The sequence below is a fragment of the Helianthus annuus genome, chromosome 5 (genome assembly GCF_002127325.2).
Source record: "Helianthus annuus cultivar XRQ/B chromosome 5, HanXRQr2.0-SUNRISE, whole genome shotgun sequence".
In the NCBI taxonomy this organism is placed as follows: domain Eukaryota; kingdom Viridiplantae; phylum Streptophyta; class Magnoliopsida; order Asterales; family Asteraceae; genus Helianthus; species Helianthus annuus.
In genome coordinates this window covers 133,316,967-133,461,145 of record NC_035437.2, presented here as the reverse complement: position 1 = coordinate 133,461,145, position 144,179 = coordinate 133,316,967, and the positions used below count along the sequence as shown (strand labels likewise).

Sequence of the window (144,179 nt, the reverse complement as noted above, 5' to 3'; positions counted from 1 at the left end):
CCATCCACTCCCCCTGTTTTCTTTTCCATTCCATTCCCTCTCTCAGCCTACGTCACAAACACCGCCCATCACCTCCACCGTCTACCACCACCACCTGCCGTCGTCACAACCCGCCACCAACCAACGCCGACCACCACCACCGTCCTCCGCCGCCACCGCTGCCCAGCGCCACCGCCATCGACTACCATCGCTGCCACCCACCATCGCAAACCACTACCACCCCGACCATTACCGCCACTCTCCTCCGACCACCACCACCATTCTCCGCTGCCACCATCCGCTACCGTCCACCACCACTACCCATCGTCGTCGCCGCCGCCACCACCAGTCGCCACCATCGTCGACCACCATCGCCGCCACCTGCCACCACCTACCACTACGGCCACCCTCCTCCAGCAACCACTACCATCCTCCGCGGCACCTCCCGCTACCGTCGACCACCACCACCCACCGTCGTCGTCGCCACCACCATCGACCACCATCCCCGCCACCCGCAACCACCGACAACCGCAACCCCGACCACTACCGCCACCCTCCGCCGACCATCACCACCATCCTCCACGGCCTCCACCCGCTACCGTCGAGTGTCCACCACCACCACCCACCGTCGTCGCCACCACCATCGTCGCCAGCTGCCACCGCAGACCACCGCCAACCCCGACCATCGTCGCTACCACCACTAACAACCGTCACCCACCTACCATCGCCACCGACCACCGCTACCACCGACCACCGCCACCCATCGTTGCCACCACCACTAGCCGTCACCAATCACTGCCACCACCTATCGCCGATTTAATTCATTCCTCTTTTCTTACCTACCAAACAAAACAAGGTAATGATTTATTCCTTTCCTGCACTGTAACCAAACAAGACTATGGAATGTAATGATCCATTTCATTCCTTTGTTCATTCCATTACCTCACCCATTCTATTCCCTCATGTATTCTATTACACCATACCAAACAGACCCTAATAGCCCGTATATACCTACATGGCTTTTAGAAACATACATTGCTAGAACTTTTATTTTTGACTCATTTCATATGTTTTTCATTAGGTGCACCATTCTTTTAAAATGCTAACTACATTATTTTCATTAAGATTCATTGTTGTTTTTGATATACTAACCATAAGCTCATAGTTGTGTGCTGAAAAATCTATTATTAATATTAGGTATATTTTTAGGTGATCATTAAAGATATATCACATAGAGAATACAAGGAAATATGAATGAAGACAACCAATTTACACATAGTACACAATAAAGTTATGGGTTGTCAACATCTAGGGATGATTTAATGTGAGATTTTGGAGGATCTGAAAAATCAACGTTGCCTAGGTTTTCTTTAACTATGAAGTTGTGTGTAATGCATTCACGTCTACCACCACATTAGCCCAAAAGGCAGAGTGAAACACTGCTCCTAGGGCGTGATGGGCGGGTAGGTGTCACGAGTCATTGTCATGGGGCGGATTATGACCATTGGAAAAGAGCCGATGCCTCCCTCACCTTTACTAAAAAAGTAACTATAAATTTAAACCTATAAATAACTCCAAACCTTTCTACTTCCAATAAAAATTGACACCCACATTTTACTATAAGATCTCTTAAAGCTCTCTTTAATTTTTTTTTTTTTTTTTACAAAAATGGATATTTCATCAACATTTCTCGGGATGCTTGGTAACATTGATTTTCAAACAACAGTCATAGAAACAAATTAAGCTGACTATGTGTATCTGCCTTTTGAACGTACATAGAATTGTTATTTAGTATATATTTTTATGATTCGTACTATATCACAACATGTGTGAATTATGTACTTCCCCTTAACTGGCGGATCCAGAAAATCTTTTAGTAGGTCCGTTTTATATATTCTCACTATTTTTTTTTTCAAATCATACAAGGTTTTCACTATTTTTTTTTTCATTTTTTTCAAACCGAGTGGGTTCATATGAGCCCACAAACTAGGGTTGGATCCGCCATTGCCTTAACATTGCTATCATCGGTGAAATAATTAATTCCCAAAGATTGAGTTGTTTATTTAACAAATACTTAAACCCTTAATTTACCAAAAGTGTGAAACTCATGTTTTGCGTTTATTGACTCTTATCTAAATTCACTTTTTTGAACCGCGGAACTTCTATATATAAAATAAGAAATCAACCCCCGACATTTACAATATTACATCATGGATATTAAACTCACACCACTTGTCCTAATTAATGTCGTCATACTTAAATCTACTTTTAATCCAAAAACAAATTCTCTTTGATTAGATTGTCGGTCATGTGAAGTAAATGTGATGATTATTGAAGATCTTCTCGTTCCTGACTTTCAAATCTCCCAGGCCGCAACCAAAAGAACCGCTCCAATAATCTTCTTCTAATCCTTAGAAGCGTTCATCTCCAATGCCAAACCAAGAATATGTTGAATCAGGAGCTCCCGATCTAGATATGGAATTTTAAGCCAAACAATAATCGACCACCAAATGGATTTAGCTACCCAACAATCCCATAAAATATGATAAGTGGTCTCCTCCCTCAAACCAGGTGGTGGGCGGTTTTGAACGCCCACATCCACGCCCTGACAAACTGGGTTCAACTTGGATGGTATGTGGTTAATGGAGGCTTGATCGGATTTAGCGGCATCATGAAGCTTGAATCTCAAGCCAGCAACCAACAAGATCGACACCACTCCACCTCCAATTGTCTTGCCTCCATTAAAATTGTAGTCGTTTAAGGATTGTTTTAACAAAGCCAACGGTTGGTTGACCTTCAGTTCCAAGTCCATTGAACAGAAGTCGACAACACCATACAATCATTAACTATGGCTAATTCTTTATTTAAGGCTATCTTGAATATGTGCTTTCTCCTTTACCAACAACTCCCTTAAAATTCTTACACGGTGACATATTTTATCTATATATATTAATAAATGAGATGATGTGGGCTATATGTCCTTGAATGGTGAAGCCAATTTGATGATGTGGCATCTATTTGTTTAGTGGTCTTTGATTTTGGGAGGGAAATGATGGAATCTCTCAATAAACAAAAAACTTTCATAAAACACAAACCAAAAACCTAAAGAGACGCGGGATCCGGAATTGTCTGGGCCGGTTTTTGGATCCATATAAAAGCATCTTTTTCCATTCATAATTCCTAACCCTAATTCATTCTTTCACTTTCTCTCTCTGGCTTCACTTTACATCGTCTTCAAACTTGGATCTATCATTGCCTTTTTCATTCTTCTGATCATCTTCGTTTCAACATCATTTAGGGTATTTTTTCATCTTTCTATCTACAACGAGCAGGTATGTGAACAACATCAATGTTTCAAAGAAGCAATTTAGGGTTTTAACTAATTTCTCAATCGCAATCACTATTTCAAATCTCAAAGACCATCTGGAATCTAAAGAAAATATTCATTTATTTCTCTTTGTTTCAGCCTTTCGTGATGGCTATTTAGGGTTTAGTGATTCAGGGTTTAGTGGTAGCTATGGTTCATATTGTCTAAGAATTATTATGATCTAAGAACGAGTGGCGGTAGGGTTCTGTAACGTTTTTAGGTTTACTCAGATGCAAGCAAAGTACTATAATCATGTATAAGTGTGTGAGTGATTTTAAATCTCTTGTGAAGTCCATATTTTCTGTGTAATGGTTGTCATTTTTTTCCGTATGATCAATTGAAACGAATATGGTATGTTTTGATCTTTTTTGCAGTAATTTTCGATGTGTGGCATACCAGGTGTTCGATGAAATGTCTATAAGAGTTTTGATAGGATTTGTGTAATAGAGATACAATTTTGTTTAGGGAATTTGAATTTTTTATGTGCTTTTGATTGTGTAATTGATGTTTTGCTTCAGTATTGCATTTTTTAACAAATTAATATAGTATGATACAATAAACGTATAACAAATCCTTAAGAGTTAAAAAAAAGTTGTCATTTTTTATGTTTTGGTTTACCTTAGTGTGGTGTAGGCTCAAGAAACCTATACCATAATTGCATTATTGTTTGGGTCCAAGATATTGACCTTTGCTTACTTGACCAATGCAAACTTGAAATGGTACCAGGTGTAATTACAAATTATTCGACTTCAACTTTTGCTGAGATATTATGTGATAAAGATAAATAGATGTCAAGCTTTTTCTTTAATCGGTGGGAGCCATGCCTCATATTACAGTGCTTGCATAAGCCTGTGATGGTTGTTACTTGCTACAAGTGGCAGTTTGAATGGGTTTGGTATAGGTCAAAACGGGTTTGGGTCAACACGGCTCCATTTTAGTATATACTTTGAATTGTCAGTGGGTTGTTAAGGGATCAATTTTGTTGCTTCGGATTACAAGCTATATGAATTTTAATAAACATTATTTTTTCAGATTTATTGTAGATTCAGGAGGCGTTTGGGTGTAAATTCTTATGTGGTGAATTGTGGATACATATCGTCACTACGAAATGTTTTGTTTCTTCTAATACTCACAATTTTATTTACTTTTGTAGGTTATTGAAAGCACTTATTCGTAAGTTTTAATTACATGAAGGCATTCTTTGGTTTCGAGTGGAGATATAGCAAGAAGAAATGCTCCAGTTTTACAAAAAGAATATGTGAAGAATTCTTGACCTCCATCAGCATTTACTAAAACTTAAAACCAATTGACAAGGTAAAGCATCTGGTACTTCACAGTTTGGTCATTTTAGGTCCTGTTTGCTCAAAAAAAACAATGGATTTGGTTTTAAAACCATAGCCGAACATACAGATATGAGATAATAAGCTTTTTTTTGTAATTAGTATCATTATTTAGATGGCGTTTCTTTATCGTTTGGTTGGAATAAACATGGCACTCTGGTACAGACTATGTGAAAAATGGTGAGTTCACGCAAGAATAATTCAATTCATCCATGTTTTTTTTATTTAAATTTCATCGGATACTAATTTTTAACCTGTTATAGACTTTGTATAATCTTGAGGTGATGTGGATTGATTTGGTTTTATATCTATTTCTATGCTCCAACACATTTCTCCCCTTTGATTCATCTTGACAACATCCTGGTTTCTCTCAATTGATTCATCTCCATTCATTTCATTTGTCTTTTTAATCTTAATTGGAAACCCTAAATCAACTATCATTCTTTGTTCCATTCAAACTATTCGGATTCAACCATCGAATCGGTATGTATTTTAATCTCACAATGAAGCTTAAAGTGATGATTCTCAGTCTAACACACGTGAAATCTTTTGGTCCGACGCAATGATTGAAAACATTCCGATAAGTTTTTTTCGATCTATAATCTAATCCACATATGTTTTTTCGTTAGATCAGGGTACAATACATGAGGCTATTGAGATGTTGGTTGCATGTGGATGTGAGACGAACGACAGTGATGGTGTTGAAATACTCACCGGTCTTCCACATGACTTCTACAAGTAGGTACACAAGTTTTTTGTGGTAACGAATTTGAATTTTTAATCAATTAATTAACTGAATGTGATTGAAAAAAATGGTAAAAAAACATTATCCTGACTGATTATTCTTGAACTATACTGGGATCTGTTTTATTTTATTTAATTTCTTGAATGAGCTGTATGTTTAATATCTGAAGTTTACGGTAATGACGTTTAATTTTTAATCAATTACCAGGGGTTGATTGAAAAAATGTTAAAAACTTCTTCAGTTAACAATTGATTGTTGCTGAACCATACTAATTTTTTTATTTGTAGCTTTTTATTTATGGAATGAATAGTGTGTTTAATTTCTGAATAATATGGTAATGAAGTTTATTTTTTCATCAATCAACAGTGTTCTTGAATGAACTGAATCTGTAGTTTGTTTATCATTAATTTGGCAGCGGAAATTTCATCAGGACCGTAGTTAGGAAAAATATTTTATCAGAGTAAAACACCACATTTTTATAATAGTAAATACATTGGGATAAACCCAAGTTTTCATTACAAACATGTTTGTAGGGATAAACCCTAATTTATTGAAATAAAACTTCTTCTTTATTTAGGTAACTTTTATAGCCACCTTTCCAAGCCTTCAGTGCTCTCCAGCTGGCTTCTATTTGGCTTTCATATTTTGCTACCCGAAACGCGTTTGAAAACATTTTATCAGCAAGAAATATTGGCGAGTGAATTCTAGTTTAATCAAAACAGGTTTTATCATTTTACAGCATTGAAGGCGATCTCGCAATTACATTTGTTTATCTCTACTTTAATTACCACCCATGGTACTGTCAATCCTAACTTGTGGTAATGTTACTACTCACAGTGTACTAACAAATTTTGTATACAAAACCCCAACATACCGTCGATAATTGTAGAATACAAATACTCAATCACTGCTAAATATAATTTAAAACAATTGAGGTTTTGTAAAAATAACTTACAAAAAGGAGGATTAACTCACATTGCTAATTTAGGTATTTCCCTTGTGACTTCCTGGTTATAATCTAATTAATAAACAATGCACACGTGTTAGTATAATAACCCAAATTTACATTAGTTATACCCTCCCCCAGACAGAACTCCATTGACTGAGTCAGGCAGAGCCTCGACATGCGTTACGGAGCACTAGATCAATCGGGCAGTGAATCTAATACGTAACAGGGGTTATAATACTTACAACGAGGCAGAGCTTCGCTAATTAGGGGGTATAATACCCGGGAATTACTTTTACTACTTCAGAAATTGAGAGAGAGTTGTGAGAATTGAGTGATGAAAACTGAATCTCGAATTCACTATTTATAGGGCCTGATCTGGGGTCTCTCGCGCCCCGTGACGGAGACAAGGGAGGCTTTCGCAGCCCGCGAGCTAGGCTAGGGTAGGCCCAAGCTTGGCTGATTCGACCCTAGCTTCGACACGCGTGACGACACGTGGCAGCACTGGGTTAAGCTTCGTGGCCAGGCTGTCGCGCCTCGCGACGGACCAGGGGTAGTCTGCCGCGCCACGCGACAGACTTAATATATTGATTTTATTTGATTTTTGTTAAGTTAAAGGTATTTCGGGCCCACTTCTCGTATACGGGGTGTATTTTAGGATGGACAGGGATTATCTAATAAATTTTAGGAGGGTTGTTATAGTCAACATTAATGGTAATTAGGGTTTTTGTTAGAGGTTGTGCTTCACTATACAACTCGCCTGAGGGCAACCTATATATCATAAATGGGTGCAACGTTGGATACCAAGCGATTAGGGTTGCTGTTAGAGGTTGCACCTCACTGTACAACGTTCCAGACCTAGGTTATAGAACGACTTTTAATTGATCATAGTATTTCAAAAAGGAATTATGTGAACGTATGCACACAATGCTAATAATATTCTGAATATCTATTATTCTTTAGCTGCCAAATGATGCATTTCCTTAAATTCCAAGCACAATTTGTGTATCTATAAGGTAGTGTTTGGTATGCAGAAATGAGAGGTGGAATGGAATGAACTATTGCAAGGGAATGAAAAAAATTTTGTTTGGTTGGTCAATATAATGGAATCATCCATTACAAAAGTCATTCCATTCCCTCAAATTCATTCCATCCACTCCCCCTGTTTTCTTTTCCATTCCATTCCCTCTCTCAGCCTACGTCACAAACACCGCCCATCACCTCCACCGTCTACCACCACCACCTGCCGTCGTCACAACCCGCCACCAACCAACGCCGACCACCACCACCGTCCTCCGCCGCCACCGCTGCCCACCGCCACCGCCATCGACTACCATCGCTGCCACCCACCATCGCAAACCACTACCACCCCGACCACTACCGCCACTCTCCTCCGACCACCACCACCATTCTCCGCTGCCACCATCCGCTACCGTCCACCACCACCACCCATCGTCGTCGCCGCCGCCACCACCAGTCGCCACCATCGTCGACCACCATCGCCGCCACCTGCCACCACCTACCACTACGGCCACCCTCCTCCAGCAACCACTACCATCCTCCGCGGCCACCTCCCGCTACCGTCGACCACCACCACCCACCGTCGTCGTCGCCACCACCATCGACCACCATCCCCGCCACCCGCAACCACCAACAACCGCAACCCCGACCACTACCGCCACCCTCCGCCGACCCCCACCACCATCCTCCACGGCCTCCACCCGCTACCGTCGAGTGTCCACCACCACCACCCACCGTCGTCGCCACCACCATCGTCGCCAGCTGCCACCGCAGACCACCGCCAACCCCGACCATCGTCGCTACCACCGCTAACAACCGTCACCCACCTACCATCGCCACCGACCACCGCTACCACCGACCACCGCCACCCATCGTTGCCACCACCACTAGCCGTCACCAATCACTGCCACCACCTATCGCCGATTTAATTCATTCCTCTTTTCTTACCTACCAAAAAAAACAAGGTAATGATTTATTCCTTTCCTGCATTGTAACCAAACAAGACTATGGAATGTAATGATCCATTTCATTCCTTTGTTCATTCCATTACCTCACCCATTCTATTCCCTCATGTATTCTATTACACCATACCAAACAGACCCTAATAGCCCGTATATACCCACATGGCTTTTAGAAACATACATTGCTAGAACTTTTATTTTTGACTCATTTCATATGTTTTTCATTAGGTGCACCATTCTTTTAAAATGCTAACTACATTATTTTCATTAAGATTCATTGTTGTTTTTGATATACTAACCATAAGCTCATAGTTGTGTGCTGAAAAATCTATTATTAATATTAGGTATATTTTTAGGTGATCATTAAAGATATATCACATAGAGAATACAAGGAAATATGAATGAAGACAACCAATTTACACATAGTACACAATAAAGTTATGGGTTGTCAACATCTAGGGGTGATTTAATGTGAGATTTTGGAGGATCTGAAAAATCAACGTTGCCTAGGTTTTCTTTAACTATGAAGTTGTGTGTAATGCATTCACGTCTACCACCACATTAGCCCAAAAGGCAGAGTGAAACACTGCTCCTAGGGCGTGATGGGCGGGTAGGTGTCACGAGTCATTGTCATGGGGCGGATTATGACCATTGGAAAAGAGCCGATGCCTCCCTCACCTTTACTAAAAAAAGTAACTATAAATTTAAACCTATAAATAACTCCAAACCTTTCTACTTCCAATAAAAATTGACACCCACATTTTACTATAAGATCTCTTAAAGCTCTCTTTAATTTTTTTTTTTTACAAAAATGGATATTTCATCAACATTTCTCGGGATGCTTGGTAACATTGATTTTCAAACAACAGTCATAGAAACAAATTAAGCTAACTATGTGTATCTGCCTTTTGAACGTACATAGAATTGTTATTTAGTATATATTTTTATGATTCGTACTATATCACAACATGTGTGAATTATGTACTTCCCCTTAACTGGCGGATCCAGAAAATCTTTTAGTAGGTCCGTTTTATATATTCTCACTATTTTTTTTTCAAATCATACAAGGTTTTCACTAATTTTTTTTTTCATTTTTTTCAAACCGAGTGGGTTCATATGAGCCCACAAACTAGGGTTGGATCCGCCATTGCCTTAACATTGCTATCATCGGTGAAATAATTAATTCCCAAAGATTGAGTTGTTTATTTAACAAATACTTAAACCCTTAATTTACCAAAAGTGTGAAACTCATGTTTTGCGTTTATTGACTCTTATCTAAATTCACTTTTTTGAACCGCGGAACTTCTATATATAAAATAAGAAATCAACCCCCGACATTTACAATATTACATCATGGATATTAAACTCACACCACTTGTCCTAATTAATGTCGTCATACTTAAATCTACTTTTAATCCAAAAACAAATTCTCTTTGATTAGATTGTCGGTCATGTGAAGTAAATGTGATGATTATTGAAGATCTTCTCGTTCCTGACTTTCAAATCTCCCAGGCCGCAACCAAAAGAACCGCTCCAATAATCTTCTTCTAATCCTTAGAAGCGTTCATCTCCAATGCCAAACCAAGAATATGTTGAATCAGGAGCTCCCGATCTAGATATGGAATTTTAAGCCAAACAATAATCGACCACCAAATGGATTTAGCTACCCAACAATCCCATAAAATATGATAAGTGGTCTCCTCCCTCAAACCAGGTGGTGGGCGGTTTTGAACGCCCACATCCACGCCCTGACAAACTGGGTTCAACTTGGATGGTATGTGGTTAATGGAGGCTTGATCAGATTTAGCGGCATCATGAAGCTTGAATCTCAAGCCAGCAACCAACAAGATCGACACCACTCCACCTCCAATTGTCTTGCCTCCATTAAAATTGTAGTCGTTTAAGGATTGTTTTAACAAAGCCAACGGTTGGTTGACCTTCAGTTCCAAGTCCATTGAACAGAAGTCGACAACACCATACAATCATTAACTATGGCTAATTCTTTATTTAAAGCTATCTTGAATATGTGCTTTCTCCTTTACCAACAACTCCCTAAAAATTCTTACACAGTGACATATTTTATCTATATATATTAATAAATGAGATGATGTGGGCTATATGTCCTTGAATGGTGAAGCCAATTTGATGATGTGGCATCTATTTGTTTAGTGGTCTTTGATTTTGGGAGGGAAATGATGGAATCTCTCAATAAACAAAAGAACTTTCATAAAACACAAACCAAAAACCTAAAGAGACGCGGGATCCGGAATTGTCTGGGCCGGTTTTTGGATCCATATAAAAGCATCTTTTTCCATTCATAATTCCTAACCCTAATTCATTCTTTCACTTTCTCTCTATGGCTTCACTTTACATCGTCTTCAAACTTGGATCTATCATTGCCTTTTTCATTCTTCTGATCATCTTTGTTTCAACATCATTTAGGGTATTTTTTCATCTTTCTATCTACAACGAGCAGGTATGTGAACAACATCAATGTTTCAAAGAAGCAATTTAGGGTTTTAACTAATTTCTCAATCGCAATCACTATTTCAAATCTCAAAGACCATCTGGAATCTAAAGAAAATATTCATTTATTTCTCTTTGTTTCAGCCTTTCGTGATGGCTATTTAGGGTTTAGTGGTGGCTATGGTTCATATTGTCTAAGAATTATTATGATCTAAGAACGAGTGGCGGTAGGGTTCTGTAACGTTTTTAGGTTTACTCAGATGCAAGCAAAGTACTATAATCATGTATAAGTGTGTGAGTGATTTTAAATCTCTTGTGAAGTCCATATTTTCTGTGTAATGGTTGTCATTTTTTTCCGTATGATCAATTGAAACGAATATGGTATGTTTTGATCTTTTTTGCAGTAATTTTCGATGTGTGGCATACCAGGTGTTCGATGAAATGTCTATAAGAGTTTTGATAGGATTTGTGTAATAGAGATACAATTTTGTTTAGGGAATTTGAATTTTTTATGTGCTTTTGATTGTGTAATTGATGTTTTGCTTCAGTATTGCATTTTTTAACAAATTAATATAGTATGATACAATAAACGTATAACAAATCCTTAAGAGTTAAAAAAAAAGTTGTCATTTTTTATGTTTTGGTTTGCCTTAATGTGGTGTAGGCTCAAGAAACCTATACCATAATTGCATTATGGTTTGGGTCCAAGATATTGACCTTTGCTTACTTGACCAATGCAAACTTGAAATGGTACCAGGTGTAATTACAAATTATTCGACTTCAACTTTTGCTGAGATATTATGTGATAAAGATAAATAGATGTCAAGCTTTTTCTTTAATCGATGGGAGCCATGCCTCATATTACAGTGCTTGCATAAGCCTGTGATGGTTGTTACTTGCTACAAGTGGCAGTTTGAATGGGTTTGGTATAGGTCAAAACGGGTTTGGGTCAACACGGCTCCATTTTAGTATATACTTTGAATTGTCAGTGGGTTGTTAAGGGATCAATTTTGTTGCTTCGGATTACAAGCTATATGAATTTTAATAAACATTTTTTTTTTCAGATTTATTGTAGATTCAGGAGGCGTTTGGGTGTAAATTCTTATGTGGTGAATTGTGGATACATATCGTCACCACGAAATGTTTTGTTTCTTCTAATACTCACAATTTTATTTACTTTTGTAGGTTATTGAAAGCACTTATTCGTAAGTTTTAATTACATGAAGGCATTCTTTGGTTTCGAGTGGAGATATAGCAAGAAGAAATGCTCCAGTTTTACAAAAAGAATATGTGAAGAATTCTTGACCTCCATCAGCATTTACTAAAACTTAAAACCAATTGACAAGGTAAAGCATCTGGTACTTCACAGTTTGGTCATTTTAGGTCCAGTTTGCTCAAAAAAAAAAAAAAAACAATGGATTTGGTTTTAAAACCATAGCCAAACATACAGATATGAGATAATAAGCTTTTTTTGTAATTAGTATCATTATTTAGATGGCGTTTCTTTATCGTTTGGTTGGAATAAACATGGCACTCTGGTACAGACTATGTGAAAAATGGTGAGTTCACGCAAGAATAATTCAATTCATCCATGTTTTTTTTATTTAAATTTCATCGGATACTAATTTTTTAACCTGTTATAGACTTTGTATAATCTTGAGGTGGTGATGTGGATTGATTTGGTTTTATATCTATTTCTATGCTCCAACACATTTCTCCCATTTGATTCATCTTGACAACATCCTGGTTTCTCTCAATTGATTCATCTCCATTCATTTCATTTGTCTTTTTAATCTTAATTGGAAACCCTAAATCAACTATCATTCTTTGTTCCATTCAAACTATTCGGATTCAACCATCGAATCGGTATGTATTTTAATCTCACAATGAAGCTTAAAGTGATGATTCTCAGTCTAACACACGTGAAATCTTTTGGTCCGACGCAATGATTGAAAACATTCCGATAAGTTTTTTTCGATCTCTAATCTAATCCACATATGTTTTTTCGTTAGATCAGGGTACAATACATGAGGTTATTGAGATGTTGGTTGCATGTGGATGTGAGACGAACGTCAGTGATGGTGTTGAAATACTCACCGGTCTTCCACATGACTTCTACAAGTAGGTACACAAGTTTTTTGTGGTAACGAATTTGAATTTTTAATCAATTTAACTGAATGTGATTGAAAAAAATGGTAAAAAAACATTATCCTGACTGATTATTCTTGAACTATACTGGGATCTGTTTTATTTTATTTAATTTCTTGAATGAGCTGTATGTTTAATATCTGAAGTTTACGGTAATGACGTTTAATTTTTAATCAATTACCAGAGGTTGATTGAAAAAATGTTAAAAACTTCTTCAGTTAACAATTGATTGTTGCTGAACCATACTAATTTTTTTATTTGTAGCTTTTTATTTATGGAATGAATAGTGTGTTTAATTTCTGAATAATATGGTAATGAAGTTTATTTTTTCATCAATCAACAGTGTTCTTGAATGAACTGAATCTGTAGTTTGTTTAGTTGATTATAGTGTTGAGCGAACCAATTTCGGCGGCGCGCTATTACTAAGGTTTGCCTTTTGCAAAACCATTCATGTGTTAAGTAGATTATCAGCGTTTCCACCACACTGCTGGCAATCAAGGTGATTTTACTCATTTAAATAAGCAAATACTGCATATAGATTTCTGTATACGATATGGACTGAAGTTTAGAACTCATGGTTTTCTAAAGCATTTTTTGAGAATCATTAGATTATAACTTAGTTTAGATGGTTTTTGGGTACTTGACGTTTATCACTACTTTATTTATTTATATGTAACACTACTTTATTTGTTTATATCTACATTTATCTATCGGGATTTTGTACTTATTGATTGTTACTATTGTTGCAGTATAAGTTCAAGTTTTGCATTTAACTTCTTTTTAACTTTTGAATAGGCTAATTGTCATTTTGTGTGCCGGTAACTAAGTGTAGGGAAATTGATTGATCATGAAATTCCTTAATAGGATTTGGACAAGCTTTACCACCTTCGTAACTTTGCTTTGATTTTGTTAACAGTTGCTTCCTAATTTGTTTCCCTTTTTAGTGCCAGTCGTTCAAGATCTCCTGAAAAAAAAGAACATAGTGTGGACCATGAAGGGATGCCAAATGAGTCCCCTTGACTGCAGCAGCCGAAGCCACACTCACAGTCCCGAGACGCATGGTTTTCCATCTTCTTCAGAAGGAAAGAATCAGTGCCCAACTTGTAATGAAGACAGGGCTTGTCACACCCCCAAAATCCACCTGCGGAGTATCACCGCTTGGGAGCGTGACCGACCAGGATCAAACCACCAATTATATCAAACATAGCATTTCATAACAATCAAAGACATAATTGATGTTCAAAAACCAAATACTGTTTAAATAGCGGAAGCAATATAAAGTAAACCCAAGTAAGTTATAAGTTTAATAACGTTCATGATCCATCTGTCCACAACGACCTGCTCCTTCCTTGTGCAAGCCCCATAAAGTACCTAAGGTCCTGCAAGGCATGCAGCAAATAATCAACAAACTAGTTGAGCGAGTTCACAGAAAGTAAGTTCATAATCATAGGGCGTGAGTTAACTAGTGGGGGCTTCCCATGTATATCCTGGCTAATGAGGGTTTCTCATTAACGGTACTTACTAGACTAACTTCCGACCATGTGTTCTTCTTTACCGAGAACAGGAAAACGTACGGGGTCACGTAGGCTTTACGTGACGTGCCCTTCTCCGAGGACAGTGGTACGTGTGAGGGCTACGTAGGCTTTACGCAGCGTGGCCTTCCGATCTGGAAGCCAGTGGATGGTATTGGGTTACGTAGGCTTTACGTAACGTGTCCTCCCGACCCGGGAGACATATGGCAAATAATCTGGGTTGCGTAGGCTTTACGCAACGTGTCCTGACTAACCCGAGGACGATGGTCTATAGTCTGGTATATGCGTAAGTACAAGTAACACCTTTTTCAATAACATATCCAACCCAATTCCCAACCCGGGAATCCCATGCCTTGGCTGTGTGAACTCACCTTGGTTTGCTCGGCAGATACACAAGAAATACAAGTAGCAAGTAAATGGTCACTCACGTCCTATCATGGTTATTATACGAGTCAGGTTCGTATATAGCACGTATGTAGTAATCACGTATAGTCATGGCATACATGTACGCACGTAAACAGATAAGACATAGCATAAGTGATTCAGTCAAACAATATGTGCACATGAATTAGTGAGTTCAAATAATAAATTCACAAAAGCTGCCATTGACTTTCATGAGCACATGAATTCATGAAATCAATTTAATAATTAAACATGGCCATAACACTTTGACACGAGTGGACCGATTACACAACAGGTATATCAATTCCCTAGTATATCATGTGATCTCTATCAAACTCAGCAGACAAACTTTATTAACAAATTATAACATAAACCGACATCACATATTGACAAAGTAGTGAGCTGTCATTAATAATTGAGATGACATTCCCTTTTTAATACATGCAGCCGCCCCCATCTATCTTTATTATTCTCAACATTTATTATGCAAATAAGTCACATGGACACACACTTCCAAATAACCTACATAATGCGCCCCTCCCATTGGACCCTCATTCGGTCCAGTAGCCGATCAAACTAAGAGCACATGAGCCGCCATTTTTCTCAATTGTGCAGCCTTTAATAACATATAGTCATACACTACCTTTAATAACATGTGCAGCCTAGACTATTAATTAATTAATTTACATAAAGACCACCCCCCCATTGGACCTTTGATCGGTTCAATCAACAATCAACACCCAAAAAGAAATCACAACATATAACTAATTACCCTATCAAGCAACTATAATACATATCAATATATCATCACATATAACGAATTCGGATCATACTGTACATATACACATCAATACAGTCAACGGTTTATTAAATCAAGATCATGCAGGAACGGAATAATTATTATAAATACGAGTTGACTAACCGGTAGTCTCGATCGAACAGGACGGGGTATCAAAGGGGTTTTGCCTACTGCCGTATGATATTCAGAGAGAAAGATGGGTGGAGTTTGTTGTGGATTTAAACTAAATCAATCCTATTTAGAGTATGATACGTATAGGGAATTAATCATGTTAGCAAAAACTGTTGGGCCAAAACCCATATACTAGTGGGCCGATTTGTATTATGTTTACAAGTTAGCAAACATACCATGTATTATACTTGTGGGTTCGGCCGGTTATCAATACATACGACATACATACACACATAATACATATAATATAACATATATTATGAAATCAACTAATCATTCGGGTTTTATAAAATCACATATCATGCACGAACATTACATCAAAACAAGTCAAAAGTTCGAGTTGTCACAATATCCCCAACTAATTGGAAATTTCGTCCCGAAATTTGGTATGCACTCACTGAGGAAGCTAGGCGAACTGCACCGTTCACTGGTTTTCCTGGGGTGTCACATCCTCCCCCCGTTGATCTGGAATTTCGTCCCGAAATTCCGAAGTAGTAGCTTCAGCCTCAGCAGTGGTTGTATTGCTTGCGAACAATTGGGGGTACTTTTCTGTCATCCTGTCTTCGCGTTCCCAGGTGTACTCTGGGCCACGTTTGGAGTTCCAACGAACTCGAACAAGAGGGATTCTCTTGTGTTTGAGGACCTTCACATCTCGGTCCGTGATTTCTACTGGTTCCTCGACGAACTGCAACCGCTCGTCGATAGTGAGTTCCTTAAAAGGAATGATGAGGTTTTCATCAGATAGGCACTTCTTTAGGTTTGACACGTGAAAGACATTGTGAACTGCCCCGAGTTCAGCTGGTAGGTTCAACTTGTAGGCAACTTTACCAACCTTTTCTATGATTTCGAATGGTCCGACGTATCGCGGATTCAGTTTGCCCCGTTTGCCAAAACGTACCACACCCTTCCAGGGTGAGACTTTCAATAGCACCCGGTCCCCGACCTCAAATTCCAATGGCTTTCTACGCTTGTCCGCGTAGGCTTTCTGACGGTCGCGTGCTGCCGCCATGCGTTGTCGTATCTGTGCAATCTTTTCTGTGGCGTCCACTACAATCTCTGGACCCGTGATCTGACTATCTCCGACCTCTGCCCAACAGAGAGGTGACCGGCATTTACGCCCGTACAATGCCTCGAATGGAGCGGCTTGGATGCTGGTGTGATAACTATTATTGTAAGAGAACTCCACCAAAGGGAGATGCTTCTCCCAGCCGTTGCCGAAATCAATGACGCATGCCCTAAGCATGTCTTCGAGAGTTTGGATTGTTCGCTCAGACTGCCCGTCCGTCTGAGGGTGATAAGCTGTGCTCATGTCTAACTGTGAGCCGAATGATTTGTGCATCGCTCTCCATAATTCCGATGTGAATCGTGCATCGCGATCCGAAATGATAGAGATGGGCACTCCGTGCCTCGAAACAACTTCTTTAAGATAGACGTCTGCAAGTGTGGAGAACTTGTCCGTTTCCTTAATCGGCAGGAAGTGTGCAGACTTGGTGAGTCGATCCACGATCACCCATATCGTATCGTTCCCATGCTGAGACCTTGGTAAGCCCGTAACGAAATCCATGGAAATTTCTTCCCATTTCCACTGTGGTATCCTGGGCTGCTGTAGTAGACCAGCTGGTTTCTGATATTCGACCTTGACCCTCGCACAGGTCAAACATTTGCCGACATAGGTCGCGATATGAGCCTTCATACTTGGCCACCAGTATGTTGTCTTGATGTCGTGGTACATTTTATCCGACCCTGGATGTACCGAATAGCGAGACTTGTGAGCTTCGTCCATCACAAGTTCGCGTAGACCGCCATAAAGTGGGACCCAAATACGCCCCGTTACATAGTAGGCGCCGTCTTCCTTTTGCTCCATTTGTTGCCTTGAACCGCGTAAGGCTTCAGCTGTGACGTTTTCGGGTTTCAGAGCTTCCATCTGAGCAGCTCGTATCTGTGAAGGAAGACTAGACTGAATAGTAAGCTGGAGCGCTCGCACGCGCTTCGGTAAAGTGTCCTTTCGACTGAGGGCGTCAGCCACAACATTGGCTTTGCCTGGATGGTACTTGATAGCGCATTCATAATCATTAAGTAGCTCGACCCATCGTCGTTGACGCATATTCAATTCCTTCTGCTTGAAAATATGCTCGAGACTCCTGTGATCGGTGTAGATCGTACACTTGGTACCGTACAGGTAGTGTCGCCATATCTTAAGCGCAAAAACAACAGCTCCCAGCTCTAAATCATGCGTCGTGTAGTTCCGCTCATGAACCTTTAGCTGACGAGAGGCGTAGGCAATCACTTTATCTCGCTGCATCAATACGCATCCCAGGCCCTGTATTGATGCGTCACAATATACCACGAAGTCATCCGTGCCCTCTGGCAATGAGAGAATAGGCGCGCTGCAAAGCCTATCCTTTAGGTACTGAAAAGCAGTCTCCTGGGGCTCTCCCCAGCGATAAACGACACCCTTCTGTGTCAGTAGCGTAAGCGGCTGAGCAATCTTGGAGAAGTCTTTAATGAACCGCCGATAATAACCTGCCAAACCCAAGAACTGGCGTATTTCTGTCGGTGTACGCGGTGCAGGCCAGTTCCTGATCGAATCTACCTTGGATGGATCGACGTGGATCCCATCCCTGTTCACCACATGGCCTAGAAAGTGGACTTCACGAAGCCAGAAGTCGCATTTAGAAAGCTTGGCGTACAGCTGTTCCTTCCGAAGGAGTTCCAAAATAAGGCGGAGATGCTGCTCGTGCTCCTCCTGACTCTTGGAGTAAATCAGGATGTCGTCGATGAATACTATAACGAACTTGTCGAGATAGGGTTTGCATACCCTGTTCATAAGATCCATAAATACAGCAGGCGCGTTCGTTAACCCAAATGGCATGACGAGAAACTCGTAGTGGCCATAACGAGTTCTGAATGCAGTCTTAGAGACGTCCTCATCCCGGACTCTCAGCTGATGGTACCCTGACCTCAAATCTATCTTCGAGTAGTAACACGACCCTTGCAGCTGGTCGAATAAGTCGTCGATGCGCGGAAGAGGATAACGGTTCTTCACCGTCACCTTGTTGAGTTCACGGTAGTCGATGCACATTCTGAACGTACCGTCTTTCTTTCTCACGAAAAGTACTGGAGCTCCCCAAGGCGAAGAGCTTGGACGTATGAAACCCTTCTCCAAGAGCTCTTGTAGCTGCTTTGACAGTTCCTCCAATTCTGATGGGGCTAAACGATATGGTGCGCGAGCTATGGGCGCTGCTCCTGGAGTGAGCTCGATCTGAAATTCGACTTGACGATGAGGCGGCAAGCCAGGTAAGTCTTCAGGGAACACCTGAGGGTAATCACGTACAACTGGTATATCCTCCAGCTTCTTTTCCTTCGCCGATGCATCTGAAACGAGAGCCAAGATGGCTGTGTGACCCTTACGTAAGCATTTCTGAGCTTTCAAGAAAGAGATGATGCCTACCACTGCACCACTCTTGTCGCCTTGAACATCGAGAGGTTCTTGACCCGAACGAGGAATGCGAATAACCTTCTCACTGCATAAGATTTCCGCCTGGTGTTGGGATAACCAATCCATCCCAATCACGACGTCGAAGCTACCCAAAACTATGGGAATGAGGTCGATAGAGAAAGCTTGACCAGCTAAAATAAGATTACAACCCTGAACTACGTGCGTGGCTTCTAGACTTTTACCGTTAGCTAACTCTACTACATGCTTGGTGGGTAAAAGTGTTGGTGCACGTTTTAGCAGCTGACACATTTTCACAGACATATAGCTTGTATCCGCACCCGAATCAAATAAAGCAGTAACATAAATATTGTCGAGGAGAAACTTACCCATAACAACGTTGGGATCGTTCACCGCGTCCCCTCTTCCCAAGACGAAAGCTCGACCTCTTGCCTCGTTGCCATTATTGTTGTTGTTCCCGCCGTTGTTGTTGCCGTTGCCCTGATTGTTGTTGTTGCGATTCTGGTTCTGGTTCAATTGAGGGCAATCACGTTTGAAATGACCTTCAGCCCCACAATGGAAACATCCCCGGTTTCCACGCTGTGGCTGCTGCTGCTGCTGCTGATTCTGGTTCTGTGGAGCTGGTTGCTGAGGCTGCTGATTCTGATTCGCAGGACGAGGGCTCCTACAATCCTTAGCCTCGTGCCCCATCTTGAGACATCTTTGACAACGACCCTTGTTACATGGGCCGTGGTGATGCCTGTTGCAGTTGTAACACTTAGGCTGACTTCCCTGATATCTCTTCTGTCTGTGACCACCAGAGGATTGCTGACTGGGACTCTGATAGTGGTCGACCTTCTGCTGCTGAGCTTGTGGCTGAACAATCGCTGAACCTTTGCTGGAATCTCCATCCCATTTCCTTTTACTGTCACCAGACGTAGCAGGAGTAACTGAGGTGGTGACATTTGCAGTAGCATTAACACGCTTGGGCAGTCTATTCTGATCCACTGCCTGATCGGTGATGCGATGAGCGAGACGCTGGATCTCCTGGATGTTTTCAAGATTGGCCGACGTCACGTGGCTCTGAATTTCTGGCGCCAATCCCTTGAGATACAACTCAATGCGCTTGTACGGAGGGTCCACCATAGTAGGGCACAGAACGGCCAGCTCATTCGACCGTTTAGTATACGCTTCGATTTCCGATCCCACCATCTTCAGATTATAGAGCTCATCCTCCAACTTATGAATATCCTCGCGAGTGCAATACTCACGCTTGATGAGTTCCTTGAAGTCGTTCCATGGGGTGGCGTTAGCAGCTGCCAACCCTAAGACTTGGACTTGGGCGTTCCACCAAGTCAGTGCTATTCCCTCCAGGGTGCCAGTAGCAAACTTGACCTTGCGAGCCTCAGGGCACTCGCACATTTCGAATACCGATTCTAGCTTTTCAAACCAATGGAGGAGTCCAACTGCTCCCTCCGTGCCGCTGAAGGAATTTGGACGACAGTCCATGAAATTCTTGAAGGTACACACAGGTTGTTGCTGAGCGGGTTGACCTATTGTGTACGAATAGGACAAGGTTAATTACGAGAATTAATGTAGGATCTAAAGACCCTAGTATGAGTCTATACTGCAGGATATACTACCTGCTTGAGCGGCTGCAACTGCCGTAGCAATGAGAGCCTCTAGCTGGGCTTGTGTCATGGTAACTCGTCCAGACATGATCTTCATTGTAAAAAGGTAGCGTAAGTAAGAATGGTTCGCGAATAGGGCGATGACAGAAAAGTATAGGCACATAGGTGTTCTCATATAACAAAGGCATGTGTATCTAAGCGTAATGCGAGCAAAGTTCTAAGCAGTTCTAGCAAACAGGCAATAAACATAACATAAACCTTATTACCTAGGATGCCGAGTCTTGCACGTGGAGCGAAGCGTCGTTGTGGATCGTTGAGAGCACTTATCTGGTTATAGTCCGGTTTTAATAAAAACGTTTTCCCATATTAAAACCAAGTTCTCTATAACCAATGGCTCTGATACCAATCTGTCACACCCCCAAAATCCACCTGCGGAGTATCACCGCTTGGGAGCGTGACCGACCAGGATCAAACCACCAATTATATCAAACATAGCATTTCATAACAATCAAAGACATAATTGATGTTCAAAAACCAAATACTGTTTAAATAGCGGAAGCAATATAAAGTAAACCCAAGTAAGTTATAAGTTTAATAACGTTCATGATCCATCTGTCCACAACGACCTGCTCCTTCCTTGTGCAAGCCCCATAAAGTACCTAAGGTCCTGCAAGGCATGCAGCAAATAATCAACAAACTAGTTGAGCGAGTTCACAGAAAGTAAGTTCATAATCATAGGGCGTGAGTTAACTAGTGGGGGCTTCCCATGTATATCCTGGCTAATGAGGGTTTCTCATTAACGGTACTTACTAGACTAACTTCCGACCATGTGTTCTTCTTTACCGAGAACAGGAAAACGTACGGGGTCACGTAGGCTTTACGTGACGTGCCCTTCTCCGAGGACAGTGGTACGTGTGAGGGCTACGTAGGCTTTACGCAGCGTGGCCTTCCGATCTGGAAGCCAGTGGATGGTATTGGGTTACGTAGGCTTTACGTAACGTGTCCTCCCGACCCGGGAGACATATGGCAAATAATCTGGGTTGCGTAGGCTTTACGCAACGTGTCCTGACTAACCCGAGGACGATGGTCTATAGTCTGGTATATGCGTAAGTACAAGTAACACCTTTTTCAATAACATATCCAACCCAATTCCCAACCCGGGAATCCCATGCCTTGGCTGTGTGAACTCACCTTGGTTTGCTCGGCAGATACACAAGAAATACAAGTAGCAAGTAAATGGTCACTCACGTCCTATCATGGTTATTATACGAGTCAGGTTCGTATATAGCACGTATGTAGTAATCACGTATAGTCATGGCATACATGTACGCACGTAAACAGATAAGACATAGCATAAGTGATTCAGTCAAACAATATGTGCACATGAATTAGTGAGTTCAAATAATAAATTCACAAAAGCTGCCATTGACTTTCATGAGCACATGAATTCATGAAATCAATTTAATAATTAAACATGGCCATAACACTTTGACACGAGTGGACCGATTACACAACAGGTATATCAATTCCCTAGTATATCATGTGATCTCTATCAAACTCAGCAGACAAACTTTATTAACAAATTATAACATAAACCGACATCACATATTGACAAAGTAGTGAGCTGTCATTAATAATTGAGATGACATTCCCTTTTTAATACATGCAGCCGCCCCCATCTATCTTTATTATTCTCAACATTTATTATGCAAATAAGTCACATGGACACACACTTCCAAATAACCTACATAATGCGCCCCTCCCATTGGACCCTCATTCGGTCCAGTAGCCGATCAAACTAAGAGCACATGAGCCGCCATTTTTCTCAATTGTGCAGCCTTTAATAACATATAGTCATACACTACCTTTAATAACATGTGCAGCCTAGACTATTAATTAATTAATTTACATAAAGACCACCCCCCCATTGGACCTTTGATCGGTTCAATCAACAATCAACACCCAAAAAGAAATCACAACATATAACTAATTACCCTATCAAGCAACTATAATACATATCAATATATCATCACATATAACGAATTCGGATCATACTGTACATATACACATCAATACAGTCAACGGTTTATTAAATCAAGATCATGCAGGAACGGAATAATTATTATAAATACGAGTTGACTAACCGGTAGTCTCGATCGAACAGGACGGGGTATCAAAGGGGTTTTGCCTACTGCCGTATGATATTCAGAGAGAAAGATGGGTGGAGTTTGTTGTGGATTTAAACTAAATCAATCCTATTTAGAGTATGATACGTATAGGGAATTAATCATGTTAGCAAAAACTGTTGGGCCAAAACCCATATACTAGTGGGCCGATTTGTATTATGTTTACAAGTTAGCAAACATACCATGTATTATACTTGTGGGTTCGGCCGGTTATCAATACATACGACATACATACACACATAATACATATAATATAACATATATTATGAAATCAACTAATCATTCGGGTTTTATAAAATCACATATCATGCACGAACATTACATCAAAACAAGTCAAAAGTTCGAGTTGTCACAGGGCTGGTCCATCTCCTGACATGGTAAACTCTCATTATCTACCTTTGTATCCTTTTAATTTAGTTGATAGTTGTTTGTCTTTTGTGTGCAAAGTTTTAAAAGCAAATGGTTGAACATGTAGGAACAGAGGCATCACCGCCTTCTTTTGATTATATGCTATGACTAATGAAATGGTTCAATTACCCATGGTGAAATGGTTATTATGTTCTGTCGGAAACATTTAATTTTAAAATACATTAATTTGTGCAGACTTTGGTCTTTAATATAAGATATAGTGTAATACATGGATCTTCATCTATTTTATATTCTTTTTGTGTTTAGGTAAATGATTGTGTGCAATTTGAGCTTTAACGAGACGATTTTGGTGTTTTAACATGTGATACTCATCTGAAGCAGGTTCATCTATTTTGCTCTAATATATGACCTGACTTCCTGAATGCTTTTAGTTTTAAGTACAATGGACTATTATTCTGAATTAGCTTTTGTTATACATACAAAGCATCATCACCTTAGCGCCAGTGTAGTTTTTTGAGTTTTTGGTTTTGACCACCAACCTTTTCCTTTTTGTTTTGCCAGGTTACATGTTTTTTCTTTCAGGCCACAAAACAAAGAGAGAGAACCGGGAAGAGTATTCATGTGAGAGAGACAGCGAGGTGACGGTGATGATGGTGTATGATAGTGGTGGTCGACGTATGTGAAGATGATTATGACTTAACTATTTGTCTCTGGCGAGACTCATATAACGAAGCGGAGATGATGATGTTAGTCGAATCCGAATGTAGTATTCCTGTGCTGAAGGTCTGATAATTGAAGGTTTTCTTGCCTATTTTTCCGGCACGCTCGAGAACTACCTCTAATTCGGGTCCGCTACCGTCAGCATCCTGTCTGTCACACCGCGACACCGCATCTCGCTTCAGGTAGTCTCACTCTTATTCGCTTAGACATTGGCTTCATGAATCCATAGACGGTTGCATTATTTAATAATGACTAGAGTATTTTAGGTTTCTGAAAGTAAACCTACTAAAATATTCAATTGTAGATGAACGGATGATATATCGAGGCATAAATTTTGGAATTATATGAAAGTAAATGTTGTTCCATGTGTTATTTTATGAAATGAATACAATTATATAATTAAAATCCCTTGGAACTTTCTATACATGCATCATGAAACATGATCCTACTTATTGTTTTGATCTTAATATGCATTGTTTCTTAATATGCTACTTATTGTACATGTATATGTTTTTTTTCTTGCATAATTAATAATTAATGGTACATTTTTATGGTGATTCAGACGAAGGTGAAGGTAGCGATGTTGGTCAGTGGCGGCACATAATATGAATGGTGATGATAGCTGCTACTCTTTCTTTAGGTATGTTCTTAGATACACCTTTTATCGATCATTGTTTTCGATACTCGATTTCAAGTTTGGAGTTTTCCTCAAATTTATCATATACTTTTGCATTTTTGTTGCTTATTTTGGTTTTTCGATGATGGGTTTTGTTTGGAAGATTATGTATATATGTTTTACTTTTAAAATTTTTGTTATAGATTTATGTCTTTTTTTTTTTTTTTTGCTTTTATTAGTGGGTAGATGCATTGCTTTTGATGCATGTTGAATCTGATCCTATTGGGTGAAATTGGTTTCAAATTAAAGGGTTTGAAAGATTTTGTTCTTTTTTTGCTTGATTTATAGGTTAAGATATTTTTGAATGGAGGTGGTGGTGGCATGTGGGCCTTGCAGCAGTTAATTGCTAGCCCATGGATAAATGAGCTGAAGAAGATGGTACGCTCAAAAATATGTATTGATAAAAGGTAAGCATTTGATATTATTGGGTAGTTTTGATAGAATGTATGGATAAAATGGTAAGTTTTTGATATTTTTGGGTAGTTTTGATACGATCTCAACCTCATAGGTCGTGCCTATGGATGAGTTAGTCGTGATTTACTTCATGATGGATTTACTTCATTTTTGGGTAGTTTAGAATGTAGCATTCCTAATTAAGAAAGGTGGATAAAGAGGGCTGAGAGTGATTACGGTCCCCGACCTATGCCCTCTTAACAGTTTTTTTTATTGTTATGTGGTTTTTAGATGGTCCCTGGGCAGTGGTTTCTTGCTCTGCTTAACTCCGAGTTTTGTATAGCATTGAGTGATTATAAGACTAAACTGAACTTAATATAGGATGGTTGTAGTTTTTGTGTGAAGGGTTTGTAAAGTATGACATCGATTTAAAGTAGAAATGTATGCAAAAATGTGTTGCAACTTAAAATTCGTGCTCTTAAAACGACAAGATAGTTTATTTTGTGTGATAGGCATAAAATTGATTAAACTCGACAACATCAACTAACCTATCTTGTATCTCAGTTGTTTGTGACAGGAAAGTCGATAGTGGGACAAAACTTGATGGATGTTAGCTCAAAAGAAAAGATGAAAGTCTATGGTGCACCAAAGATCTTAAATACCTTCTCGAGCTTTCATAGTTTTTACTTGATAGCTTTGGATTTTGATGCATTAGGAATGCAACTACTGTATTCATGGATCAAAATTTGTATTCATAGGGTATGTTTGTTAAACATACTAAGAAATCTTTACAGTTTTGTTTTTATTTTTTAGGTTTCTTAACTTTCATTTATTTCCTTTCCATAAAGTTTTAAGATGCTTTTTTTTATATTTATGAAGTTGAGATATTGTTTGGTTGATGTTTTTCATTGCAATGAGAATATCATTTCTTTACACTTTTTTTTTACTTTTAAAGTTTTTTTTAATTTCCTTGTTTACATCTTCAAAGTTTAGTATACATTTTTTGCTAAATTGTAACGTCAATTACTATGTAATTTCATTAAGTCATTATAATTAATATAATAATTAGTATATTTTATAAAAGAATAAGAGATGTGTCTATTAAAAGCTGACGTATCAATTAATAGAACATACATGTGAATATTAGGAAAATATGCGCATCTTATTATTGAACTTGCTTTTTTATACTTTTTGTGAACATATCTTTCAATGTGAGCTTTGTTACCTTTTGTTTTTATTTAACGTTTGTCTTTTAATTTGTAGATCTATAGTGATGGTCGTAGCAAGAAATTCTAGATGGCTTTGAGAAAGAGTAACTGTTGTTGTTTATCTGCAGACATTTCTGAGAAAGAGTAACTATTGTTTGCCTGATAACACCTTAATTCTTAATAGAAGTAAAAGATATAATGTTTTATACTTCAATACATTTTAACTATATTTTCACTTTGTCAATAAGTAATTTATGTAATGTGTTACTTTTGTATTTATATTATTTATACACTTTGTGATAATATAGATTAAATTTTCCGACCCGCGAAGTTCGCGGGTGATAACCTACAAATAAAATTACTTTAAGATATGAACGGTAAAATATAGAAATGGGGGTAAGTGGAGGGGGTGGAATGCAAAATAATTATTGTAGGGTAAACCCGATTATAAATTCTACTCTCTCTTGTTATTCGTTTGTCAGACTTCCACCGCAGCCGTCAGACATGGCTACTGCTTTTTCTTGTAACTTCAAAAAAATATGGCCTCCCGATTTGGGTAAATCATCGGTGAGTTTGATCAGAAACTAGTTATGGTCTTATTTCAGTTTTTTGTTTTTGTTTTTGTTTTCATAACATAGAATCGGTATCATCATGTAGGGTGTTGAAGAACGATCGTTGACTGCTCATCGGATTTCGGAAGTCCCATCTCGTTTTAGGTAGCTGTTAATCGTATAAATTCTATATAATTCGTTGAGCTTTAAGAAGCTATCCTTTAGATCTATGGCAACTTAAGGATGTTTATATTTACTAGTCGCCCATATCTTACCAAAGATATTCCTCGTGATTATTAAGAACCATAATCTTTTGGCTGTTTTTTTGGTTTAACGCTCTTTGTTGGGATTCAGTCGAATCTGAAAATTTGGATAATTTTTTTGGTAAAGTTAATTAATCAGGATTCATACGTTTTCTATATGTTACATTGATATTCTTTCTATAGGTGTTTTAATAAAAGTTTTTTCAATTACACACAAATCTTCAATTGGTTTAGTTCATATACATACAACTTGTTGTACAAAGTTTTGTAGGGGCTATCCCCTTGTCATTGAAAACACAAGCAACTTCTAAGTATCAAATCAGAAAACATTAATCAAATTGGCATTGATTTTAAGGGCTTAACAACTTAATTAATTATTTCATTTTTAGGGCAATGGTCATAAGCGGCCTGGAGAACCGGAAGGCTGATGATCATTACCATAAAGATGATGGTTACGGTCAGGTGGCAATACAAGAAAACATAGCATTCAGGCATGTGATAGTGTATGCTCTTCAAACTTGTTGAACTCAGTTTTATTTATTTTTGAGTACCTAAATGGAAAATTCTTTTTTTTTCCTTTCTAATTTGAAGTGTTTGTCTTGATAGTATATATCTTTTCAAGGGCTATCAATAGAAAGATCAAGGCATGGTTACATGTTGCTCCACTTTCAAAAATTGATTATGAAACCCATGGTTATGTTTGGACGAAATGGCATACAATACTGATGGGTCATGTAAATCTTCGTATTTATGTATAATCCATATTTAGAACGTTGTATTCACATTTATATTTATAGAAAACTTGTATTCGTATTTCATTTCCAATCTTGTAATCCGAGACTTCGATCATAATAAGAAAATCGTATTTATATCAATCATACTTGTGTTATATGCAATCAATCGTTAAATAAGTGTTTATACGCAAAACCAGGACTTGTTATACATACATACTATCACTCATACACGCACAATACGTAACACATTCATGCGCAGGGGCGGACCTAGAGGTTACCGGGGGTAACCTCCGCTACGGCTTGGCTCGGAAAAATTTGACGTTTTTAGTGTAAATTTTGGAAAAATTTGATGTTTTTTCGATTTCGTTACGGCTTATTTATAAAACGTTACGGCTTGGCGTGAATCCTAGATCCGCCACTGTTCATGCGTACACTTCCTATACTTGAAAGCCCCTAAACAATTGACGTATACATATATAAAAATAAAGTCAAAAAACAGTAAAAAAATTTCCATTTTACTGCTATATCCAATTTTCCCGAATACATACCAAAAACGTTAACTAGTTCAAAGTTTTGTTTAAGTCAAACATAAAACAACCAATTAAATGAAACCTTGGATGAAAGAAAGTCACCGTGTTCCCCGATGTCATATTTATCTGCAACTTCTAACACGCCAAATGGGTTAAGCTACGAGATATAACTTGAAAGAAATTGTCGAACATCATTTGAAGTGTATTCAAATGTACAAAACGCCTAAATCCCGTTATTTAAACCAAATATTACTTTATTATAGACTTATTGTATTCGTCTAATATCTGTAATCATATTCAGCACATAAATATATAAAAATATCAAATAAAACACAAAAACGTTTGTGGATCAGCCCAATTCAACCCACACTGTTTTGACTAACACTAACTGTTGATGCACTTTATGTGGATGCGTCTCGTTCCGGTTTGACTACGTTGCGAAGTAAAAAACCGAAGCACGATATCCTCCATCAAGTCTCGGAATGTGAACTGTTTGATGTTTGTGTTACTGTTGCTGCTGATTATTATTGTTCTGCAAACAATCTGCAATACTGCAAGTTGTTTGCTGCACATCAGTCACACAAAGAGCCACTGTTTGCTACACACTCTTTCACGAAGAATATACATCTTCACGAAGAACTCCCCATGCAAAATTCTAAGGCATTGGGCCCTTTTTCAATTTCTTTCGTGGACCAGAATTAATATTGGGCCTACCATTCAGCTTTCACGAAAAAGATTATTTTTTTTTGTGGACTTGGATTGACGAAAGGCCTGACATCTTTTAGTGGATCACAATTAAGAATTGGGCCTTATTCCTTTTTAAGTCAACGATTAAAAACATAAGTGGGCCTGTTTCTCATCTGATCTAGATATAATTCACTGAATACTTATTTTGTGCTCACATTTATTTTGTGGTGTTTTGGTCCTACAAGTGCCTTTGGCCTTTCGTGAGATTTAAAAAAAAAAAAGTTGTCCACTTTAATTTGTGAGCCCAGTCGAGGAATATAGGCCCAAAACCTATATGTTTTGTCCAACTGTTATATGTGTACACTTGATCATTTTTCGTTGAGGAGATATTGAGTATTGGGCTTAGGTTGTGATTTGGGCCTAACATACATCTTTCACAATCATTGTTTATGAACAATTTTTCGTTAATATCATCCTTTGTGGATATTGGTTCCTTCACAGTTAGTTCACAATTGCCTTTTAATTTGGTTATTTAGAATTCATCATCAGTACACACCTTTGGGGGTCAAGCATTTTAGGATCTCAATCATCATATGATCCTTCTCATCAAAGTAAACCGTATATGGGAACAGATATGTATGGTTGGAAACCTGATCCTAATGCAGATATGTATACGAGTAAAGGTTTAGGTTCAGTTCCTTCATGGGCTCAGTCTCCCACACCCCCATCCTCATCAACTCCATCCCTAGTGAGTTTAATTGCGAAAATTTCTTATAAGCAAAAGGGTTTAGTACCATCTTCAAAAATCAAGCTTTGGGATAAATCTACTGTCGATTGTGATCCAACAGTTCAGTTGGAGAACAGTGGTCAAACAAGAACGGCGTTTTAAGCTGAAATTGTCAAGAATGTCAGCGAGATGGTGAGTCCTCGGAAAATGATGACAATTCTGAACATGGTAGTAGTTCAGTTGAAGATGTTACAAGTTCAAGCGAGGATGGATCTGAATGTGAATCATCGAGGGAGGTTGTTGATTCTGAGGTAAATGAGTTAATATCTGAGAGTGAATCCAGTCAGGTATGTGTCGATAAACCAAGTTCTGATAGGTGTGATAGTTGTGTTGAGTTAAATGCTAAATTGTTTGATTTGCAAAACAAATATGATGATTTGCAAAGCAAGTACGACGTGACATTTATCCACAATCAAAGTTTGATCGTGGATCTTTCAAAGTGCACAGAGGCCAACATGTTTCATAAAAATCATGAAAAGGAGTTTAAAAAGGTAATTGACACATTAAAAGAAGATATTTCCGAGCTAAAGAAAATGGTTTCAAGAAAACAAACTGCAATAAACAATTACATCAATAGGCTCGAGGAAACACGAAAAGAATTGGCATGTGTTAAGTGTGAAAGTGAGGCGATCCAGCTTAAGTTAGATAGTTATTCAAACTCGAGGTATGTGCTGGATCACATCATTGACATACAGAAAAATAAGAAGATGTCACGTGCATTGGATATAAGAAGTGTCCTCCACCTGTTAGACACAATTATACCGCTATGCCTGATGAGGAGAATAAGCCTCACTTTGAGCCATCTGTTCCTTTAGATGTTGAGGAATTCGCAGCTGGACTTGGTTACAAGAAGGAAGTATCATCAGATTCGGATGTATCAGCAGATACGTGAATATCAACTGCTGAACCAAATCAGGGTCCTCCAGTCGTCATTGTTGAGGATGCTGATTCTTCAGATGATGAATTCGATGATGCTGACTCAGCACAGTCTAATGCTGTAATCAAAGAAGAGGACATACCTCTTGAGAATCATATTCTATGAGATCCTCCCGCAAAACCTGCTAAGATTATTCTGGTTGAGTCCACGTCTGCGCAAGAGTCTGAGAGTTGTGAAAGCGTGAATTTGCTTTACACGTTGATCGGATCTGATAAAATATATTCAGACAAGGATTTCCCAATCAAGAATGTCAACCAATCCTTGATTGATAAAGTTTTCGAAGATTCAACCGGTAAGTTTTTGGGAAAGTCGAGCCCATGAGTTGTAGTAACTCAATGTGCTCCTATCCCAAAATCCGAAGTTAGAAAGAAATATAGGAATAAAAAATTGCAACCACAAAACAATCAACCAAAGCAAAGTCATGTTCACCAAGGAGAGGGAAAAGGCAAACAAAGCCAAAACAAGAAGAAGATTCAGAAGGTGAACTTCGTGAAATCCCGAGGGATAGATAAAACCGAATCTTTTGAAAACAAATCCAACACAGATTTTGTTATGCAAAAGAAAATTTTGAAAAGAAACAGTCAAAACAACTACACACAACACACAAACTGTTGTGATGTAGGACCAAGTACCTCAAGATCACGAAGTTCATCATCAAGCTCCTACAGTTATGATACTCCTAGGTTTGTTGAGCGGAGATCATGTTTTGAATGCGGTGAGTATGGGCACATTGTCAGAAACTGTCCATATCTCACGAAAGGAAAGGCAAAAGTTGACGCCCCCGTGGTAACAGTTACCATAAAAGATCTGGTTCACCAAAACAGGACCCTCGTCTTGTTAAACAACGGGAAAAGAAACAGAAAAAGAAACAAAGAAAAGAAGTTGAAAAGGCTTTGAAACAAGATGTTATCCAAACACAGTCTATTAAATTAGGAGTTAAAAATGAAATTCAGAAACAAATTTGTAAACCAAAATCGGTAACTGTTTCAGGGGGAGCTACAACAATTCCGAATCATCGGGAAATAGACGTCACAATCCTCGATGATGACGGACGACGCAAGTCTATGAAGGCTTGGGTCCCCCTCTCCAACTAATCTCTGAATGAGTGTGCAGGATGTTCCAGGAGGAACTATTAATAGTCTTAGGATTGTTGACAGTGGAGCGTCCATGCACAAGATCGGCGACATAAGGCTCTGAAACATTGTTATATCCAGGAGAATATTGTTGCCTTTGATGGAGAGTGTTGATGCATATTGTGGATACGGCTCGTTCCGGTTCGATAACGCTACGAAGTAAATACCGAGGTACGATATCCTCCATCAAGTCTGGGAATGGATACCGTTTGCGGCTGTTTATTTGTGTCTACATGATTCTGCATGATATCTGCATGTGTGCAGGTTCTGTTTGTTGCTCAGCATTCCACAAAAGATCTGAACCATTTATGAAAGACCCTCCCTCACGAAGAACCTGCTTAAGAGAAGAAGGTTGTTTGGCCACATGAAGTCAACGAAGTATGTTGGTCAGTGAAAGACCACATCTTTTGTGGGTTATATTGTTCACAAGTGGCTAACCACGAAGAACCCATATTCTTTGTGGGTTTATGTTTTTTGTGCGCTGTTATCTGGGCCCAACACATGTTTCGTTGGATCTAGATAAGGTTGGATATATAAAGGCTCTTGCAAACAGATAAGAAAAGTACACACATAGAACACAAGAGAGAGCACACAGTAGATTTGTGAGAGCATTATCTTGTACTATTATTATAACAAACTCTACCGAATCAATACATTTGAGCTTTAATCGTTGAATCTTTGTATTGTATGTTACTCTCTCTCGCTCGGTTTGTGTCGCAACGAGGATTCCGCACTCGTTACGGCACACCAAAACAAGAAATCATTTTAGTCCGACGATCCGTATCGGGACCTAAAGAGAGGGAAAAGGAAAAGAAGACAAAAAGTCCGATGAAGGAATGATGGTGAAAGAATGTGGTTGAATGAAGTTGAGAACTTCGACAAAATGAAAAACATTCCAAACTTTGATTGTTGAAGGCTTTGATCAGGTCAAGAGGATAGATTCAAATGAAATGTATGCGCCTACAGCACGTCTGAAGCTTTTCGAAGATTCATGGATTTTTCTTCCATAAGAAGTTCAAAGTCCACAAGATGAACATGTAGCGTACATTTCTCTTTGGTGTGATTGAAGACAATGTGTTTGTTGATCAAACCAACCGGGTGTATGGATACCTTGGCATGGATTGAACAACTGCACACTACTTCTAAAGAAGAAAGACGAAGACCTTTGCTGGTGCAAAAGCATGTGGAAGACATCATGTATGGACCGTCCAAAGATAATGTGTACAAGCTTTCCAACATGTTCCACTTGCCTCTTACCAGCCGGACCCGGAGGTTTTCGATCTTGTTGTTGTGAAGAGAATTCTTGGTTCATTGAAGTAGCTGCAAAATCGATCTTGAAATCCACACCGGGTGGATATTCAGTTTAGGAGTGCACTCAGATTCCTGTCAATGCACAAAGAAGTTGCAGGATTGCGGTGTTGAGTTTCTAATCTCTCCTATCCTTGTCGATATATAAGCTGCTCTATGAATTACTAACATCTCGTACAACAATCCTTGACCAGACACGTTGATCTCGAATATCACCTCACACGTGATTGTTTCAATATGAAACTCGCCAATGTTGTTTTGGTCCACAACGATACCGACATGCCATCTCATTTTTTCCAAAATTCGATTAATCATTTCTAATTAAAATTAAATTTTGGTAAATGGCATCGAGGTAAGACATGAGTTAATCCTTATGGGGAAATCGTTTTTGTGAATATTTTTCTTGAGAAAATCCAAAAAGATGTTTTTAAAAGTTTAAATATACTTTTGAATTTTAGGGGGAGTAAATCCAAATCACAAAAGACAAAAACAATAGAAAAACAAAAATGAGTTTCCTGGTGAGGAAAAAGAGAAAATAATAGTACATCAGTGGTCTGTCGAAACCTCTTTGAACTTAAAATGAAAATCGATAAGCAGCTCTATATAAGATGTATCTGTAGGCTCACAATCATTTTAAAGTGTGCAGGGTGATATAAACCTAAATTGACTGGAGACTATGTGGGAACCGCTCATTGGCATATGGTCTTGGTACCAAAATTTCGTTTGATAGATTGCCGAGGTTCTGAGATACGTGGTTCTTTTACCGAAAACAACGGGGACGCAAGTCTAGAACTTCCATGATACCATACATACATGTGCATATCATACAAACATGTATATAATACATGATGCATACGACCTCAATAAGTGATAAACAATCACATGTCCCAATCAATAAGTGATAATTTATCACAGCGTTTATGCGGGAGTCAAGTTCGTCTCTTTGTCGGTACGATGGTACTAACCTGTTCACGGACTTGCTCTTGTGCCCTGCATGCATCGAATATCAAGTTCCTCATCAATAAGTGATTTAATCACATAGGGCTTGTATTCATCCAAAATAAGTGAGTATCTCACATCATATACATTGAAAACAGATGATAAATGGTATACTCACCAGTAAGACGAACTCTCGTGCATACCTCGATATGGGAATGTGTCGTGAGTGGATGAACATTGGTCGGTAAGTATAAATCATACCTTAACCGTATCCTCTAACCGTATCTGATAAGTTGAGCTTAAGTGGACAACAATACCGATAATCGTTATAGGATGCTTATCTTAATATTAACTAATTGAACAACAAGCGCGTTTTGGCATGACCGTACATTGATATGATTCTCTTACCCTCGAAACTCAAAAAAGAATGTTTGTAAATATTTATTTAATGCTTTCCATTTCTGCATCTTTGTATATATTTATTTACTGCTTTCCGTCTTTACATTTGAAATATTCAAAAATACCAAAAAGATTTTAGGTGTGTTTTAATATAAACTTTATAAAAACCAAAAAGATTTTATTTCTATCTTATTTTTGATTGCCCGATGTTGGATCTCGAGTCTTTACCACCTGAAACCTGATCGAAACCCAGAACAATTGCATCTTCATAAACGATCGAAGTTAACGAGTTTTGAAAGTTTAATTCTAAAATTGTTCTAATTTTACAACTTTCAAACTGTTGTCGGTCGGTAGTTGATTGAGAGTTGGTCACATGTGTGTCTTTTGATTATATTCCAAGTGGTTGTTCTCATTACGCGTTTAGCTTTCTTATATGTGCAGATGCGACATTCAAACCAGCTAAAGGCAAAGAGAATGTGTTCGATGCCGAGCTTTGGAATGAAAACACGACATTGATGCAATTAAAGGATCAAGATGATCGAGTTGCCGCTGACCACTCATCAACACCGCAAAGATCTAAAAATTGAAGGTCAACGTCTCACGAGCAACGTTCAAGGGGGAGTTTACTGATTCACTCCCTGTCCGTGACACGTGAAGACTCTAAAGATCCGACAACAATGTGTGGACGAACCATCACGAGTAGCATCCAAGGGGGAGTTTGTTGATGCACTTTATATGGATGCGTCTCATTCCGGTTCGACTACGTTGCGAAGTAAAAAACCGATGCACGATATCCTCCATCGAGTCTCAGAATGCGAACTGCTTGATGTTTGTGTTACTGTTGCTGCTGATTATTATTGTTCTGCAAACAATCTGCATTACTGCAAGTTGTTTGCTGCACACCAGTCACACGAAGAACCACTCTTTGCTGCACACTCTTTCACGAAGAATCATGCAACGAGAACCAGCATGTATACATCTTCACGAAGAACTCCCCATGCGAAGAAACCCTCACAGCCGAAGAACTCCCATTGGCCAAAGAACCCCTGCAGCGAAGAACCTTCTTCGTGGGTTCTGAGTTCTTCGTGGGCCTTCCTTTCAGACCAAGTAGGTTCTTCGTAAGCTATGGACAAGGTTTTGCTATTTAAAGGGACTTTCCGCAAACTGTTGAAAGCAGCACACAGAGAGAGAACTTAGAGGATATCTGAGAGTTTAGTTATTTCATAGTGTAATATCTTTGTAAACTGTAACTCTGTTGATATCAATACAAGTGAGCGTTAATCGTTATATATTTGTCGTGTTTTATCTCTCACTCGGTTTGTGTCGTAACACGGATTCCGCACCTGTTTCTACATCCGAAACAAGATCTCATAGTAGTTCGACGATCCATATCGGGACCTACACTAACAGTTTACAGGTTTTAACCCAAACCTCCTTTTGACCTGATACAAGATTTAAGTGGAGCTGGAGTACCTCTATCTGCTCTAAACAGTGAACACTAGAAAGCTCCATACATTTTAGCTCTAACAGAAGGTAAGTGTGCTGCCAGTTTAAGAGCTAAAGGACTTGATGGTGCCATAATTTCAGTTGGAGAATATAATAGAAATTTCTCCCCGAAGCTGCAGAAAAAAGGTTAAAGAAAATTTGAGCATAAAGATTATTTTACATAAATTCTTTAAAATTACTAATGTAATAACAACACGCTGGGATGTCACTCGTCATAAGGCTGCTATAGAGACACAGTCGTCTATATCTGCAATGAATTTACCGTGTCGGGGGAGGAAGGGTTGAAGCAATATATGAGTTGATTAAAGCAGCAAAAACGAGACCAACTATGCATAACTGCAGACCCACCTCGTCTCATATCTTTTACCACCCCAAATTCTGTATAAATAATCAAAATACAAATATTTCCATAACTGCAACGATAATAAACAGTGATTCCATTTTACCTTTTTCATCCACAACTTTAACAAAAGAAAAAACATTTACTGATTTACATATACCTTGGCAGTTCTGAAGAACAATGAGAATGATAAAAGGATTGATGCTAAACAGTAAGAACATGTTGCTTCTACAAATTGTGTGTTTAAAATGTACAAAAAGTATGCACTTGTAGTAGCCATTGAGGTAGTTGTCCCAAGTAAAATCAATCCACCATTGCTTTCATCAATCCCGAAAGGCAAGTCCTTTGCAGCCAACTTTAGTGCAAGGAATGTTGCAGCCACATATGCAGAGCCGGCCCAATGGGCTTGTGGATCTAGGCAAAGGCCTAGGGCCTCCAAATTTTAAGGGCCTCAAAATTTTGTATTTTGGGCCTCCTTCTTCAATAATATTAGCTTCCAAGCCCAAATGTTGTTGATGCAGTTTTTGTGTGGATGTAGCTCGGTTCGGTTTGGTTTGGCTTGGCTCAGTTCGGATCGGTTCGAGACCGAAGTTGACAACATTCCTCCGTCGTGTGCGCCAGAGATCGACACACGAAGCACGAAGAGCCGCAAGCTGACATCACCATGATGATGTCATAACCTTTAAACCACATGCATGCAACAATGAAGATTTGTAGAATCTGCCATGCATTTCAATGAATAAGTCATGCTTATTGGGCCAGTAATCTCTTGAAGATCATTTGTTCTATTGGGCCTGAACTCTGCCGAAGAAGCCAAGTATTTCATGGGTTTAGAATATGATAAATAGTCCCACGAAGAACATTATTCATTAACGGTTGTTCGCTGAAATTGTTTCTCACGAAACATCTTAATGTTTCATAGACCTTCATCTTTCGTGGGCTTTTGTTTGAGCCCAATTCCTTCTTCGTAAGGTTGCTGGAATATTGGTTATAAAGCAGACTTGTATCCTCAGAATGTTCGAGAACACATCAGAGAGTTTTGTGAGATTTTCTTGTTCAAACTTTGTACTAAAAGTCTGCTGAATCAATATACATTTGAAGCTTTAAACGTTGAATCTCTTTGTGTATTTGTGTTCTTTTGCTTGGTTGCATACCCACTTGGATTCCGCACTTGCGGGTGTGTTTCGATAACAAGGAAGTAGGTAAACTTGATCCTCCGAGTGGACCTACAAGTGGTATCAGAGCTTTGGCTCTCTTCCTTGTTAAAACCAAGCTCTATCTTGTGTTTTTGAAGAATTTCTAGAATGTTTTTGAAAGTTTTTATGTTTTTGAGAGAAAAATGGGTTAAAAGCTTTGGATAACTTGTTATTTGCGAAAAATTTTCATAAAAACCTTGTTATAACACATGGAGACATGTTAAAATCTGGTTTTTCATAAAATTTCTTGCAAAATCTTGTTTCGCCAACTTTTCCGATGAGGTGTTTGGCCGGTGATGTATTGTAAAATACATCTTTTAGTCGTGTTAAGTTTGTATAGTTTTCCATTAGATTTAGCTTAGTTTTCGTTAGAATTTGCATACTGTTGATCCAATTGCGTTTTGCATGTCTTTGTGGTTAAAACTGTTGGAAATTGAGTAAAACAAGTGAAAATACGAATAAGTCAAGACCTGGCACGTGTTGGAGAGTTCGGGAGCTGAAATGAAGTCGCAATTCTGGAAAAGTGGTTTCTTGCGCCCCGCGAATAAGGAAAGTGAGTCTCTCGCGCCCGGAGAGAGACCTAAAGGTTTAGAAGATGGTGAGAAGGCGCTGGCAGCTCGCGACCTATACAAGGATCTTTGTCGCGGAGAGCCAGAGAGTGATGCTCGCAGAATGGTTCGAATTGAGAATAGGTTTGAGTTGGAAAAACGTATATGATCATCATTAACATCAATTAAACCCTAACTTACAAATTAACATCACTTCAGGCAATCTTGGAGCTGCATTAGGAGCTTTTTTGGGTAATCGAAGTTGTCGGTTGAAGGTCGAAAGTCCGGAGAATCATTCGAGTCGTCTCTTTAACATCCGGGTGTCTTTCTTGTGTTTCTTTCTCTTTGACCATGTTTTGTTTTCTTGAATATACTTTGTCGATGTTTGTTTCAAAGACTATGATCGGCTAGATTTTGTTAACTACCCAGGCAAGATGATTGGTTGCTATAAAGTTTGGATTTTTATTATGAATTTATGATATTTATGGATTTATTTATCTATTGTAGGCGATTTGATTATCAGCTAGATTTGTATGCATGCTTGATTGTGTTTGAGTATTGTTTACTGCTTTACATAATTCTTGGTGATGGTCTTTATCACATAATAGAATTGTGTCAGGTTCTAGATTTTGGTGACTGTCGATATCATATAATAAATCGTGAATCTTTAGGGTTAAATTGGCCATTAAACCTTAAAAGCAATATTCGGTAATTTTATAAAATCAAGTGTTCTACTAACCCTCAATAGCTGACATGTGCGAGGTTATTGTTAGGTCTAAGCAATTAAACCGAAAGGTGGTTCCTTCTTAGGAAGTTAACCTATTAGCTGATGTCTAACAAGTCTAGTTAAGAACCCAAATTTATCCTTGACTTGAGTCCCGAAAAGGAGAGAGTCTTGTAGGGTACTTTCATAAATCATTAGAGGTCCGGACTGTCACACCCCCAAAATCCACCTGCGGAGTATCACCGCCTGGGAGCATGACATGACCAGGATCAAGCCACCAATCATATTGAACATGTAATTAATATCAAGTAGAATAAATGCAAACCAATCATTCAATACGATAGGTGTTCAAAACGTAATTATAGTTTCAAAGTGTAGCGGAAGCATAAGTATGAAAACCCAATGTAAGTAATAAGTTCAAGTGTTATAAAGTTTAACATCACATCCACGATCCATGCTCCACAACGACATGCTCCATCCTGTGCAAGCTCCATAAGTACCTAAGGTCCTGCAAGGCATGCAGCAGAGAGTCAACAACTAGTTGAGCGAGTTCACAGTTAATAGTTCAGTAATTGTAGTAGTATAGTAAGCCCTGTGTTCGTTCCTTAAGTCATGTATCGTATTAGTTCGTATCGCAGCCCTCTAGGCATGTATGCGAAGATTAGGGAAAATTCTCAAGTATTCTAGACTAGGTATGTTTGTATCGCGGCCACCCGGCACCTGTGCGAAGTTTTAGTGTATAGTTCGCAGCCTTCCTAGGCATGTGTGCGAAGATTAGTCATATTATCGCAGCCAACCCTGGCATGTGTGCGAAGATCAGTCATATTATCGCAGCCAATCCCGGCGTGTGTGCGAAGATCAGTTCTATAAGCATCACTAGTCTAGCAGTATCTTAACCAATCACCTTCCTCACCCGAGGATCATATCACTACGTTCCATTATCTAGAGAAGTACAAATAAATAAATCAATCCCATTCCCACCCTGGGAACCCCATGCCTTGGCTGTGAACTCACCTTGGTTTGCTCGGTATGTTAGGTTATGCACTCACAAGTAATCAATCAAAGCCTAGAGTATGCATGTGTCCACAGTCAGTACATGTTGTAAGGTTTCGCATGCAAAGTTCATCATAAAGTGCGTGTAACAGTTAACAGCAGGCAATACAACCAGTTAATCGTCTTCATACAATTCATGCTCGATAGGAAGAACATGTAGTTAACATACTTCACCGAGTTAACACACTTAACAGGATTTACACACTAGCAATGTTACACGTCTACTGAGTTAACATCTTTACAGTCATAATGAAGTTAACATGTTTAACTTAATTTACAATCTAACGTAGTTTATCAATAACACCCTTTACGGTTTACCAGACTAATCAATTGGCATAAATTGTACATATCTAATAAATGTAACATAGTTACATTCTACCCAGTTAAATCCCTTAACAGGAAATCAAAACTCATATAAAACCATAATATCCAAAAGCTCGGACAAAAGATGAAGGGGGCTTCCCACCTAAAAGTCGGATATGGAGAATATGGGGATTAAACTCGGACATGTGGGGGTGGGGGTCAAAAGTCGGACCAAGTGAGGGGGGGGTTAAAACTCGGATAAAGTCTCCCATATGCAAAAAAACTCGGACACCCCCCTTAGTTTACATCAAAAGTTGGACTCCCTAGCTCCTTGCCAAAACTCGGACAACACTAGGGTTAAGGCCAAAAGATCGGACCCCTTTCAAGGTTTAAAAATCGGACAGTGAGTGTGTGGTCACAAAACTCGGACCACAAGCACTTAACAAAGGTCGGACATGAGAAAGGCTCACAAACTCGGACAACATGTATTAAAGAACTCGGATAATTCACGTGTTAAAGGTCAGACATTCATGTGACACAAAGCTCGGACTTATGCACATCTTGTAAAACTCGGATCCTTAATGCATATTCATTAAAACTCAGACTACAAGCACATCATATAAAGCTCAGACACTTAATACATCATTAAAAGTCGGACTACCATGATATAATAAAACTCAGATAAGCTCATTCATTCACAAAACTCTGACAAACATTTTAATCATTCGTTCTTTACATCGTAACAGTTACGTTTTCATATCATCACGACTAAGAAACCCTAGTTACATTGCATTCTGTCTAGCAGCAAATCAATTATCAATCAATCATGTATTCTTAATCCACCAGGCAATCGATTAAACAACTATTCAATATCATTATCATCATAATAAGAATCAAATCAGAAATCATAGAATATTATATGAAGAACTAGGGTTTTCATGAACATATAATCAAGAATTAAGTAGTAATCAAGCAATCAATTAGGGTTTACTAGTATTACAATAATCAATAAACAATTACCTTGAATGATTTTAGAGAAGGAGAGGAATCAAGAGTGATGAATATCTTGGTGATGATGATTGCCAGAGAAAGTGAAAGTACGTGCTTGGATTTTTGTGAAATGATTAGTGAAAGAGGGATTAGGGTTAAGTATCACTAGGATTTCACTAATTGCTCTCTATATCCTCAAGTATTAACTTTTACACAAGTACACCATCTCACAACAAATTCACAGTTTCACCACCAAGTTTATGCATTTAACAAATTTATCACAATTAACACATAACCATGCATAATCACACAATACATTTCATTGTATCAAAACGTTACAGTTCCATAGCCAATTATTTGTGCAATTAAACAACTAAACAAACAATGAACGTGCGATAAATGCGAAATAGAAATCTTGGAAATTCGAGTTGTCACATTATCCCCAACTTAAAAGAAATTTCGTCCCGAAATTTAGCATGCGGTTACTGAGGAAGCTAGGTAAGTTGTATCGTTTACTGGTTTTCCTGGGGTGTCACATCATCCCCCCGTTGATTTGGAATTTCGTCCCGAAATTCCACAGTAGTAGCTTCAGTCTCAGTAGTGGTTGCATTGGTTCCGCATAACTGGGGGTACTTTTCTGTCATCTGGTCTTCGCGTTCCCAGGTGTACCCTGGGCCACGTTTGGAGTTCCAATGAACTCGAACAAGAGGGATTCTCTTGTGCTTGAGGACCTTAACATCCCTGTCCGTGATTTCTACAGGTTCCTCGACGAAGTGCAACTGCTCGTCGATAGTGAGTTCCTTGAAAGGAACTATGAGGGTCTCATCTGACAGACACTTCTTCAGATTCGACACATGGAATACGTTGTGAACTGCACCGAGTTCAGCTGGTAGGTTTAGTCTGTAGGCTACCTTGCCTATTCTTTCAGTGATTTCGAATGGTCCAACGTACCGTGGATTGAGCTTGCCTCGTTTACCAAATCGAACCACACCCTTCCAGGGTGAAACTTTGAGTAAAACCCGGTCCCCGACCTGAAATTCCAATGGCTTCCTACGCTTATCCGCGTAGCTTTTCTGGCAGTCGCGAGCTGCCGCCATGCGTTGTCGTATTTGTGCTATTCGTTCAGTAGCATCAACTACCATTTCTGGACCTGTAATCTGACTATCCCCCACCTCTGCCCAACAGGGAGGTGACCGGCATTTACGCCCGTACAATGCCTCGAATGGAACGGCTTGTATGCTGGCGTGGTAACTGTTATTGTACGAAAACTCCACTAACGGGAGATGCTTTTCCTAGCCGTTGCCGAAATCGATAACACACGCCCGAAGCATGTCTTCTAGAGTTTGGATCGTGCGCTCAGACTGCCCATCCGTCTGAGGGTGATAAGCTGTGCTCATGTCTAATCGAGAGCCAAAAGCTTTGTGCATTGCTTGCCATAGTTCTGAAGTGAATCATGCATCCCGATCCGAAATGATAGAGGTGGGCACCCCATGCCTTGAGACTACTTCTTCCAAGTATATATCTGCTAGTGTGGAAAACTTGTCTGTTTCTTTGATTGCCAGGAAATGAGCAGACTTGGTGAGTCGATCCACGATCACCCAAATAGTATCGTTCCTACGCTGAGATCTAGGTAGGCTTGTAATAAAATCCATGGAAATTTCCTCCCATTTCCACTGTGGTATCTTTGGTTGCTGAAGTAAGCCTGCTGGTTTCTGATACTCTGCTTTGACTCTTGCACAGGTCAGACACTTGCTGACATAGGTAGCGATGTGGGCCTTCATGCTAGGCCACCAATACGTAGTTCTGATGTCGTGATACGTTTTATCCGAGCCTGGATGTATCGAGTAGCGAGACTTATGAGCTTCATCCATCACAAGTTCTCGTAAACCGCCGTATAGTGGTACCCATATACGCCCTGTTACATAGTAGGCGCCGTCTTCCTCTGTTCTAATCGTTGCCTCGAACCACGTAAAGCTTCAGCCTTTACGTTTTCCGGTTTCAATGCTTCCACCTTAGCATCTCGTATCTGTGCAGGATGATCAGACTGAATAGTGAGCTGCAAAGCTCGTACACGCCTAGGTAGAGTGTCCTTTCGACTGAGAGCGTCAGCCACAACATTGGCCTTGCCTGGATGGTACTTGATGGCGCATTCGTAATCGTTAAGTAACTCGACCCATCGTCGTTGACGCATGTTCAGTTCCTTCTGCTTGAAGATATGCTCGAGACTCCTGTGATCGGTGTAAATAGTGCACCTGGTACCGTACAGGTAGTGTCGCCATATCTTGAGCGCGAAAACAACAGCTCCCAGCTCTAAATCGTGCGTCGTGTAGTTCCGTTCATGAACTTTGAGTTGTCGCGAAGCGTAGGCAATAACTTTATCTCGCTGCATCAATACACAACCAAACCCCTGTATCGATGCGTCACAATAGACCACAAAATCGTCTGTGCCCTCTGGCAGTGAGAGAATAGGTGCGCTGCAAAGCCTATCCTTTAAGAACTGAAAAGCGGTTTCCTAGGAATCTCCCCAACGGTAGGTGACACCTTTCTGTGTCAGCATAGTAAGTGGCTGTGCGATCTTCGAAAAGTCTTTAATGAATCGTCTGTAGTAACCCGCCAAACCCAAGAATTGGCGTATCTCTGTTGGTGTACGCGGTGCAGGCCAATTCCTGATCGATTCTACCTTGGATGGATCGACATGAATCCCATCCCTGTTCACCACATGGCCTAAGAAGTGGACTTCACGAAGCCAAAAGTCGCATTTTGAAAACTTGGCGTATAGTTGTTCCTTTCGAAGAAGTTCCAAGATAAGACGTAAGTGCTGCTCGTATTCCTCCTGACTCTTAAAGTAGATCAGGATGTCGTCGATGAAGACAATGACGAACTTGTCAAGATAGGGTTTGCACACCCTGTTCATAAGATCCATGAAAACTGCAGGCGTGTTCGTAAGCCCAAATGGCATGACTAGGAACTCGTAGTGACCGTAGCGAGTTCTGAATGCTGTCTTGGAGACGTCCTCATCCCGGACTCTCAGCTGGTGATAACCGGACCTTAGATCAATCTTGGAGTAATAACTCGACCCTTGCAACTGGTCGAATAAGTCGTCAATACGAGGAAAAGGATAACGGTTCTTCATTGTGACCTTGTTCAGTTCGCGGTAGTCATTGCACATCCTAAAAGTGCCATCCTTCTTCTTCACCAATAGTACTGGAGCTCCCCAAGGCGAAAAGATAGGTCGGATAAATCCCCTATCCAAGAGTTCTCGTAGCTGCGTCGATAGTTCTTCCAATTCGGATGGAGCTAAGCGATACGGTGCGTGAGCTATAGGTGCTGTCCAGAACTATAGGAATGAGGTCGATAGGGAACGTCTGACCAGCGAGGATAAGATTACAACCCTGAACTATGTACGGCCTCTAGACCTTTACCATTAACTAACACTACGACACGTTGGGTGTTCAAGGGAGTTGGTGTACGTTTTAACATTCGACTAACTTTCAAAGACATATAATTGGTATTCACACCCGAATCAGATAATATAGTAACATAGAAGTCGACAAGAAGAAACTTTCCCATTATTAGGATAAGATCGTTCCTTGCGTCACCCTGACCAATCATGTACACGCTGCCCCGGCGTCATTGTTTCCATTGCTTCCCCCAACGTTATCCCCGTTGTCGTCCCTGTTTCCATGGTCGTGGTTCTGAGTCTGGTCCTGGTTTAATTGAGGGCAATCGCGTTTAAAATGACCTTCAGCCCCACACTGGAAACATCCCCGGTTTCCACGCTGTGGCTGCTGCTGTGTGTTCTGTGGAGCTGGTAGTTGCAGTTGCTGGTTCTGTGAAGATTGAGGCGGTCGTTGTTGTTCTTGAGTTACAGGACGTGAGTTTCGACAATCCTTAGCTTCATGACCAATCTTGAGACACCGCTGGCAAGGACCCTTGTTGCACTTGCCACCGTGGTGTCTGTTACAATTGTTGCACCATGGGTGAATTCCTCGATATCTTTTCTGCCCATGACTACTAGAAAACTGCTGTCTGGGGCTCTGGTAGTCATCTATCTCTTGCTGCTGCGCCATAGGCTGAACCAAAATTAATCCCTTGCTCAGGTTTTCATCCCACTTGCGTTTGTTATCACTAGAAGCACATGTAGTATCAGCTTTAACACGTTTCGGTAGTTTGTTTTGTTCTACTGCCTGGTCTGTGAGACGATGAGCAAGCCGGGTGACTTGCTGGATAGTGCCAAGATTAGCGGCGGTCACATGACTCTGAATTTCTGGCACCAGACCCTTGAGATACAGCTCGATATGTTTGGTGGGAGGGTCTACCATAGTGGGACAAAATGTGGCTAATTCATTTGATCTCCTCGTATAAGCTTCAATTTCAGACCCCACCATCTGTAGGTTGAGGAACTCTACCTCTAGTTTGTGGATGTCTTCTCGACTGCAAAACTCTTCCTTAATTAGGTCCTTGAACTCGTTCCAGGGAGTGGCATTAGCAACTGCCAGTCCTAACATTTGAACCTGTGCTTCCCACCAGGTTAATGCAGCACCTTCGAGTGTTCCAGTAGCAAACTTTACTCTACGTGACTCAGGGCAATCATGCACCTCGAAGTTAGTTTCGAGCCTCTCGAACCAATGGAGGAGGTCTTCAACTCCCTCAGTTCCACTGAAAGTACTAGGTCGACATTCCTTGAGGTTTTTGAAGGTGTAAACAGGTGACTGAGCGTGTTGACCTATTGTGTATAAGAATAGGACAAGGTTAAACACAAGAGTTGGTTTAGGAGTGTAGGATCTAAAGATCCTAGTTACGACTGCAGGGTTTACCTCCTGCTTGTATGGCTGCAAGTGCCGCAGCAATTCGTTTGTTAATGAGAGCCGTCAACTGGGCTTGTGTCATGTTGATATATCCGGCCATGATCTTCATAGCAAATGTAACGTAAGTGAGAATGGTTCGCGAGTAGTGCGATGACAGAAGAGTGTAAGCACATAAGTGTTCTCAAGCAATAACATATAGTGAGCAATGTGATCTAAACATACCACGAGCAAAGTTCTATGTAATTCTAGCATGTAGGCAATAAACAATAACCTTATTACCTAGGAGGTTGAGTCTTGCACGTGGAGCGAAGCGTCATTGTGGATCGTTGAGAGCACTGTTCTGGTTATAGTCTGGTTTTAATAAAAATGTTTTCCCATATTAAAACCAAGTTCTCTATAACCAATGGCTCTGATACCAATCTGTCACACCCCCAAAATCCACCTGCGGAGTATCACCGCCTGGGAGTGTGACATGACCAGGATCAAGCCACCAATCATATTGAACATGTAATTAATATCAAGTAGAATAAATGCAAACCAATCATTCAATACGATAGGTGTTCAAAACGTAATTATAGTTTCAAAGTGTAGCGGAAGCATAAGTATGAAAACCCAATGTAAGTAATAAGTTCAAGTGTTATAAAGTTTAACATCACATCCACGATCCATGCTCCACAACGACATGCTCCTTCCTGTGCAAGCTCCATAAGTACCTAAGGTCCTGCAAGGCAAGCAGCAGAGAGTCAACAACTAGTTGAGCGAGTTCACAGTTAATAGTTCAGTAATTGTAGTAGTATAGTAAGCCCTGTGTTCGTTCCTTAAGTCATGTATCGTATTAGTTCGTATCGCAGCCCTCTAGGCATGTATGCGAAGATTAGGGAAAATTCTCAAGTATTCTAGACTAGGTATGTTTGTATCGCGGCCACCCGGCACCTGTGCGAAGTTTTAGTGTATAGTTCGCAGCCTTCCTAGGCATGTGTGCGAAGATTAGTCATATTATCGCAGCCAACCCTGGCATGTGTGCGAAGATCAGTCATATTATCGCAGCCAATCCCGGCGTGTGTGCGAAGATCAGTTCTATAAGCATCACTAGTCTAGCAGCATCTTAACCAATCACCTTCCTCACCCGAGGATCATATCACTACGTTCCATTATCTAGAGAAGTACAAATAAATAAATCAATCCCATTCCCACCCTGGGAACCCCATGCCTTGGCTGTGTGAACTCACCTTGGTTTACTCGGTATGTTAGGTTATGCACTCACAAGTAATCAATCAAAGCCTAGAGTATGCATGTGTCCACAGTCAGTACATGTTGTAAGGTTTCGCATGCAAAGTTCATCACAAAGTGCGTGTAACAGTTAACAGCAGGCAATACAACCAGTTAATCGTCTTCATACAATTCATGCTTGATAGGAAGAACATGTAGTTAACATACTTCACCGAGTTAACACACTTAACAGGATTTACACACTAGCAATGTTACACGTCTACTGAGTTAACATCTTTACAGTCATAATGGAGTTAACATGTTTAACTTAATTTACAATCTAACGTAGTTTATCAATAACACCCTTTACGGTTTACCAGACTAATCAATTGGCATAAATTGTACATATCTAATAAATGTAACACGGTTACATTCTACCCAGTTAAATCCCTTAACAGGAAATCAAAACTCATATAAAACCATAATATCCAAAAGCTCGGACAAAAGATGAAGGGGGATTCCCACCTAAAAGTCGGATATGGAGAATATGGGGATTAAACTCGGACATGTGGGGGGTGGGGGTCAAAGGTCGGACCAAGTGAGGGGGGGTTAAAACTCGGATAAAGTCTCCCCTATGCAAAAAAACTCGGACACCCCCCTTAGTTTACATCAAAAGTCGGACTCCCTAGCTCCTTGCCAAAACTCGGACAACACTAGGGTTAAGGCCAAAAGATCGGACCCCTTTCAAGGTTTAAAAATCGGACAGTGAGTGTGTGGTCACAAAACTCGGACCACAAGCACTTAACAAAGGTCGGACATGAGAAAGGCTCACAAACTCGGACAACATGTATTAAAGAACTCGGATAATTCATGTGTTAAAGGTCAGACATTCATGTGACACAAAGCTCGGACTTATGCACATCTTGTAAAACTCGGATCCTTAATGCATATTCATTAAAACTCAGACTACAAGCACATCATATAAAGCTCAGACACTTAATACATCATTAAAAGTCGGACTACCATGATATAATAAAACTGACTTATGCACATCTTGTAAAACTCGGATCCTTAATGCATATTCATTAAAACTCAGACTACAAGCACATCATATAAAGCTCAGACACTTAATACATCATTAAAAGTCGGACTACCATGATATAATAAAACTCAGACAAGCTCATTCATTCACAAAACTCTGACAAACATTTTAATCATTCGTTCTTTACATCGTAACAGTTACGTTTTCATATCATCACGACTAAGAAACCCTAGTTACATTGCATTCTGTCTAGCAGCAAATCAATTATCAATCAATCATGTATTCTTAATCCACCAGGCAATCGATTAAACAACTATTCAATATCATTATCATCATAATCAGAATCAAATCAGAAATCATAGAATATTATATGAAGAACTAGGGTTTTCATGAACATATAATCAAGAATTAAGTAGTAATCAAGCAATCAATTAGGGTTTACTAGTATTACAATAATCAATAAACAATTACCTTGAATGATTTTAGAGAAGGAGATGAATCAAGAGTGATGAATATCTTGGTGATGATGATTGCCAGAGAAAGTGAAAGTACGTGCTTGGATTTTTGTGAAATGATTAGTGAAAGAGGGATTAGGGTTAAGTATCACTAGGATTTCACTAATTGCTCTCTATATCCTCAAGTATTAACTTTTACACAAGTACACCATCTCACAACAATTTCACAGTTTCACCACCAAGTTTATGCATTTAACAAATTTATCACAATTAACACATAACCATGCATAATCACACAATACATTTCATTGTATCAAAACGTTACAGTTCCATAGCCAATTATTTGTGCAATTAAACAACTGAACAAACAATGAATGTGCGATAAATGCGAAATAGAAATCTTGGAAATTCGAGTTGTCACACGGACAAGGAGTCTAATTTACCGATGAGTACAACAGCCTTTAGGGTGCCCTAATGTATCCTTGAGAAGGGTTAGGGAGCTTAGTTGGTAACTCGAGAGGTTTAGCATCTTACGATCCTAGTCCATAATAATCAACTTTCAAATAAAATCCATAACTAAAAGCAACCAGGATTCGAGTCTAGGTAGTATTTCCATCATCTGAGTAAAAGTCTCAAGTAATTCGTTCTAGTTAATTTAGTTAATTAATTTAGTTTAATTGCTTTCTTAGGATTTTTAGAAACCCCCCATCAAACAAACAAAATAGTTTAGTCCGTGTCAGTTTAGTCTAAAAAGAGTAGTTAGCGTAATTCAATAGAGTCCCGTGGGTTCAATATCCGGACTTACAGTAGCTATACTAGAGTCGATCGGTGCATTTTCCGGTTAGTAGTTTAGTGTGTTTTAGTGAGTCTAGAGTATTACTTAGAGTCTAGAATTAGGTTAATTTAGTTAACTTTATTAAACTACTTTTTAGCGTGACCATAATATTCTTGCCTACAAGATAACTTTCAAAACTTGCTGAAAAGTTTGTTTTTCGTGTGTCTGCAACTTATCTAAATCTGGTATTCTACCAACTTTCTTTACATCTTCAGAGATAAGATTCTGTCTAAAGTGGAAACATCTCACCAACTTTTGTGTATCTCAATACTCGTGAAAGATTGCACTCAACGAAACATCCTTTTTTGAAATACTCAGTCTCACCAAAAACCATTTTATTTTTGTCTTATCTCAAGAAACATAACATTCAACGAATTACTACAATTTATTAGTGGGCTGTTATTCATAAAAAAAACATTCACGAAAGTTATGGTGGGCTTGTTCTGATTGGGCTTGTATTGTTTGTAATTTAAAGGCTTTGAGTGGGAATTAAATACTTGTGGGCTCATCTCATTTTTTTTGGGAGTTTGTCCCATTCTCACGAAATACTTGTGGGTTTTACAATTATACATTTAACAATCATATATCTCACGAAATACTTATAGTTCTTGTGCTGTTTTTTTTCGTTGGGGATATTTTTTCGTGGACTTGGGATTTTAAAATTGGGCCTCACAAAACACTTATAGGCCCACAATTATTCTTTTGGTTTTTCGTTCATACCGTACAGAAATCAAATCCATGAAACTTTAGTGGAATTTTATTGTCTGCCCACACATATTTTTTGTCCATCAAGTTGGGCTTATTCCTTGTGGATTATCTCTCTTGGGCTTTCCTTCGTGGACTTGGTTTCACCTAAAATCCATTAAGTTATTATTGGGCCTAATTTTTTTTCCTTCTGGTGTTAGTTCTTCGTGGGCCTTCTCACGAAATTCATATTTCATGGACATCTACCAGTGCACATCTTTCGTTGACTGGGCTCAAATTATTTTTGTTTGGCTTGGCTGAACAATCACCTTTCACAAAATATCAAAGATTTTTGGTGGACAATCCAGCAGGCCCAATATTCACTTGGTAATTCATGGACAGTTTTTCGTCGTCTAGTGTTTCGTGGTTTTGATAGTTAGTGTTTTCACAGAAGCTTCACAGTGGGTTCATATTTGTGTCTCAAGTTGATCCATTGCAATCATAATGAGTACAAATCCTTGGGATTGGAGTGATAGCTCAAGTACAAGTCAAGATCCTTCACAACGGATAAAATCTTTAATGCCTCAAAAATCGATAACCGCTAGTCAATGGGCATGTGTTGCTAATCAAAATCAGAGTATTCAAAACCTTCTCATAAGCGAGAGTGAAGCTGGAAGCAACAATCGTCCACCAAAGTTAAATCACATGAATAATTATCCATCATGGAAAAGTTGCTTTCATACTGTAACACCATGCGTCCCTAAACTTTCAGCTTTTGTCAATTTTAGTCCTTATTCTATGTGATACTTGACTATTTGATACTTGAATCTTGAAACTTTGATGATACTAGAAACTTTGTGAATCTTAATACTATGAAACTTGATTCTTAATACGAGATTCTTGATACTTGATTCTTGAGACTTGATTCTTGATACTTAATTCTAGATACTTGATACTTGATGCTTGATTTTTGATACTTGACTCTTGATACTTGATTCTTGACTTTTGAGACTCGGGAAACTTGAGACTTGGTTAAACAAGAAACTAGAGACTTAACACTTATGTAAACTTGGAAACTTTTGCGTTAATTAAGTAATTTTGCTATGTAATGATGTTACAAAATAATACGCAACACAAAGCCTAATCTAGCTCGTAAATCAAAGCAAAGTCGAAAAACTTCAAAATGGTGAGAACTGATCGGGTGACCATCTGATCGGAAGGCCATCCGACCGGATGAGCCATCCGATCCGGATAGCCCTCCGATCGAAGGGGTCCTCCGACCAGATCGCCCTCCGATCGGATCACCTTGCACCGCCTTGTTCCTTCTGACACCTATAAATAACCTGTCACATCACTTGATGTGACATGCTCCTCCGACCCAGACACTCTCTTCCGCTTTCTATCACTTTTCTTCGATTCTAGGCTGATTCTTGTAAGTTTTCCACCTAATTCTTGTACAACTTCAATCTATACACTTTTCTTTACATGATTCTTCATCAAAATCACACGTTTCACCACGAAATCACTAAGATCCGAGCTCTGGAGGATGACGTCATCATGGCGTTTGTACAATCAGATGTGAGATATCATTATTCAGCTCAGATCTACGAGATTTCTATGTGTTTACCATGAATCTTTACTAAATCTAAGCTTTTCAATTGATCACATATTTATTCTTCAGAACTTTCTCAAACTTTTACGTGAATCGGTGAAATCCTGACCCAAACAGGCTGTAGGCTCATTACTTAGTCTGGAGTCGGCTTGGGAATGGATCATCGTCGGAGAAGATGACCGGAATAGGGATTCAAACATGAATACTGTCAAGAATAGATACCCGATCGGACGGGATGATTCCCATCTGATCAGACAGGCTGAGCCTTGATGAGTTTCCCGTTGTCTCAATACGTACCATGCCATCTTTGTTAAACTCAAACTTAGAAATTATACAACGTTTGAAAGAGATGAGAACACCAAGGACGAACGACCATCCGATCGGACGGCCATCTGATCGAATCACCGTCCGACCAGGTGGGTGATCTTAGTAAACTTCAACACTTAAACTATTTTTTTGAATTAGAACTTTGAGCCTTGAAACTTACACTCAACAGTTCTCATCCGATCGGATGACCATCCGATCGAACGAGTTGGATTTATACTACAACTAAAACTTCAAAAGTTTAACTTTTTGAAAAACACACCTTTCGATTGAATGACCATTCGATCGAATGGCCATCCGTCCGGTTGACCATCCGATCGGATGGTGATCCGTCCCATCTCACAAGTCATCCGACCGGATGACCATCCGTCCGGATGGCCATCTGACCAAGAGACAGTTTCGATACTTTGCATAATCCGTTATTCTGTCCGACCCTTATCTGTTAAACTATAATCAGGATAATCTCAGAGCTCCCTTTGATCCAATTAGTAGGTGTCGATACTTAGCACCCACTGAGAGTATACTCGATCCCTTTTCCTTTTAAACTTTTGGGATGCAACATGTATTCTATAAACTTGATGCTTAAAATCTAACTCTATCATCTGTAAATGTGAAACTTGATACTTTTTGATTCTTGATTCTTATGCTATGTGAACGTTTAATCCTTGTGTGTAGTTCTGCCTTAACAATAGCAACGCTATAGGAGAATGCACCTCCCCACTATTCTCGGGGGTATTGTTAGGAGGATTCTATTTGCTTTCCTTGAGACTTGGGAAAGTGATAAATGCATTGGGATACTTGGGCTATCACTAGGACTGCGTAAACTAGCATGGCCCAAACTATTTTATATGTTTACATGACGGATATGAGTCCTTTTAAACGATTACTCTATATACTCAAACTTGTATACTCGCTAGTACATTATTATATTGACTTTATTTTAATACATGTTGCAGTCCGATAGGATGCTGAATCTAGGAATTTGCTAGGATGTTGCTTAGAAACACATCTAGTAAATTAGGAACTTTTGAACAATGTTGGTTGAAATGTATTTTGGATACTATGTGTTGTGGTTGGTGTTTGATTTTAGACAATGTTCGAAATTTGATTAACCTATATTGAAATCTTTAGTGTTATGGAAACTTTTGAGCAATCTGGACGCTTAGTGCCGCACCCTGATGTTTCCGCCATCGATTAGGGAGTGACAGATTGGTATCAGAGCCATAACTATAGGGAATTAGGAAAAGTAGGAATGCTTTGCCTAGTCTATAGTTCTAGGAATCTTGACTCTTATGTGTTGTTTAAGACTTATGCATTCTACCGTATCTGCTTCCTAGCATCACATTTCCTGTTAAGCTTACATGCCTTTCCTAAGGCTGACACATTATACACTTGGATACTTTAAAAACACTGTTGATCAGTGTTTGTATTTAGCACGAGATTAGCCCTCAAGTCAGGAGTGACATCCAAACCTTGATGGGAAATTTCCATATTATATTCTAGTGGTTCTTATCTTTTGATAAGCGCCGACACTATTAGGGTACGATGTGTCAAGATAGAGGTGAAGCTCATATCTTGATGACTAGTCCCACTCTCATTGATTTTTTATGTCTCGCCAAATTCTCGAAATTCCCAACCAATTAGGAACGTGAAATGACCCAAAAGGACGAATATCGTAGGCCTAACATTGATGACGTATTTGTCTAAGTAAGTCAAGACACGTTGCCTCAATTCGAAAGGGGTTCGATTCACTTTGGTTAGACAACGTTCTTCTACCCGGGACAATCCTATGTTCTATGAGCCTATCTTTTATGTTATATCGATTTTATATGTGGTCTTAAACTTGATTCTTCGTTCATTTTGAGACTTTTTTACACAAATCGCATGTATGTCCGCAATCTAAAACATTGATCAAAATCTCTCAGGATCGAACTAAATTTACGATGCTTTATTCATGATGAACTATGTGGAATCCTGATTAAACTAAGAGAAACATGATTGGACGTGGAACTATGTGACACTACTTGTTTAATCTAAGTGTTGGGGTAGCAGCAAAACACTATACGTAACATGGCACCGAAAGACGAGACAGAAGTAACATGGACGAAACATGGTGGATACGCCGCTGGTAAGGGTGAGCAAAAACCGAACCGAAAACCGAAACCGCACCAAAAACCGTAAAAACCGAAACCGCAAAACCGCAACCGACACAAAAACCGTAAAAACCGAAACCGCAAAAACCGAAACCGCAAAGGTATGGTGCGGTTCGGTTTTAGCTTTAAAAACCGCACCAAAAAACCGAAACCGCACCGCAAAATTATAATATATATATATATATATATATATATTATATATATATAATATACTTAAAGATCGTTGCCCAAAATTAAAAAATTTAGCCCTATATATTATATAATCTGTGGCCCAAAATTAAAAATTTAGCCCAACTCCCTATACAGTTATACACTTATAGTCTTATACGGTTAACTCAGCTCATCAGATCGTTGCCCTAACTCCCTAAATCATCAGCGACATCAGGCGACTTGGCGACAGCTGCGACCGAGCGGACCTGCTCTGCTTTCCGGCGGCGCTGCTTCTCCGGCGGAGCTGCTCTGCTTCCTTCTCCGTAATCGATTCACCAGGTAATTTCTCCATTCAAACCCTTCGTTTTCTCCTTTTCATCGTAAATTTAAGGTTATCTTTGAACGAATCAAAGTAATAATCGAAATATGTTAAAGTTTTTGAATCTGTTTGTTAAACTAACTCTAATTCGGGGAAGACTTGTGATTTGACTTGTGATTTGACTTGTTGGATTCATCGGTCAAAATTAGTATAAGTTCCAAATCGATTTCAGTTCTTAATGTTTTAGTTTGTGAATTTAAGCCTTTTTATAGTGATTATTACGATTTGAATGACCGAAGATTGAAAATCATGTTAACAGTTTGATTATTTTGGCTCTAAATGATGCAGAATTTCGGAATTATGACTAATTAATAGCTAAAAAATACACGCACACACTTCTAAAGTGTGATTCAGTAAGAGTTTTTAACTATTGATTGATGTAGGGTTCTTACTTCTTAGCCATTGTGTTTTTGACAGTGATTTTACTATTTTAGAAAATCTAACGATACTCGATGGGAATACAGAAGTTTGGTTTATTTGATTTTAGTTCTTTTATGTTTTCAGAATGGCTACTAATGAAACTGTAATTGATGTGGATGATCAAAATGATGATGAGGTTGAAGTACCCGGAGAAGAAAATAAGCCAAAGTTGAAGTCCGTTGTTTGGCAACATTTTCCGTATAAGAAAGGCGCTAAATCGACAAAATGCAAGCATTGTAAAAAGGTTTTAGCTTGTGGCACTAGACTTAATGGTACCTCCGGATTACTCAATCATCTAAGAAATACTTGTGTAAGATCACCCCTTTATAAAGCAAAAAAGAATAATCCAAAAAATCAGTCAACCTTAAACTTCAAGCCAAAGGATACGCAGGGGGGTGGGTCATTGACTAAGCATTCATTTAGCCAGGTGAAGTGTAGACTAGGCCTCGCTAAAATGTGCATTAAAGACAATAGACCTTTTAGTATTGTCGATGATGAAGGATTTAAGGAGTACTCGTGGGAATTGAATCCCGAGTTTATTATGCCATCTAGATGGACGGTTGCTAGAGATTGTATAACTATTTTTGAACAAGAAGCAGAAAAGGTCAAACATTTGTTGAAAGGCCAAACAGTGTGCCTCACTACCGACACATGGTCATCCGTTCAAAATATCAATTATATGTGTCTTACGGTACATTGGATCGACGACCCATGGGTTTTACAAAAAAGAATCCTAAATTTTTGCCCTATAGATAATCATAGGGGTGACACCATTGGGAGTTTGGTTTATGAGTGTTTAAAAAAATGGGGGATTGAGACCGTGTTTACCATCACAGTGGATAACGCGTCTTCAAACGATGGGGCTATACGATTTTTAAAGAGGATGTTGAAGGGACCGAATGATATACTAGGTTGTAAATACTTGCACCTACGTTGTTGTGCACATATCATCAATCTTGTTGTTAGAGATGGATTGGAAGAGCAGTTCGATTCTGTTACTAGAATTCGAAATGCTGTGACGTATGTGCGATCATCACCGGCTCGGTATAAAAGTTTTGAAGATTGTGTTGCTTGTGTTGAAGTGAAATCTGAACTAAAGCCCTCTCTTGATGTTGACACGAGATGGAATTCAACATATTTAATGTTGGAAACAGCCGTAGTATATGAGGATGCGTTTGACAGGTATGTGTTTATTATGTTTTATATAACTTAACTTTGGGGTAACTAAACTTGCTTATTACTAACATCGTGTTCCTGTTTTATTTTCTAAAAAGGCTTTACTTGATCGATTCTTCTTATGGTGCTTATTTTCGCACCGAGGCGGAGGAAGATGTGGAAGGGAGCATAAGAAAAAGGAAAAGGAAGCATAGAGTAATTGGTGCTCCGAGTGGTGTTGATTGGGACGCGGCTAGGTATGTTATTATATTTTTCATTTAAATATCTCTAGCCTATAAAAATAATAAGTCGTTAACTCATTTAAATACTTACACATGGATATTGGATTGTTAAATTAGGAATCTGATCGACTACTTGAAAATATTTTTCGATGTTACAACCAAGATATCCGGCTCAAAGTATGTAACTTCGAATATTTTTTTTCCGAACTTGTGAAAATGCAAGCAACCATCACTCGGATGACTTTGAGTCAAGATGAACAGAAAAAAAAGATGGCTATATCGATGAAAACAAAGTATGATAAATATTGGGACAACGTAGATAATATGAATTATCTATTGTATGTTGCGGTTGTTTTGGATCCACGCAACAAGCTTTCATATGTTAAGTATTGCATTGAATTGATCCATGGTAAGGATTCAGAGAAAAGTAAAGAGATTGTGGGAAAGGTGACTAAGACTCTTGATGAGTTGTTTAATCATTACAAAGGCAAGGGAGAAAACACGAATTTACCAAACTCACAAGTTATGGTTTTTGGTGAAAAGTCAAGTATTAATGAGATGGATATTGATCTGGAGCTAGAGTTTGACAAACTTGATGATGGAGGTCAAGACATCAAGAGTGAGGTGGAGATCTATCTAACGGATTTAAGGGAAAAAAGGGACCAAAAGTTTGATCTTTTGGGATGGTGGAAAGCAAATTCAACCAAATTTCCTATACTATCCAAAATAGCTAGACATGTTTTGGCAATGCCGATCTCGACAGTTGCATCAGAATCGGCGTTTAGTACGGGTGGTAGAGTTATCGACAAGTATAGAAGTTCACTTAACACCGAAACTGCGGAAGCTTTGATTTGTGCACAAGATTGGATAAGGTGTACAAGGGTTGATCTTGAGCTCGGATGTTCTATGAAGAATAAAGACATAGATGAATTTAATAAGAAGATGGCGGGTTTAAAAATTGGTAAGGTTTTCTTTACATGTGTGAGTTTATATTTCAAATACCTACTAACATATATTTTTTGTTTTTTTTTTTCTATCTAGGAAACACTAATGGCAAATGATAGTTGGAAACATTGAAAGTTGGAAAGATTGAAAGTTGGAAACAAGAATGAGTTCCAGTATTAAATGTATTCCAGTATTAAACTCTTGTTTTGATTGATGTCACAAGATATGGTTTTCTATCTAGCAACTATTATTCTAGACATGTTTCTAGTACAAACTCTTGTTTTGATTGATGTCCTCTAGCCCATACATATGCTCTTCAATTGATGTCCGAGAGTTTTTTTTAGATGTATTCAAGTATTGCTGAGAGTTTTTTTTAGATGTATTCAACTATTAAAACCGAAACCGAACCGCAACCGCAAATAAACCGCAAAAACCGTACCGCAAATAAACCGCAACATGTGGTTTTAAAAAAATAAAAACCGCACCTCGCGGTATGAGTTGCGGTTTTATGCTAAAACCGCACCAAACCGCACCATGCTCACCCCTAGCCGCTGGTACTTCCTATATATAAGTGTTTCCGACATGTTACTGATGTGTGTAAAATGCAACATATAAATTACAAAATGAGTGATAAAACTAACCCTTTTTTAGTATTAATGTTGGAAAAAGTGTGCTTTTGTCTTCCTTTTGTATTTTCAGGACCAAATGAGCTTAAATGAACAAAAGAAACAAATATGCAGCAAAAACTAACATAAATACAAAGAAAAGGAATAAACGTGGCATGCCCGACCCCTCGCCAGCATCTTCCTAAGCAAAAACAAGAAACAGAAGGCAGACCACGGCCCTGTGCCCAGTGGACACGGGGGCGTGGCCAGATGTCTGCAGAAAATGACAAAGTTGTGAAAGCTTCTATTCCCAGCACGAGGGTGTGCTCAGCTCAACACGGGGCGTGGTTAATGCTACGATTCGTAGAATCTTGCAAATCTAGATGGTATAGATACGCTTCTGCACACGGGGTCGTGCCTAGCGAACACGGGGGCGTGTGGAGCCTAATGAAAACAATTGTAATTAATGAAGAAAGAGAAAGAGGATGGCCACGGGGCCGTGCCCGGGCTTCTGTTCAGGCTATAAATAGGGGTGCTTGGCTCACTTCAAAGGCATGCCTTGGGAAACCACCTTTCTCCCACTTCACCACCACTCCACCACCACTACAACACCCACATCCACCACCATCAACCATCATCCACCTTAGAGTGTGTGTAGTAGTCTGGGGATCCAAGATTGATAGTAAGAGTTCTTGTTAATCAAAGGCCATGTTTGGCTAAGTCTCTTACATCACTTGGTGAAGACAAGCATTTAATGTAATACTTTTGATTTTTAATCTTTTCGCACTTTTTATTTGGTTTTGTATTAATGACTTTAATAACTAGTTTCATATGTTGAAGGTGAAACTTCTTTATCATTTGTTTATGGTGTCTTGGCATTACTTTACTATCTATATAAAGTAAAAGATTTTCACCATTCATATCTCTACGATCTATATAGAGATATGTTGGCTACCTAGTCGGGGGTTAAGGGAATGGTTTAGTAAGGTTCTTGCCTTATTCAGTGTATAGATCCTGCAAGGACCTGGGTCAAGCTTACTAGAACCTCCTTCAATACCCACTGTTATTGGATGGTGGGGGTGCGAATGGCTTGATCCTCTCATATGTAAACTACTATTAATACATTAACCCGGCTACTCGGGATTGTATCCCTGCTGACTCAAACCACTTAGCCGAGGGTAACGTCGCCTTCAAAAGAGGGGCCTACCACTTTACGCATTAATAACTTAATCAATTATCTTTCAATATTCCGATCCTTTGGGATTGTATCCTTGCTGACTCAAACCACTGGGTTGAGGGTAACATGACCTTCAAAAGAGGGGCCTACTACTATAACTAAGATAATCTCTTAAAAAAGTGCAAAAGTACAGAAATCATCAAAGGTTACATTAAAGACGAGTCGGATCCAAGTGATTCATCTTGTCTATCTACTTTTATTTTATTTTTATTTTTAGCATTTTAGTTTTTTCATGTTTAAAACCTTTTCTAAAAATTTTGATTTGATTAGACGTTGAGGATAAACCGGTATTAAAAGCTCTTGTGTCCTTGGACGACCTCAGTATCTTACCAACACTATACTACGCTCACGATGGGTGCACTTTCCTATATGTGTGTTTAGTGTTAGCAGAATATCGTGTTTTATAAATTTAAAACTTGACTAATGTGGGAAAATGGGCTTAAATTATTAATAAAAACATATTACACTCGACACGTATCATTACCAACTTTTGTACCACATGCCATGCGAAATCTAGTGTTTGTGCAGACCGGTGATGAGAATGTGAACACTAAGCTATGAGAAACTACTTGTGTAATCTATGTGTACTCTAGTGCGTATGTGTTGTTTTGAGTGACAAAATACGAAACGTAGCCTAGCACCGAAGACAAGACGGACGTGACATGTCCGAAACATGGTGGACACGCCGCTGGTACTTCCTATATATAAGTGTTTCTTGCATGTTACCGAACTTTCGTACCACGTGCTAAGTGAATTTCGTAGTTTTGCAGACTTGTGGTGAATGTTGAAACTACTTGGTTGAGCTATGTGAAAATGATGAAGTCTAATGTTATGGTTGGCGAAACATGACACCAACAACGAGACGGGCATGGCATGATCGAAGCATGGTGGATACCCCGCTGGTACTTCCTATATATAAGTGCTTCTATCATGTTGCTGAACTTTCGTAACACGTGCCATGTGGAATTTGTTGTTTTGTAGATTGTGGCGAGGATGTTGAACGATAACTATGCGAAACTATTTGATTGATCTACGTGTATGTGATAATGGTGAAGTGTATTGTTGTGATTGACGAAACGCGACACGTAACATGACACCGAGTATGAGGTGGATGTAATATGCCCGAAACGTGGTGGATACGCCGTTGGTACTTCCTATATATAAGCGTTTGTGTCATGTCGCCGAACCTTCGTACAACATGCTATGCGAAAGTCGTGGGTTTGCGAATGTTGAATCTTTTGGAATCTACATGGAACTTGTTGAAACTTGAGTCTTTAAGCTATCGTGTGTGAAACTATATACTGTGAGACTTTGAGATCTATACTTATACGATCCTTTTCTTGGATCTTTAGATGTCTTCCCGTAAGCTATCTGAATCTCTCAAGAGATCTAGGGAGAACTCTCAGAAAAAGATGATGTCATTCATGGCCGATCAGATCGCTCGCATCGTGCCAAAGATCGTCTCTGAGATCCAAGGATCAAACACTCCTCCATCCTCTGTGGAATCTAAAGGCGAGAAGCTAAAGCCTACAAAGTTCAGCTACAAACACTTTGTCTCTTGCAACTCTAAGCCTTTCACGGGCAGTGATGGGGTGACTGCTATGCTGGAATGGTTTAACAGCATCGAGGTTACCTTCATTAACAATGAGTGCACAGAGCATTTAAAGACTAGGAGTGCAACGGGAATTTTACAAGGCCGAGCTTTAGAGTGGTGGTCAAATGAGAGAAACATCCGCTTTAACGAAGAAGCCTATGCTCTTCCATGGTCCGAGGTGCGAGAATTGATGATGCTCGAATTCTACCCTCCCCATGAACAGTTGAAGCTTGAAGAAGAATTCTGGCATGTCAAGCAGATTGGTGATGATAATTTGGCTTATACTACCCGTTTCAAGCAACTGAGTTTAATCGTTCCTCACTTGGTTTCTACTCCCAAACGCATGATAACCAAGTACATCAATGGGTTACCTCCTGCAATGCGTGATTCGATCGAAGCAGCTCAACTAGAGACTATTGAAGAAGTTTACCGTCTAGCCGCAAGTTTAAACAACAACCGTGTCTGTGACAAACAGTTTGCTACTCCTGCTCCCTCTAAATCAGCAAACCAAGTTACCCAGCAACCTAGTGGCAGCAGAAAGAAGAAGAGAAAGTCTCAGGGTTTAGGGTGCAATGCGATTGTCCCTGCTGCAAATTCTGCTGCTAAGCCTACTCCTGCTGCTGCTGTTCTAAACCCTCCTGCTCCTGAAATCAAAAAGCAGTACACTGGGCCTCATCCTAAGTGTGCAACTTGCAACTTTCATCATGCTGTTACATCTACTTGTCGCCTGTGTACCAATTGCAATCGTTATGGTCACACGACTTCCTACTGATGTCAAGTCAACCAAGCTTAGCCAGCGCCAGTTCAGGCAGCTCTACCAGCTCCCCCAGCTCCTCCGCAAAATCCTAGGCCAGTCAACGTTGTTTGTGCATGCTACAAGTGTGAAGATACTACTCACCTCCGTAATCAGTGTCCTCAGCTGAACTAGAAGCAACAGCCAGCCGCTCGAGGGCGAGCGTTCAACATTAATGCTAATCAGGCATAGAACGACAATGACGTCATGAATGGTACGTTTCTCGTCAATAACATTTACGCCTCGATACTATTTGATACTGGTGCTGATAGAAGCTTTGTGTCCGTAGAATTCGAATCTTTGTTGTACTGTGCACGCTCTAAGTTACCTAAGTCATTTTCGGTTGAGGTTGCCAATGGTAAATCTATTCTAGTTGATTATATTCTCAGTGGTTATTCCTTGACTCTTAACGACAACGTATTTACTATTGATTTAATACCCATGCAATTGGGCAGTTTTGATGTCATAATCGGCATGGATTGGTTGCGTAAGAATCATGCCGAGATTGCGTGTCACGAGAAGTTTGTTCATCTTCCTCTTTCGTCCGGTGATGTTTTACACGTTTATGGAGACCGACCTTCTAGAGGACTGAAGTTGATGTCATGCACTCAAGCGAACAGATGCTTATGTAAACAGACGTGGTGGAACAAAAGGGCATGGGAAAGAACATAAGCGATGTTCCAGTAGTGTGTGATTTCTCTGACGTCTTTCCTGAAGACCTTCCCGGTCTTCCTCCTCCTAGATCCGTCGACTTTCGTATTGATCTCATACCCGGCATGACTCCTGTCGCCAAGGCTCCCTACCGACTTGCACCATCCGAGATGCAAGAACTATCCAGCCAACTACAAGAACTGCTCGACAAGGGATTCATTCGTCCAAGTACCTCTCCGTGGGGTGCTCCCGTGCTATTCGTCAAAAAGAAAGATTGATCGTTTCATATGTGTATCGACTACTGTGAACTTAATAAGCTTACCGTTAAGAATCATTACCCTCTCCCTCGCATTGATGACTTATTTGACCAACTAAAAGCCGCATCCTGTTTTTCGAAAATCAATCTTCGGTCTGGTTATCATCAGCTTTGCGTTCTCGAAGATGATATTCCCAAAACTACGTTTCGCACTTGTTATGGACACTACCTGTTCGTGGTCATGCCTTTTGGCTTGGCTAACGCACCCGCTGTGTTCATGGATCTTATGAATCGTGTTTGTAAACCTTATTTGGATCGTTTTGTGATAGTCTTTATTGATGATATTCTTATTTACTCAAAAACTAAAGCTGATCATGAACGTCATTTACGCTTGATGCTTGAACTATTATGTGGTGAACGCTTATACGCTAAATTCTCTAAGTGTGAGTTTTGGATTAATGAAGTGCAGTTTTTAGGACATGTTGTTAGTAAGCAAGGTATCCATGTTGACCCTTCTAAAATAGACGCTGTGAAAAATTGGAGTACACCTAAATCCGTATCTGAGATTCATTCCTTCTAGGATAGGCGGGTTATTACCGTCGATTCATCTCGGACTTTTCTAAGATCATCGTTCTTCTCACCTCGTTGACTCAAAAAGAGAAACCTTTTTCTTGGGGTCCCGAGCAAGAGGAATCCTTTCAGACTCTTAATACACTTCTGTGTAACGCTCCTGTTCTTACTCTCCCTGATGGGAATGACGACTACGTGGTATATAGCGATGCCTCAAACCGTGGCTTGAGCTGTGTGCTCATGCAGCGGGACAAGGTTATTGCTTATGCCTCCCTTCAACTCAAAATGCATGAGAAAAACTATACTACTCACGACCTGGAGCTTGGTGCAGTTGTGTTTGCGTTAAAGATTTGGCGACACTACCTATATGGAACTAAGTGTGTGGTTTTCACTGACCATAAGAGCCTTCAACATATCTTTAACCAAAAGGAACTGAACATGCGACAGAGACGTTGGGTGGAATTGCTTAACGACTACGACTGTGAAATCTGCTATCATCCTGGCAAGGTGAATGTTGTGGTCGATGCTCTTAGTGTAAGGCTCATGTTAATACTGTTCGTTGTTTTCATATCTCTAGGGATCTTCATACTTGTATTTGTGAAGCTCAGTATTCGTCAGCTAATGAAGGCAGTCTATTTATCAAAATACGAGGTGCTACTGTGGATCAACTCGAAGCTATATCTGATGGACTTCAATACTATCTTAATCGCATCTGGGTGCCAGATCGCGATAATCTCCTTGAGCTCATTATAAATGAGGCTCACAAGTCCCGGTACTATGTTCATCCAGGTGCTGATAAGATGTACCATGACTTGCGTATGACTTATTGGTGGCCTGGTATGAAGGACATTGCTGCTTACGTCTCCAAGTGCCTTACTTGAACGAAGGTAAAGGCTGAGCATCAACGTCCTTCAGGTCTTCTAGAACAACCCGAATCCCTGTTTGGAAATGGGATAGCATCGCTATGGACTTTATAACCAAACTACCCCGTACACCCGTTGGTCATGAAAGTATTTGGGTGATCATTGACCGTTTGACCAAATCAGCCCACTTTCTTCCTATTCGCCGTCATGGCATAATATGGGACCGTGATGGTCGTTTCACTTCACGCCTTTGGCAAGCCTTTCAATCCGCTATGGGTTCTCATTTAAATCTTAGTACGGCCTTTCATCCTCAAACGGATGGACAGACCGAGCATACTATTCAAACCTAGAGGATATACTCCGTTCTTGTGTCATCGACTTTGGTGGTAACTGGGATGTACATTTACCATTGATTGAGTTCTCGTACAACAACAGCTATCATTCCAGTATTCAGATGGCTCCTTTCGAAGCTTTATATGGTCGCAATTGCCGATCTCCTCTCAGCTGGCTTGAGGTTGGTGACAAGCAACTTACTGGCCCTGAAAACGTTCAAGATACAACGGATAAGACTCTTCAGATCCGTGATAACTTGATCAAGGCTAGGGGCAAACAAAAGAGCTATGCTGATAAAAGGTGCAAGCCTCTGGAATTTGATGTTGGAGATCGGGTTCTTCTCAAGGTATCTCCCTGGAAGGGAGTAGTTCGTTTTGGTAAGAAGGGAAAGCTCGCTCCTCGCTATGTGGGTCCATTCACGATACTCGAAAGGATTGGCAAGGTGGCGTACCGACTCGACCTGCCACCAGAACTAAATAACGTACATTCGGTGTTCCACGTATCTAATCTTCGTGAATGCCTAGCCGACGAGGAACTGCAGGTTCCCCTTGAAGACTTGCAAATAAATGAAGCTTTACACTTTGTGGAGAAACTGGTCTAAATCATGGATCGAGGTGTCAAGCGATTGAGGTGTAGCAAAATTTCAATAGTCAAGGTTCGATGGGAAGGAAAGCGTGGCGTTGAATTCACTTGGGAACTCGAGAGTGGGATGAAGACCAAGTATCCGCAGCTCTTCGAGCAGTCTTCCTCTTAAGATTTCGAGGACGAAATCTCCTAAAGGAAGGGAGACTGTAACGCCCTGCATCCCTAAACTTTCAGCTTTTGTCAATTTTAGTCTTTATTCTATGTGATACTTGACTCTTTGACACTTGAATCTTGAAACTTTGATGATACTTGAAACTTTGTGAATCTTAATACTATGAAACTTGATTCTTAATACTAGATTCTTGATACTTGATACTTGATTCTTGAGACTTGATTCTTGATACTTAATTCTAGATACTTGATGCTTGATTTTTGATACTTGACTCTTGATACTTGATTCTTGACTCTTGAGACTTGGGAAACTTGAGACTTGGTTAAACGAGAAACTAGAGACTTGACACTTATGTAAACTTGGAAACTTTTGCGTTAATTAAGTAATTTTGCTATGTAATGATGCTACACAATAATACGCAATACAACGCTTAATCTAGCTCGCAAATAAAAGCAACGTCGGAAAACTTCAAAATGGTGACAACTGATCGGGTGACCATCCGATCGGATGGCCATCCGACCGGATGAGCCATCCGATCCGGATAGCCCTCCGATCGAAGGGGTCCTCCGACCAGATCACCCTCCGATCGGATCACCTTGCATCGCCTTGTTCCTTCTAACACCTATAAATAGCCTGTCACATCACTTGATGTGACATGCTCCTCCGACCCAGACACTCTCTTCCGCTTTTTCTCACTTATCGTCGATTCTAGGCCGATTCTTGTAAGTTTTCCACCTAATTCTTGTACAACTTCAATCTATACACTTTTCTTCACATGATTCTTCATCAAAATCACACGTTTCACCAAAAAATCACTAAGATCTGAGCTCTGGAGGATGACGTCATCATGGCGGTTCTACAATCAGCTGTGAGATGTCATTATTCAGCTTAGATCTAAGAGATTTCTATGTGTGTACCATGAATCTTTACTAAATCTAAGCTTTTCAGTTGATCACATGTTTATTCTTCAGAACTTTCTCAAAATTTTACGTGAATCGGTGAAATCCTGACCCAAACGGGCTGCAGACTCGTTACTTAGTCTGGAGTCGGCTTGGGAATGGATCATCACCGGAGAAGATGATCGGAATACGGATTCAGACATGAATACCGTCAAGAACAGATACCCGATCGGACAGGGTGATTCCCATTTGATCAGACAGGCTGAGCCTTGATGAGTTTCCTGTTGTCTCAATACGTTCCATGTCGTCTTCGTTAAACTCAAACTTAGAAATTTTAGAACGTTTCAAAGAGACGAGAACACCAAGGACGAACGAAGATCCGATGGAACGGTCGTCCGATCGAATGACCGTCTGACCAGGTGGGTTATCTCAGTAAACTTCAACACTTAAACTATTTTTTGAATTAGAACTTTGAGCCTTGAAACTTACACTCAACAGTCATTCGACCGAACGGCCATCCGATCGGATGACCATCCGATCGAACGACTTGGATTTATACTACAATGAAAACTTCAAAAGTTGAACTTTTTGGAAAACACACCTTTGGATCGAATGGCCATTCGATCGAATGACCATTCAATCGAACGGCCATCCATCAGGATGACCATCCTATCGGATGGTGATCCGTCCCATCTCACAAGTCATCCGACCGGATGACCATCCGTCCGGATGGCCATCCGATCAGGAGACTGTTTCGACACTTTGCACAATCCGTTATTTTGTCCGACCCTTATCTGTTAAACTATAATCAGGCTAATCTCAGAGTTCCCTTTGATCCAATTAGTAGGTGTCGATACTTAGCAACCACTGTGAGTATACTCGATCCCTTTTCGTTTTAAACTTTTGGGATGCAACATTATTCTATAAACTTGATACTTGAAATCTAACTCTATCCTCTGTAAATGTGAAACTTGATACTTTTAGATTCTTGATTCTTGATTCTTATGCTACGTGAACGTTTAATCCATGTCTGTAGTTTCGCCTTAACAATAGTAGCACTATAGGAGAATGCACTTCCCCACTATTCTCGGGGGTATTGTTAGGAGGATTCTATTTGCTTTCCTTGAGACTTGGGAAAGTGATAAATGCATTGGGATACTTGGGATATCACTAGGACTGCGTAAACTAGCATGGCTGAAACTACTTTATATGTTTACATGACGGATATGAGTCTTTTTAAACTATTACTCTATATACTCAAACTTGTATACTCGCTAGTACATTATTGTGTTGACTTTATTTTAATACATGTTGTAGGCTGATAGGATGCTGAATCAAGGAATTTGCTAGGATGCTACTTAGAAACACATCTAGTAAATTAGGAACTTTTGAACAATGTTGGTTGAAATGTATTTTGGATATTATGTGTTGTGTTTGGTGTTTGATTTTAAACAATGTTCGAAATTTGATTAACCTATATTGAAATCTTTAGTGTTATGGAAACTTTTGAGCAATCTGGACGCTTACTGCCGCACCTCGATGTTTCCGCCATCGGTTGGGGTGTGACGCATACGTATGTTCTAGGTCAAAATACCGAGTTGTGGACATATTTACTACACCATACAATGAAGCTCTCGAAGAAGGAGGTTCCAATCCACTTACTTTGGCAGGAATGGGTGAAAGTGATAAGAAGGCTTATGATCTTGAGAAGAAGGCCTTTGTTATCCTTACTCAAGCACTTCAGAAGGATATTTATCTTCAATTCGCGTGTTGTACCATACAAAGAATTTGTGGGACGTCTTGGAAGCTAGAGGGGAAGGAAATGCAGTAACAATAAAGATCCGTCAAGATCTTTTAAAGAAGGAGTTTGAAGGATTCTTGTTCATGGAAAATGAAACACTAAACGACATGGCTACTCGGTTCTATCATTTGCTTAATGAGATGCACTCATACAGGGTTAACACATCAAAACAGGAGATTGTCATGCATTTTGCTGATGCTTTACCACCTAAGTGGAGTCAATTCATTTAGTTGCTAAAGCATACTGGTGTTTTAGATGGGCTTGGTATTTATGAATTTGTTCAAAAGCTTGAGGACAAGGATGAAGAAGAAATTCGAAAGGCAAAACGAATTCCAGTTCCACAAAACCCTGAGATGTACTTTGGAGGTATTAACACCATTGTTAGTACCAATCAGCAACTGAAGCTTCAAACAGCGTTTGTGTCAAATACAAACCATTTTCTACCACCACCAAAACCACAAAACCAACAACAAGGCTCTCAACAAGCTTGTTATAGTAACAACAACACCACTCAATCTTCAAACCCTAACACCGTCAGACTTGATACCTCAAACTTTACTAAAGTCAGTGTGGAAGTTGCCAGGGAACATATGGAACTTCTAAACACAATGGTAAATGCCTATTGTAGATTAGTTGCTGGTCAAATTGGAAACATTAATTTGACAGATGAAGACTATCAACAAATAGACAAGGATGAGATGGAGCTGATGGATATAAAATGGGTGTTTGCAAGTGAGGTGAGAAGAGCAAAGGATTCCATAAGAAGAACTGGGAGAACAAGTTTGGAGAGTAAACGAGATACTAAGTATGGTTTTGATAAGGATGTCGTTTCATGCTTCAACCATGGTGAGAAAGGTCATTTCAAACGCGAATGCACTCGAACTAGCCAACAAGGAAGCCAAAATCCTTTCTGAAATCAATCAAGCTCATCCAACACAAATCAAGTGAACAATGAAAGGAGTATTGTAGCAGTTAACAACCCAAGCAACTCAAACTAGTCTGGGCCTTCGAACTAAAATAGAGCCTTAGTAGTTCATGCAGATGAAGGATGTGATTGGTCAGTTCAACTGGGAAATGGAAGATATGGAGGAACTGCTTGTTACGCTAAGATCATCAATCAAATCAAACATGTCCATAGAGAGGAATTTTCTGAAGATGATGATAGTTCTGGGTATAGCGGTAGTTCTGATGAGGAAAGCTCAAGTGCGGGTGATTATGGTTCGGATTCGGAAGTAAAGGAAGGAATTGATGCTGAGGTTGACATTTTGCTGAAAGAAGCTGAGGAGCTAAAAAGCCAGAAATTTGTGTTGATAATGAAAGTTGAAGTTGCATCCAAGGAAACGAAAAAGTTTTTCACCAAGGATGGATCTTCTTCTTATCAAACCGCCTTTATGGCTAATGTTGGGGCTTTGACAAGTCAGGTACAAACCGCCACTCCTAGTATATGTAATGATTGTGCAGATTTAAAACATAAGCTTGAAACAGTTACTAGTCATAATCAAGGGTTGGTAGTTGATCTTACAAAATGCAAGGAGGCAAATATGGCTTTATCTTGGAATGAAAAAGAATTCAAATCTGTAATTGGAATGAGTTAACAAAAACAATTTTGAACAAACAAACGGGTATTAATAACTACATTAATATAATTGAGGAAACGAAAAAGGAGTTAGCCATTGCCAAATGTGAGCATGATGCCATCAAGCTCAAATTGGAGAGTTATTCTAACTCCCAATATGTGCTAGATCACATCATAGAAGTTCAAAAACTAAATGGGGATGTTAAGTGCATTGGTTATAAATCGTGTCTACCGCCTTTGAGACACAATTATACCAAATTGTCTGACGAGAAGGAAATGCCATGCTTTGAACCATCTATACCTCTTAATCCCGAAGAGTTTGCAGGAAGATTAGGGTTCAAACCAGACATTTCCTTAGAGGAATATGAAAAGACAGAAAATTTGTCATTTGTTACTAATCAAAGTCCTCCCATTATTGAGGATTATGATACCTCTCGAAAACTACATTCTTTGTGATCCACTTGCAAAACTGCTTGTGACTGCTACTGTCAAATATATTCAGATAAAGATTTCCCAATAAAAAATGTTAATCAATCCTTGATTGATAAAGTTTTTGAGGATTCTACTAGTAAGTTTTTGGGAAAGTCGAGCCCAGGAGTTGTATTAACTCAGTGTGCTCCTATCCCAAAATCCGAAGTTAGAAATAAATATGGGAATAAAAAATTGCAACCACAAAACAATCAACGAAAGCAAAATCACGCTACGCAAGGAAAGGGAAAAGGCAAGCAAAAACAAGAAGAAGGTTCAGAAGGTGAACTTCGTGAAATCCCGAGGGATTGATAAAATTGAATCTGCTGAAAACAAATCTAGCATGGATTTTGTTATACAAAGTCAAATTTTGAAAAGAAACAGTCAAAGCAACTACACACAACACACAAACTATTGTGATGTAGGACCAAGTACCTCAAGATCACGAAGTTCATCATCAAGCTCTTACAATTATGATACTCCGAGGTTTTTGAGCGGAGATCATGTTTTGAATGTGGTGAGTATGGGCACATTGTCAGAAACTGTCCATATCTCACGAAAGGAAAGGAAAAAGTTGATGCCCCCCGTGGTAACAACTACCATACAAGACCTGTTTCACCAAAACAGGACCCTCGTCTTGTAAAACAACGACAAATGAAACATAAAAAGAAACAAAGAAGAGAAGTTGAAAAGGCTTTGAAACAAGAGGTTATCCAAACAAAGTCTGTTAAATCAGATGTTAAAAACGAAAAACATAAACATATTTGGAAACCAAAATCGGTAACTGTTTCAGCGGGAGCTACATCAATTTCGAATCATCGGGAAATGGGTCTCATAATCCTTGATGATGACGGACGACACAAGTCTATGAAGGCTTGGTTCTCCCTCTCCAACTAATCTCAGAATGAGTGTGCAGGATGTTCCAGGAAGAACTATTGATTGTCTTAGGATTGTTGATAGTGGAGCGTCCATGAACAAGATCGGTGACTTAAGGCTCCTGTATGATGTTAAAAGCATTAGGGGAGGTTATTGTTGCCTTTGATGGAGAGAAAAAGGAAAAGAAGACAAAAATGTCTGATGATTGAAGAAAGTTTGATGAAAGAAATTGAAAACTTCGACAAAATGAAAAACATACCAAAGTTTGATGGTTAAAGGCATTGAGTGGGTCAAGAGGATAGATTCAAATGAAGTGTATGCATCTACAACATGTCTGAAGCTTTTCAAAGATTCATGGCTTTTTATTCCACAAAAAAGTTCAAAGTCTGCTAGATGGACGTGCAGTGTGCATTTATCTACGGTGTGATTGAAGAAAATGTGTTTGTTGATCAAACCAACCAGGTGTGTGGATGCCTTGGCGTGGATTGAATAAGCGCACACTAATTCTAAAGGAGAAAGATGAAAACATTTGCTGGTGCAAAAGCATGTAGACGACATCATGTATGGACCGTCCAAAGATGATGTGTATAAGCTTTCCCACATGCTCCATTTGCCACTTACCAGCAGGACCTGGAGGTTGCTGATCTTGTTGATGTAAAGAAATTTCTCGGTTAATTGAAGTAGCTGCAAAATCGACCTTGAAATCCACACCGGGTGGATATCCAGTTTGGGAGAGCACTCAGATTCCTGCCAATGCACGAAGAAGTTGCAGGATTACGGTTTGAATTTCTAATTTCTCCTATCCTTATCGATATTTAAGCTGCTTTATGAATTACTAACATCTTGTACACCACTCCTTAACCAAACACATTAATCTTGACTATCACCTCACACGTGATTGTTTCCACATGAAACTGGTCAATGGTGTTTTGGTCCACACCGATTACCAACGTGCTAACTCATTTTTCCAAAATTCGATAAATCATTTCTGATTAAAATTAATTTTGGTAAACGGGATTGAGGTAAAACATGAGTTAATCCACATCGGGAAATCGTTTTTGTGAATATTTTTCTTGAGAAAATCCAAAAAGTTGTTTTTAGAAGTTTAAATTTACTTTTTGAATTTTAGGGGGAGTAATTTCCAAATCAGAAACATTCAAAAACAATAGAAAAACAAAAATGAGTTTCCTGGCGAGAAAAAGAGAAAATGATAATACATAAGTGGTCTGTTGAAATCTCTTTGAACTTAAAATGAAAAACGATAAGTAGCTCTATATAAGATGTATCGGTAGGCTCATAATCATTTTAGAGTGTGCAGGGTGATATAAACTTAATCGACTGAAGACCGTGTGGGAACCGCTCATTGGCATATGGTCTTGGTACCGAAATTTCGTTTGATAGATTGTCGAGGTTTTGAGATACGTGGTCTTTATGTTGTTTATCATCTAGGTATCATGGTTGATTCTTTTACCGAAAAAAATAACAGGGACGCAAGTCAAGAACTTACATGATACCATACATACGTGTACATATCAAATATACATGTATATAATACATGATGCATTTGACCATCAATAAGTGATAAAAATATCACATTCACCCCAGAATAAGTGATTCTAAATCACATTTATCATCCGAGAGTCAAGTTCGTCTATTTGTCGATACGATGGTACTAACCTATTCACGGACTTGCTCTTGTGCCCTGGATGCATCAAATATCAAGTTCCTCATTAATAAGTGATTTAATCACATAGGGCTTGTATACATCCTTGAATAAATGAGTATCTCACATCGTACATGTTAAAAACAGATGATAAATGGTATACTCACTAGTAAGATGAACTCTCGTGCATACCTTGATACGGGAATGTGTCGTGTGTGGATGAACACCGGTCGGTAAGTATAAATCATACATTAATCGTATCCCTTAACCGCGAGTACATCTGATAAGTTGAGCTTATGTGGACAAAAATAGCGATAATCGTTATAGGATGCTTATCTTAATGTTAACTAATTGAACAACAAGAGTGTTTTGGTGTGACCGTACACTGATATGATTCTCTTACCCTCGAAACTCGTAAAAAGAATGTCTGTAAATATTTATTTACTGCTTTCCGTCTTTACATTTGAAATATTAAAAAATATCAAACAGATTTTAAGTGTGTTTTAATATAAATTGTATAAAAGCCAAAAAGATTTTACTCCTATTTTATTTTGGATTGCCCGATGTTGGAACTCAAGTCTGTCCCACCTAAAATCCTGATTGTAAGCCAAAAAACAATTGCATCTTTAAAAACAGTTGAAGTTAACAATTTTTGAAAGTTAGAATCTATATTGATCAATCTTTTAAACTTTCAAACTATTTTCAGTTGGTGTTTGAGTGAGAGTTGGTCTCATGTGTTTCATTTGTTTATTTTGACTATATTCCAAGCGGTTGTTAACATTACGCGTTTAGCTCTGTTGTATGTATAGATGTGGCATTCGAGCCAGCTAAAGGCGAAGAGAACGTGTCAGATGACAAGCTATAAAGTGAAGACACAACATGGATGCAATCAGAGTATCAAGATGATGGAGTTGCGGTTGACTACTCATCAACACCAAAAGGATCTGAAGTATTGGAGATCAAAAGATTCACGAGCAACATCCAAGAGGGAGTTTGATGATACACTTCTGATGCGTGTCGAGTGTAATATGTTTTTATTAATAATTTAAGCCCGTTTTACACATTAGTCAAGTTTTAAATTTATAAAACACGATATTCTAGTAACACTAAACACACATATGGGCAAGTGCACCCATCGTGAGCGTAGTATAGTGTTGGTAAGATACCGAGGTCGTCCAAGGACACAAGAGCTTTTAATACCGGTTTATCCTCAACGTCTAATCAAATCAAAATTTTTAGAAAAGGTTTTAAACATGAAAAATAAAAACTAAAATGCTGAAAATAAAATTAAAATAAAAACAGATAGACAAGATGAATCACTTGGATCCGACTCGCCTTTAATGTAACCTTTGATGATTTCTGCACTTTTGCACTTTTTAAGAGATTATCTTAGTTATAGTAGTAGGCCCCTCTTTTGAAGGTGACGTTATCCTCAACCCAGTGGTTTGAGTCAGCAAGGATACAATCCCAAAGGATATTAATGCGTAAAGTGATAGGCCCCTCTTTTGAAGGCGACATTACCCTCGGCTAAGTGGTTTGAGTCAGCAGGGATACAACCCAAGTAGCCGGGTTAATGTATTAATAGTAGTTTACATATGAGGGGATCAAGCCATTCGCACGCTCGCCATCCAATACCAGTGGGTATTGAAGGAGGTCCTAGTAAGCTTGACCCAGGTCCTTGTAGGATCTATACACTGAACAAGGCAAGAACCTTACTAAACCATTCCCTTAACCCCCGACCAGGTAGCCAACATATCTCTATATAGACCGTAGAGATATGAATGGTGAAAATCTTTTACTTTATATAGACAGTAAAGTAATGCCAAGACACCACGGACAAATGATAAAGAAGTTTCACCTTCAACATAAGAAACTAGTTATTAATACAAAACCAAATAAAAAGTGCGAAAAGATTAAAAATCAAAAGTATTACATTAAATGCTTGTCTTCACCAAGTGATGTAAGAGACTTAGCCAAACATGGCCTTTGATTGACAAGAACTCTACTATCAGTCTTGGATCCCGAGACTACTACACACACTCTAAGGTGGATAATAGATGATGGTGGTGGATGTGGGTGTTGTAGTGGTGGTGGAGTGGTGGTGAAGTGGGAGAGATGTGGTTTGCCAATGGATGCCTTTGAAGTGAGCGAAGCACCCCTATTTATAGCCTGAACAGAATCCCGGACACAGCCCTCTGTCCGCTGGACGCGGCCCCGTGGCCATCCTCTTTCTCTTTCTTCATTAATTACAATTGTCTGCATTAGGCTCCACACGCCCCCGTGTTCGCTGGGCATCACCCCATGTGCAGAAGTGTATCTGTACTATCAAGATTTGCAAGATTCTGCGAATCTTAGCGTTGACCACGCCCCGTGTTGAGTTGGGCACGCCCCCGTGCTGGGAATAGAAGCTTCCACAACTTTGTCATTTTCTGCAGACATCTGGCCACGCCCCCGTGTCCGCTAGGCACGGGGCCGTGGTCTGCCTTCTGTTTCTTGTTTTTGCTTGGGAAGATGCTGTCGAGGGGTCGGGCATGCCACATTTATTCCTTTTCTTTGTATTTTTGTTAGTTTCAGCTGCATATTTGTTCCTTTTGTTCATTTAAAGCTCATTTGGTCCTGAAAATACAAAAGGAAGACAAAAGCATATTTTTTCCAACATTAGTACTAAAAAAAGGTTTAGTTTTATGCCTCATTTGATGTAATTTATATGTTGCATTTTACACACATCACTCCCTATTTGTGACTCGTGAAGACGTTGAAGATCCTACAGCGTGAAGAACGAACCATCACCAGTAACATCCAAGGGGGATTTTGTTGATGCAGTTTTCGTATGGATGTGGCTCAGTTCGGTTCGGTTCAGCTTGGCACAGTTCGGCTTGGTTCGAGACCGAAGTTGACGACATTCCTCCATCGTACACCCAGAGATCAACACACGAAGCACGAAGAGCCGCAAGCTGACATCACCATGACAACACCATGATGATGTCATGATGATGTCATGACCTTTAAACCACATGCATGCAACAATGAAGATTTGTAGAACCTGCCATGCATTTCAACGAATAAGTAATCCTTATTGGGCCAGTAATCTCTTGAAGATCATTTGTTCTATTGGGCCTAAACTCTGCCTAAGAAGCCAAGTATTTCGTGGGTTTAGAATACGATAAATAGTCCCACGAAGAACATTATTCATTAATGGTTATTCGCTGAAATTGTTTCTCACGAAACATTAAGATGTTTCGTGGACCTTCATCTTTCATGGGCTTTTGTTTAGGCCCAATTCCTTCTTCATAAAGTTGTTGGAATATTGGTTATAAAAGCAGACTTGTATCCTCAGAATGTTCGAGAACACATCAGAGAGTTTTGTGAGATTTTGTTGTTCAAACTTCGTACTAAAACTCTGCTGAATCAATATACATTTGAAGCTTTAAACATTGAATCTCTTCGTGTATTTGTGTTCTTTGTCTTGGTTGCATACCTACTTGGATTCCGCACTTGTGGGTGTGTTTCGATAACAAGGAAGTAGGTAAACTTGATCCTCCGAGTGGACCTACAAATGCCCAATATTCCTTCCGCCTCCGTAGTTATACAGAGTCGTCCAATCGTTTTTAACTTAGGGTTTCTATGCTTTCTTACCGTGTCTGTTGTCAGACACATGTCAGCCATGCTCACGGCTCAACGCGCACGCAACCATAGATGACGATGAAGATCCATTGCAATTCCTTCCTCGCTATTCCAAACAACACCATGGATGGACATGCAGAGGCTTCTATTACGACTGAGCTTAAAGATGGCTTCTATTACGGCTGAGCTTCTATTACGGTTTCTATTAAGGTAGATTAACGGCTATTGTCTTTGCTATTGTGTCTAAGATTCGAAATCTTGTTTCCCCTAAAATTCGAAATCTCTGATTGAGGCTTTGTCTTTGTTATTGTGTCTGAGATTGTGACTTTGCTTGTGGAATTGCAATTGATTATTGATACTGTGGTTGCAAGTTAAGATTGGGGCTGTGTTTGGAAGGCAGAGAACCTGTTCAGACTTTCAAAGAAGAGAAGAGAATAGTGAAAAGTGGCTATTGCACATGTAATTTTTCAGATTTCGATTCCTATTTTATATTTCTTAGAAACTATCATTGCTATTTACTACAAAATTAGGGATTGCTATGTTAGAAATTGTCATAATAGTTAGAAACTGTGATAGTAGATATTTGCTAGATTTCAATTGCTATTTGATATTTGTTAGAAACCGTGATAGTAGTTATGCTATTTGCTATGTCAAATCGAATATGAACTTTTGAATCCGGTTATGCAAAAAGACAAAAAAACGAAAACAAGACGGTTTAATTGAATCACAAAAGGGAGCACTTCTAAAATTTTGTTCCAAATGGTTTAGCTATTATGTCAATCGAAAAAGATTTTTAGAAGAACTTGATTACGATAATTTTATCAAACAATTTGCCTCGGTTAAAGCTAGAAAAGTCGATTTTGTTTAAACATATACTATAATTTAGAAAACATATGACTTTCAAAAAAAATTTAACTACGCCATTTATAAACTTTTTAGTTTATAATTGCCGGTCCCAAGCCCAGATAAAGGAGCGGGGTTTTGTTACTAAATATGTTGAAAATAAGAATTTTGCAAAAGGGCCACCACTTCGTAGTTCGATTAGCGCCTCCGAAAACGTTGGAACGGCACTGTCCGTATGCAACCATTCCGATAAAGGGAAGATGTATACCTACTAAACCAGAAGAATAATCTTCAAATATATGCTTCATTTTAAGTTGATCTTCTGGGATTCCAAACTGAATTTAGTAAAACTTAACATGTTTGGCAGCATATTTATTTTTCTTATGTTTGCGCTTACGGATTTAAGGAAGTGTAAAACAGACTACAACATTGATGTTTTCGTATGGACTATATGACTTTAATGGGTTGAGGTCCGTAAGTCCGTTTCATACTCAAAAACTACAGTTTCTGTTTTTTATATACAATAACCTTTTCTGTTTAAAAAATGATCATGCTAAAAGTTTTTTTTCATGTTACAATAAACATACAATTGTCTATTACAAAATTTATAATCAAAAAACACCAACTATAAGAAATGTTTACCAAATAATGCAATAGTTGTCACAAGTCATGGGTATCCTAATTTCTAAAAAGAGACAAATGCACAACATCAATAAAAACACCAAATCATAATCTTCCAATTTGAGACGAAAGTGTTAGTGCACTACATCTGTTGATTACTTCTAGGTTGTCTAGGATCAGGTCTTACATTGTATTGTATAGCTTAGGGCACGAAATACGAGAAAACAGGAGTCTGTATGTGTTTTATGTACTAGGTCCGCTCATAGGGACATAGGGTTCTAGGTTCGCTTATTTGACATGTTGGTCCGCTTATGTGGACTAGTGTGGTCCGCTCTTATGGTCATGTGACACATAAGCGGACCCAACTGTCTATATATAGGGGATGTTAGAGCGGATCTGTAACGTAGTTGTTGGATTCCACGCCGAAGCTCTGCCGGTGTGAAGATTGAGCTGTAAATCGTTTCAAATCAATAAAACAAGCAGTTAGGGAGAAGACTAAGCTACTTCTACTTGTGTTTCTTATTATTCCGCATCTGAAACGCAAGAGATAACCTCTGAACGACTCGTTCGGGTCAGCAAACGATCCTACAAGTGGTATCAAAGCTTGGGAGGAGGTTTTCTGCAGTTTGTAGCTGTTTTTCATCGTTTCTTCTTACTTCTACACCTTCTTTTCTCATTTCCAGGAGATTTCATGGTCAAATTTGGTTCAAAAGCTCACAGTTTGTGTAAAATTGATCAAAGACAAACCCTTGAGAGTTTTAGACCAAAATACAGCTTAAAAATGGGTCAAATGATGTTCGAATTGAGGTTCGCGTTTTCGGTCATCTGAGAGGTCCGCTTGTTTGGCAGTATCAGGTTCGCTTATCCGTACAGATTCTCAGTTGATTCGCTCATTTGAACAAGTTTTCACCTGGTTCGCTCCAAATTAGAAGTTTAGTCCGCTCCAAACTCATTTCTTGGTTCGCTCCAGAGTACACTCCAGGTCCACTTATCTGTCAAGACAAGTCCGCTCCAAATTCATTGTTGGTCCGCTCCAAAGAACACTTTCTGGTTCGCTTATTTGGATCTTTCTGGTTCGCTTATAAGGGTTCGCTCCAAAGTACACTTCGCTTTGTGAACATCTGTTTCACTTAACTGTTAAGTATTGGTTCGCTTTTCTGACACTTGCATTGAAAAACGTGCTAAGTCAACATGGATTCCGAGTTCTACAACGCATTTGCATCATCGACTACTCCAGCCGCAATTGCTCAAGCAATGAACTTAGAAAACGAGACGGGAACGACTCAAAAGCCCCCTAGATTGATGAGCATTGAGGAGTATTATGGGTGGAAGGATCGGTTTGAAAACTGGGTTTAGGCAAATCATCTTAGATCTTGGGAATGCATATTGAAGAAGTATACTTTGCCTCGAATAGATTTGCAAGTTGTTAAAGAGATATCTGAATTTAATGATCAAGAACGAGCAATGTATAGAGCCGAGAAAATGATGATCAGTTTATTGCAGCAGGCGATAAAAGAAGATATATTCATTTTGTTACAGCACGACAAAACTGCTAAGTCAATATGGGATGCTCTTAGAGTTAAGTTTGAGGGAAGCGAAAACATGATCAAAAGCAAGAAAGCGTTGTTAAAGAAAGAGTTCGATTTGTTTAGTAGTTTGCCAGGAGAGGACACTAAAAAGCTGATCGAAAGATACTGTCATTTGGTCCGATCGTTATCAATGTTGGGAGTTGAAAAAGGTCGTGAGGAATGGGTGGATAAGTTGGCTGATGCGTTACCTCAGAAAGAGTGGGGAACGTATTTGATGATCTTGAAGAATACTGGTGTGTATGATGGGCTGACGATCTCACAGTTTATTGAGAAAACTGAGAGTCAGGATCTTGAGCAGCAAAAGATCGCGAGGATGAATAGTCCGAGTGGTCAACAGGATGTGAAGATGTACTACCGGGGTAGTGTTCCAGCCACTGAGTCTGAAAGAAGTCCAAAGATTCAAACTGCTTTCAGTGCTGGTGATTCATCTGAGAAAGCTGATCAGAGTTCAAACAAGAGTAGCAGCGGGTTTTCATCGTTTCCGAGTGTGAATCCGAAAGAGACAAACACAAGCTTTCAGTCTCAGGGTACAAAGACCGGAAACGGATACGTGATTCAATGCAACATAGCTCTCAATCTTCCAGAAGGTCAAAGCTTCTCTGAAGACACTGCTAAAGACCACATGGCACTTCTGGGTTCAGTTCTGTTATCCTATGAAGGTCTTGTTGCTGGTCGGATCGGAAATCCTATGCTTACCAAAGAGGATTACGATCAAATAGACGCCGAGGAAATGGAACTAATGGATATTAAATGGTGTCTTGCAAGTGTTCTTCGTCGGGCTGAGAAATTCAAAACCATCACCGGGAGAAATGACTTTCTAGACGCTCATGTTTCAACTTTAGGTTTTGATAAATCTAAAGTTACTTGTTTTCGATGCAGGGAGAAAGGCCATTTCAAGCGGGAGTGCAAGGGAAGAGAAGCTAGCGGTGCACAGAATCCATTCGGAAAAGATGACTACTACCGCAAAGCTATCTATCAACAAGTCGGTCAATCCCAAGAACCACAAACAGCTCACGGGAGAAAGATTGAAGATCCCAAGAGAGCATGTTTGGTAGATTTCAGCTGGAGTGATTACATATCATCTGAAGGCAAAGCAGCACGCATTATCGATCAAGATGATGAGAAACTACCAGAAGGTTTCAGTTGGGATATGTTTGTGGATGAGAAAGGAGAGTTCAAAGCATTCATTGCCAAGATCGTCCGAGATCCAGATTTGTTTGCTACTTGGATGAGATCTATCGGGGAGAATGTGAAAAGTGAAGATGAAAAGTCTGTGTCAACCGATGAAGGTTCAGATAGTACTGATAAACTTTCAGAGAGAGAGAGAGATCTGGAGAAATTTCAGAAGGTTTAGATGAAAGTTTACAGAGTTCAGATGAAGATGTACAGAATGAGTTTATTTCAGAAAAGGCAGTTGTTTTTGATAAAACACCATCTGATTCTAGTGAATCAGATGATGATTCTGATAAATCTGTAAAATTTGATCAATCACCGGATCACAGTAGCAGTGATGATGAGGAAGAAAAACATATAAATGTTGCCAAATCTCATCTTTCTCCTGAAAGTTTTCATTTCTATTTTGCAGATCGAATAGAGAAACTAAAGGAGAAAAGAGCTGCTAAAGAGCAACAGAAGGAATCTGAAGGTGATGTTCAGTTTATTGAAAGCGTTGCTGAGAAGATTACCGAAGTTGAGAAAGAAGAAGAAAAGGTGATTGAGGTTGTTAAAACAATTGAAGTTGAGAAGATTGTTGAAGTCGTCAAGCCTTGCGAGAAATGTTTAGAAGCATGCAAAGAATGTGCTGCAAAAGACGACATTATTGCTGAGTATGAGAAGAAGAAGGAGCGGTTACTGTTCAATCTCAACTATGTGAAAGAATCATACGATGTCTTGAACAAAACAGTAACTGGTCTCCAAAAGACAAACTCAGAGAGAGAGCAAGCACTGACGATGATGAATGTTGTTATGATGACAAAGCAGAAAGCAATCAATTTCTACATCGAAGAGAGTGCTAAGTGGAAGCAAGAGTTGGAGACAGAAAAGATCGAGAATGAGAGAATTAGACGTTTACTGCAAAGTTATTCTAGTTCTGATTATCTCATTGACCGTATTTACCCAACTGTTGCAGGTATGGAAGCTTTTAAAGATGAGAAGCCGAAAGAAAAGAAAGACTGTGGTAAGAAATCGACTGTTAGTTATAACAAATGTCCGCCTCCGATTTGGGATGGTTATTCTCCTAGGAGACCAAATGAGGAGCAATTGGAAAAAGCAGTCAATATAAAGCTTAAAACTGACACAACTGACGTTTTACCAGATAACATTGATGTCACGTATACCTCGTCCGATATTGATCATGAGTCTGAATCAATCAAAAAGGTGGTCGATCAGGTGTTGGATACTGATGAGGAGTCTGAGTCGAAATCTGGGTCTGGAAAGTCAAAGTTAGTCAACAAGGAAAATTTGTCGGTCAAACGATCTTATAGTAAAGAATTTTTATTATCAAAGGCAGATTTGAATGATGAAACATTTGAAGTTGTTTACACTTTGAATTGTTCTGACAAATTGTATTACAATAAAGAGTTCCCGATAATGAGTATTAAAACGGAACTAATAAACAAAACTTTCAAACTAATAGAAATTAATATTCCTGAATTAAAAGTTTTGAAAAACCTAAAAAATATACTTCTAGAGTTCAACAACGTATAAATAAGAAAAAGGGCAACAATTCTGGTCCTGGGTTTCAAAAGAAATCTAACCAGAATCGGAGCTACAAAAAGAAAGGTCTTGGTTTTGTTCCACCAGAAAATGATAAAAATATGAAAAATTCTAAAACAAAAATTGGATTTGTGTCAGGAGGAAGTGCTGAGGAAGAACAGCAGAAACCATTCTGGAAACAGTCAAACAAGGAGTTTCTTACTGAGAAAAAGAAGAATGGAGTTGATATTTGTTATCAAAGAGAGACTCGAACCTGTTACAGATGCAATGAAGTCGGTCACATTGCATGGAATTGTACAAAGAACGCCAACACAAAACAGGGAGTTTCTCAGAAAATGAAAGAGAAAGTTGTTGATGACGAACCACCAACCAATAGGCCTAAAATTTTTGAGAATTCAAAATTTGAGGTTGGTGAGTGTTCAAAGAAGAACAAGTATGAGAAGAAAGGAAAAGACAACCAGGTGTGGGTTGCAAAGAAGGATGATGTGAATGTCGGCGATGAATCTGGTTCCACAAAGCCAGAAGAGCCACAGGTTGAGAAGAAGATTTCAGTGAATGATGAGGAGTTTCCATCATTGAAGTTTGAGGAAGTGAAAAAGAAAGTTGGAAAAACTGAGATTTCGAATCAGTTTTACAAAGAAAAAGATGAATTTGATGTCGAGAAAACATTCAACGGGAATGTTAAAAAGATTTTTGGGAAAATGTTGAGTGGGAGAGCTAAGGGGGTTAAAGACTTTTATGCAACTAAAAAGGCAGCATACAACCCCACTGCACAAGAATTGAAATCCATAAAGAGTGAAAAGACTTGGATGGAAGTTTGCTTTCCATAATAGTCTAAGGACTATGCCGGAGATCCCAAGTTTATATCGTGGATCAGGAATCAGCATCATTCTAGTGTTTGAAAGGTTTGTTTGAAAGATTTTGAATAGTGTTTGAATGTTTACAGGTGAAAGGACTACGCCGGAGCTTCCAGGTTGGTAATTGAGAAGCAGGAATCGGCATCTTTCTGAATAATTTGACAAGTGGTAAAGAGGTTTCTGTAGATGTTTCATTCCTACAGTAAAACCTACAAGTGGTATTTTTGATCTACAAGTGGTATTTGTGGTAATACCTTGAAGAATTTACATTTACAAGTGGTACAGTGATTCTGAACTGCAAATGATAAATCAGGGACATTAAGTTGTACTTGATTTAGTATTCATATGAGATTGATAAACAAGCTGATGAACCATATCCCCATGCTTCATAAGTAGTAAATTTAAAAGTGGTAAACACAAACTCATTTTCCGGAAAAATCATTTCGATTAAAACAAACTTAAGTGTTTTGAAATCTAAATGAGAAAATAGTTTGTGATAGGGGGAGTTCTGATTGTTTATGCCAAGTGAATGGCGAATTGATGTGATTCGATGTCAGTTGTCAAGTTTCTGTACAGTTTTGTTTTACTTTTCATGATTCTAGTGGGTCAAGAGTCTAGAAGTTTTCAAATTTTCTTTGAAATGTGTTTGCATTTTAGGGGGAGTAGGGAAATTTCAGAAAATCCAAAAACATTAGAAAATTTGAAAAAGCCAAAAACATGATAAAATTAAAAATGAGTTTCGTTGTGAAAAGAGGAAATGATAGTACATCAGTAGGCTGTCACAACATGCTAAAGAAATGTAAAGATAAAATGTGATAAACAATCTCACTGAGGATGTGCCAATAGGTTTTTACACATTTAGTAAATTGTGACGAGATATAAACTAAATTTCAAACTTGCTTTTTCTGTGGGTTAACACAAACTTGGATATATAGGTAACCCCTGAAATCTTGTTTGAAAGGTCCCTTATTCTGAGATACTAGGTCTTTATGCTCAGTGATATCTGGGGTATTATCCCAGGACTTCTGCTGTATGGAAGTACTGACCTAGTCCCCGGATAATGCTTTCCGCAAATGCTTGAAACATAACATCGCCCTCAGCAAGCTGATGAAACAATAAAATTGATAGTCGCTGCTGTTGAAATAAAAAGATCCTCTAAAGGGGACACACCAAAAGTCGAGCCGTCATCTCTCTGCTGAACGGAAGTTCTGACCTGAGCTCTCACGGTTTCGCATTTAACCCCTGAACAGATATCATCTGTGGTATACTCACCTGTAAGACTGAATATTGGGATCTGGATACGGGAGTATATTCAAGTAGTGGGACACACGGATAAGTTTAAGTTCTTAAGACATTAATATCGTATCTCGGATCAATTGAACTTTGTGTGAAAATTTCAGTGGACCAATATACTGACAATCTAGGTGGATTGTTTTGAACTAAAAATGAAATCAAGCTTAACGGTGTTAGTGACATGTCTCATAAACTGATATGATCCTCTTACACGAACTCACAAAAATATTATCTGTAAATACTTTCTTTACTGCATTACAGGTTTCTTTATTTCAAAATCCAAAAAGATTTTCAGTGTGTTTTAGCATAAATTTTTGAAAAAGTCAAAAAGATTTTCGACAACTGATGTTGAATAGCTGATTTTCAAAATTCCGAGTGCTAAACATGATGAGCAGCATTTGAGGGGGAGTATTTGTGTAAATCTAAATGTTTTTACTAATCTAACCTTTTCATGTGGTTCATCATAGAGATTTGAGAGAGTCTGTTAGTTGGTACATATGAGGGGAGTCAAGTGTTAGTGCATAGTTTTTGTTAAATGTTTGTAAAAGAAATTTATTTCTGGGTTGAGATTGTGCGGGTAGCAAGGTTTTGATTCTGGATATGTATTAGAAAGCCAGGTTATGATTCCTGAGGAATTTAATTGAAGAGAGCCAAGTTTCAATCCTGGAAATCAATCTTGAAATCGCTGATGCTGATGAACTTAAGGAATCAAGAAATCTGATCAAGAGAATTAGATTGTTTTAAAGACAGGCAAAGATCCTGAAGATGTTACTGAAGAACAAAAGAATGCCAGTAAATCAAGAGGGGGAGTCTGAAGATTGAGAGAAGAAAAAGCCCAGAGACTGATATAGACTGAAGATGTGAAGACACAGTTTTGTGGTGACGACTTCATCAACATCTGAGGGGGAGTCTGTTAGTGCACTACATCTGTTGATTACGTCTAGGTTGTCTAGGATCAGGTCTTACATTGTATTGTATAGCTTAGGGCACGAAATACGAGAAAACAGGAGTCTGTATGTGTTTTATGTACTAGGTCCGCTCATAGGGACATAGGGTTCTAGGTTCGCTTATTTGACATGTTGGTCCGCTTATGTGGACTAGTGTGGTCCGCTCTTATGGTCATGTGACACATAAGCGGACCCAACTGCCTATATATAGGGGATGTTAGAGCGGATCTGTAACGTAGTTGTTGGATTCCACGCCGAAGCTCTGCCGGTGTGAAGATTGAGCTGTAAATCGTTTCAAATCAGTAAAACAAGCAGTTAGGGAGAAGACTAAGCTACTTCTACTTGTGTTTCTTATTATTCCGCATCTGAAACGCAAGAGATAACCTCTGAACGACTCGTTCGGGTCAGCAAACGATCCTACAGAAAGTTCTATAAAAACGTTGACAAAGTCATACAAACTTCAAAAAACAAAACAAGTTATCGGTCACTTCATTCAGAACATGATTACAAATCAAGTTAACAACATAGGTATATAAACAAAGAAAGTACCGAAAACGGCAGCATAACTGCTATTGAGAACATCACCACAAGAACCACCACCAATGGGGCAAAACGCATCCGAACCAGTGAACTTTAAATAACTTAAGTAACTAGTTTCAAGAAACCCCAACCCTCCAAGTCCTGTACACCAAGTGTATGATGAAATGCCACTACCAATACCCGATCCCGAAGACCAACACGATATACAACCTCTTATGCCTAGAAATGTTAAAAATTACAGTATTATATAATTTTTCGTACCTCAATGTTGGATAGAAGCTCTGCATGTGATAAACCAAAATAATTAGAACAAGCACCGGAATTGCAAAAGCATCCTGTCTTCACAATAAATCAAAATATAAGCCACAAAATTTGACATCTAACCTACCTAGTTGATCAATACTAATACGGTAACACCATCACATGTGGAGTAGAAAACTAATACACAAATAACTAAATGGTTAGAAGTATATATATATTAAAAAAACTTTCCAACTAACTTATTTTGAGAATACCTAAAATGCAACTGGGTCGATACTAAAATTAACAAATATTAAAAGTGTGACTCAACTTTTTACTCCGTGTATAACTAATAGAGCTATTGAACTAACCTGGATGAAGATTCAAACAAAGCGGCCTTACTTAAACATGGGTTACTGGCCTCACACTCATCTTCTCTCAGGTCGATGCCTTTTTACTTCAGAGGCAGTCACATAAGCGACACGACATAGGATACCCCAATAAAAGTATATCCTAACTATCGGGGAAATGATGAAAGTTAGTAATCATGTTGTAATATATATATATATATATATATATATATATATATATATATATATATATATAACACAAAACACATAATCGATTGCCACAAATCTGATCGCATGTGTATTATATATAATATCATATCTCATAATAGCAGGAAATTTAGGATAAGTACTTAAGGCTAGTATATGGTTGAGATATTAAAAGTAGGAATGAGCATGGTACCCGTTCGGTACCGAACCAATACCGATACCGAAAAATGAGGAAAATTGGTATGGTACGGTGCCAGTGTTTTACTCGTAAATACCGGTACCTGTACTGAAAAATGAGGTAAATGGGTACCGGTACCGAATATATCCGGTACGGTCCGGTACCCGGTATCAAATGCTCATTCCTAATTAACAATTTCTTTGTTAACAATGGTAAAAAGTAGTAAGATAAATATAAATTCAACTAGTGTCTAACCAGGCATGCGCTTTGTGGCGCACTATACCGAATCCTTCTATAAACTTATATAAACTTTTTGTGGTATGAAATAATTAAGATGGTGAAAAGGTTGCAACAAATGGAATACAAAGTTACGTATAAATTACATGTTAGTTTGCCATCTGACTCGCCACCAACTCTAAAATGTGACCAATAAATGCAACATAGAGGGAAACAGTGTGCCATTGTTTATCTCACCTTGCTCTGCTTAGTACAAATACATTGATTAAAAAACATATTTATTAGTAAATACAAGCATAAAAGGTATAATCCCATGACACCAAATTTGACTTTTACATGATCATAGACTGCAAGTGGACTTCTAAGTTGCAGTATGTACTGAAGCTCTCTTAGTTTAAACCAATAGAAGCTTATTTACCCCAATTACCTTTGAGGCTGAAATATAACCATCTAAACACACCATAGATCATTTCAAGTGAACTGATATGAAAATTCACAGGGCAACAACAAAAATTTGTCATTTTCAACATAAGCTACAATATACTAGAAACCAAAACAAAACACACCAACAGGTATTTTAGGTTGAACCACTCTATAGCATATCATTATATTCCACATCTCTTCTTGCTTCCTTTTTCTTATAAACAAAATCATTACAAAACCAATGAAATCAATCAACCTAATGAAAATCCATTTAAAATCACATACCTTGGCATCAAGTTTAGATGCATCAGGTTTGGGGATGACATTATGTTGAACCAGAACATAATTCAACGATGGCGCTATTGCAAATCGACTTAAACAAACATCAAACCGAAAAAAGCAACTGAACCGGAAGAGTGGTTCACAAAAAATGGTGGCTCATAAACAGTTAGTTAGTATAGGGGTTGTAGTGAATAGCCTGATTGTACATATACAGAAGTTGTGCAACTAAATGAGGTATGGATGAATTTGAGTAAAATTCTTCTCTCTTGTGTTCTTCTTCTCTCAATAATCGATCAAACACTTTGATATTTAACAATGGTATCAGAGCTCTCAGTTCTCTCGACTATGGGTTATACAATAACAAATCGAACAAGAAGGTGGCAAAATTTGGGCGGAAACAACAACAAGCAGCATCGATCAACAGAGGTTTTCAACATCAAATTAGGGCAACAATCATAGCAGATTTCAACAAGTGGTTTATCTTTGGGAATAGGGCAACGCAACAACAAGATTCAAGAATCATTTCAATTCAAAGTTGTTCATCTGAGAAATCAACAAACGAGGTGCAATGGAACAGTTAATGGCATATAACCAGGAAGGTACAATTAAAGATTATTGTGATTCGTTTCAAATCGTATTCGATCAGGCTAGAAATCTTGAAGAAATTTCTGAATTCTATGCTATATACCTATTCATATATGGTTTAGAACCAGAAATTAGGAAAATCTTTGCTAGATGGCATCAATATAGCTACACTAAGGTGAAAGATGTGATTTCATTAGCTTTAAAAATTGAATCTAATAGCTTGCAAGATTCTTTTTCTCTATTTGATCCGAATTCTTCTTTTTTATAACAAAGATTTGGAGTTTGATACTAACATCACTCTTGAGGAATTGATGAACGATAATGAGTTGTTTCGGAATGGAAAAAGTCAAGAAACTATTGATGGGTCTGATGAAATGAATGGGTTAGGGAATACTTTTGTGGATGAAAGTTTAGAAAATGAAAAGGATGAGGAAGTTACAGATTCTGAAAATGAAAAATCCAAGAATCGGTGGTATAGAAAGAACTTGAGGGAGAAGAAAGTTCATAGGATATTAGGTTTGTGATTAGGTCGTCCAGTATCCGATTAGACTACCATATTAGATTGGGCAAGCATGTGGGATTCTTGGGTTTAAAGAAAGAACCATGTTTTTTGAACATGAAGAAACGATTAAATTGGATAGATACGGGTTGGGTTATTAACACCGAATGTAAAAGCAGAGAGATTGTTGAGTTGAAATTTGTTGTAGAACTGGTAGACGAAAACAGGGTCTCGGACGTTGGATTACAATTGGATTTAGACCTGAGACCTAGATTGGGTGAAACAACCTAAGGCTCACAAAATTATTCCAAGTATTAAGCCTAAACTAATGGGTGTCATTTAAGTCTATTAAAGATGTTATTTGGCATTGAAATTGACTGCTTAAATAATCAAATGGTGATGCAAAGTGTTGTCAAAGATTGCATTAGAAGTGGTGAGGTTGGTCTATTAATTGTTGTGAAGGCTTGTGCAAAAGGCAATATGCGTGGTGTATGTTTTGGTCTTAGAGCCAAACTGGTCAGGTTGTTTGGGCTTAGATATTCGATCACCCAAAATTCCAACTTAACTAGAGTAAAAATGCGCAAAGTTAAAAATCAAGATAGTGTTTCCTAACAACAATTAAGTGTGGCTGGTAATGTTCATGTTCTGGGTCAAAAGGATGGGTATAATCAGCAGGTTAATAATAGTAAAACAAGTGTTTTTAACCGTTCATGTTGGTATGTTGGGCCTTTCTGGGATTGTGCTAAATATGGACAACAAGGTAGTCGTGGTAATGTGGTTGTAGGGTTTTCAACGCAAGCTGATTTTTCTAAGCAGCAGTGTTTTAAGCATAATAGTGGCGTTGGCGGCCTTAAACAACGAGTTGATATAACTATTAATGGTGTCGGGAAATCTTCATTGGGTGGGAATGCTGATATGAATGATTTGGGTAGCTCGAACATCAAATGGTTGAGAATGAAGAAGGTTAATAAACAAAATAATAATAAAGCCACTGATAAGAATTTTAAATTGTAGAACTTGAAGGGTCAAGTAATTAAAGGGACTTTGGCATGGAATCTAAGGATAAATATCATGGAAATGGAAAGGGGTTTGACAGCAGATCCTCAACTGACCGAAAGGAATTAGTGCAAGATTGCAATCGGTTGATGATGAGTCACAATAGATCTTTAAAGGGTCAAACTTGCTGCACAATTGACCATGATCAAGATGGGAATGACAACTTGGTGCTGCTACTTTGTTTCTCAACACTTGATTCTATTCACATTTTTTTTTCACAATTTGCATTTGATACTTTTGATTAGCAATTTTATTTTTTTTACCATTACATATTTTTGGGGACAAAAATATTTTGAGGAGGGAGTATTGTTACATGTCAAATAACTGTAGGGGGTAAATGTAAATGTTAGTTAGTATAGAGGTTGTAGTGAATAGTCTGATTGTACATATACAAAAGTTGTGCAACTAAATGAGGTATCGATGAATTTGAGTAAACTTCTTCTCTCTTGTGTTCTTCTTCTCTCAATAATCGATCAAACACTTTGATAAGAAACAAATTTTAGGAGTAAGAAGGGAATTTTAGTGGAGAAAGAGTGGGTTTAGGGTTAAGATTAGGGAGAATTATGGCGCCTTTTTTAGGCATTAGCAGCGACGAATATGCACCAATAAAACCTAGCCCTTCGATGTGTCCACTAATCAACGGTCAACATTAGCCCTATTGTGAGTGCTCCGGATTGTGAGCATTAGCGATGACGTTCTTGATGTCGCTACTAAAGGCGTCACCACTGTTGCTCATGTTTCTTGTAGTGTAAAAACACATAGAATATAATTATTACTGCCGAGTAATTTCGTGACTACTCATGAAAACCAATTCGGTGATCTACTTAATAGGAGATGCATAGGCGCGGTCCTCGCCCCTTACCAGCTACAGGAAGTAGTTACTTAATGTCTCTAAAAGTAAGTATTACGTTGGATACTTAGATACAATAGTGAAAGATGTGTGTTGATGCATATTATGTGGACGCGACTCGGTTCGGTTCGACTACGTTACAGAGTGAAGACCGAAGCATGATATCCTCCATCGTGACTCAGAAAGTATTTAACTTTCTACGTATGTGTTGTAAAATAGTTGCGCTTGTGCAATCTGTTTAGATAGTTTGCTGTTTGTTAAGATGATCTGCAAGTAAGTCTGCATGTTTGCAGCTGATCTACGAAAGACCTGTTGCTGTTATCACGAAGAACTAATCAGCTGACATACCACACAAGACCTGATGTCGGACATACCACAAAAGACCTGATGTTTGGTTCCCCGCGAAGAACCTACTCATGAAGAACATGGTTCAGCAAAACAACTCCACACAAAGAACCATAGTCTTTCGTGGATTTCATGTTATATGAAGAACCAAGCAGCAATCATACGAAGAACCCTAAGGTTCTTCATGTGTTCTGGGTCTTTCGTGGGCTCATATTCATGCCCAGTTAGTTGTTCGTAGGCTGTGGATAAGGTTAGTATAAAAGGACATGTTGTAGAACACAGCAGAGAGAAAACACTGAGAGAACACAGTGAGAGTATTGAGAAGAGTTTTAGAGAAAGCTTTATCTTGTGTCATCTTATATGTAAAACTCTTCTGAAATATACTAGTGTGCATTAATCGTTGAATATTTGTCTTGTGTCTGATGTTCTTTAGCTCGGTTTGCATACCCGTTTGGATTCCGCACACCCGGGTGTGTTCGATAACAAGGATAAGCACTACTAGAAAATTGTCAAGTTTGTGACAACCAAATTTGTAGCAAATTTGTCTGAAATTGGCCTTACCTACAAATTTCCTACAAAAAAATTCATAGGAAATAAACTTGAATATTTGTCTTGTGTCTGCTGTTCTTTAGCTCGGTTTGCATACCCGTTTGGATTCCGCACACCCGGGTGTGTTCGATAACAAGGATAAGCACTACTAGAAAATTGTCAAGTTTGTGACAACCAAATTTGTAGCAAATTTGTCTGAAATTCGCCTTACCTACAAATTTCCTACAAAAAAATTCATAGGAAATAAACTTGTGGGTAACCGGATTAGCTACAAAAATACGACAAAATCTGCTACAAAATTCCTACAAAATCTCTCGTCGCAAAATTTGCTACAAAATACTGAAAAATCGCTCTTCTTGCAAAATTCCGACAATTCTTCCACGTTTTTGCCTATTTTGTATATTATTTTATGATATTTTATTTTTAAAATTAATAACAATATTAAAAAAAATATTCATATTTTTTTACTTTCCCGACAAAATTCCTACAACGTTCTTGCGACAAAATTCTTACAAATTATAAAACTTTCTTGCGACAAAATTCCTACAAATTATAAAACTTTCCTGCGACAAAAATCCTACCACTTTCTTGCGACAAAAATTCCTACAAGTAAAACTTCCCACAAGTTTCCTACAAATTTATAAATTTTCTCTAAACAATTTGCTACGAATTATCTACCAAACTAACGGTTTCCAACAAATTTCCTACAAAGTTATCAAAACAGTTTGCGACAAATTTCCTACAAATAAAAAATATAATTTTTAATGGAGCTACAAATTTCCTACAACTTAGAAATTAAGATTGCGACAAAATTCCTACAATTTTTTGCGACAGATTTGTGACAAAATAACAATATCTCAATTTTAAAAAACCATTTTATGTATAATAAATGCAGCAAAATATAAAACATTCCAAAAAAAATTGCAGCAAGCAAAATTATAAAACATCTGCAACAAGCAAGATTCTAAAACATTCCAAAAGTTCCAAAACATTTCAAAACACACAAAAAATCCTAACTAAGAGCAAGTTTTGTGATTCACTAATCCAACATTCCAATACTCAACAAAACGAGAGCTTTGTTTACTTCTTTCCGATGTTTTTCACAATTTCTTCCATATTTTTCGCCATGCGTCTTGGTCGGCCCGCTCTTTTTCACGCTTTTGTTGAAATAGTTCGAAACGGGCTTCTATGTTTTGTCGGGCCTCACGTTCTCTTTCTAGTTCCACCTGAACTTTTTAAAGCTGAAAATTATAAAACCGTAATCATCACATATCAACCCGAACATGTCGATCAACACAACCCTACAAAAATCTAACTAATAACGTAAAAATCCCTTATAACAAAATACAAACACACATACATATTAAAAAAACGAAATATCATATTAAAATGTTGTTATTTATTTGTACTTAATTATTGTAGTAAATTATTGTAATAAATTATTAAAAAGTATTATAAGTATGCAATTCCTTATGTTTCTTGCAATTGTACTTTTATTAAACATATTTGTACATGAGTGGTAAAAATCATTTCGACTCGTACTTATTTTGTAAAAACTCCTGACACAAACTAAATAAACCTTGAAAATGAACCCTTCTGACCCAAATCAAAATTGACGTGAACCGGTTCTAACCCGAATCAAATTAACCCTGTTTAAAAATAACCTATTCTGACCCGATCCAAATTGACACTAGTTGCTACAAATTTCCGACAAATTTAATATTTTATTTTTTAAAATTATCTGTTTTTCTAAAATTGATAAATAACAAATAACATAATTTTTTTGTAGGAAAAAATGTAGCAACTAGTGTCAATTTGCTACAAATTTTCGACAAGTCTAATATTTTATTTTTTAAAATTATGTTTTCTTCTTAATTTATTGAATAATAGCCTTTTTATAGGAAATGTGTAGCAACTGCTATCAAATTGCTACAAATTACCCACAAATTTATTATTTTATTTTTTGAAATTATCTATTTTTCTAAATTTATAAACAACAAATAACATAATTTTTTTTGTAGGAAATATGTAGCAACTAGTGTCAATTTGCTACAAATTTTTGACAAATCTAATATTTTATTTTTTAAAATTATGATTTCTTCTTAATTTGTTGAATATATTAGCCTTTTTGTAGGAAATTTGTAGCAAGTGCTGTTAATTTGCTACAAATTACCAACACATGTATTATTTTATTTTTTAAATTATCTATTTTTCTAAATTGATAAATAACAAATAACATAATTTTTTTTGTAGGAAATATGTAGCAACTAATGTCAATTTGCTACAAATTTTCGACAAATCTAATACTTTATTTCTTAAAATTATGTTTTCTTCTTAATTTATTGAATAATAGACTTTTTGTAGGAGATTTGTAGCAACTGCTGTCAATTTGCTACAAATTTCCGACAGACTTATCAATTTATTTTTTAAAATTATCTATTTTTTTAAATTGATAAATAACAAATAAAACAACATTTTTTTGTAGGAAATATATAGCAACTTGTGTCAATTTGCTACAAGTTTCTGACAAATTTAATATTTGATATTTTTTTAAATTATTTATTTTGTTGTAGTTACAAATAATATGAAATTTTATAATTTTTGTCGGAATTTTGTCGAAAAGGTTATAAATTTTGTGACGAAATTGCTACAAATGCTTATTGTGTGGCAATTTTGTAGGAAATTTGTGGAAAAGTTTTGGGTTTTTTTTGTTTTTCTTTTTTGTCAAAAAAATTGTAGGAAAATTGTAAAAAAAAAAAATTGAGTTGTGGGAAATTTGTAGGAAACTTTTGTAGGAAAAATGTAGTTTTCTGGTAGTGAAGGTGTTCTAGATCCTCCTCTAGGGACCTACAAGTGGTATCTTCCTTGTTTAAAACCAAGCATTTGGTGTGTTTGAGCAAGTTTGTTAATGTCTTTCTGGAAATGTTCTTAAGTTTGATATAAGAAAATTTATGTTTTTCTTGAAAAAGGGTCTAAAATCTGTGAAAATCCTGTTGTTTTGCAATTAGTTTTTACCAAAACCTTGTTAAATCACATGTTTACATGTTAAAATACGGTTTTTATTGAAATTTCGTGCAAAATTTGAATTTGGCAATTTGTTCGGTGAACTACTTCGGCCGGAAAACTCATAAATATCATGGGTTTCTTCTGTGTTTTTCATATTTTCCAGATTGTGTTGTTGTTGTTGAATTATTGAAAGATTAAAATATTGTTTGTTTGAAAATCTTGTCATTCAAATGATGGTGTGTTGAAAATAGTGGTATTTCAGTATGGTGGTTTAAAAATCTTGGCTTACCTACTCTGTTCTAGAGATAAGATTTTGTTTAAAATATCTTAACAACTGTCTGTGAACTAAAGTCAACGAAAAACCTCTGTTCTTCATCAACTTGGTTCTTCACGAAAAACCCATTTTTCACTTCAGTGAAGAACTGATTTTTATCTTATTAAGGTGAAAAACCCAATTTTTGCCGTATTCTTGTGAAGAACCATTCTTAACCTTTGTTTGAATCTCACGAAGAACCTTAGGTCAAAAAAGTATCTTGTGAGTCAACAAAGAACAAAGTCCTTTGTCTTTTTGTGTCATTCACAAAATCCATTTTTCTAAAATTCTTTTTAGTTCTTCGTGGCCTTCATTCTTCGTGAACCTTTATCTTTCGTCGTCTTTCACAGTTACAATTTTTCACAGAAGGTTATCAAATCACACAAACTTGTTTAATTTGTTTATTTTCACTTCACCATGAGTTCAGACTGGTGGGGTTGGAAACCTGATCCTAATGCCGATATGTATACGAGTGAAGGTTCAGGTTCAGTCCCATCATGGGCTCAGACTCCCACGTCTTCGTCATCAACACAATCAAGTTCAATTACAGCAAATCAGTGGGATTTGTTACAAACCAAAAGCAAAGTATTCAAAGTCTTCTTTTGAGCGAAAATGAAACTGGTAGTAACAACCGCCCACCAAAGCTAATGCATATGAACGAGTATCTCGGATGGCAAGAGAGATTTCATACGTATATTCTTGGGCAAAACACGGAGTTGTGGTTGTCGTTCACCACGGAATTCGATCAAGCACTTGAAGAAGCCGGTTCAAATGCTGCGACATTTGCGGATCTTTCTGTCGATGATAAGAAGACATATGATTAAGAAAAGAAAGCATTCTCAATTCTAACTCAAGCCTTAAACAAAGATATTTATCATCAGTTTGTGGGATTCAAAATGACAAAAAGTCTGTGGGATGCTGTAACAACTCTCACTAAAACTATTATTTATTATGATATTTTATCCAATAGAAAACCCTAATTGAGACCCCCAAGTAATCCTGCATAACCCCTAAAATTTTCAGAATAATAAGAATCAGGATCAGGGCCCCCTAAAAACTCGGGGGGGGGGGGTATACCCTAGTTTGTATTATCTCGACAGTTTTTGATAGGAATCGAATTTGAACGAATGGTCAACTCAACTAAGCTAGTAACAGACGTGGCTACCCTATACTAAAAGTGACCTCTCGCGCCACGCGAGCGCGCTGTTTTTCCAGTATAAATAGAGGAGTTTGGCACTTGAATTTGGGCGTTGGTTCGATGTAAAAACTCGATTCGTACACTGAGTTATTGTCTGATTACTCCAAAAACACACACGATCACGAAGTGCTGCCGCGATAACAGGGTAATAACTCGATCGCTATTAAGATTCAATGTCCGATCGATTGAAACTATCCAATGGATGTTTAAGTGCTGCCCACATTAGGGTTATGCTTTGTCATTCGTCGTTAATTCGATGGATGTTTAAGTATCGCACTTTGTCATTTGTTGTGAGGATTTAATCTCGTGAGTTATCGTAAATGTTGTATTAGTTACTAACCCAGTTCGTGTGCATTGTTATTTAAATTAGGTTAAAAGGTTAATCAGTAGGCTTAGCTCTGCCCGTATAAATCTGCAATGTGAGTCCTTCTCTTTTTATCAAATTATTTCCAAAACCCTATTTATTTTCAAAGTTATAATTGCAGGGATTAAGTCTTTGTAATCACCAAGTTACAGCCGGTATGTGGGGTTTTGTATACATTACTTGATAACCGTCACCATTGGACAACGGGTTACCCAAGGGGTGATATGACCATAGTCACAGACACCATTGGACAACGAGGTAGCCAATAGGTGGTCGAGTGACAAATACCGTGGGTATATGGTTGATATATAGAAACATTGTAATCGCTCTTAATATTGTAAATTATAACCAAGTACTGTTTAAAAAGAATGATTCGCTCAGTATTTCCCCGCTGACCAAACCTTTTTCAAACATGTTTCAGGTGATCTGTTGTGATCCAGGAAAAGTGCCGTGAAGCACTACAAGCTTAAGGAAGTGGCTCAGTCTAAAATAAAGAAACATGTTTTGTAAAATAAAGATTTCCTAGTGAAATCACTTTATTGTAAATTACGGGATTTATCCCGAATTATGATATAAATAAACGAGCATTTCAAGTTTTAAAAGATCCTGTTAAAAATCTTCCGCTGTTGCATTAATAAATACCACAGGGTTCCTGTCCTGCGGCTCCTGACCGGGTCAAACCGGGGCTGGGGCTGTGACAGGAAAAGGTGGTATCAGAGCTACTGATTTAAGCCTATTAAGTGTTTGAAAAATACTTAAAAATTTCTGATTTCCATTCTGTGATTATGTGTTTTATTAACTGACTATTTGTTAGTTACAGTATGGGTAAACAAAGACTTTCGGCCATCTATCAAAAATTAGATACTTCACCTAAAGAAAAGGAACTTCATCAAAATACCCAGCAGAAATTGAGGAAGGAATCTTTGTCCGTAAGGCACAATATGAGAATCCACTTACCCCAAAGAAAAGAAATTTGATTATTAGGAAAAGCCAAGAGAAAATAAAGAAGCTACAACCAAAAGAAGTAAAAATGCCTAAGAAGACACAGGAAATAAGCAATAAACTACCCTGGGAAGATGAGTTAGATGAAAAACGGGCAGATCTCTATATATTAGCCACTGTAGCAGTAAATGCTAACCTTTAAACTGCCAATACCCTGACCCAGTATTAGCACTCCCATCATCTACAATCCAGAAACCCTAAAGAAAATATTACCCAGTAAATAAATAAGTTTATAATAAAACTTAGTATGTTTTAAATTTTCTTTGTGTAAAATTTGTCACACAATATGTAATAATACTTGAAAGGTTATCTGTGAATTTTATTATAACATTTTAACTTAGCCTTTTTATATGCAAAACAGCATGAATGAGTTATCTGACGCCTTAGAGAATCTCAATCTCTATCCTGTGAAAGTAGAAGTTTCCAACGACTTTACTGGTTACTTTGCCGATATAGAAGAACCTATGGAATTTCAAGCTCCAGCTCCGGAAAAATCAAAGCCTAAGGAAAGGAGAAGATATGTAGGATGGAGGAAAGTACGCAGGAGCTTGGGGAGAGTTCTAAGCAACTAGGAAAATTCCCCAGATAGAAAATCCCATGGATAAAGGAAAAGGGATCGAGATCGGGGAAGGTTCTAGGCAAGCAGGAAGAGAAATCGGGGAAAGTTCTAGGCAAGCAGGAATAGAAATTGGGGTGAGTTCTAAGCAAACTAAAGAATTTCCATTTCAGGAGGAATTAGATCACCTACCTACTGGCAAGCTGTGATATCATTAGACCTATCACCAACAACCTCTACCCTTATCCTGCTGAAACCCAACTTCCAATAAACTTGGAACCAGCCATCCCAGACCCTCTGATCCACACCCAACCTTTAGGAGAAATGGACGAGTGGTGGACTAACGACTAGCAATTCCAAAACCTACTAAATAGTCCTTATACCTTTTTCCCTCAGTTCGACCCAGAACCTATACCAAACCCACCAATGAGCAATGAAAACCTAGCTGAACTTCGCCACTTTGGCGAGGAGCTGGTGAGTGCAGGGAATAGGATCCGGGAAGTAGGAGAACAAATTTCCTAGAAATATGACGAGAGGGAACGTCGCTTCTAAAGTGCTTATATAATAACAATAAAAATAAAATACAACTCTGTAAAATAACTTAAAAATAAAACTTCTGTAAAATAACAGTGTGTACGGATGCCTAATAGTATCTATAAAAATGGAAGTCGAGAAATCGACAATTTTGGCTATACGTGTGTTGAAAGATTTGTGTGATTATGTGCAATTGTTTTATTATATTTGGTTATCAATGCTAATTATTTATATAAATTAAATTACCAGATGGAACCTGCTAATAATGCACCAGTTAATGAAGTAAACCAATCCGAGCAAATTCAGGAAAATCAATTTATGACTAAGCAAGATATCGAGAATATCGTTGCTCAAGGGATACCCAATGCTATTCCAGCAATCCTGGCTGCTGCACAGAAACCTGTTGAACCACAACAAATCATTCCTAGTAAACGTACTCAAGAAGATAACTTTAGAAACAGCGTAAATGGAGGCGACAATCATGCTAATCACGATAATGGTCCACTGCAGGCCCCACTCCTTAAGAAAATGAAAGTTGCAACGCCTGGTTGCACCTACAAAGAATTTCTTGCTTGTAAACCAGCTGAATTTGCAGGCAATGAAGGGGCGACTGCAGCACTGCGTTGGTTGGAGAAAACCGAAGCAGTAATTATGATATGTAAATGTGCTGAAGACGACAAGGTTATGTATACGTCGCATCTTTTCAAAGAAGGGGCGCTAGAATGGTGGAATACGGTATTTCAAGCAAAAGGAAGAAATATGGCCTATGCCATGAATTGGGAGGAATTTAAGCAGTTAATGGAAAGAAAATTCTGTCCCGAATATGAAAAAGAACAAATGGCAAATAAATTCCTGAACCATCGGATGGTGGGTGTAGATTATCGAGGATATATGTCAACCTTCTTCGAATATGCTAGAGTAGTACCAACCCTGGCTTCGCCAGAACCGGTACTCATTTCTCGTTATATTTGGGGATTAATTGGCGAAATCCGTAATATCGTTAAAGCTGCGAGACCTCGCACTATTGACGATGCGGTAGAATTAGCTAACACCCTAACTGATGAGCTGGTACGCACAAGAAAGGAAAACCGGAAGAAGGAGTTGGCTCAGAAAATTACCCAAGGATTTCGTGTGGGTAATAATAGCAAGTTCAAGAAGAGGGGAACCGGGCAATCTTCCGCTCCACCTTTCTGCAGGAATTGCAGAAAGAAACATTTTAGAAAATGCAGTGAAACCTGCAACTTTTGCAAAGTTGTAGGACATCGTGAAGAAGATTGTATGAAAAAGACCAGGATCTGCTATAATTGTGGAGAAGCTGGGCACTTCAAAACCGAATGCCCCAAATTGGTTAAACCAGCAGACAACAAAGCCAAGACGACCGACGGAGCTATAAGAAGAATGCCAGAGCATTCCAGCTGACCACTCAAGAAGCAGAACTCATTCAAGATGTGATAGCTGGTACGTTCCAAGTGCATAATGTGTACGCAAAAGTATTATTTGACACTGGTGCAAACCAAAGTTTTATCAATACTTCATTCTGCCAAGCTCTTAATTTACCTTTGACCAACCTTAGGCAGATTTTTACAGTCGTAACGGCAGAGGGAAATTCTGTTAACATAGATAAGGTTTTGCAAGAAGGAAAGATAGAACTACTAAGCCATAAATTTTTTGCAAACCTATTACCTATGAAATTAGCCGGATTCGATGTAGTATTAGGAATGGATTGGTTGGTAGCCAACCATGCTCGAATCCTTTGTGATAAAAATTCTGTACAAATTCGTACCCCCACAGGAGAAGTAATTTTAATTACAGGGGATAAACCTCGAAAGCCACTGAAATTCATTTCGTAATGAAATTGGCCAGTTATTCAAGGAAATAAGGAATGGTGTATATGATTTCCGTAATCATTAACACTAAGAGTAAGGAACTTCAGGAAATCCCAGTAGTCTTAGAATACCCCGATGTATTCCCAGAAGAACTACCTGGATTACCACCTGACAGGGAAGTAGAATTTAGGATTTATCTAATTCCTGGAACTACACCAATAGCCAAAGCACCTTATCGGTTAGCACCCACAGAAATGCTAGAATTGAAAAAGCAATTAGATGAGTTACTAAGCAATGGCTTCATACAACCTAGTTCATCCCCATGGGGAGCACCAGTGTTGTTCGTGAAAAAAGAAAGATGGATCGATGCGAATGTGTATCGATTATAGGGAGCTGAATAAGGTTACCATTTAGAATCAATGTCCATTACCTAGGATCGATGATCTTTTTGATCAGCTTCAGGGAGCTAGATATTTCTCTAAGATAGATTTACGCTCCGGATACCATCAGTTGAAAGTACAAGAAGAAGACATACCTAAAACTGCTTTCAGAATGAGGTATGGTCATTATGAGTTTACAGTCATGCCCTTCGGACTAACGAATGCACCTGCGACATTCATGGACATGATGAATAGGATCTGTAAAACGTACCTGGATAAATTCGTAATTGTCTTCATCGACGATATACTTATTTATTCCAAAAGTCAGTGTAACATCTCGTATTTTCAATCTTTCCATTTTTGGCAAGTCTGCTTGTACTTTCTATTTTTGTAAGATGTACCTTTGTGATATTTGATTCTATTCCCAAATTGTACCCGAGACTTGAAATCATAATGAAAGTGCATTATTTTATTCATATTTGTGCTTGAATGCTATGTATTGTTGAAACAATTGATAACACGTTGAAACTATGTTAAACACGTAAAAACAGTGAAATATCATCTTAATCTCAGCTCTTAAATTCATCATTTCCAAGAGATTACCCTAAACCGTGCAAAAATTGGGAATTTATACGTTAATTCGGTAAAAATATTGAAACTTGGGTTAAAATGATTTTTATATTATTTTATTAATATTTTAAATAAGTAAATTAATAGTTAAAATTAATAAATAAGTATTTAAAAATAAATTTTTATTGATTTTTGAGCATTTTGGTTAGTCAAACTGACTCCGTTAGTGAAAACCCAGTTAAATTAGCTAACGGGGTTAAGTTTATTAAAGGGGCAACACTAACTGAGTCAGAAAACTCAGTTAGTGGCTAACCCAGTTAGTCAAGACTAACTGATATGAAAAGAAGGGGGGTTTTACGCATGTAACCCGGATCGAACCCGCGACCGCTGGTTCCCAAACACACACCACAAACCAGCTGGGCCATCCGCATTGTTGTTAAGAATTCCATGACCTATTATATTTAAACCGACCTTAATGACGCTGAATTCAAATCAAAAAAATAACCGCCGGCCACTGTTCATCTTCTCCGGTTACATTAATGGCCGGAGACTGATGACCTTTCGTTTCTTGAAACCGACGACCATCGTGCCTATATATAATCGACCGGCATCATCATCTCTCGTTCCTTTTGCATCACGATCAAACCGAAACCAAAATCGAAACCGAACCAAACCACCTTCGTCGACCGGAATCCCGCATCTCCGCCGGAGTTCGACCACCACTTCTCGCCGTGGACCACCGTCTGTCACCACCATTCACCGCCGTCCACCGCCGATCGTCCCCGTCCGGTAAATCGTTTCTCCGACCTTTGTCCGATGAACTATTATGAAACATAATTATTATTATTATTGTTATGTTTATTATTATTATCAATATTATTATTATTATTATCATTATTATTAATATTATTATTATTAATATTATTATTACTATTAGATATTATTATTTTCAGATTTATAATTTTATAATAATCAGAGTTGTTTTATAATAATCAGAATTTATTTACAAATTTCCAGAATTATTATTAAATTAATATTTAAACAATCTGAATTATTATTTATTTTCAGATTTATTATATTCAGAATTGACATTTTATAATAATCAGATTATTTTAGATATTCAGAATTTAAATTTCAAAATCAGAATAATTATTATTTAAATCAGAATTTTTATTTCTGTTTTATTTATTTCCAGAATTTATATTTTATTATTTAAATCAGAAATTTATTTTTTTTTAAATCAGAATTACTTTCAGAATTATAAAATCAGAATTTTTATTATAACAGAATTTTTATTTATTGGATGTGAATTATTATTCTTTAATTATTTATTACTTTATTTAAAAAAACAGACTTTTTATTTTAAATATATATTAGAAATTAATAATCTATATAATCTAGAATTTTAGAAATATTATTTATTATTATTTGCTTATTTATAAATAAATTGTTATTTATTTCGTTTAATTGCCAAATATTAAATGAAACATATGAATATTATTTTTATAAATGTCTTGATTATTTAAATAATCTCTAAGTTCCCAATATTAATCAAACCTCAAAATTAATAGGGTAATCCTCTTGTGCACGTTCTCTTGGGAAATCTTTTATTCTTATTTATTCCAAGAAATACGCAACGCAACCTAAGGTGAGTATACATGACCCATTTTCTATTTTACACTTTTGGGTGTAGTATGCATTTCCTATATCAAAAACACTATGTTAAACATTTTTGCACTATCTATCCACATTTCTTGTGAATCTATTTGACTCATGTTATTCATGTTATGCTAATGTTAAACATTTATGACTGTGTGTTCATTAACTTTGCAAGCCTCCCCTAACAATGGCAGCGCTGTAGGTTGAGAAACGCCCCTCCCATAATATTATGGGTGTTGTTAGGTTTTTATTCTATGTTACCACCCTTTTTGGGTTAGGCTATGTTAATTGCGTTAAACTTTGGTTTGAACACATAGATTTCATCGTTACGAGTATAACTGTTGATATGAACTCATGTATTCACGTGGATTTGATCATGTTAAACTATTTTAAACATATTATGCTATATTCAAACTTGTATACTCGCCAGCATATTTTGTTGACTTTATTTTAAATGCATACTGCAGGGTGATGATTCAAGAATGGAAGAAATAAATAGGATGACTTAGAAACCCACCTACGAAATAAATTATGTTTTGTGTTTGTATTTTCATTTTATGACAATATGTATGAAACTTTGAAATTTTTAATAAATGAAATTTTAATTATTGTCACATTTAGTGTTATGATGTCTTTGAACAGTTTGTACGTCTCATCCCGATGTTTCCGCCATCGGTTGGGGTGTGACAGATTGGTATCAGAGCCATAACTATAGGGAATTAGGTAGAATTGCTATACCCTAGTCTATAGTAGGAGTACTCTGATACCAGATTGGTATCAGAGCCATAACTATAGGGAATTAGGTAGAATTGCTATACCCTAGTCTATAGTAGGAGTACTCTGATACCAGATTGGTATCAGAGCCATAACTATAGGGAATTAGGAATGCCTTGCTTTGCCTAGTCTATAGTTTAGGAGCTTTCTCATTTATTTGCTGTTTAAGACAATAATCCTTTCTCTCTTCTTTGCTTCCCTCTATTCTTTCGGACTTCTAATATACAAGCCTTTCCTAAGGCTAACACAATACACACATGGAAGCTTTGAAGACACTCTTACAACACAATCGAAATGATTCATCAAGATAGGGGTGATTCCCACACTTGGTGATGATTTTCACTCAGCTATACTTTGATTTTTGCACGAAATCTACCCTCAAGTTAGGAGTGATATCCAAACCTTGTTGGGAGTTTTCCATTCATATTCTAGTGGACCCTTATCTTAGGATAAGTACCAACCACATTAGGGTACGATATTATCAAGTTAGAGGTGAAACTCGCATCTTGTTTAACTAGTCCCATTCCTTGATTTTCGATCTCGCCAAAGTTTCGATTTTCCCAATCGATTAAGGACGTGTAGTAACTGGAAGGACAAACATCGTTAGTCGCTCCTCGATGAGAGTGTTTGTCTATTAGGCCAAAGCACGTCTCCTTAATTCGAAAAGGATTTCGATTCACTTTGGAATAGTCTTATGTTACGTTCCGTGACAATCCATGTTTTTATGATGAATCTCTTTTTATGTTATCTCAATTATTATGTTTTACGTTAAATCTCTTTTTATGCTATCTTAATTTTCTTGTGTTTTACATTTGTATGTTTTTCATTTCAATTTAACACATGCATACTAATATGTTATACTGGATTCGTGATTACTGGGTTATTCTTATGTGATGAACTTGTCTTTTAACCCACACCTTAACATGTATAGCACTATGCGTAGTGCTATAGGAGTAGCGCCCGCCCGTATTCTAGTGGTCATGTTAAGTCTTTAAATTGCGGTACACGATGGGTTGACATGTTTATTCACATGCCAGTGATACGTTAATCTTGTTAACTAAGTGTGTCATGTGGATTGTTCTAAATTTTATGCTAATATCATCAAGATAGGAGTGATTTCCTTACCTTGACGATTAGCTTCTCTGAATTTTCAACTCCACCAATGAGCTAGGGGTGATTTCCTTACCTCAGAGGTAGTTGCCAACTCTTTTTCAACGAAACTTTATATTTGAGCGTTATCTTCATTTCAAGTTTGGGAACACGAATCAGTCTTCTTCTTAAAATTTCGAGGACGAAATCTCCTAAAGTAGGGGAGACTGTAACATCTCGTATTTTCAATCTTTCCATTTTTGGCAAGTCTGCTTGTACTTTCTATTTTTGTAAGATGTACTTTTTGTGATATTTGATTCTATTCCCAAATTGTACCCGAGACTTGAAATCATAATGAAAGTGCATTATTTTATTCATATTTGTGCTTGAATGCTATGTATTGTTGAAACAATTGATAACACGTTGAAACTATGTTAAACACGTAAAAACAGTGAAATATCATCTTAATCTCAGCTCTTAAATTCATCATTTCCAAGAGATTACCCTAAACCGTGCAAAAATTAGGAATTTATACGTTAATTCGGTAAAAATATTGAAACTTGGGTTAAAATGATTTTTATATTATTTTATTAATATTTTAAATAAGTAAATTAATAGTTAAAATTAATAAATAAGTATTTAAAAATAAATTTTTATTGATTTTTGAGCATTTTGGTTAGTCAAACTGACTCCGTTAGTGAAAACCCAGTTAAATTAGCTAACGGGGTTAAGTTTATTAAAGGGGCAACACTAACTGAGTCAGAAAACTCAGTTAGTGGCTAACCCAGTTAGTCAAGACTAACTGATATAAAAAAGGGGGGTTTTACGCATGTAACCCGGATCGAACCCGCGACCGCTGGTTCCCAAACACACACCACAAACCAGCTGGGCCATCCGCATTGTTGTTAAGAATTCCATGACCTATTATATTTAAACCGACCTTAATGACGCTGAATTCAAATCAAAAAAATAACCGCCGGCCACTGTTCATCTTCTCCGGTTACATTAATGGCCGGAGACTGATGACCTTTCGTTTCTTGAAACCGACGACCATCGTGCCTATATATAATCGACCGGCATCATCATCTCTCGTTCCTTTTGCATCACGATCAAACCGAAACTGATGAAACAATGGTTAACCGGGCAGGGTTAACACACTGGTCTCGTCAAGAAGGGTTAATCCCTTCCTCTCGAGGATCGCTGGCTGGATCACCGGTGGTTGATCTCCTGCACAAGGAAACAAGCCGTGACTCGTAACAAGGAGGATGGGGTGGGGGGTGCTCCTTGTTACCACTCTCCGGCGTGAGAATCAGTAGTTTGCTTGGGAAGCAAAGTAAGATAGTAGTAGTAGTGAGAGAGTTGTGAAGAGATACCTCAAACCTGGTTTGGGGTTGGTATTTATAGCCGAGGAGTGAAGGAGGATGATGATGGATGGACTGACGACGTGCTGCACCTTTTCAGGTGTGTCAGGCTTGTCGGTTATGGAGGTTACGCCACGTCAGTCCATTGCTTACGTAGCTCTGACAGGTAACTGCCATTGGTGCCACTTGCACTGTGGTGTCAGTACCACTTGCTTGAGTGCATAGGATGCGGTGCAAGCCGCATCGCTACGTGTGGTAACATGTGAAGTTACCGCGTCTCCTACTTGTGATCAAGGAATACGCGAGATGCGGTGCTAGCCGCATCGTCGTCTTGCCTGCATCCCTTGTCGTGACGAAAATGCCCGTATGGTGCGGTGTCAGCCGCACCGCTACGTTCATCTTCTTCTATGCCTAAGGTAAGGCTTTCCTGTATTGATAGAAGTGTTCACTGGATGCGGTGCGATGCCGCATCGCTGTGAATACTTCCGTTTTCATACTCCAGATGTGATGCTGTGTCGCATCACTCTACCGTTCTCATGTTCCATGTAAGTCCTCCTTTGTTACTAGATAGATTGGATTCAACCCTTGTGCCGACGCGTTCTCGCATGGGCACAAGTAGGTTGTTAGCTAGTGGGGGTTTTGATAAGGGTAATGGTCACTCGCGGTCGATGCTGGCGCGAGATCTGGGACCATACCCCTTCAAGTCCCCCCAGTCTAGTGTTGCTGCCACATACAAGTTGTATGTGGGAGGAGTACTGGACTATGGTGTTTGGAAGGTAGTTTGGAGTCTGGAGAAGATCCTAGACCATGTGTGGTCTTTTCTGTATGTAAATCAAGCTGGAGGTCTGGAAGGGTCATCTGACGCCTCTTCCGTATCGGTGAAGGAATCTTCGTCTGATGCGAGATTCTCAGCCGATTTATGTCACCAGGTGGCCTGCCACCTGTTGTTGTGCCGAAGGTCTCTTGTAGACCTTGTTAGTAATGCTGCACAAACTTCGAACCAACCTCTGAGATGGTGGTTTGAAGGTATGTGGAGGTTTCCCATCCTTTAAAGGTGGTCTTTTCTTCATACCAATTGTTGAATTGGTGCATGAAGAAGAAAAGAAACTTTTGGACCAATCTTTGAGACTGGGATCAAAAGTTGTTGATGCTTGCAAGTGCTTTGCTCAAGCTCTATGTTCAGCATCTAGTTATGAGACGACGATCCCTTTTTTGTTGGGTTTTCGTGTTTGTCGTCATAGCTCTCTAGTAACCGCACGTTCTTTGCGGTTACCTCGTTGCGTCATTGTTGGCCATGTTTGGTCGAACAATGTATATTCGTACTATGGGTAAATAAACATGGTCATAGGCAAGGGTATGCCCACCATTGTTTATTCTATGCGGCCCATAGTCGGGCTAACAAAGTCATAAGCAGACTTGTTACCGCTGTTCGGACGCTTGTTGTTCGACGAGGGCTCGGTTAGAGCGCTTATCTGCGTTCGTTTTGGAACCACTTACCTTCCCGCTTCAATACCGAGTTTGCCTTGCAGTAGCATTGCTCGGTGATGTGGAGTGAGCTTGGCTCTTCCGTAGCAACCACTCTGCGGAAGCTATGGTTATGTCCGTAGCTCCTCGTGAGTGTCTGTGGTTTTGCATTACCACATTTGCTCGAAGCGGGTGTGGCTCGGATGTAGCTCTTGAAGGTTCAGGAGACAGGGTTGCTGATGTGCGTTCGCGTGCATTCCCTTCCTTCCTTTTGTTAAAGAAGGTGTTCATGTACCCTCTGCGGTTGTGAACCGGACAGGAGGGATTTGAAGCTTGAAGAGAATGAAGGCAATGCGGTTCCCCTGTCTCTGAGATGCGGTTCAGTCCAACGGACAACGCTGGTTCTGAGCATCTGACACACCTGAACGGGCTCGTGTGTGTCATGTCCGCATATTCCACGTGTCCTCGTGGGTAGTGCGGATAGGTATTATACCCCCGTATAGTATAGAGATATATATTTTTACCTATTTTTAGGGGTATGTTAAAAAACGACATGCGGTATGGGTTATGGTGCGGTATACCAGAGAAACCGCATGCCGCTTATAATTGGATAACGTAGTCGCTTTTTGTTGCATACGTGGCTGATCTCACGTGTGAGTTGGTGGAAGTTGGTGAGATCTTCCTGGCATGTGCTGAAATGAAAGGACGTTTGCACTGCCCGAGGCATTAAATGCACTGTAGCGAAGAGTGTAAACGTCTCTTGTGTCAGGCGCGTGGGCGGCCACGCGCGCGTGATAACCGTCAGCGGAAACGGCGCTCGACACGTGGTGTCATACGATTCGCCCTTTTTGAACGTGATCATTTGTTTTCTCCCTCCGCATTAATTGCGATGGGTATATAAGGGGAAACCGTTCGTGGTTTCCCCTCACTTGTTTGAAATTTCAAAAATTAGCCGGTGAGAGAAACCTTGTTCATTGTCTTCTCCGACGAAATTTCTTGAAGTTTCAGTGAGGGTTTCTAGTTTTTCTACTCACGTTCCTTCATATCTCTGATATTTTCTGATGGCTGAACCATCAAATCCACACAATGTGGAGGGTGAAAACCCTGAACAGCCGGTAGTATCGGCTGATGAAGACGAAGATGATGACGTTGACGTTCCCGGTGGTGGGTTACCGGTGTTGAAGTGGTCAAAGGGTGGTTTTAAAACCCTGATGGCCACTGTGCAGATGGCCAAAGATTGGGATGCTACCTACCCACAAGTGGGGGACACCGGTGCCGATGCTCCGGCCGGTTATATAACCTTGTGGGCTGATTTTTTCAACGACGGCAACCTTAGGTTGCCGGTGACGGTGTTTGTTGCGGAGGTATTGGAGTATTATCATCTCCATATCTCCCAACTTAGTCCTTTCGGAATGTTCCGAATTAGGAACTTTGAATACACATTCCGTGCCCATGGCTTGCCCATTACAGTGGAAAATTTCCGGCGGTTCTACCAGTTGACGGTGAACACCGGTTTTTTCTCGTTTACTCAACGGCATGGGAGTCTGAAGTTGATGACGCCCCCTAAGGGTGTGACAGGCTGGAAGAAGAGGTTCTTCTATGTGAAAGCCTGTGCGGTCTATGCTACCATGTCTTTCAGGAATGTCAACGTTGGAGTTTCTGATGAAGATATTCCTGTTGCTACCGCAAAGACCGTGGACTGGTTCTCTAGGCTGCGGCCTATTGAACTCAAGAAGTTGGATAATGATCAACTGTGGATATTGCGGATGATGCTCTCGAGACCAGATAGGAAGGAAAGGCCCGTTTTGCGGGAAAAGGGTGGTGGTAAGCTCTTTACACTTTGTTATTTTCCTTACTTCCTAAGCCTTTGTAGTAACCTGCACGCATGTATCAGCGGATGCGGTTGGCTTGTGGAGAATGTTTGAGCCCGATTTCGGGGGCCAGGTTGAACTGATTGCGGTTGAGCTGAAGAAAGGCTTCAACCTTGAAATTCTGAGCAACTTCCGCGTGCCGTCGCGTGCGGTACTGGATGCCCCGGTGCCGGGAGACGCAAGAGGTATGTCTTACGTGGCATTAGTTTTTTCAGTTTACCTTTTTGACTGGTTTTGTTGATTGTGTCAATCCAGGTATCCTTGCGGATTTGGGGAAGTTTGAGAAACGTGTCCCCAAAAAGACTGTGGACAAGAAAACGGTGAAGAAAACCGTGCGGGGTCGTGGCAAGGGGAGTGCTGAAGGCTCAGCTGCCCCTTCTTCAGTTTCTGAAGCCGCAGGTACCTATCGATCTTGTTCTCGGGGATATACCGATTACGTCGTAGTATCTGACACCCTTGAGGGTTTGGGTGTTATAGGTAGTGGTGCGGCTGCGGGTGGAACTGCTGTGGTTCCCCCCGTTGTTGGAGAGAAACGGGGACCAGAGCAGAGGGCTGCTGGTGGTGGTGAACCGAAACGTCGGAGACTGTAGACCAAGAGAGTCGCTCCGGCGCAAAGGAAACCTGCAGTTGCTGATGGTAAGTATATCCCTTTTCCTTGATTTGTATGTACAATAGGTGGGAATACTCATTAATGCTCTTTGTGTTGCAGAATCCCGAGATGCGGGGTATTCTTTCTTTGACTTCCCTGCGTCTCCTCCGCATACCGCTGCTGCGGGTGCGGGGGTATCGAAGGAGACTGTCGTGCCCCAGGAGCCTACGGTCCCTTTGGTAGGGCCGGTTCGCGATCCCCCCTTGGAGAAGACGGTGGAAACGACTGCTGACCGGATTTTTGACACTGTGGATTCCTCGGACAATCTGATCTCTCCTAACGAGGGTGATGGATTGGACTTGAGGTTTTCCGATGCCGGTAAGCAGAAGTCTGATGCTGAGGTGCGGCAACAGGATGCTGAGCCGCAGAAGTCTCCTGCTGGTGAGAAGGGTAGTGGCTCGTCTGCTGGTGGTGCGGGTTATGACGGGCCTCCAATTCAGCCTGGGGAGTCTGAATTGGAGTATTACTACCGCACATACTCCCAGGGTCGCAGTATGGTGTATCACCGACCCCCCTGGACTGTTATGCAGGGGGACGATATTTCTAATGACCCTGCGGCATGCAAGGAGATTCTGGGTGGTCTGGGCACCCCTTTTGAAGTCGAGCGCGCCCGTGCCGCACCCTGAGAGCTGCGTATAAACCAGATCTCAACAATGCTGGTAGGGACTTCCATTGTGGCAAATGCCATTTTGGAAGATTATAAAGTGCTGGGCCGGCGCGAGGAAGATGCTGCTCGCATGCGGGCAGAAGCGGAAAAGCTGGTCCAGGCTGCTCGTGTGGGTGCGGAGCAGCTTGAGAAAGATAGAGCTGCTTTTGAGAAGCAGAAACAGACTTCTGAATGGGCTGCCGCTGCCCAGTTGAAACAGGTGCGTACCCTTGCTAAACTTCTTGCTGATGAGCGCAAGAGTTGGAATGAAAAAATGTCCAATGAGCGCAAGAAGTGGAATGCATCTTGGGCTAAACAGAATGACATTCTGTTTCATGCTCGGCAGGAGTTGACAAATGCCAAGGCAGCGAACGCTACCTTGAGGCAGGAGAAAGTTGCGGCTGAGGCCATTTCTGTTAAAGCGCTGCAAGCGAAGGCCGACGCCCTGAAGGCGCTTGAAGAGGCCAAAGAAGCCGGGGCTCGTGCCGCAAAGGCCCTTGAAGAGGCCGCTGAGAAGGAGAGCCGTTCTTCTAAGGCTCTTGAAGAGGCGCATGCGGAGCGCATTCGTTTGGATAAGGTTGTTGCCAGCCTTCAGGTATGCTTCGTTACCTCTGTTGTATATTTCCTTTATTGTTTTGAAAATATTTATCGAGTGAAACTGTTTGCTGTTTTTGTAACAGGCTGAGGTTCAGGCCCGGGAGGTCGCGGTTACAGACCTTACTGCCCGCGTGTCTGTTGCGGAGAAGCGGGCTGACGCCGCTGCTGAGGCCAAGGATGTCTTGGTGTCCTCTTTTAACCAGCTAGAGGCTGACCGTGAGTGGTTGCGGACTCACGGCATCGCGCGTGTAAGTATCCGTTGCCTTTACATTTGCTTGGATTAGTATTCAAGACTTATGATCCTTTTATTGCAGATTGTTGAGGCTATCATGAATGCCCCTGAGACCGCATCTGGTTTGGACCTGGTTAAGGAACGTGCGCGCGATGCTGGCTTTAAAGCTGGTTGTAACCGCTGCATTGGGCATATCAATGTATTATCCGCAGGCGGTTATACTGATAAGGGATCCGGGTTCCGTGATGTGGATACCGAAGGTCGCCTGAAAGCGGCCGTAGCCTCCTTTTATGATACGCCCCTTGCCTGTATAGGGGAACTGGACGATTGTTTGGAGGTTGCGGACTACGTTGACCGCTTGCGGATGCTTTATCCGGATGCGGAAGAGGAAGAACCTGCTGGTGGTGCCGGAGGAGATGCGGGAACCAGCGGTACAAAATAGGGTTTAGGTTGGCTATTGTGCCTCCTTTTTGTATTTCTCTTGTATAGAATAGGAACGTTATGTAAATTCATTTAAGCAGCATGTAGGTGCTTGAATTTTTTGAATACAAAGTTTCTTTGTTCAGTTTGTACAAGTGTTTTTAATTCTTGCATGTCTGAACGTATGTATGCGTAACTTTACCCATTTATGAACGGGGTCAAGTATACTCCGTACTTTTGTTGTATGAGTACGCATCAATTCTGTTATTTACCGTGTGAGGGTTTTAGAATTGCTTAAGCTTTGTAAAAGCTTATATATCCGGAACTCTACCCATTTGTGAATGGGGTCAAGTGTACTCCATACCTTTGTCGTATGAGTCCGCGTCAATTCCATTGTTTGCCTTTTTGGGCTCAGGAATTGTGTTAAGTGTTTAACAAAAACTTGTTTATCCGGCCGGATAAACATGCAAGTCTTTTTGCCTTTTGCTGGCCTATTACAATATTTGTGTTTGGTTACCACTTTGTATGGGTATCGCGAATGAAGATTTTGCCAATCTGTTTTTGGGATACCGCAAAGTGGAACACGCATTTGTAATAGTAATAACAAACAATAATGTATATAAAATTGCTTATTTATTTATTTGCAAATGGCCTGCGGCCCGATAGGTTACATAGAGAAATGTAAGAACATGGCTTACATATAACAGCGTCGAAGCTGTTGTGCATTCCATGTGCGTGCGATAGGTTCGCCTTCTAGTGTTTGCAATTTGTACGCGCCTTTCCCTAAGACCTCTTTGATGAGGTAGGGTCCTTCCCACTTGGGGGCGAGTTTGCCTGGGCGCTCGGCATTAGATGCCTCATTGTCGTGTAGGACGTAGTCTCCTGGGTTGAAAGTACAAACGCGGACGCGCGCGTTGTAGTACTTTTCAAGTTTGGATTTATATTTGGCCTCGTTGATGGCAGCGTTTTCGCGCCTTTCTTCCAAGAGGTCCAAATCGATCCTGCGTTCCATGTTGTTGTCTAGTTTTTCAATAGCCAACATTCTAGGAGAGGGGAGACCTACTTCTGCGGGGATCACCGCTTCTGAACCGTAGACTAGGCTGAAGGGTGTTTCCCCATTGCTTGTTTTTGGGCTTGTACGGTGAGCCCATAAGATACTTGGGAGTTCATCGACCCAGCCACGCCTGGCCGTTCCCAACCGTGCCTTGATCCCTTCGACTAGGCTTTTATTGATACTCTCGACTTGGCCGTTCCCTTGCGGGTGTGCGACTGATGAGAATATGTGCTCAATATGTAGTTCTTTTAGCCATTTTTGGAATTCGTCGGCAGCGAAGTTGGTACCGTTGTTGGTGACAATGCACATTGGTAAACCGAAACGGCAGATGATGTGTTCCCAAATGAACTTCCTTGTTATCATAGCAGTGGTTGAGGCGAGAGGTTTTGCTTCCACCCATTTTGTGAAGTAATCAACCGCTACTATGATAAATTTAACCGCACCTGGAGCGTCAGGGAAAGGTCCCACAACGTCAATTGCCCATTTCTGAAAGGGCCATGCGGTTGTGACGGGGACTAAGTTGTTTTTTGGCCGCAAGGTTTTTGGAGCATGACGTTGACAGTCGATGCACTTGCGCAACTCTTTGACGGCGTCCAGGTGCATGCCGGGCCAGTAATACCCGGCATTCATGATTTTGGCCACTACCATGCGTGGTCCAGCATGTATGCCACATATGCCCTCGTGTATCTCTCGAATGAGGTATGTGGCATCCTGGGGGTTGACGCATCGTAGTAGTGGCCCGAGGTATGATTTGCGGTATAAGATACCGTCTCCCATTTGATAATGGCACGCTTTATATTGTAGTTTGCGTGCTTCTGATTTGCTTTCGGGGGTCACACCTGATTGTAGATATGCGATAATAGGTGTCATCCATGATGTTGAACCGTATTGAATGACGTTGACTTGGCGCAGGGGTACCGAAGGATTTTGCAGGATTTCGATGCGTATCTCCTTTGCCAAGTGTTGGAAGCTGGTAGATGCAAGTTTCGATAGTGCATCTGCGGACTTGTTTTCGCTTCGATTAATATGGCGAATATTGAACGAAGCGAATTTGGATTTTAGTTGCAGGACTTGCTCGAGGTAGAGGATCATGATATCCCCCTTTGCGGCATAGTCGCCGCGTACTTGGCCTGCAACTAACAAAGAGTCGACGTGTGCTTCCAGATGTTACACGCCGATTTTGACTGCTAAACGTAGCCCCGCTAACAGAGCCTCATATTCTGCCTCGTTGTTTGTGCTTTTGAATTCGAGGCGGATTGCATATGTAAGCTCTTGGCCGTCAGGGCTGACGAGTCGCAGACCTGCACCCGCACCTTCGTCGTTGGAGGCACCATCTGTGAAGAGTGCCCATGTCTCTGAGGAGGGTGGCGTTGGTGCAGGAGTTTGTGCTTCTTCGCATTCTTGGATGCGATTCACCGGTACTTCGGCGGCGAAATCAGCTAAGATCTGGCCTTTAATCGCGGGGCGCGGTTTATAGTGTATCGTGTGCGCGCCCAGCTCGATTGCCCATTTCGCTAATCTTCCAGAGATGTCGGGTTTGGATAGGATCGGGCCGATCCTGTAATTGGTTAGCACTGTGATGACGTGGTTTACGAAGTAGCGTCGCAACCGTCTTGAAGCGTGTACTAATGCTAGCACCAATTTCTCCATTATTGAGTATCTCGTCTCTGGGTCATTGAGCATCTTGCTGATGTAATAGATGGGTGTTTGAACCCCCTTTCGCTCCACTATTAATACCGCACCCACCGCGTTATCCGCGGCGGATAGGTATAATATGAGTGGCTCATCTTTGCGTGGTGCGGTTAAAGTTGGGAGTTGTATCAAACACTCCTTCATTTCCCGGAAGGCCTGTTCCGCCTATGCGGTCCATTGGAATTGTTCTTTCTTTGAACAGCTCCGCAGGGTCTTGATGAACGGATAAGACTTAGCTGCATGGTTGGTTAAGAATCTGTTGAGTGCCGCTAGCCTGCCGGCTAGCCGTTGCATATCCTTCATCGATGAAGGCGATGGCATGCGCTCGATCGCATGGACTTTCTCCGGGTTTACCTTGAATCCATCTTTAGTCACGATGAACCCAAGGAATTTGCCTTCTTCCATTCCAAACGAGCATTTCCCTGGATTGAGCTTTATGTTAACGGTTCGCAGAGTTTGGAATGTTCTTTCAATATCTGTGAGCATGGTATCTTCTTCCATGCTCATGACGACCAGGTCGTCCATGTAGATCTCGACACTTTTGCTTATTTTCCCGCGGAAAGTGTCGTTCATCAACTTTTGGTAGGTTGAGCCCGCGTTGCGCAACCCAAACGGCATCTTTGTGTAACAGTAATTTCCGGTGGGAGTCCGGAATGCCGTTTTGTCCTCGTCCTCGATTGCCATTTGTACTTGATGGTATCCTTTGTAGCAATCGAGGAAACACTTCCACCTGAATGGTGCGAGATTATCGACTTTTTCGTCGATTTCTGGAAGCGCGTAACAATCCTTGGGGCAGGCTTTGTTAAGGTCTTTGTAATCGACGCACATGCGCCAGCCCCCGGACGGTTTTTCTACCATGACTGGGTTGGATAACCACGTCTGGTATTTGACTTCCCGCAGGATGCCTGCGGAGAGCAGTTCTTCGATCTGCTCTTGCATCGCCTGATTTTTAGCTGACCCAAGGTGGCGTTGGCCTTGGATCACTGGCTTAATACCTGACATGGTATTTAAGTGATGTTGCGCAATATCACGTGGGACCCCGGTCATGTCTGCGGGTGTCCACGCGAAGATGTCTTGGTTCCTGAAGAGAAGCTGCTTCAGTTGCGCTTTGGTGGTCGGGGATAAGGCGTGACCCAATGTGACCTTTTGTTCTGGGTATCTCGCGTTGAGAACCCATTTTTCTGGTTGGTCGTTGGGAGTGGGCCTTGCGACCTTGGTCGGACGTACTTCGTCCGACATCATGACGTCCCTGCGGGCATAGATTATCGCGACCCCCGATTCGGTTGGGAAACCAACCGCAGAGTGGGGGACCGACGTAATCATATTGAAATCTCCTTGGGATTCTCTCCCGAGGAGTACGTCATATCTGGAGGTGTGAGGTAAAACCATGAAGTTTACCTCTTCTGTCCTTGTGCGGTTTCCGCTGGAAAGACGCACAGGGAAAGTAATCTGGCCTAGGGGAAAGACAGTTTCCCCTGCGAACCCGGTTAACGGGTAATCTACTGCTTGCAACCGATCTTTGTCCTCCTGGTCGAACTGGTTGAAGCATTGTTCGTAGATTATATCAGATGTACTGCCCGGGTCGATGAATAGACGCTCGGTGCAGTAGTGTGCCAGTTGGCCTGAAATGACGACGGCGCGCCTATCGCGCGGTCCGCCTCGGACTTTTGGAAAGACGACTTGCACGTCTTTCCAGTCACATTCCGGCCTTCTTGCCGCTTTTCGCGGCCTGCCCTTGCCTCCGTGGATCATGTGGGTGGAAGCCACGTGCATGGTTCTCTTCCCGGAGGAGGTACCTTCGCCATGAGGGGTAATGCGCTTGGTGGGTTTTTGCCCACCTGGCAAAAGATGTTGCAGTTTCCCCTCCTTTAAGGCGCGCTCAATCTCCAGTCGGAGACTGATGCAGTTGTTGGTGGTGTGGCCCGAGTCCTTGTGGTACTCACAGTAGAGTGTGAGGTCCTGATTTTTCTTGGACTTCATTGGTTGGGCCGGTCGCAAGAACTGTGGGTCCGCAAGGAGGACCTCACTTGGCGACATGGTGATCTCGGTCCAGTTGCGGTCCCGAGATTCTTTTTTTGACGCCCGACTGTCTCGGGCGGGGTTGTAGTTCTTTGGGTCGAATGTGTTGGTTCGCGGGAAGTATGGTTTGGAAATATCGCGATTTCCAACGTCCCGGTTGCGTTTATTGTTACGCTTGGACCCTTGGTGGGATGTTTCGGCTTGGGGCTCTGCCTTTGTCACATGCGGTTCAAGTGACCGCTGTGTCTGGGCGTATGTCTTGACCGCGGTCATGACATCTTCCCATTTTTTGGGTAAGCCCTCCTTGCCAGAGATGGTCATGATCATCTCTCTGTCTTTGACGGCCCGGATGAAGTGGTTTCGTGCCATCTGGTCTGCCACGTCACCTATCTCCAGGCACTCTTTATTATATCGGACGACGAATGCTTCGAGCGATTCGTCGTCCCTTCGCCAGATGTTCATGACGTCCAACGAATCTCGTTCGTGGCGTCGCTGCTGGCAAAAATGGGCGAGGAACTTGGTACGCAAGTCCTCGAATGAATCCAGTGATCCCACTGGCAAAGAATCGAACCATGCCCTGGCCAGGCCCGTAAGGGTCTGGGGGAAAAAATTACACCAAGTGGGTTCATCCCACTGGCCGTTGATACCCGCGCCCATGAAGATGTTCATGTGGTCGTCCGGGTCGGTCGAACCACTGTATTTCCCAACGTTGAATGGGAATTTTGTCGTGGTGACGTGGGCGTTGGCAATCCGCGTGCCGAACTTGGAATTTTCGGCCGCTGCCTTTGGCCTGTATGGCTCGTTCGCAGGGCGCTTTGCCGCCCTAAGGTATGTGTTGCGGGGGTGACTGGGAGGAACATAGTTGCGTCCTCCCGGTCTGCTACTGGTGTCATGCGAATCACCGCGGTAGCTATGGTCGTCAGGGTCGGTGTGACCGTACCCTTCGGTGTATGGTTGTGGGCCCAATCGGCTCTGAATGCATGGGCCGCGTCTGGAGGTTAATCGCCTCCTGTCCTCGCCATGGGGGCCAAGGCGGGTATGTACCGGTCCTCTGGTGTGGGACCCGTATGAGGAATCGTCCTCGTTGAGGGTGTGGACCGAACAGTAAGATGATCCCCGTTCCTCACGTCGGCTTCTTGAAGCCGGGCGTGAATGTATCTTGCCGTCGTATTGTAAAATACGCTCAACAGGGGTGTGCGGTGCTGGGGGAAGCCCAGCTCGTATATTCGCTTCAGTACAAGCGCGGTTGTATGCTGCGGTCAGCGTGGCTGCCTGCTGCTCGTACCAGTCATGGATGGTCATGCCTGGTGGGATCACAGATGGGAACTGTGATAAGTCATGTCCGAACATAAAGGAGGGGCTCCTTTGTGTGGACGTGCCGATGTGTCCGGGTTGGGAGGTCGAGGCATTGACCCCTACCGGGTTCGGGATTGGAGGATTTTGGTTATCCGCAGTGTTGTTTTGGTGATCAGTCATGATTGTGAGAGAGGAAAAAGGATGGTTTAGAAAATGCTAAGAGTAGCGGTGGGCGCCAATGATGAAACAATGGTTAACCGGGCAGGGTTAACACACTGGTCTCGTCAAGAAGGGTTAATCCCTTCCTCTCGAGGATCGCTGGCTGGATCACCGGTGGTTGATCTCCTGCACAAGGAAACAAGCCGTGACTCGTAACAAGGAGGATGGGGTGGGGGGTGCTCCTTGTTACCACTCTCCGGCGTGAGAATCAGTAGTTTGCTTGGTAAGCAAAGTAAGATAGTAGTAGTAGTGAGAGAGTTGTGAAGAGATACCTCAAACCTGGTTTGGGGTTGGTATTTATAGCCGAGGAGTGAAGGAGGATGATGATGGATGGACTGACGCCGTGCTGCACCTTTTCAGGTGTGTCAGGCTTGTCGGTTATGGAGGTTACGCCACGTCAGTCCATTGCTTACGTAGCTCTGACAGGTAACTGCCATTGGTGCCACTTGCACTGGGGTGTCAGTACCACTTGCTTGAGTGCATAGGATGCGGTGCAAGCCGCATCGCTACGTGTGGTAACATCTGAAGTTACCGCGTCTCCTACTTGTGATCAAGGAATACGCGAGATGCGGTGCTAGCCGCATCGTCGTCTTGCCTGCATCCCTTGTCGTGACGAAAATGCCCGTGTGGTGCGGTGTCAGCCGCACCGCTACGTTCATCTTCTTCTATGCCTAAGGTAAGGCTTTCTTGTATTGATAGAAGTGTTCACTGGATGCGGTGCGATGCCGCATCGCTGTGAATACTTCCGTTTTCATACACCAGATGTGATGCTGTGTCGCATCACTCTACCGTTCTCATGTTCCATGTAAGTCCTCCTTTGTTACTAGATAGATTGGATTCAACCCTTGTGCCGACGCGTTCTCGCATGGGCACAAGTAGGTTGTTAGCTAGTGGGGGTTTTGATAAGGGTAATGGTCACTCGCGGTCGACGCTGGCGCGAGATCTGGGACCATACCCCTTCAGAAACCAAAATCGAAACCGAACCAAACCACCTTCGTCGACCGGAATCCCGCATCTCCGCCGGAGTTCGACCACCACTTCTCGCCGTGGACCACCGTCTGTCACCACCATTCACCGCCGTCCACCGCCGATCGTCCCCGTCCGGTAAATCGTTTCTCCGACCTTTGTCCGATGAACTATTATGAAACATAATTATTATTATTATTATTGTTATGTTTATTATTATTATCAATATTATTATTATTATCATTATTATTAATATTATTATTACTATTAGATATTATTATTTTCAGATTTATAATTTTATAATAATCAGAGTTTTTTTATAATAATCAGAATTTATTTACAAATTTCCAGAATTCTTATTAAATTAATATTTAAACAATCTGAATTATTATTTATTTTCAGATTTATTATATTCAGAATTGACATTTTATAATAATCAGATTATTTTAGATATTCAGAATTTAAATTTCAAAATCAGAATAATTATTATTTAAATCAGAATTTTTATTTCTGTTTTATTTATTTCCAGAATTTATATTTTATTATTTAAATCAGAAATTTATTTTTTTTTAAATCAGAATTACTTTCAGAATTATAAAATCAGAATTTTTATTATAACAGAATTTTTATTTATTGGATGTGAATTATTATTCTTTAATTATTTATTACTTTATTTAAAAAAACAGAATTTTTATTTTAAATATATATTAGAAATTAATAATCTATATAATCTAGAATTTTAGAAATATTATTTATTATTATTCGCTTATTTATAAATAAATTGTTATTTATTTAATTTAATTGCCAAATATTAAATGAAACATATGAATTGTCACACCCGCAAAATCCACATGCGGAACACCACCGCTTGGAGGCGTGACTGACCAGGATCCAGCCACTAATCATACTGAGCATTGATTTAATAATAGAAATATTTACTATCCAAAGTAGTTAGCAACATCGTAGTTTAAGTTCGATAATTAGTTTAACATAACAGCAGAAGCATAAACCAAATAGTTTTAAAGATAGTTCTTAGTTCAAGATAGTTAAACCCAACACACGGGTTTTGACGAACACTACACATCCCCAAGCAGCAGCTCCTCAGTCAAAGGTTACCTGCAAAGCATGCAGTAAGGGGTCAACAATAATGCTGAGTGAGTTCACTAGTTGCCCAGTTTTAGTTTACCAAAAACTTAAGTTGTTTAGATAAAGCATTTATAATCACGTTGTGGGGAGCTACCCCATCTGTAAGCTCACTAAACTGTAGATACCGAAACTGTTGACGGAAAATTTGTTGTGCCCCGAGTCAATGTCTATCGTCATTGACCATGTTGCAAGGTCTACTAGTTCACGCCCGATCTCCCCCGGTCACGGTGTGAGGTTGTCAAACCTAATAGCGCTATCAACTAATAACCCGTTCGCCCCCGGCGATTAATCGGTACTGTAAGCAGGGACTTAAAGTGATAGAGTTTCGTTTAGCATGGCTAGTTGTGATTTGTAAATAATATCCAAACGTATCTCCCCCGGAGATAGTAATTACCCATTCTGTTTTCCCCCGGAGTAATGGTTCAAAAGTGTTTTTCCCAAAGTTGGTAGTTTGTTCGTGTCCCTCCGCGGGACGCATGCTTTTAGTGTGTGAACTCACCTTGGGTTGCTCGGCAGATTAGGTTACTTTGTCAAACACGCTGGTCACCACGTCCTAACATGGTTACCAGTATAGGTCAGGTTTGGTGTACGAAAAATCTACACATAACTAACACGTAGCATGCATACAATTAGACAGTGGGTTATTGGGCCGGCCCTAACATTTACACAGTCAAACAGCAACACATAGTCCAGTCAACAGGTAGCCCATATTAAACACATTATGGCCCAATAACCAGAGTAGACAGCCCAGTCGCAACCAGGTGGTCTCGAGTCGCAACCAGGAGGTCTCGGCTTGTCACGCTGTGGTTGCGAGTCGCAACCGTGTGGTCTCGAGTTGTCACGCTGTGGTTGCGAGTCGCAACCGTGTGGTCTCGAGTTGTCACGCTGTGGTTGCGAGTCGCAACCGTGTGGTCTCGAGTCGCAATGCTGTCCTTTTCTTGTTCACGTGCAAATTCAGATATATCAGGCTGAATTGTACTATGTAATCAGGCCCAAATCGAGTAATAACCAATGAGGTTTCACTAACAAGTTTTCCTAATCTGACCATTAATAAGAATGGATCAAACATTGCCCTTTTTAAAATCTTCAAACCATATTCAACAAGTTCATCATAAGTTCATCATTTTTAGGGTTTTCATGTCAAACATAACCATACATTTTTATGAACCAATTCACATATTTTAACAAGATCATTTGCAAGAAACAATGAAACATTCATTTTGTAACCTTGAACATAGTTCGGTTGGCCATAATCATTCTTAAACCACCATTCTTTAGCCATTTTAAACATGTTATCAAGCTTTCATACATAAGGGTTTGCACATATTGTCAAACTTCACAAATCATCCTAAAAATCATGCATAACACTTCTAACTAAGCACTTTCTAGTTCATTAAACACACATAATTCCTACACACATAATAGAACACTAACCGGTTATGAAGAAGGTGCCGAAATGAAGGAAGAAAATGAGAGAATGAAATGTCCGACTTGTGGTGATGATCTTGACCGAGTTTCTTGACCGAGATCCTTTGTTGTTACCGATTTTCTCCAAGCTTGAACCGAGATTAAGGAGAGAAAATAGTGTTGTTGAGGGTTTTCTAGTGAGAGAGAGAGAAGTGTTTGTGTGTTTGTGTAAAATGAAGGAAGTGGGGAAAGGTTGGGATTTTATACAAGGTTCAAAAATAGGCTTAGGGGGTTTCGGCCCAAACCGGTTACGGCCCAAGAGGCCCACTCGAGACCGAGTGGTCTCGAGTCGTGGTCTCGACTCACTAGTATATACGCATATATATATATAGTACATACATACAACACATATCATGCAAAAAGTCACGTTTCCATTTAATAATATATATATACACAAAGATAATACAAGATGTTCGTTCGGAAAAACCTAGAGTGTCACATTATCCTCAAGTTTTAAGAACTTTCGTCCCGAAAGTTAAGGCAGCCACTGTCAAGCTAGCGTGTTCCAACGGGGTGTCACATCATCCCCCCGTTAGTTTGGAATTTCGTCCCGAAATTCGGTTGTAGCTTCAGTGCTCGGGGTTTCGTTTGGGAACAACTGGGGATACTTGCACTTCATCTGGTCTTCCCGCTCCCAGGTGAACTCTGGGCCACGTCGTGAGTTCCAACGAACTCGCACGAGAGGTATTTGGCTACGTTTGAGGGTTTTGATCTCTCGATCCGTAATCTCAATCGGTTCCTCAGTAAAGTGTAGCTGTTCATCAATAGTGAGTTCCTTGAAGGGAATTATGAGTGTTTCATCTGACAGACACTTCTTCAGATTAGACACGTGAAAAACATTGTGCACTGCACTCAGCTCTGCAGGCAGGTTCAATCTATAAGCAACCTTACCGATTTTCTCGGTAATTTCGAATGGTCCAACATATCGCGGATTCAGCTTGCCTCGTTTACCGAAACGAACCACACCCTTCCAGGGTGAGACTTTAAGTAGAACCCGGTCCCCGACCTGGAATTCTAGCGGTTTCCTACGCTTATCAGCGTAGCTTTTCTGACGGTCACGAGCTGCCGCCATGCGTTGTCTGATCTGGGTAATCTTTTCCGTTGTATCTACTACCAGTTCTGGGCCTGTGATTTGACTGTCACCGACTTCCGCCCAGCAAAGAGGTGATCGGCATTTACGACCGTACAATGCCTCAAAAGGTGCCGCCTGAATGCTAGTGTGGTAGCTGTTATTGTAGGAGAATTCCACCAGCGGTAGATGCTTCTCCCAATTCTTGCCAAAATCGATCACACATGCTCTAAGCATGTCTTCCAGGGTTTGGATAGTGCGTTCAGACTGCCCATCCGTTTGTGGGTGGTAAGCGGTGCTCATGTCCAAACGTGAGCCAAAGGATTTGTGCATAGCTTGCCACAACTCGGAAGTAAAACGAGCGTCTCGGTCGGAAATAATGGAAGTTGGCACCCCGTGTCTCGAGACTACTTCCTTTAAATAGATTTCTGCCAAGGTAGAAAACTTGTCTGTTTCCTTAATGGCCAGAAAGTGTGCAGACTTAGTCAATCGATCTACTATTACCCAAATAGTGTCATTCCCGCGTTGGGATCTAGGTAGCCCCGTAACAAAATCCATGGAAATTTGTTCCCATTTCCACTTCGGGAGTTCGGGTTGCTGGAGTAGTCCTGCTGGTTTCTGATACTCAGTCTTGACTCTTGCGCAGGTTAAACATTTGCTAACGTATGCTGCTATGTGGGCTTTCATGCCAGGCTACCAGTAAGTGGTCCTTAAGTCGTGGTACATCTTATCTGAACCAGGATGTACTGAATAACGGGACTTATGGGATTCGTCCATCACAAGCTCTCGTAGATCTCCGTAAAGTGGGACCCAAATGCGCCCTGCCACAAAGTAGGCGCCGTCTTCTTTTTGCTCTAGTCGTTGTCTCGATCCTCGCAGGGACTCAGCCCTGATGTTTTCCGGTTTCAGGGCTTCAATCTGAGCATTTCGAATCTGGGTGGGGAGATTAGACTGGATGGTAAGTTGTAACGCTCGCACGCGCTTGGGCGTAGTGTCTTTTCGGCTGAGGGCGTCTGCCACGACATTGGCCTTGCCCGGATGGTACTTGATGGCGCATTCATAGTCATTCAGGAGTTCGACCCATCGACGTTGTCGCATGTTTAATTCCTTTTGCTTGAAGATATGCTCGAGACTCCTGTGATCGGTGTAAATGGTGCACTTGGTACCGTACAGGTAATGTCTCCATATCTTAAGCGCAAAGATCACTGCTCCTAGTTCCAAGTCGTGCGTAGTATAGTTCCTTTCGTGCGTCTTAAGTTGTCGAGAGGCGTAAGCAATAACTTTGTTGCGTTGCATCAACACACAACCGAGCCCATGGATGGATGCATCGCAGTAAACCACAAAGTCGTCAGTGCCTTCAGGCAACGAGAGAATAGGAGCACTACAGAGGTTATCCTTTAGTTTCTGAAATGCGGTTTCCTGAGCTTCACCCCATTTATAAACCATACCCTTCTGAGTAAGAGCCGTGAGAGGCTGAGCAATCTTTGAGAATCCCATGATAAATCTTCGATAGTACCCTGCTAGTCCCAAGAATTGGCGGACTTCGGTCGGAGTCTTAGGGGTAGGCCAATTCTTTATAGAGTCGATCTTTGCAGGGTCGACGTGAATTCCATCCTTGTTAACCACGTGCCCAAGGAAATGGACTTCTCGAAGCCAGAAGTCGCATTTCGAGAACTTGGCATACAGTTGCTCATTGCGAAGGAGTTCGAGGATAAGGCGCAGGTGCTGTTCATGCTCTTCTTGACTTTTCGAGTAGATCAGGATGTCGTCTATAAACACGATCACAAATTTGTCGAGGTAAGGTTTGCACACTCGGTTCATGAGATCCATGAATACCGCGGGCGCGTTGGTCATTCCAAAGGGCATGACAAGGAATTCATAGTGACCATAACGAGTCCTGAATGCAGTTTTGGAGATGTCTTCATTACGGACCCTTAGCTGATGATAGCCCGATCGTAAGTCGATCTTAGAGTAGTAGCTCGATCCTTGCAGCTGATCGAATAGGTCGTCGATTCGCGGGAGAGGGTAACGATTCTTGATGGTAACCTTGTTCAGTTCACGGTAGTCGATGCACATTCGGAACGTGCCATCCTTCTTTTTAACAAAGAGTACCGGTGCTCCCCAGGGTGATGAACTAGGGCGGATAAACCCTTTATCCAATAATTCCTGTAGTTGAGTAGAGAGTTCCTTCAATTCTGCGGGGGCTAGTCGATAAGGCGCACGAGCTATAGGCGCTGCTCCAGGAGCTAGCTCGATTTGGAATTCGACCTGACGGTGGGGAGGGAGTCCTGGTAATTCTTCAGGAAATACCTCGGGGTAGTCACGCACCACTGGAAAATCTTCGATCCTCTTCTCCTTTTCCTGCGTGTTGGTGACAAGTGCTAAGATAGCGGTGTGCCCTTTTCGTAAACACTTCTGGGCCTTCAAGAATGAGATGATGCCTGAGATTTCTCCGCCCTTGCCACCGTGTACAATGAGGGGTTTGCCAGAACGGCGGGGAATACGAACTGCTTTCTCTTGACAGAGGATCTCAGCGCGATGTTTGGATAACCAATCCATACCGATGACGACGTCGAAGCTTCCAAGAGTAACAGGGAAAAGATCGATGCTAAACGTCTGACCAGACAGTTCTAGTTTGCAGCCTTTGATAACATGTGAGGCCTCGATGTTTCTACCATTAGCTAACTCGACGATATGATGTGAACTTAGTAACGAAAGCGGACGCTTAAGCTTCTTACTAATACGTAGGGACACATAACTAGCATCGGCTCCAGAATCAAATAATACAGAAACATAACGATCATCGAGTAGGAACTTACCCGCCACGACATTGGGGTCATTCCTCGCTTCTCCAGCTCCAATCACAAAAGCCCTTCCTCTAGCACCATTCCCAGCGTTGTTGTTCTGATCGTTGTTTCCAGCTCCCTGATTGTTGTTGCGGTTCTGGTTCAGTTCAGGGCAATTCTTCTTAAAGTGCCCCTCAGCTCCGCACTGGAAACAACCCTTGGCGTTCCCGTGATGTTGTTGCTGCTGGTTCTGCCCCACGGGACGTGGACTCCTACAGTCCTTGGCCTCATGCCCCATCTTGTTACATCGCTGACACTGACTTTTCCCACAAGGCCCACTGTGATGTCGATTGCACTTGTTGCACTTGGGGTGGTTACCGCGATAGCCACCCTGTTGTTGAGTGCCCTTGTTGTTTTCAGTTTTCCTTTGCTGTGCTGGGGCCTGAGTGGGGTTAGCATCCTTGCTTTGATTTCCTTCCCACTTACGCTTGTTGTCACTAGAAGTTCCGACAGTAGCACTGATCCTTTTGGGCAACCTGCCCTCTTCTACGGCCTGGTCAGTGAGTTTGTGAGCAAGTCGAACGATCGGCTGAATGGTAGTGAGGTTGGCTGAAGTTACATGGCTTCGAATTTCTGGAGCCAAACCCTTGACGTACAATTCGATTCTTCGATACATAGGTCGAGACATGTTTGGGCAAAGAGCAGCATAGTCATTTGACAGCTTGGTGTAGGTTTCAATCTCTAACCCAACCATCTTAAGCGCATAGTACTCGTTCTCAAGTTTGTGGATGTCATCCCGGTGACAGTACTCCTCCTTAATCATGTCCTTGAAATCCTCCCACGCAGTAGCATTAGCAGTTTCCAATCCAAACATCTGAATTTGCGCCTTCCACCAGGAAAGCGCGTTTCCTTCAAGTGTAGCAGTAGCAAACTTCACCCAATTCGCAGGGGGACACTCACAGACAGCAAAGACAGCTTCAACTTTCTCAATCCAATGTAGAAGACCTATGGCACCCTCAGTGCCATTGAAAGGGAGAGGCTTGCAATCCATGAAAGTTTTGAAAGTACACACGGGTGGTTGCGCAGGTGCATGCTGACCTGTTCGTGAGAAGCGAAGCGTATAGATTCAGGGATAAAAGGCGATGTGGCGGTAGGATCTAAACATCCTAGGATAACGAGTTTACCTCCAGGGTGAGCTGCGAAGGCTGCAGCCACCGTGTTAAGCAGGTTAGTGAATTGAGCCTGAGTCATGTTGATGTTTCCTCTTCCACGTCCACTCATTGTCTTCATAATCAGAAAACATAGTATGAGTGTGATGTTGTAATGTAGCGAGAATGAGATAGAAGAGAGAGGTGTATCTATCTAATTTAGGCACACTAGTACGTATAGCATAACAGGAAACATAAGGTAAGCAAACAAGTAAACACTAGTCCGAGCTATGAGGTCAATGTGTTGAGCCTTGCACTTGGAGTGTAGTGTCGTCGCGAGTCACATGTTATAGTCTGGTTTTTCTCAAAAAGATTTTCCCCTTTTTAAAACCAAGTTCACTATAACCAATGGCTCTGATACCAATCTGTCACACCCCCAAAATCCACATGCGGAACACCACCGCTTGGAGGCGTGACTGACCAGGATCCAGCCACTAATCATACTGAGCATTGATTTAATAATAGAAATATTTACTATCCAAAGTAGTTAGCAACATCGTAGTTTAAGTTCGATAATTAGTTTAACATAACAGCGGAAGCATAAACCAAATAGTTTTAAAGATAGTTCTTAGTTCAAGATAGTTAAACCCAACACACGGGTTTTGACGAACACTACACATCCCCAAGCAGCAGCTCCTCAGTCAAAGGTTACTTGCAAAGCATGCAGTAAGGGGTCAACAATAATGCTGAGTGAGTTCACAAGTTGCCCAGTTTTAGTTTACCAAAAACTTAAGTTGTTTAGATAAAGCATTTATAATCACGTTGTGGGGAGCTACCCCATCTGTAAGCTCACTAAACTGTAGATACCGAAACTTTTAACGGAAAATTTGTTGTGCCCCGAGTCAATGTCTATCGTCATTGACCATGTTGCAAGGTCTACTAGTTCACGCCCGATCTCCCCCGGTCACGGTGTGAGGTTGTCAAACCTAATAGCGCTATCAACTAATAACCCGTTCGCCCCCGGCGATTAATCGGTACTGTAAGCAGGGACTTAAAGTGATAGAGTTTCGTTTAGCATGGCTAGTTGTGATTTGTAAATAATATCCAAACGTATCTCCCCCGGAGATAGTAATTACCCATTCTGTTTTCCCCCGGAGTAATGGTTCAAAAGTGTTTTTCCCAAAGTTGGTAGTTTGTTCGTGTCCCTCCGCGGGACGCATGCTTTTAGTGTGTGAACAAACCTTGGGTTGCTCGGCAGATTAGGTTACTTTGTCAAACACGCTGGTCACTACGTCCTAACATGGTTACCAGTATAGGTCAGGTTTGGTGTACGAAAAATCTACACATAACTAACACGTAGCATGCATACAATTAGACAATGGGTTATTGGGCCGGCCCTAACATTTACACAGTCAAACAGCAACACATAGTCCAGTCAACAGGTAGCCCATATTAAACACATTATGGCCCAATAACCAGAGTGGACAGCCCAGTCGCAACCAGGTGGTCTCGAGTCGCAACCAGGAGGTCTCGGCTTGTCACGCTGTGGTTGCGAGTCGCAACCGTGTGGTCTCGAGTTGTCACGCTGTGGTTGCGAGTCGCAACCGTGTGGTCTCGAGTCGCAATGCTGTCCTTTTCTTGTTCACGTGCAAATTCAGATATATCAGGCTGAATTGTACTATGTAATCAGGCCCAAATCGAGTAATAACCAATGAGGTTTCACTAACAAGTTTTCCTAATCTGACCATTAATAAGAATGGATCAAACATTGCCCTTTTTAAAATCTTCAAACCATATTCAACAAGTTCATCATAAGTTCATCATTTTTAGGGTTTTCATGTCAAACATAACCATACATTTTTATGAACCAATTCACATATTTTAACAAGATCATTTGCAAGAAACAATGAAACATTCATTTTGTAACCTTGAACATAGTTCGGTTGGCCATAATCATTCTTAAACCACCATTCTTTAGCCATTTTAAACATGTTATCAAGCTTTCATACATAAGGGTTTGCACATATTGTCAAACTTCACAAATCATCCTAAAAATCATGCATAACACTTCTAACTAAGCACTTTCTAGTTCATTAAACACACATAATTCCTACACACATAATAGAACACTAACCGGTTATGAAGAAGGTGCCGAAATGAAGGAAGAAAATGAGAGAATGAAATGTCCGACTTGTGGTGATGATCTTGACCGAGTTTCTTGACCGAGATCCTTTGTTGTTACCGATTTGCTCCAAGCTTGAACCGAGATTAAGGAGAGAAAATAGTGTTGTTGAGGGTTTTCTAGTGAGAGAGAGAGAAGTGTTTGTGTGTTTGTGTAAAATGAAGGAAGTGGGGAAAGGTTGGGATTTTGTACAAGGTTCAAAAATAGGCTTAGGGGGTTTCGGCCCAAACCGGTTACGGCCCAAGAGGCCCACTCGAGACCGAGTGGTCTCGAGTCGTGGTCTCGACTCACTAGTATATACGCATATATATATATATATATATATAGTACATACATACAACACATATCATGCAAAAAGTCACGTTTCCATTTAATAATATATATATACACAAAGATAATACAAGATGTTCGTTCGGAAAAACCTAGAGTGTCACATTATCCCCAAGTTTTAAGAACTTTCGTCCCGAAAGTTAAGGCAGCCACTGTCAAGCTAGCGTGTTCCAACGGGGTGTCACATCGCCACTGTCAACCTAGAGTGTCACTTTCGTCCCAAGTTTTAAGAACTTTCGTCCCGAAAGTTAAGGCAGCCACTGTCAGCCACTGTAATGTAGCGAGAATGAGATAGAAGAGAGAGGTGTATCTATCTAATTTAGGCACACTAGTACGTATAGCATAACAGGAAACATAAGGTAAGCAAACAAGTAAACACTAGTCCGAGCTATGAGGTCAATGTGTTGAGCCTTGCACTTGGAGTGTAGTGTCGTCGCGAGTCACAGGTTATAGTCTGGTTTTTCTCAAAAAGATTTTCCCCTTTTTAAAACCAAGTTCACTATAACCAATGGCTCTGATACCAATCTGTCACACCCCCAAAATCCACATGCGGAACACCACCGCTTGGAGGCGTGACTGACCAGGATCCAGCCACTAATCATACTGAGCATTGATTTAATAATAGAAATATTTACTATCCAAAGTAGTTAGCAACATCGTAGTTTAAGTTCGATAATTAGTTTAACATAACAGCGGAAGCATAAACCAAATAGTTTTAAAGATAGTTCTTAGTTCAAGATAGTTAAACCCAACACACGGGTTTTGACGAACACTACACATCCCCAAGCAGCAGCTCCTCAGTCAAAGGTTACCTGCAAAGCATGCAGTAAGGGGTCAACAATAATGCTGAGTGAGTTCACTAGTTGCCCAGTTTTAGTTTACCAAAAACTTAAGTTGTTTAGATAAAGCATTTATAATCACGTTGTGGGGAGCTACCCCATCTGTAAGCTCACTAAACTGTAGATACCGAAACTGTTGACGGAAAATTTGTTGTGCCCCGAGTCAATGTCTATCGTCATTGACCATGTTGCAAGGTCTACTAGTTCACGCCCGATCTCCCCCGGTCACGGTGTGAGGTTGTCAAACCTAATAGCGCTATCAACTAATAACCCGTTCGCCCCCGGCGATTAATCGGTACTGTAAGCAGGGACTTAAAGTGATAGAGTTTCGTTTAGCATGGCTAGTTGTGATTTGTAAATAATATCCAAACGTATCTCCCCCGGAGATAGTAATTACCCATTCTGTTTTCCCCCGGAGTAATGGTTCAAAAGTGTTTTTCCCAAAGTTGGTAGTTTGTTCGTGTCCCTCCGCGGGACGCATGCTTTTAGTGTGTGAACTCACCTTGGGTTGCTCGGCAGATTAGGTTACTTTGTCAAACACGCTGGTCACCACGTCCTAACATGGTTACCAGTATAGGTCAGGTTTGGTGTACGAAAAATCTACACATAACTAACACGTAGCATGCATACAATTAGACAGTGGGTTATTGGGCCGGCCCTAACATTTACACAGTTAAACAGCAACACATAGTCCAGTCAACAGGTAGCCCATATTAAACACATTATGGCCCAATAACCAGAGTGGACAGCCCAGTCGCAACCAGGTGGTCTCGAGTCGCAACCAGGAGGTCTCGGCTTGTCACGCTGTGGTTGCGAGTCGCAACCGTGTGGTCTCGAGTTGTCACGCTGTGGTTGCGAGTCGCAACCGTGTGGTCTCGAGTTGTCACGCTGTGGTTGCGAGTCGCAACCGTGTGGTCTCGAGTCGCAATGCTGTCCTTTTCTTGTTCACGTGCAAATTCAGATATATCAGGCTGAATTGTACTATGTAATCAGGCCCAAATCGAGTAATAACCAATGAGGTTTCACTAACAAGTTTTCCTAATCTGACCATTAATAAGAATGGATCAAACATTGCCCTTTTTAAAATCTTCAAACCATATTCAACAAGTTCATCATAAGTTCATCATTTTTAGGGTTTTCATGTCAAACATAACCATACATTTTTATGAACCAATTCACATATTTTAACAAGTTCATTTGCAAGAAACAATGAAACATTCATTTTGTAACCTTGAACATAGTTCGGTTGGCCATAATCATTCTTAAACCACCATTCTTTAGCCATTTTAAACATGTTATCAAGCTTTCATACATAAGGGTTTGCACATATTGTCAAACTTCACAAATCATCCTTAAAATCATGCATAACACTTCTAACTAAGCACTTTCTAGTTCATTAAACACACATAATTCCTACACACATAATAGAACACTAACCGGTTATGAAGAAGGTGCCGAAATGAAGGAAGAAAATGAGAGAATGAAATGTCCGACTTGTGGTGATGATCTTGACCGAGTTTCTTGACCGAGATCCTTTGTTGTTACCGATTTGCTCCAAGCTTGAACCGAGATTAAGGAGAGAAAATAGTGTTGTTGAGGGTTTTCTAGTGAGAGAGAGAGAGAAGTGTTTGTGTGTTTGTGTAAAATGAAGGAAGTGGGGAAAGGTTGGGATTTTATACAAGGTTCAAAAATAGGCTTAGGGGGTTTCGGCCCAAACCGGTTACGGCCCAAGAGGCCCACTCGAGACCGAGTGGTCTCGAGTCGTGGTCTCGACTCACTAGTATATACGTATATATATATATATATATATATATATATATATATATATATATATATATATAGTACATACATACAACACATATCATGCAAAAAGTCACGTTTCCATTTAATAATATATATATACACAAAGATAATACAAGATGTTCGTTCGGAAAAACCTAGAGTGTCACATGAATATTATTTTTATAAATGTCTTGATTATTTAAATAATCTCTAAGTTCCCAATATTAATCAAACCTCAAAATTAATAGGGTAATCCTCTTGTGCACGTTCTCTTGGGAAATCTTTGATTCTTATTTATTCCAAGAAATACGCAACGCAACCTAAGGTGAGTATACATGACCCATTTTCTATTTTACACTTTTGGGTGTAGTATGCATTTTCTATATCAAAAACACTATGTTAAACATTTTTGCACTATCTATCCACATTTCTTGTGAATCTATTTGACTCATGTTATTCATGTTATGCTAATGTGAAACATTTATGACTGTGTGTTCATTAACTTTGCAAGCCTCCCCTAACAATGGCAGCGTTGTAGGTTGAGAAACGCCCCTCCCATAATATTATGGGTATTGTTAGGTTTTTATTCTATGTTACCACCCTTTTTGGGTTAGGCTATGTTAATTGCGTTAAACTTTGGTTTGAACACATAGATTTCATCGTTACGAGTATAACTGTTGATATGAACTCATGTATTCACGTGGATTTGATCATGTTAAACTATTTTAAACATATTATGCTATATTCAAACTTGTATACTCGCCAGCATATTTTGTTGACTTTATTTTAAATGCATACTGCAGGGTGATGATTCAAGAATGGAAGAAATAAATAGGATGGCTTAGAAACCCACCTACGAAATAAATTATGTTTTGTGTTTGTATTTTCATTTTATGACAATATGTATGAAACTTTGAAATTTTTAATAAATGAAATTTTAATTATTGTCACATTTAGTGTTATGATGTCTTTGAACAGTTTGTACGTCTCATCCCGATGTTTCCGTCATCGGTTGGGGTGTGACAGATTGGTATCAGAGCCATAACTATAGGGAATTAGATAGAATTGCTATACCCTAGTCTATAGTAGGAGTACTCTGATACCAGATTGGTATCAGAGCCATAACTATAGGGAATTAGGTAGAATTGCTATACCCTAGTCTATAGTAGGAGTACTCTGATACCAGATTGGTATCAGAGCCATAACTATAGGGAATTAGGAATGCCTTGCTTTGCCTAGTCTATAGTTTAGGAGCTTTCTCATTTATTTGATGTTTAAGACAGTAATCCTTTCTCTCTTCTTTGCTTCCCTCTATTCTTTCGGACTTCTAATATACAAGCCTTTCCTAAGGCTAACACAATACACACATGGAAGCTTTGAAGACACTCTTACAACACAATCGAAATGATTCATCAAGATAGGGGTGATTCCCACACTTGGTGATGATTTTCACTCAGCTATACTTTGATTTTTGCACGAAATCTACTCTCAAGTTAGGAGTGATATCCAAACCTTGTTGGGAGTTTTCCATTCATATTCTAGTGGACCCTTATCTTAGGATAAGTACCAACCACATTAGGGTACGATGTTATCAAGTTAGAGGTGAAACTCGCATCTTGTTTAACTAGTCCCATTCCTTGATTTTCGATCTCGCCAAAGTTTCGATTTTCCCAATCGATTAAGGACGTGTAGTAACTGGAAGGACAAACATCGTTAGTCGCTCCTCGATGAGAGTGTTTGTCTATTAGGCCAAAGCATGTCTCCTTAATTCGAAAAGGATTTCGATTCACTTTGGAATAGTCTTATGTTACGTTCCGTGACAATCCATGTTTTTATGATGAATCTCTTTTTATGTTATCTCAATTATTATGTTTTACGTTAAATCTCTTTTAATGCTATCTTAATTTTCTTGTGTTTTACATTTGTATGTTTTTCATTTCAATTTAACACATGCATACTAATATGTTATACTGGATTCGTGATTACTGGGTTATTCTTATGTGATGAACTTGTCTTTTAACCCACACCTTAACATGTATAGCACTATGCGTAGTGCTATAGGAGTAGCGCCCGCCCGTATTCTAGTGGTCATGTTAAGTCTTTAAATTGCGGTACACGATGGGTTGACATGTTTATTCACATGCCAGTGATACGTTAATCTTGTTAACTAAGTGTGTCATGTGGATTGTTCTAAATTTTATGCTAATATCATCAAGATAGGAGTGATTTCCTTACCTTGACGATTAGCTTCTCTGAATTTTCAACTCCACCAATGAGCTAGGGGTGATTTCCTTACCTCAGAGGTAGTTGCCAACTCTTTTTCAACGAAACTTTATATTTGAGCGTTATCTTCATTTCAAGTTTGGGAACACGAATCAGTCTTCTTCTTAAGATTTCGAGGACGAAATCTCCTAAAGTAGGGGAGACTGTAACATCTCGTATTTTCAATCTTTCCATTTTTGGCAAGTCTGCTTGTACTTTCTATTTTTGTAAGATGTACTTTTTGTGATATTTGATTCTATTCCCAAATTGTACCCGAGACTTGAAATCATAATGAAAGTGCATTATTTTATTCATATTTGTGCTTGAATGCTATGTATTGTTGAAACAATTGATAACACGTTGAAACTATGTTAAACACGTAAAAACAGTGAAATATCATCTTAATCTCAGCTCTTAAATTCATCATTTCCAAGAGATTACCCTAAACCGTGCAAAAATTGGGAATTTATACGTTAATTCGGTAAAAATATTGAAACTTGGGTTAAAATGATTTTTATATTATTTTATTAATATTTTAAATAAGTAAATTAATAGTTAAAATTAATAAATAAGTATTTAAAAATAAATTTTTATTGATTTTTGAGCATTTTGGTTAGTCAAACTGACTCCGTTAGTGAAAACCCAGTTAAATTAGCTAACGGGGTTAAGTTTATTAAAGGGGCAACACTAACTGAGTCAGAAAACTCAGTTAGTGGCTAACCCAGTTAGTCAAGACTAACTGATATAAAAAAAAGGAGGGTTTTACGCATGTAACCCGGATCGAACCCGCGACCGCTGGTTCCCAAACAGACACCACAAACCAGCTGGGCCATCCGCATTGTTGTCAAGAATTCCATGACCTGTTATATTTAAAACGACCTTAATGACGCTGAATTCAAATCAAAAAAATAACCGCCGGCCACTGTTCATCTTCTCCGGTTACATTAATGGCCGGAGACTGATGACCTTTCGTTTCTTGAAACCGACGACCATCGTGCCTATATATAATCGACCGGCATCATCATCTCTCGTTCCTTTTGCATCACGATCAAACCGAAACCAAAATCGAAACCGAACCAAACCATCTTCGTCGACCGGAATCCCGCATCTCCGCCGGAGTTCGACCACCACTTCTCGCCGTGGACCACCGTCTGTCACCACCATTCACCGCCGTCCACCGCCGATCGTCCCCGTCCGGTAAATCGTTTCTCCGACCTTTGTCCGATGAACTATTATGAAACATAATTATTATTATTATTGTTATGTTTATTATTATTATCAATATTATTATTATTATCATTATTATTAATATTATTATTATTAATATTATTATTACTATTAGATATTATTATTTTCAGATTTATAATTTTATAATAATCAGAGTTTTTTATAATAATCAGAATTTATTTACAAATTTCCAGAATTATTATTAAATTAATATTTAAACAATCTGAATTATTATTTATTTTCAGATTTATTATATTCAGAATTGACATTTTATAATAATCAGATTATTTTAGATATTCAGAATTTAAATTTCAAAATCAGAATAATTATTATTTAAATCAGAATTTTTATTTCTGTTTTATTTATTTCCAGAATTTATATTTTATTATTTAAATCAGAAATTTTTTTTTTTTTTTTAAATCAGAATTACTTTCAGAATTATAAAATCAGAATTTTTATTATAACAGAATTTTTATTTATTGGATGTGAATTATTATTCTTTAGTTATTTATTACTTTATTTAAAAAAACAGAATTTTTATTTTAAATATATATTAGAAATTAATAATCTATATAATCTAGAATTTTAGAAATATTATTTATTATTATTCGCTTATTTATAAATAAATTGTTATTTATTTCATTTAATTGCCAAATATTAAATGAAACATATGAATATTATTTTTATAAATGTCTTGATTATTTAAATAATCTCTAAGTTCCCAATATTAATCAAACCTCAAAATTAATAGGGTAATCCTCTTATGCACGTTCACTTGGGAAATCTTTGATTCTTATTTATTCCAAGAAATACGCAACGCAACCTAAGGTGAGTATAAATGACCCATTTTCTATTTTACACTTTTGGGTGTAGTATGCATTTCCTATATCAAAAACACTATGTTAAACATTTTTGCACTATCTATCCACATTTCTTGTGAATCTATTTGACTCATGTTATTCATGTTATGCTAATGTTAAACATTTATGACTGTGTGTTCATTAACTTTGCAAGCCTCCCCTAACAATGGCAGCGCTGTAGGTTGAGAAACGCCCCTCCCATAATATTATGGGTATTGTTAGGTTTTTATTCTATGTTACCACCCTTTTTGGGTTAGGCTATGTTAATTGCGTTAAAATTTTGTTTGAACACATAGATTTCATCGTTACGACTATAACTGTTGATATGAACTCATGTATTCACGTGGATTTGATCATGTTAAACTATTTTAAACATATTATGCTATATTCAAACTTGTATACTCGCCAGCATATTTTGTTGACTTTATTTTAAATGCATACTGCAGGGTGATGATTCAAGAATGGAAGAAATAAATAGGATGGCTTAGAAACCCACCTACGAAATAAATTATGTTTTGTGTTTGTATTTTCATTTTATGACAATATGTATGAAACTTTGAAATTTTTAATAAATGAAATTTTAATTATTGTCACATTTAGTGTTATGATGTCTTTGAACAGTTTGTACGTCTCATCCCGATGTTTCCGCCATCGGTTGGGGTGTGACAGTCAGGACGAGCATTGTGAGCACCTGCATGCACACTTAACGTTGTTAAGAAAGGAAAAGCTTTACGCCAAATTCTCGAAGTGTGAATTTTGACTGCAAGAAGTGCAATTTTTAGGTCACATGGTGAATCACGAAGATATTCACGTAGATCCTGCTAAAATAGAAGCGATCACCAAATGGAAAGTCCCACAATCAGCCTTGGAAGTTAGAAGCTTTCTAGGATTAGATGGATACTATAGACGTTTTATTAAGGATTTTTCTAAAATAGTTGTACCATTAACTAAGCTAACCTGTAAAGCAGTTAAGTTTGAATGGGGACCCAGGCAAGAAGAGGCTTTTAAGATTCTGAAGCAAAAGCTAACAAACGCTCCAATTCTAGACCTTCCAGAAGGAATGGAAGATTTTGAAGTCTACTGCGATGCTTCTAAGCTAGGATTAGGATGTGTATTAATGCAACACAAAAAGGTAATTGCATATGCATCAAGGCAATTGAAGAAACACGAGGAAAACTATACAACTCATGATTTAGAATTAGGATCAATAATTTTTGCCCTTAAGATTTGGAGGCATTATCTGTATGGAAGTAAGTTTACTGTCTATACGGATCACAAAAGTTTAAGGTATATATTTGGGCAAAAAGAATTGAACATGAGGCAAAGAAGATGGATGGAAATCCTAAGTGATTACAACTGTGATATTCAATATCACGAAGGAAAGGCAAACGTAGTTGCTGATGCCTTAAGCCATAAGTATCATGAGAAGCAACGACGAGTTCGTACTCTTAGGTTAAATTTGCAATTAGATTTAATGGAACAACTGAAGAAAGTTCAAGAAACAGCAATCAAGGATGATGCTGAAGGAATAAAAGGATATATAAAAGAGTTAGAACAAGGAAAGGATGGAATTTGGAAATTCCACCAGAAAAGAATTTGGGTACCTAAGCAACGAGAATTAAGAAATAAGATTTTAAAAGAAGCCCATAAATCTAGGTATACCATGCATCCCGGTAACAATAAGATGTACCAAGATTTAAGAAATAATTTCTGGTGGATAGGTATGAAAAAGGATATAGCTAAATACGTATCTAAGTGTCTAACTTGTTCACAAGTTAAAGCAGAACACCAGAAACCTTCAGGACTACTACAACAATTAGAAATGCCTGTATGGAAATGGGAACTCATAACAATGGACTTTGTTACTAAGTTATCCAAAACCAGAAAAGGTAATGATGTGATTTGGGTAATTGTGGATCGATTAACCAAATCAGCTCATTTTCTACCTATGAAGGAAACCTTTAGCATGGAAAGGTTAGCCAAGTTGTATGTAGACGAAGTAGTATCCCTACATGGAGTGCCACTCTCCATTGTATCGGATAGAGATAGTCGTTTCACTTCCCATTTTTGGACTAGTTTCCAGGAAGCAATTGGGAACCCGACTAAATATAAGTACTGCATATCATCCACAAACAGACGGACAAAGTGAAAGGACGATACAAACTTTGGAAGACATGCTCCGGGCATGTGTGATAGATTTTGGTGGAAACTGGGATGATCACCTACCTTTAATCGAATTCTCCTATAACAATAGTTATCATTCAAGCATCGAAGCTACCCCATTCGAAGCACTGTATGGACGCAAGTGCAGAGCTCCAGTTTGTTGGGCAGAAATCGGAGAAATTTAATTATCAGGACCTGAAATAGTACAAGAAACCACTGACAAGATCACTTAAATCAAGGAATGACTGAAAATGGCTCGAGATCGCCAGAAAAGTTACGCAGACAATCGACACAAGCCATTGGAATTTCAAGTCGGAGATAAGGTACTCTTGAAAGTTTCTCCGTGGAAAGGAGTAGTACGATTCGGTAAGAAAGGAAAGCTGAGTCCAAGGTACGTAGGACCATTTCCCGTAATCCAACGAATAGGACCAGTTGCTTATCGTTTACAACTACTAGAAGAACTAGTTGGAGTGCATGATGTGTTTCATGTATCCAATCTCAAGAAATGTTTATCTGACGAATCCCTGGTAGTATCTCTTCAAGATGTAGAGGTAAATGAAAAGCTGAAATTTGTGGAGAAACCACTACAGATAGAGGACAGAAAAGTCAAGTTTCTCAAGCACAAACGACTAGTGCTAGTCAAAGTTAAGTGAGATTCAAAGAGAGGACTAGAGTACAATTGGGAGCTAGAATCAGAAATGAAGCGGAAATATCCTCATTTATTCCAGTAAATCTCGAGGACGAGATTTTTATTAAGGTGGGGAAGATGTAACAACTCTCACTAAAACTATTATTTATTATGATATTTTATCCAATAGGAAACCCTGATTGAGATTTGAGACCCCCAAGTAATCCTGCATAACCCCTAAAATTTTCAGAATAATCAGAATCAGGATCAGGGCCCCCTAAAACTCAGGGGGGGGGGGGGGAGGGGTAAACCCTAGTTGGTATTATCTCGACAGTTTTTTATAGGAATCGAATTTGAAGGAACGGTCAACTCAGCTAAGCTAGTAACAGACGTGGCTACCCTATACTAAAAGTGACCTCTCGCGCCACGCGAGAGGCTTTCGTGACACGCGAGCGCGCCGTTTTTCCAGTATAAATAGAGGAGTTTGGCACTTGAATTTGGGCATTGGTTCGACGTAAAAACTCAATTCGTACACTGAGTTATTGTCAGATTACTCCAAAAACACACACGATCACGAAGTGCTGCCACGATAACAGGGTAATAACTCGATCGCTATTACGATTCAACGTCCGATCGATTGAAACTATCCAATGGATGTTTAAGTGCTGCCCACATTAGGGTTATGCTTTGTCATTCGTCGTTAATTCGATGGATGTTTAAGTATCACACTTTGTCATTCGTTGTGAGGGTTTAATCTCGTGAGTTATCGTAAATGTTGTATTAGTTACTAACCCAGTTTGTGTGCATTGTTATTTAAATTAGGTTAAAAGGTTAATCAGTAGGCTAAGCTCTGCCCGCATAAATATGCAATGTGAGTCATTTTCTTTTTATCAAATTATTTCCAAAACCCTATTTATTTTCAAAGTTATAATTACAGGGATTAAGTCTTTGTAATCACCAAGCTACAGCCGGTATGTGGGGTTTTGTATACATTACTTGATAACCGTCACCATTGGACAACGGGTTAGCCAAGGGGTGATATGACCATAGTCACAGACACCACTGGACAACGAGGTAGCCAATAGGTGGTCGAGTGAAAAATACCGTGGGTATATGGTTGATATATAGAAACATTGTAATCGCTCTTAATACTGTAAATTATAACCGAGTACTGTTTAAAAATAATGATTCACTCAGTATTTCCCCGCTGACCAAACCTTTTTCAAACATGTTTCAGGTCATCTGTTGTGATCCAGGAAAAGTGTCGTGAAGCACTACAAGCTTAAGGAAGTGGCTCAATCTAAAATAAAGAAACATGTTTTGTAAAATAAAGATTTCCTAGTGAAATCACTTTATTGTAAATTACGGGATTTATCCCGAATTATGATATAAATAAACGAGCATTTCAAGTTTTAAAAGATCCTGTTAAAAATCTTCCGCTGTCGCATTAATAAATACCACGGGGTTCCTGTCCTGCGGCTCCTGACCGGGTCAAACCGGGGCTGGGGCCGTGACAGATGCACTAAAGGCAAGAGGTCAAGGAAATGCATCGTCACGGAAACTAAGACATGATCTGCTCAAAGAGGAGTTCGACGGCTTCATATGTATGGAAAGGGAGTCGCTGGGAGACATGACAAGTTGATTTTATCATCTGCTGAGTGAGTTGGGCAATTTTAAGGTTGCAGTAACTCCGGAAGAGGTTGTCACAAAGTTTGCCGACGCATTGCCAACTCAATGGATTGGTTTCTTGGAGATTCTAAAATATAATGGCACGCTAGCTACAACCAACATCCATAATTTCATTCAACTCTTGGAGAACAAAAATCAAGAGGAAATCAAGAAGGCAAAAAGAGTGTCGGTACCACAAAATCCCGAGATGTACTATGGAAATTGTGGAGGTACCAGCACGGTTGCAAGACCTGCTCAACATGCTCAGCTACAAACGACTTTTGTCTCGAGCACCGATATGTATGGAACACCACAACCAGCAGCCTCAGAGCAAAGCTATCAGCCAAGTGGAGTACCATCATTTCTTGATCCAAACTTCAAAGGTCAACAACAAGCCTGTTATGGAAACACTTCATCAACAGTCAATGCTGGTCAGTCAACTAATCCGAACACAGTTCGGCTAGACACTTCAAGTTTCTCGAAAGTGAGTGTTGAGGTGGCAAATGAACATATGGAGCTTCTAAACACTTTGGTGAGCGCGTACTGTGGATTGGTAGCAGGGCAAATTGGGAACATCAATTTGAGTCAGGAAGATTATCAGCAAATTGATAAGGATGAAATGGATTTGATGGATATCAAGTGGGCATTTGCTAGTGCAGTGAGGCGAACAAAAGATTTCATGGAAAGAACTTGTAGAACTAGCTTGGAAAGCAAGAAGGACACTAAGTATGGGTTCGATAAACAAGCGGTCAAGTGTTTCAACTGTGGTGAACGAGGCCATTTCAAACGTGAATGTACGAAGCGAGCTCAGCATGGGAACCAGAATCCATTCAGAAATCAAGGCAACCAACCGAACTAGAATCAAAACAGGAATAATGAACGTGCCTTGATGCCTGCAAACATTACTCATCAGGCAGGTCCATCAAACAACAACCGAGCTCTTGTGGTACAAGTTGACGAAGGTTGTGACTAGTCAATTTAACTTGGTAGTGGTGATCAGGGTGGAACAGCTTGTTTTGCTGAAGTTGTTAAGGATCTAAAACAAGCGTGTGGTAGAGAATCTTCAGTTTAAGACAATTCTGGTTATAGTGGAAGCTCAGATGAGGAATCCTCAAGTTCAGGAGAAGACGGTACGGATGACGTGTCACATAAGACCATTGATGCAGATGTTGAGGAGCTTTTGAGCGAAGCTAAAGTAGGGAATGACCGAAGATCAATTCTGGCGGATCAAGCTGCTTATTCTTCTTCTTCTCATCATTCAGCCTTCATGGCTTATGTTGGTAGTTCGTCAAGTCAGGTACGTGTCGATGAACCTAAATCTGATAAATGTGATAATTGTGTTGATTTAGGTGCTAGATTGTCTGACTTACAAAGCAAATATGATGATTTGCAAAGCAAGTATGATGTGATATTTATCCACAATCCAAGTTTGATCGTGGATCTTTCGAAATGCACAGAGGCCAACTTGTTCCCTAAAAATCATGAAAAAGAATTTAAGAAAGTAATTAACACATTAAGGGAAGATAAGTCCGAGCTAGTAAAAACAGTTTCAAGAAAACAAACTGCTATAAATAATTACATCACTAGGCTCGAGGAAGCACAAAAGGAGTTCGCCTGTGTCAAGTGTGAAAATGAGGCGATCCAACTTAGGTTAGATAGTTACTCAAACTCTAGGTATGTGCTGCATTACATCATTGACATACAGAAAAAGAAGAATGATGTCACGTGCATTGGATATAAGAAGTATCCTCCACCTGTTAGACACAATTATACCTCTATGCCTGATGAGGAGGATAAACCTCAATTTGAGCCATCTGTTCCTTTAGATGTTGAGAAATTTGCAGTTGGACTTGGTTACAAAAAGGAAGTATCATCAGACTCGGATGTATCAGCAGATACAAAAGTATCAACTGCTGAACAAAATCAGGATCCTCCAGTCATTGTTGAGGATGCTGATTTTTCAGATGATGAATCCGATAATACGGACTCTGCACAGTCTGATACAGTTATCAAAGAAGAGGACATACCTCTCGAGAATCACATTCTATGTGATCCTCTCGCAAAACCTGCTAAGACTGTTCGGGTGGAGTTCACTTCTGCACAAGTGTCTGAGAGTGTGAATTTGCTATACACTCTAGTTGGTGATGATAAAGTTTATTCAAACAAAGATTTTCCGATTAAAAACGTAAATCAATCTTTAATCAGTAAAGTTTTTGAGGATTCGACAAGTAAGTTTTTCGGTGAGTCGAGCTCATGAATTAAGGTAACACAATGTCCTCCGATTCCAAAAGCCGAAATTCGAAAACAATATGGCAACCAAAAATTACCAACAAAGAAAATTTATAAAAATCGCACTAAACCAAAAGGAAAATCGACAAATCAAGGTCGAAAGGAACAGAATCAGAGAAAGAACAAAAAGATGAACTTTGTGAAGTCGAAGGGAACCGATAAACTTGAAACTTTTGAAAACGAGTCTAACATAGATCATGTTAAGCAAGTTAAAATTTTGAAAAGAGATGGTCAAAAAAATTCAGGACCAAGTACTTCGAAATCACAAAGTTCCTCAACAAGACATCAACATGATACTTCGGGGTTTGTTGAACGAAGATCATGTTTCGAGTGTGGTGAATTTGGACATATCATTCGAAATTGTCCATATCTTCATAAGTTAAAAGCTAAAGCTGATGTTCCCCGTTGGCAAAATTACCAAAAGCGACCTGTCTCTTCAAAAGAAGATCCTCGTCTTGTGAAAAAATGGGAGAAGAAACCGAAACGCATGCAAATCAAGGTAATCGAAAAGGCTCTTAAACCGATGTGGTTCAAAAACAATCTGTTTCAGTCAAACCGGAAATTTCAAAAACTTCAAGCAACCACGAAGTTAAAATTTCAAACAATCATACTGGTAAAACTCAACAGACTTGAAAACCTAAATTGGTCACAAACTCAGGGAGAGCATCACCATTTCCAAATCATCGCGAAGTTAAAATAACTTTTGTCGATGAAAATGGAAGACCCAAGTCCACGAAGGCTTGGGTCTCCATCTCCAACTGATCATTTGAGTACATGTGCAGGGTGTTCCAGGAGGAACTATCTGTAGTCCTTGGATTGTTGATAGTGGGGCATCCAGGCACATGACCGGCGACATGAGACTTCTCTACGACGTCAAATGTATTAGAGGAGGTTATGTTGCTTTTGCTGGAGATAAAGACGGATATATTACTGATGAAAGAAGTTGAAAAATTTGACAAGATGAAAA

The 144,179-nt window shown here is 39.7% G+C and overlaps 2 protein-coding genes across 2 annotated transcripts; one reads left to right on the top strand and one right to left on the bottom strand.

The window, feature by feature from the left end:
• Positions 1–7,480: 7,480 nt before the first annotated feature.
• On the top strand, positions 7,481–8,326 carry LOC110943636 (extensin-like). Its single transcript, XM_022185374.1, has one exon. The coding sequence runs from the start codon at positions 7,481–7,483 to the stop codon at positions 8,324–8,326; it is 846 nt and encodes a 281-aa protein (XP_022041066.1).
• Positions 8,327–36,659: 28,333 nt separating this feature from the next.
• On the bottom strand, positions 36,660–87,769 carry LOC110943637 (thiol-disulfide oxidoreductase LTO1-like). The gene is made up of 5 exons (XM_035989981.1): positions 87,729–87,769; positions 87,587–87,657; positions 85,818–86,027; positions 77,478–77,514; positions 36,660–36,990 (listed from the first exon to the last, which is right to left on the bottom strand). Exons 1-5 carry the CDS (start codon positions 87,767–87,769, stop codon positions 36,753–36,755), a joined length of 597 nt encoding a protein of 198 aa, XP_035845874.1. The 3' UTR covers positions 36,660–36,752.
• Positions 87,770–144,179: the final 56,410 nt, after the last annotated feature.

Coding starts and splice junctions, on each gene's coding strand:
- LOC110943636 (XM_022185374.1), top strand. CDS start 7,481: ATGGAATCATCCATTACAAAAGTCATTCCATTCCCTCAAATTCATTCC.
- LOC110943637 (XM_035989981.1), bottom strand. CDS start 87,769: ATGTCATCCCCAAACCTGATGCATCTAAACTTGATGCCAAG. Junction 77,515..85,817: donor CAGTTATGCTGCCGTTTTCG/GTACTTTCTTTG, acceptor CTGGTTTAGTAG/GTATACATCTTCCCTTTATC. Junction 36,991..77,477: donor ATCGGAATGGTTGCATACGG/ACAGTGCCGTTC, acceptor CTCTGCATATGT/GGCTGCAACATTCCTTGCAC.